This window comes from Hypanus sabinus, chromosome 27 (genome assembly GCF_030144855.1).
Source record: "Hypanus sabinus isolate sHypSab1 chromosome 27, sHypSab1.hap1, whole genome shotgun sequence".
Taxonomy (NCBI): Eukaryota; Metazoa; Chordata; class Chondrichthyes; order Myliobatiformes; family Dasyatidae; genus Hypanus; species Hypanus sabinus.
The window spans coordinates 24,323,376-24,450,910 of record NC_082732.1 but is presented as its reverse complement, the minus strand read 5'-3'; the positions used below and the strand labels follow the sequence as shown (position 1 = coordinate 24,450,910).

The 127,535-nt window shown below is 40.4% G+C and overlaps 3 protein-coding genes and 1 long non-coding RNA gene across 5 annotated transcripts in view; 2 read left to right on the top strand and 2 right to left on the bottom strand.

Moving 5' to 3' along the window:
• atad3 (ATPase family AAA domain containing 3) overlaps positions 1 to 12,454 on the top strand; it is a 101,489-nt gene extending 89,035 nt beyond the window's left edge. The window contains 2 exon segments of the mRNA XM_059951614.1: positions 2,902 to 3,161; positions 10,106 to 12,454. Of these exon segments, the coding sequence (XP_059807597.1) occupies positions 2,902 to 3,161; positions 10,106 to 10,270 (425 nt within the window). The 3' untranslated portion in view covers positions 10,271 to 12,454.
• Positions 12,455 to 29,440: 16,986 nt separating this feature from the next.
• tmem240b (transmembrane protein 240b) lies at positions 29,441 to 35,185 on the bottom strand. Of its 2 annotated transcripts, none has more exons than XM_059951994.1 (4): positions 34,678 to 35,185; positions 34,450 to 34,556; positions 33,566 to 33,774; positions 29,441 to 31,134 (listed from the first exon to the last, which is right to left on the bottom strand). In XM_059951994.1, exons 1-4 carry the CDS (start codon positions 34,732 to 34,734, stop codon positions 30,986 to 30,988), a joined length of 522 nt encoding a protein of 173 aa, XP_059807977.1. In that variant the 5' UTR covers positions 34,735 to 35,185; the 3' UTR covers positions 29,441 to 30,985. The 2 variants fall into 2 exon arrangements, with proteins under 2 accessions (XP_059807977.1, XP_059807978.1); XM_059951995.1 differs by lacking the exon at positions 29,441 to 31,134 and adding an exon at positions 33,024 to 33,201.
• An 83-nt stretch (positions 35,186 to 35,268) lies between these two features.
• On the bottom strand, positions 35,269 to 119,057 carry ssu72 (SSU72 homolog, RNA polymerase II CTD phosphatase). The gene is made up of 5 exons (XM_059951993.1): positions 118,849 to 119,057; positions 102,877 to 103,020; positions 38,144 to 38,283; positions 37,934 to 38,052; positions 35,269 to 35,575 (listed from the first exon to the last, which is right to left on the bottom strand). Exons 1-5 carry the CDS (start codon positions 118,926 to 118,928, stop codon positions 35,474 to 35,476), a joined length of 585 nt encoding a protein of 194 aa, XP_059807976.1. The 5' UTR covers positions 118,929 to 119,057; the 3' UTR covers positions 35,269 to 35,473.
• On the top strand, positions 35,473 to 38,177 carry LOC132382111 (uncharacterized). The gene is made up of 4 exons (XR_009508204.1): positions 35,473 to 35,599; positions 35,957 to 36,009; positions 37,228 to 37,373; positions 38,051 to 38,177. It is a non-coding gene; the product is annotated as an uncharacterized LOC132382111 (long non-coding RNA).
• Positions 119,058 to 127,535: the final 8,478 nt, after the last annotated feature.

Here is a 127,535-nt window from a genome sequence, read left to right as displayed (position 1 = left end):
TAGAACTATTGAAATATCATTTCATTTACACACGTAATTCCTTAATGTCCCTTTTCCCTATATTGTTCTCCTGAATTGTTCGCCTATGTGAAGGAAAGTGAAGGATCTGATCTTTCCATTGAAAGGTGTCAAGGAGTCGAGCATCAGGGTGAAGTTCATAGCCGTCGTTTTTCACTTGTTTGTTCATTTCACCGAAAGCCGAAATCCATCACCAAAGTGCCGGTGACATGATGAAGGATGCTCCCCCTCCCTCCCACCCTGCTCATGGACTGTTTGTCCGCTCCCGTCAGGGAGGAGGCTACGTGGCATTCACACCAGGACCACCAGACTCAAAACAAAAAAGAAACAGTTACTTCCCTCAAGCAGTACGGCTGATCAATGCCTCCACCCACTAACCCACTCCTTTACGCCCCCCACCACCACCACTTTATCGTTTCCTGTCAGGGTCACCTTATGTACAGACATCCTTTAAGTATTATTATTATGTTCTTTATCATAATTTTTCTTGTGTTGCATCAGATCCTGAGTAACAATTATTTTGTTCTCCTTTAAACTTGTATTCAGGAAATGACTTTACACAATCCCGAATCCTGAAAAGGGCAATGAGTTTCCATACAACTACATTTTGATTTGTTCTATGAGTAGCCGACTGTAACAATAGCAATTCTAATTTATAAATGCTTTTAAAGTGGCAGAAATAACTCCAGGTGCTTCAAAGGACGAGTGCCTAGCAAAATACAGACAATTTGACCAGTTGGTCAAAGGACTGAATGATACTGCAGGTTCTAATTGAGGAAGGGAACTTAAGAGTTTGGGCATTGATGGGTAAATATGTGCCTGCCAGTGATAGGGCAAGTGCCCTCAGTTCTGTGGGTTAGTCACTTACCCCCTTCAGAACTATATTCATCCAGTGGTCCACTTTATTAGCTACGCCTGTACCCTCATTAATGTAAATATCTAATCAGCCAATCATGTGAAGCAACTCAACTCATAAAAGGACACAGACATGATCACCAGGTTGCTTTGTTGTTCCGAACAAACATCAGATTGGGGAAGAAATGTGATCTAAGTGACTTTGACCATGGAATGTTTGTTGGTGCCAGAGATGGGGTGGTTTGAGTATTTCAGAAACTCTATATCTCCTGAGATACTCCACACACAACAATCTCTATAGTTAGAGAGAATGGTGCAAGAAACACCTAGTTCTGTGGGCAAAATTGCCTTGTTAATGAGAGAGGTCAGAGGAGAATGGCCAGATGGTTCAAGCTGACAGGGAGGTGACAGACAGTGTCTCAAATAACCAGACCTCACAACAGTGGTGTGCAGGAGGTACCTGACAAAGTAGTACAAACTAGACTTAGTGAGGAAAGGAGATGGATATGAGATGGTGTGCAGTACTGTGTAAAAGTCTTGGGTGCATATACTGTATCCAGCTAGGGTGCACAGTACTGTATTTGTCAAAGTGGAGTGGAGAGTTTGGAAATCTGGTGGGAGCGAAAGATGTCTTAGGCACCCTTGCTATATAAATGTGCCTGAGATGTTTGCACAGTACTGTAGGTGTGGGATAAAGACTGATGTGGGTGAAAAGAATGAGAATTTTAAAATCCAGAGTTCAGCTTGATCAGTCGGCAGTGTACTGAATAGGCGTGGGGTGGCTGTTGGAAGGTACAATGAAGGCCACTGGATTTTGAATGGCGTCAGCTTTGTAGCAAGAGCAAACCTAACAATCAGCATCTGGATAAGTTGTGACTTCTGAAGTGGGCAGTTAAGATCAGTTTATCTCTGTGTGTGTGAAATGCTCTGGTTACAGCTGGTATAAGCATAGAAAACCTCTACAGCACAATACAGACCTTTCTGCCCACAAATTTGTGCCGAACATGTCCCTACCTTGGAAATTACTAGGCTTACCTATAGTCTCTATTTTTCTAAGCTCCATGTACCTATCTAAAAGTCTCTTAAAAGACCCTATTGTATTCGCCTCCACCACCATTGCCAGCAGCCCATTCTACACACTCACCACTCTCTGAGTAAAAAACTTACCCCTAACATCTCCTCTGTACCTACTCTCCAGCACTTTAAACCTGTGTCCCCTTGTTGCAACCATTTCAGCCCTGATCCGCGCGATCAATGCCTCTCATCATCTTATACACCTCTATCAGGTCACCTCTCGTCCTCCGTCGCTCCAAGCCCCACTATGAAAGCTGCAACCTTAGTCTTTAAAACCACTCGACCCAGTCAAGACCTGCTTTGTGGTTTAAGCACAATAAGTGCAGTGTACTGTGTTGTCAATTGTTTTGACTCTCAGATTAAACACACAAAAACTGTCCATTCAGGTAGGTAGATACTACAGCGAGAAGAGTTCGGTTTAGTATTACGGCTGCTATATAATCCTTAGCCATCATTCCTGATAACAGGTTATTCATTTTATTAATGTGCGAAAATTTGTTGAAGCACCTTTGAGACGCCCTGGGTACAAGAAAGGTTCAGGCACTTGTTCTGTGTAGGATATACCTCTGTCATAAAACTGTTCCAGTGTAAGCGCTGAATGCCATGTCTCAAGGCTCCCTGCCTCATTTTATGAGATTAATCCCCAGGCTTGAATGAGCAAGTGCTGAATGCTAAACAGCAAAAATGCACATGTCAGGTGAAAGTTAAACTTGAAGAAATTGGCTGCACATAAATGACCAATTTAATATTGAAAGGCCTAGATAGAGTGGGCATGTTTCCTATAGTGGGATGTTCTAGGATCAGAGGGCACAGCCTCTGAATAAAAAAAATCCCTTTAGAACAGAGATGAGGATTTTTTTTTAGCCTGAAGCTAAATTCATTGCTACAGACGACAGTAAGGCAAAGTCATTGGGTATATTTAAAGTGGAGGCTTACAGGTTCTAGATTAATAAGGGTGTCAAACACTGCAAGGAGAAGACAGGAAAATTGGGATTGAGAGGGATAATAAATCAGCCATGATTGGATGGTGGAGCAAACGTGATGGGCCAAATGTCCTAATTCTGTTATTCACAGCACCCAGTCACCATCTAACTCTACTTCACAGGCGCCTGAAAGTGGCCCAGTTTGACTATAGCAAGAAATGCTCAGAACTTGCGTTGCTTACTGAAGGGATGTCGGGTAGAGAGATCTCCAAGCTGGGAGTGGCCTGGCAGGTATGGCTTTTATTTAATTCTTGCGTTACTTGAATGCTCAATACATTAAATACACATGAATTTTTTTTTTTTGAAATATTTAGTTTGCCATTGTTCGATCAAGAAGAGTAGATAAAGTTCTTGTGCATAATAATTAGTCTCCCTTTTGCTTTCCCGCTCTTTGTGTGTGTCTCTGTCACTCTCTGACTCTCAAACAGATGTCCTTTTTTTTTCAGCATCATGACATAGCTGTTTCTCCCATGTCAAATGATGTATCACGGAAACAGTTTTGTTTAGTTACATTTTCTCCCTGCAGTGTTAGTTCCTGACTACTCTCTGCTTTAACAGAGTTGAATGTCGCGCTGGATTCTTGCTCACGTGCCATTTTGGATTAACTCTTCCCACCTGTGCCTTATTATTAACACTATTTTATGTATATTTACTGCTGACATAGGTTAATGGAAAATTAATGACTTGGATCTAAAAATACCAGTGCATTGGCATTAATGTGTTTTGAAATAAGTGTCCACCAGTCTCAACAGAAGGAGAGCAGATTATAGACCATATTGAGCTGAGGCAGGAAACTTCTGTCAAAACTGCAATCTGTTCTCACAAGTAATCCAAAATTGTTGGCTCTTCAGATGAGCATGATTGAAGATCTCTGAATTGTTGGCAGATTTTTCTATCATCTTCTCAGGGAATGAAGGTAGCAGAACTTTGAAGGCCAACGCCTGGCTGTAATAGTTTGTTTTATTTCATTATTAGAAATGGGTTTAATATTATTGACACAGATCATGAAATTTGGTGATATGCAACATTAAAAGATACATTAAAAATACTGTAGATTACAATAATAAATGTGGCTTTAAAATAATTAAAATAAGTAAGTAGTGCAAAAATATTAAGATGTTCATGGGTTGGTTCACTGTCCATTCAGAAATCTGATGGCAGAGGGAAAGAAGCTGTTCCTAAACCATTGAATGTGTCCCTTCAGAAATTGGAGGTGCAAAGGGACTTGGGAGTCCTAGTGTAGGATTCCTTGAAGGTTACCTTGCAAGTTCAGTTGGTAGTAAGGAAGGCAAATGCAATGATAGCATTCATTTCCAGAACATAAAAGCAAGGGTGTAATGCTGAAGCACTGGTCAGTCCATATTTGGAGTATTGTAAACTGTTTTGCACCCCATATCTAAGAAAAGATATGCTGGCAACGGAAAGGGTCCAGAGAAGGTTTATGAGAATGATCCTGGGAGTAAAAGATTCAAGATTGAAAATAATTTATTATCAAAGAATATGTAAGTTATATACCTTGAGATTTGTTTGCTTACAGGCAGGCAAGAGCCCCGAATAACCCAGTTTTAAAAAAAACAAAGATCATAACCACTGCACTGAGAAAGGGGGAAATGGCCCACACGCCCCACGTCCAGCCACCATGTAAACAATAGGAGTAAACGACAGATTGAGTCCTTAGATCCACTCCCCAGGGCAGCTGGAGTGGGCCCAAGTCTCGATCTCAGTTCAACGTATTGGTGGGACAAAAATGCCGCAATACTCGCAGAGATGACGGCCGTGGAGCAGTTCACAGCCTCAGTGCCACAGAGAGAGGAATGAGCCTCACAAGAGACCGAGCAAAATCCTCCCAAGTGCTCGGCCCCAGTTAACCTGTGAGGAGTGTTTGATAACTCTGGGCCTGTTCTTGCGGGAGCTTAGAAGAATGGGGTGGGGATCTCAGTGGTCATGCAGATGATGATGTTTCCGGTTGTGGGAGAGTCTCGGGCCAGAGGGCACAGCCTCAGAGTAGAAGGACTAGATGGGGAGTAACGTCAGCCAGAAGGTGTTGAATCTTTGAAGCTGTGGAGGTCAGTTCATTGGGTATATCCAAAGTGGAGGCTGATTAGTAAAGGAGTCAAAGGTCATGGGGAGAAGGCAGGAGAATGGGGTTGAGGGGAAAATAAATCAGCCATCATCAAATGGCGGAGCAGACATGATCCAAATGGCCTTAATCCTCCTCCTATCCTGTGGAGTCTTATTATGGTTTTTAATCTAAAAGGCAAGCATGGTCAAAGGAAAGTACTTTGTTTTGATTAGTGAGATCTATAAAACACCAACACTGAAAATTGCTTCACAGCCATAATCACTTTGTTTGTTGGCAGTGTGTGTGAGATAAATGACTGCCTATCTGTTGGTGTAACGCAAAGTACACAAAACTCCTTTTCACGTACTACTTTAAGAGTTTTAATTGCTCTGGTGGACAGGCGGAAATTCAGTGTAATGCATGATAAGAGTTTCCACAGGTAGTCTTTCTGTGAATCACTTGTGGTTGCTGTCACTGAAGCAGCCTAGAACTCGGCACTGAAACCCCGATTTATTCATTAGCCTGGTTAATGGTACTGATTGCATTCTGAGCCAGCATAACCAACCATTGTAAATGAGCTACCTGGTGGTTGCCTTTCTTCGCAGGAGGGTAGGTGGAACCTCTCCGACTCCAAGAGCTAAAGAGGCAGGCCTCAGCTGTAGACAGGGTAGTCTCATAACGTTTCAGTCGTGAACAGTCGGGCTAAGATTAGTTTATCTTATGAGAGATTTAATGGGCTAAGAAATAAGGCCTCAGTTGAGTGAGATTTTGCTTTTCACTATTCCAAACCTTTTAAACTGATTTTTTATTTAGTTCAGTACTTTGTAGGCAAGTCTGTGCTGGTAATAAATTAGATGGTAATTATTGAAGTGATCAATACTGGTGATTTTAATTATCTCAAAGATTGGAATAAGTATACTGCTCACATGAAGCTTTTTGAATTGCATTTGGAACACTCTTCCTAGATATTATTTTTAATTCCAATGAAGAGACGGTTTCATTTCATTTGAGGGAAATGAATGCAGAGTAAGTAATGTGCTGGATCAAAAACGTCCCATGTGTAACATAAGATGATCATAGTCGTTGCTGCTTCACTGTGAGAATTTCAAGCCTGAGCAGCTACAGGTCTATCTATATTCCCTACATGGTTAAATATAACATGCACAACATTTCAGCAGCGTGGTATGCTATTTTTCTAACAAGTCACTTGTTTAAAAAAAACCAGTGACATGCATTTGTCATTTACCTGTCCATTTATTATCAAATTATTAGAGCTGACTCTACTGGGCATAATTTGGCACTTTCCAAAAATCGGCCTGTGCGGTTCATGGGTGCTACGGTAGCATAGTACCACACTACCACAGCTCAGAATTGAATCCCGTGAGGGATTTGTGTGAACGCCCATCAACGTGTGGGGTTCCTCCCACCACACACACACACACACACACACACACACACACAGACACACAGACACACAGACACAGACACACAGACACACAGACACACAGACACACAGACACACAGACACACACACACACACACACACACACACACACACACACACACACACACACACACACACACACACACACACACACACACACACTCCAAAGACATACTGGCTCGTAGGTTCATTGGTCATTGTAAGTTTTCCTATGGCTGGGGAAGGGTTGGGTTCCTGGGCCGTGTGGCTCATTGGGCCAAAAGTATTTCTAAACAAGTAAATTAAATAGATGTGCTATACACTGTTTATTAATTGGGTTGCAAGCTCAACTCTACAAGCATACACGCTGAAAGCATTTGTACCTAAACCCAGAGAATCTTATCCTGGCATCAATACCAGAATTACCACTGATTGTCATTACTGCAGCTCCTTAATGTCCTGTAATGTAACTAAATCTGAAGAGCCTTGTGGTGAGCATCTGTCTTGTCCCTGCCAGTAGTGGGAAACAGTTGAATCAACAACGTACAAAGCCAGCAGTTTTGATAATGGATACTATGACCTCCTTCGTTTTGGGCTGTTCTGCTTTTCTTTCAAAATTTGAGCCATTTTCTCAAATACTTTTGTGGCAGAGGGAAAATAAAGGATGTGTTGCATGACTATAATTCCCTATACGGGATTTCTCTTTATTGTTTTTAAAATGTTAGTTATGAATGCACACAACCATTTGAGCTAGATCTCTGAGGAATAAATCAGTGAGAATTTAGAGGTAGTATTGTACAAATGACCATTATTACTATGAAATCCAACTCAGTATTTCATCAAAATTGAAAAGGTTGGATTCAGTTTTAAATGCATGTATTGATGTGCTGTGTGGAGTTGTAATTAAAGCAATAAATCTTGTAGCATTTAGAGTTGTTGACATGATAGATAAACAGCTTTTCATTGAACTGATCTCCTACTTAGCTTCAGTTATTCCTGCTTTAACTGAAGTGCTAGTGGGTATATCTCTCAGCCCTGAATGACGCTGGGCCATACTATGTCCCTTCTAAAATTTAAAGTTTTGTGCTATATTCATAACTCTCTTGCTTTCACCTGAAATCTGTCTCAGGGTCCCAAGCTAGAGATCGGTTTGCTTTTCTGCTCCTCATTAAGTGAACCCCCTACTCCCAAAGTTTTGGAGAACATGGCTAGGCTCAGGCTAGTGCCCTCCAGTTAATTGCTTCCTTAGCACGTTCATGTAAGTAAGCCAGGCACAGCTCGAGTAGATCTCTTATAACCATATAACAATTACAGCATGGAAACAGGCCAACTCGGCCCTTCTAGTCCGTGCCGAACGCTTACTCTCACCTAGTCCCACTGACCTGCACTCAGCCCATAACATTCCATTCTTTTCCTGTCCACATACCTATCCAATTTTTTTTTAAACTGACAATACCAAACCTGCCTCTACCACTTCTACTGGAAGCTCGTTCCACACAGCTACCACTTCCTGAGTAAAGAAATTCCCCCTCGTGTTACCTCTTAACTTTTGCCCCTTAACTCTCAACTCAAGTCCTCTTGCTTGATTCTCCCCTGCTCTCAATGGAAAAAGCCTATCCACATCAACTCTATTTATTCCCCTCATAATTTTAAATACCTCTATCAAGACCCCATTCAACCTTCTATGCTCCAAAGAATAAAGACCTAACTTGTTCAGCCTTTCTCTGTGATTTAGGTGCTGAAACCCAGGTAACATTCTAGAAAATCTCCTCTGTACTCTCTCTATTTTGTTGACATCTTTCCCATAGTTCGGTGACCAGAACTGTACACGATACTCCAAATTTGGCCTCATCAATGCCTTGTATAATTTTAACATTACATCCCAACTCCTATACTCAATGCTCTGATTTATAAGGGCCAGCATACCAAAACCTTTCTTCACCACCCTATCCACATGAGATTCCACCTTCAGGGAACCATGCACCATTATTCCTCGATCACTCTGTTCTACTGCATTCCTCAATGCCCTACCATTTACCATGTATGTCCTATTTTGATTCATCCTACTAAAATGTAGCTTGTAGGCTGAGGCAGGAACAATGAAGTGACTGTCCTGACAAAAGAATAACAGAACATCTTCTGGAAATGGTGGAGCATGAAATTGGTCAAGCATGAATTAAGAGCACAAAAGCACTGGCCTTAATTTTTTTTAAACTTTACTAATAGAGAAACTACTGGGGCAGAGGGTGTTTTAAATCTCCAAACCTTGATAGCTTGAAGATTGTGCCAGTGAAGGTGATGGCACATTGGAAGGTAACAGAGATTCTAAAACCATTCCCTGGGAAGGAGCAAATGTAACCCCACACTTCAAGAGAGAGAGAAAAATTGGGATCTATAGGCCAGGTAGCCTAACATTAATATTATAGGAATAGACCCATTTGACTAAAAACTCCTGCAATTTATTACAGGACACTTAGAAAATAATAAGAATGGGTGAAGTTGAGGTGTATTTCTGATGAGAATTCATATGTGACAAATCTGAGATTGTAACAGCAAATGAGAGGTGATCTGTGCCAAGTTCTGATGGAGTTTATAAACTGTATGTAAGTGTTACACAACATCAAAGGTGGGAGCGGTTTGTCCTCTTGATTGGCCACTGTCATTCATCAGGGTCATTGCTGATGTCTACCTTTTTCTGTACGATCCCTGGGCCTGTGAACTCATTCTTCGTTATCTTGCAAGTGCTTTGTGGTGCTACGTAAACTCGAGATTCTATTCAAAATTGGATTCCAGTTTCTTCAGGAGTCATTAGAACTTAGGAAACGGAGTAAACATTCATTTCCCCTGGTTGAGGACCCATCAGTGTCACAATCACAAGGTAAAGAACAAGTTGAGGAGTAATTACCCAAAGGACACTGGGCATGTCCAGTCGTTCTGCTTTATTTCCCACTCAGGATCAATAAAGTACTTGTTATTGTTATTATTAAATTAAGCTTCTTTGTCTGAGCTGCCACAATCTAACTGCTCCGCCATAAACCCATTTGACCAAAATCCCTGCAATTTATCCCATGGTAATTCTGGTATCACTATAGCACAGATATTTCCTTTGTGCTGTGCACCCAGAACTTTTTTCCTGCAACTATCTTTATATTTAATCTCTTTCCCAGTTTTAACAGTGGATCTTCAACCTGAAACATTAACTCTTGACTTTCTTTGCATTAAATGCTGCCTGTCTTGCTAAAGTGTTTCCAACATTTTTTTTTTGTTTTTATTTTAGGTTTCCAACTTCTGCATTTATTTTCTCTTTGGCTGGAATCTTTTAACTGTGATGCCTTCTGGTCTGTTTCTTTGAAACCAGCTGCTTCTGGCTTTTTGCTTTCACTCCCGGTAACTCCCTAGCCGCATATTGCCTTCTCTCAATTCTTTTCTAATTCATTTGTTTTATTAAAGGAAATGAAGTGGATTGAACAGATTTGGAAATGAACACATTCTTAAATTGACTAAAAATAAAGGCTTCCTTTAAGTAAGCTCACTTCTAAAACTTGTGATTTCTTTGAGCGGCGCTGTCTATGAGAAACAAAAACAGTGCCAGACAGATTTTAGGGAAAAATTTAAATGTTTCTCTGTTAATCTTATTGGACCCATTTTTGGTGTATTGCTAGTGACAGCTGCATTTGTCATATTTTACAGGCTGCAGCATATGCCTCAGAGGATGGTGTCCTGACTGAAGCGATGATTGATTCCAGGGTGACCGATGCAATTCGCCAACACAAGCAGAAGATGGAGTGGTTGAAGAATGAGGGCGGGGAGAAATCGCAAGGCAAGCAGCACCCACCGGAGGGTACACCAGTATGAGTGTTTGGTGCCGGGTTCTGCACCAGGAATCCCTGAATTCAACTGCTGAGCATCAACGCAAAACCTGCATCAGTTTACACTGTCCAGTCCCAAAGGTTATTCATGCCCGGTGCTTGAGCAGTCAGTTCCTGACCTGTTCAGCCTGCACCGTGCAGACGTTTCAGCTGCTTGTCTGGGAACCTGAGGACATGGCATGTTGGAGAAGAAAACAAAAGGGCGATGCTGTGTGTCGATCTGTTTCAGCAGCGTTCCATGTCATCATACAGCTCCTCACGGCTGCTATTTGCAGTGGACTCTGGGCTGGGACGAGACTGGGAAGGTGAAATCTGCCACTGGAAGACGTTTTGCATTGATGTGAGTTCTATTCCTGGGTTCCTTCTTTCAAAATGTTGATCACTCTAATTTTCAATTAGAATCATCGTGCTCAAGACCGAATTCCTTTGACTGCCTACCTCAGATGCATTTCGTGAAATGAACAGTTTCAGTAACTTTCCAGTAAAAGTTCACACCGATCATGGGGATTCACATTGTACAACAGTCCATTAGTGGTAAGATTGGGAAATCTTTGGTTTAGGTGAGTTTTACTCTGAGGAGGAGAAATTAAACCTATTATAAAACAGTTATTGAACTTTGTAAGTAAACCAGAACTGATGACTTCTTCCAAGCAGATTCTAACTTATCATTGTAATGCCATATAGAGGCATGTTGACTGACACAACCCACTGGAATAAAGTGAGACTGCTGGCCAGATCCTGTTTGTTTTGCAATCATGTTCATCCCTTTAGTAACCATATGATTCTTGAATTCCTACTGATGACTTTATTAGGTCAGAATACCAGCTTCCTTATTTAATCCTTTCCATTAACTTCTAAATATGAATATTTAAAAGAACTTAGATTATTTTAATCTATTAAATTTGTTTAAATTAAACATTTAATTTTTCCCTTTTCAGTTTGGAATAATTTTGCAGACAATTTTTTTTTTAGCTGGAGGTGAATTATTTGCAGGCAGACTGTTTTGTTCTAGAAATAGAGAATATTACTCTTAACTCAGAGGGTTAAAATACTGTCATATACTGCAGTTCTATGCCAACTTGGCTGCTGTCTACATTGGACCAAAGCCAATGTTTAATTAAAATATTAACTTCGAACTATCCAAAAACAGTGAAAATTCCTCCTCCTGCCCCCACCATTCCTGCCTTTTTCCTTCAATCCTACACCCTCTGAAGTTGCCACCCTTAATAGTTAATGCTGAGATCTATTGGTCTGTAGTGAGAATATATTCTAATGTGAAACTGGTATAAAGTTAAATGAAAAAGGTAAAAAAAACCATGCACTGCATTTCAGAGCAAAGAAACAGTTGGCCTTCTGTCTTTCTTGCTGATGGTGAAAGATTTGAGTCAGCTGTTGATCTCCAACCTAGAGGACCTCCAAAGGTTTCTGCCCAGAACAAAGAACTGAGGGAAGAAATGCCTTATGATGTGTTCAGCGTTAGTAAAACAAAAGGATTTGTTTCTAAAAGGCCATAATGAGCTTCCTCCTGGTGCACTGTTGCCTATGGATCTTGTCCAGGGTTCGGTCCCATAGAGTGTGGGGAGGGTTAGTTACGAATTCAGCTGTGAAAACGCTAAGGCGATAGTTTGTGGTTTCCTAAATCCAACAGTTTCATCCTGTTTAAACCGATGACTACATATGGTTATTTGTTGATGTTGAGCTAGGTGAAAGACTAGTTTTCGATTTGGCACGCTTACCCTGTAAAATGTGGTTATGTGCCTCAATTTTAAAGCTTGGCCTCCAAAGAAAGAAGTGCCCATGTGATCAAAGTAATACTTAGTGACCCCAATGTTCTGTCCTTCACAATGGTGCTGAACTGCCACTAAGAACTCTAAACTCTGTGGGAAATGAAAGTACAGTGATACTACTGAATCATGTTTGGGCAAGATGGTAGTGAGGTTTCTGGTCTGTAGCATATATTCTAAATGTTCTGTTAATCGTCGAAGCAATCCTGGTAATCTTACAGTGGGAGACCCTGTATTTCCTTTTATAAGTTGGAACTGATTCAGTCTTTGTTTTTTAAAACATCATCACTATATTCCAACATGGAATGATTTCAGTTTGATAAATCCTTTTTTATTGGATTAAACATGTAAATCCTGTTCATCTAATAAAATGAGATTACAATATGATAGAATGAGAAATTGAGAGAGGTTATTTTGTTTAAAAAAAACAACAAAGATTTGGTTATTGTTGAAAAGGAAATTGTTATCGTGTGGATGGTCACTGTTAAGCATGGAACTGGCTACCTAACACATTGCGTCCAGGCGGATTGGTGCAAAGGTGAATTTCCCACAGGTAGGATACAAGGAAGATCTTACTGCCGATGAGGCGAATTTTCCCTTGGAAGACCATTTCTTGGCTCCACACCAAATTAGTGTTGAGGGCCACTGAGACCTTTCTAGAGGTTTTCACCAGTAATTACCAAATGGGGCTTTCCATCAAGTGCTGTGCAAATCAATCGACGATAAAAGATAGCGCTGTTGTAATCTGTTTTGTGACTTCTGCTACGCAGGGGCTAAATGTCAGCTGTTATACTGTCCCCCTCTCTGGACCATGACTGAACATCCAACACCAGGGTATTCTTCAAGACAGTCACACCCCTCATTTTGTCAAGAGATCTTCCCTCCACAACATCCAGTCTTTTGATACCCCCAGCTTTGTGACAATTACTTTCACCCAAGATCCCAGAGTGGGACTGTTTAGCCAGGCCCATTGTTTTGGAACCGGCCATGTTGGCCTGTAATTATATTAGCTCTTTGTTTTGTATGATCTGTTTTGGGCATGTCCCACAGCCTTATCATTAAACAATACATTGGACAGAAGCTTAATCTAATTGTAACCACCCCTTATCTGCCTCATTAGGTCATCCAGTTATATCCTTCTGGAGATGTTCTACACCATCCCTATCTTCCTTGTTCCTGAAATTAACTTTTCTTTTTCCCCGGTATGTTCAAGGGTCCTAGACCGGCAATGTACAGTTCCAAGAAAAAGTTTGTGAATCCTTCGCAATTTCCTGGTTTTCTGCATTAATTACTCATTAAATGTGGTCTGATCTTCATCTAAGTCACAATAGACGAACACAATCTGCCTAAACTAACAACATACAAACAATTGTACGTTTCATGTCATTATTGAACATATTGTTTAATCATTCACAGTCTAGGCTGGAAAAAATATATGTGAACCCTTGTATTTCATAATTGGTGGAACCCTCTTTAGCAGCAATAATCTTCACCAAACATTTCCTGATCAGGATTGCACAAAGGTGGGGAGGAATTTTACACTGTTTCCCCGTACAAACTGTTTCAGTTCAAACAGGATTTTGTGCTTTCCCAACGTATATGATGAATAAACCCTTCTTGGGCTTCAAGCTGTGTACAGGTATTGATTATAATGGACGTTTCGATGATAAACTCTGTCATCTTCCAGAAGCATTGAAGCATCTGTTATAATCAATATCTGTATAGGGCTTGAAACCCGAGAAGAGCTTATTCATTTGTTTCAGTTCATTAATATTTCCGGGATACCTTGCATGCCACAGCATCTCAATTGAGTTAAGGTCTGGACTCTGACTTGGCCATTCCAAAACACAAATTTTCTTCTTTTTAAACTATTCTGTTGTTGATTTACTCTTGCTTTTCAGATCATTGTTTCATTGCAACTTCTATTAAGCTTCAGCTGACGGACCATTACCGTGAAATTCTCCTGTAAAGCGTCTTGATACAATTTAGAATTCATTGTTCCCTTAATGATGCAAGCTGCCTGGTCCCTGAGGAGCAGAGCAGCCCCAAAGCATGATGCTCCTTCCACTGCATTTCACAGTTAGGATGAGGTTTTGGTGTTGGTTTGCAGTATCCGTTCTCCTCCAAACATCGTGTGCATATCTGCCAAAAAGTTCACCTTTTGTCTCATCTGTCCACAGAACGTTATTCCAGAAACATTGTGGAACATCCAGGAGGTTTATTTGCAAGCTTGAGATGTGCAGCAATGTTTTTGGAGGGCAGTGGTGTCTTTCCATGAACACCATTTGTCTTCAGTGTTTTTACAGTCGACACGTGAACGAGTTCTAGAGTTTTCTGAAGGTCTTTTGCTGTTACCCTTGCATTCTTTTTCACCTCCTTTAGCATTGCACGTTGTGCTCTTGGTGTGATCTTTGCAGGACACCCACTCCTAAGGAGAGTAGCAACAGTACTGAATTTCCTTCATTTGCTGACAATTTCTTTCACTATGGACTGATGAACACTCAGGTCTTTAGAAATGCTTTTGTACCCTTTTCCAGCTTCATGTGTCTCCACAATTCTTCTTCTGAGGTCCTCTGAAAGTTGTTTTGATCGAGGCACGGTGCAAATAAACAGACCTTTCTTGAGAAGAGCAGGCTCAGTCAGTAACCTGACTTTGTTTTTTTTAATAGGGCAGGGCACTAACTTTTTCTTGCAACAGTAGATTGTTTCTGTTTTTACAGCTACTACCTGACCTCCTGAGTATTTCAAGCTTTTTAAAAAATTCTATAATTAGAAGAAAACAAAAACTGGTTAAGATAGTTCTCTGCTCTGTGCTAATGAGTTTATTATTGAAGCTGCTATTTGTAGCCATTCTTCGAATGAACTAATTGTGGTGGCTGCACAAAACCATCACCCCTGGCCCCTGCCAGTTACTGCTCCATGTCCTGCCTAGGTCAAAAGATGCTGTATTCCAGACCAGTTCCCAGGTGAGTACAAAAATCTATGTTGATGTTCTAAGGTACAGGGACAGTAGTGTAGCAATTTGCAGAATGCTATTACAGTACCATCTGTAAGATTGGGGCTCAATTCCCACCGCTGTCTGTACGTTCTCCCCGTGATCACGTGCTTCGGTTTCCTCCGACATTCCAAAGACTCTGGTTGGGGTTAGTGAGGCGTGGGCATGCTGTGTTGGCACTGGATGTGTGGTGACAGTTGTACGCTGTCCAGCGCAAGTCTTTCAGACTTGATTTGCACAAACAACACGTTTCACTGTTTCAATGCACATGTGACAAAGCTAATCTGTACTGTCGTCTTTGTCTTGTCACGTGATCAGCCATTCAAGCATGGCAGCATCCACTGATGTAATCAGCAATATTCATCAGTCCAACTAAGATCACCAGAAAAGATAATGTTATCTATATTATGTGACATCCTATTGAGTACAAGTTGCCTGCTGCACTTCCTATGTTTCGACTTCAGAAGTAATTCAGTGTTACGGGGTTAACAAAAGACCCAATACAAATATAAAGCTGATAGGACTCGGCCCATTGATAGCAAGTACTGCTGTATTCTGTTCGCCTCTGTAAACGTAGGGTATATGAGAGTGACCCGTGAAACTTCATCCAATCTATTACATTCTTGCAGTTATGAAAGCATGCAGCAATCTTGCAAAAGAACTGTTCCAGTAGAAATGACTGAAGCTGGAAAAAAGATGTCCATCCAAATATTAGTGTCATGCCTTGTAGTGGGAGTGGGGGAGTGACTTTCCCAACAGCTTGAACTCCGGGAAAATGACAATTAGCATAATGACATCAGATCATCTCAAAGGATATAGAAAATCATTTTCATTGAAAGTACAGATAAAAATTGAAATCCAATGCAGGACCAGGCCACTCTCAAGTTGCTTGAAACACCAGCTAAGCTCAAAATTAACCTTGTGTATAAATGGTGAATTAACTGATACCAAGTGCAGTGATCCAGTTCCAACAGTGGCAGAAACAAAGCAGAAAGATCTGAACTCAGGTTAAAAATGAAACCAACACTGGGGGAACGGAGCGAGGAAGTTGTAAGATGGCAGATCTTCTATTGGAGCAAAAGGCCTGACGAAGGGTCTCGGCCCGAAACGTCGACTGCTCGTTTCCACGGATGCTGCCCGACCTGCAGCGTGTTGAGCAGGTGAAGACTTGCTGAAAAGCATCTGGGAGGGACACAAGTAATAGGTCCAGGAGCTAGGTCATTTGGCCTCTTGTATCTCTCCCACAAGTCAAGAGAATCACTTGGCAACGCTCTCCTTGACAACCCCTTAACTCTTGATCTCCTTCATATCCAAACTATCTCTCTTGAACGTATGCTGACCGAGCCTTCACTACTTGTGTGGAGAATTCCAGGGATTTGAGGTGTGGACTCAACAAAGCTCTATATAAGTAAGAATACTTTTTTGCTAAAGTATTTGAGATAAAGAGCAAAGGCCAACATCGGCCCTCAAACAATCTAAGTTATAGTGGGATTTATTTAGCAATACAGTGCAGAGTAGGCTCTTCGAGCCATGCTGCCCTAGCAACCCCCAACAAACCTGATTAATCCTGATCTGATAGAGGACAATTTACAATGACCAATTAACCTAAGCGCTCTGACTTTGGACTGTGCGAGGAAACCAGAGAAAGCCCAACGCATTTCACAGTGAGGACGTACGGATACTCTGCACTGAATGATGTTGGAATTGAACTCTGGAATGTCTTTTGTTGCACTATTGCACTAACTGCTACGCTACCAGGGCTCTCAGTGATTCATATACAAGGAACTAATTTTTGAACATCGCTCAGAATAAACTAATATTTTTGTAAAATATATATGTTCAGGGAGTGAAGATTTTAAACATTCCTGAGAGGGAACAAACAGGATGAGCGGACTGGAGAGTAAAACTCTGGATGGAAGGACGAGAAGGATGTTGCTGAAACCTGGACCTGAAAATGTCAACAGTAAACTATTGATTTCCTGGGTAACAAAAGGATTCTGTTCTTACAGAGACCCATAGTCAATTTTGTCCATAAGTCAGAAAGTACACAGATATTACTTGAAATGTTAACTATTCCGAAATAGGACTGCAGTGAGTGGCAGCAAAACCACGGAATGATGATGTTAAGAACAAATACTAAAAAGGGAATGGAGAGAGAAAACTAGTTCTGCCATTTGTAGCAATGAACATGTACGTTAGACTTTTGAATTTAATGTTATTACAGGAGCTTGTTCATTCAAAGGGGTATCCACAAATCAAGGATTTATAACCCTAACAAGCCTGTATTATAATTTTAACTGCTGTTTCACAGGCAAAGCTGTGCCCAAAGTCAACTTCATCGAAATGGAGTTTATTATATGGATACGTATGCACAGGTGTAATGAAACCTTACTTGCTTCATCGTCACAGGTACGTAGCAGCATCCGCAAGAAAAATATTTAAGGAATTAGACTGTTGGCATCACATTAAAATGTGTGAATAAAAATAATATTGGAGTGTAGCTAAAAAAAAGGAACCACAAAAGGCAAGTATCGACTTTATGTCATAGAGAATGATGAAAATTACTTGAGTGTTGCAGTGCCTCTGATAATATACACTCAGTGGCCACTTTATTAGGTAGACCTATACTTCTGCTTGTAATGCAAATATCTAATCAGCAACTCAGTGCATATAGTCATACAGACATGGGCAAGAGATTCAGTTGTTGTTCAGATCAAACTTCAAACTGGAGAAGAAATGTGATCTAAGTGACTTTGACTGTGGAATGACTGTTGGTGCCAGACAGGGTGGTTTGAGTATCTCAGAAACTGATGGTTTTCTGGGATTTTCATGCACGGCAGTGTCTAGAGTTTACAGAGAGTTGGGGAAATGAAAACCATCCAGTGTTGCACCATTCTGTGGGTGAAAATGAGATGTCGGAGGAGAATGGCCAGACTGGTTTAAGCTGACAGGAAGGTGACAACAACTCAAACACGAATTATAACAGTGGTGTGCAGAAGAGCATTACTGAATGCACAGCATGTTAAACGTTGAAGTGGAAGGGCTACCGCAGCAGAAGGCCACACCGGATGCCACTCCTGTAACTACTGAGGTGGCCGCTGAGTGCGTATTTATTTTTTTTAAATGCCTTTAACATAGATTTCTTTTTAAAGCAGAATGCTTTGCAGAAGTTTAGTCAGGTGACATCAATTTAAAAACAGCTTTTTAAAGATCCCAACATTGTTCCCATTTAGAATGGTTGCTTGGATTGCCCTAGAATTAATGATCATTAACCTCAATGCAGTTAAATAACGCATTTTAAATGATCTGAAAGTAAAATAAATACAGTCCTGGAAGTCTGAAATAGAAACAGAAAATGCTGGGGATACTCAGCAGGGCAGGGAGTATCTGTGGGGAAAGAATTAGAGCTAACATTTCAGGTCAAATGTTCTGTTCCTTGTGTACAGCATCAGTTGTTCCCAAGATCGTTGTGTGTTAATGACCTCTGTACTTTCTTAAAATGAGTATCTTTATTCAGAAAATAAAACAGCATAATAGACAATAATCCAGGCAGTGAAAATTTATTGGAAAGAAAACTAGAGATAAAGGAAAAATGAATACAGAATGCTAGAAATACACAGCGAATCAAGTAGTAACTGTTGAGATGGACAGTTAGCATTTTAGGTTGATGGCTTTTTGTCAGAACTAGGCAAAGTAAGAAAACTTTTGTGTTTCAGGTTGCAAAGAATAGGAAGAGGCAAAGGGGAATGTCCATTATGGGGTGGAGCCCAAGGGAAACTAAATGGTACGGTGGTGTTGATACTGCTTTGAGAAGACGAAGACAATATGATGTTAATGACAGATGTCATTGCTATTATTATTGTTATATATACCAAGTTACAGTGAAAAGCTGACCTTGCATACTGTTCATACACAGTGCATTGATCCAGAACAGGTGTTCCCAACCTTTTTTTATGCCTTGGACCAATGCAGGAGTTCATGGACACCAGGTTCAGAACTCCTGATCCAGAGTAAGGTTAAACAATAACAATGCAGAGAAAAGTATAAAAGCTACCAAAACAATGCAGTACAGGGAAACAAAGAAGTGCAGGACCATAATGAGGTAGAGTGTGAAGCCAACAATCCATCTTATTGTACCAAAGATTCATTCAAGAGTCTGATAACAGTGGGGTAGAAGCTGTCCGTGAGCCTGGTAGTACAGTATGTGATTTCAGGTTTTTGTACCTTCTGCCTGATGGAAGAGAGAATATCCAGGGTGGGTGGGGGTTTTGACTGTGCTGGCTGCTTTACTAAGGCCAAGGAGTAGAGGGGAGACTGGTTCCTGTGGTGTGCTGAGCTGTGTCCACAACTCTCTGCAGTTTCCTTTGGGACATAATTCGTTGAAGTTTAATGTTCTGGTTCAGGCATTTGGTTGTTTAAAATGGGGAGAATTAAGGGTTCCATGCTTTTCTCTCCTCTCCAGATCTGAGGTTTTCTACCTCACAGTTTGCTTCTAGATCATGGTTCCTGCTTGTTCCTCCAGTGCCCCCATGGTGCTTTCAGCCCTGTGCCACTCAGGATCTGTAATCAGCTGGGAAGCTTGATCAGTGAATTACAAATAACTGAACAGCATAACACCATAAGGGATGAGGGGGCATGTGGACAAACTTGGGTCGTTTTCTGTGGAGCAGTGGACACTGAGGGGAGATCTGATGAGGTAGAATAGACAGCATCTTCTTCCAAGGGTTGAAATATCTAATACTACATGCATTTAAGGTGAGGGGAGAGGTGTAATTTCAAAGAGATATGAAAGTCTTTCTTTTATACACAGTGTTGTCAGGGCCTGGAATGCTCTACCTGGGCTGGTGTTCGAGCCAGGTACATCAGAGACTTTTAAAGGACATTGCAATAGGCACATGGATGAGGAAAATGGAAGGATTTGGACAGTGTGTAGGCAGAAGAGATTAGTTTAGTTGGCCAATTTGATTACTAATTTAAATATTTGTTATCGGGTTGAAGGGCCTATGCTGTAGTGAGAATTCTAATTCAGATTTCGGAGCAAATAAGGCCATTTAGCCTATTGAGTCTGTTCTACTATTCCATCATGGCTGATTTGTCATCCCTCTCAATCGTATTCCCTCCCTTTTCCCCATAATCTTTGACTTTCTTCTTAATCAACTTTAAATATACCCAGTGATTTGGCCTCCACAATGGTTTATGGTAATGAACTCCACAGATTTACAATTCTCATAAACAAATTCCTACTCCTCTCTGTTCTAAAGGGACATCCTTCTATTCAGAGGCTGTACCCTCTGGTCCTAGACTCACCTACTGGAGGGAACATTGTCTCCACGTCCACTCTCTAGGCCTCTCAATATTCAATAGGTTTTAATGAGATTCACCCCCCCCCCCCCACACCTTCTGAACTCCAGCAAGTAGAGGCCCAGAGCTCCTCAAACATTAGCCCTTTCATTCCAGGATCATTCTCATGAACCTGTACACCTACGTTAGCAACTGAGGACCAACCACAACTAGTTAAATGGTAATACCACTTTTTTTTAATTGCTCAAGTCATTTAGTAAACTCAGACTCTTCGTGACCTCGGATCATGGGGTCTACAGGGTTTCAATGGCAAGATACGGAAGTAAATTGCTAGGCCGTTCTTCCGTGCAGATACTGCTACTGCCCGGGTGGGACCCGGTTGGGTCTGAACACAGGACCACCTGCCTTGAAGTCCATGCTGATACCACTACACCTTTACCTACCATTTATGACTCCAGGGGCAGTGCATGTTTCCACAATCGCACTTAATTAAAACTGTGAGAACTGTATTAGGAAATCACAAAGACAGGTCAGGGGTGAGGGTCGTTGGTTTTTAATGATTACTAGAAGACATTTTACTGAAGGTTATGGGAGCTATGAACATCTTGTCATAAGAGGCCAAAGACCACGCATCTTTTAAAGAGATTAATCAACCTTCAGTGCACTGGAGAGATGGCGAGGACTTGGCTTTAGCACAAATTATCAAGCCAGCATTGACTTCCATGGTGTAAGTATCGACTTTCTTATGACACAGATAAAGCTAATTCACAATTTAAGTTCATGGATTTGATTGAAACAGGAATTTCAGTCTGTACGCTCATGATCAAAATAGAGATTTGTTGCAATAAGGAGATTTGGACTTGCAGGTAAAGGTATATCTTAGATTCTTTTTATTCTTATTCATGAGAATTATTGTAATAGAGATCTGAATGAGAGAAAAAATTTGAATTATTCCAAGATTTACAAGGATGTTGCCTGGATTGGGGAGCATGCCTTATGAGAATAGGTTGAGCGAACTCTGCCTTTTCTCTTTGGAGCGATGGAGGATGAGAGGTGATCTGATAGAGGTGTATAAGATGATGAGAGGCATTGATTGTGTGGATAGTCAGAGGCTTTTTCCCAGGGCTGAAATGGTTGCCACAAGAGGACACAGGTTTAAGGTGCTGGGAAGTAGGTACAGAGGAGATGTCAGGGGTAAGTTTTTTACTCAGAGAGTGGTAAGTGCGTGGAATGGGCTGCTGGCAATGGTGGTGGAGGCGGATACGATTGGGTCTTTTAAGAGACTTTTGGATAGGTACATGGAGCCTAGAAAAATAGAGGGCTATGGGTAACCCTAGGTAATTTCCAAGGTAGGGACATGTTCGGCACAACATTGTGGGCCGACAGGCCTGATATGCTGTAGGTTTTCTATGTTCTATAGGTTAAGGAGCTTGGAAACCTGAAGAACTGATCAACAGAATGCAGAATGGACAGATAAGTGGTTTAATTGTTCAGAGAGGAAGAAATGATGGAACATGTATTCTGATTGCATGCACAGTCCTTTAGAAGTGGGGCACTGGATTTTATCCACATGGGTGGTGACTAATGCCAAGGAAAATAATGGTGAATTTGTGCAGCCCTCAGCATAGGTCACACTCAGTGTTACACAAATTCAGGGGGCACGTAGGGGAAGCATAACCTTTGCCAGAGATCATTAAAAATATAACAGATTTAAATCCCTGCTCATAGATCAGAGAGCTGCACTGCAGAAAGATTAGGTCACAGATAATGAGACACCAGATATACTAGGGTTAGGCAAGAAGTGAAAGGTCGCAATTATGAACAGTGAGTCAAATACTCTGCTTTTCCACTGTAATTGGGAAGACAGCCAGAGCAGCGTTCCCTCCGCAGCTGCACGGACCAAACTTTGCTCTTCAGCAGGGACTATTTACGTGGCCTTTTAAATAAAACAAAATCCCAGCTGCGCAGCAACAAAGGCTGTGTGTGCGGGAGCATTTCAGTCACCGTGAAGCTGCACAGCTTGTAGAGAACAGTGTTCGCTACCTAGTCACCTGTGGACTCACTTCAAAGAACTACAAACTTGTACCCCCAGCTGCCTCTGTACATCAATACCCCTCAGTACTGCCAGCTTAGAGGCAACAGTGATCCAGGGGATCCCAAAATTCACCCTCTGAATATACTATTATTAAACCAGGACAGCTTGAACCTTAATATTGTAATGTTCTAGTGGCACCAGTCAATAAAAAAGTGAAGTGATGATGCACCTTTTATGAATCCTGATAGTTAAGTGTCAACAATTAGTCAGATATGTTAAGTAATAGCCTCAGCAATGTGTAAAGTATCAGAACACGTTTTAAATCTTTCATATTCTCTAATGAAAGGACATGAGCAGTAACTGCAGCAGCAGATTTCTCCCACTCAAGGCATAATTGTTCCTGACTATATTCTGATTTAAATAGATTTGAAACTGTTGTGGTTTATTTACTCCACTGGGATTAAAATAAAAACATCCAGAGTTGTAAAACCTTGCAGTTGGGATTATTCCCAGCACTGTAATAATAATAGCTTGCTATTTATAGTGAAAACTACACACACTGGAACCATACTGACCAGATGGCCTCCGCCAGGGTTCCTCACTGTCCGCGAATTAAGAACGAGGAAATCAGTGGCAGCTTCCATGTTTCCAGCCAGGTGCACACATACAGCTTTCAGTGATTCAGCCTGGAAGCTGTTTATCTGTACCTGGCTGGAGAGTGGGGGGAGAAAAAACACTTTGCTAGAAATCGAAAATAAAACAGAAAGGTATAGTGTAACCCCAATAATCCAGCACGCTTTGAAAGTTAGTGAAAGATTTTCCAGACCATTGATTGCCATCTCCTTTAACATCTCAACACTCTTAATTCAACTTTTTAAAATGTTACGGTATCATAAATGTTCCAGTGAGTCAGGTAATTGAAAGGGAGAGATGCTTTATTGGTTGGGGCATGAAGAGATACAGGGAGAAAACAGGAGATTGGATCGGCCATGATGGGCCAAATGGCCTAATTCTGCTCCTATATCTGATGGAGAGCGGGATCTCGGGCCCTGGTGAAGGGATAAGGACCGGAAGCATCGCTCGGTGAGCTGTGAGCTAAATCATGGGGATTTCCAATTGCTAACAACATTTTACTGACGCACTAAATCAGACAGCATCTGTACAAAGAGAATCTGAGTTGGTTTTTCTGTTAAAAGATGACTGACCTTAAATATTAACCATGTATTTCTCTTCCCAGGTGCCACCTGACCAGCTGAGTGTTTCCCGGGTCTAAGATTCTGATCATTCTCAGTGGTTACCTGTTCTGTGTCAAGAGTAGCCAGTTTTGTGGGTAACAGTTGATTCATTTCTACTGTGTTGGCGCGTGGCCTAGTGGCTAAGGCATTGGTCTAGTGATCTGAAGGTCGCTAGTTTGAGCCTTAGCTGAGGCCGTGTGTTGTGTCCTTGAGCAAGACACTTAACACCACATTGCTCTGTGACGACACTGGTACCAAGCTGCTTGGGTCCTAATGCCCTTCCCTCGGAAAACATTGGTGGCGTGGAGAGGGGAAGGCTTGCAGCTGGGCAACTGCTGGTCTCCCATACAACCCTGCCCAGGCCTGCGCCCTGGAAACCTTCCAAGGTGCAAATCTATGGTCTCACAAGACTAACGGATGCCTATTATCATTCCTACTGCGCACAGAACCCTAACAATAGTGTGGTGAAAGAGAAAGTATCTTTTTTAAAAAAAAGGAGAATGTGGTTGTTCCAGTCACAGGGATCATTTATGGTCTTGTATGTTACATATTTACATACGTTACATACTGTGTACACATCTTGATTATGACTAATAGCAGTCTTGAGTTCTCTTTTCAGTTAGATTCTTTGAAACTTAGCTTAGACTGAAATATATTTGGAAGAGGAAAAAACTTCCTTTTGGCGATCGACATTTCTGACATCCAGTGACTGATAAGTAGCTACTCTATGGAAATCTGCAGCCCCGTCTTGATAGACATGAAAAATAAATAGGAATCAAGCTCTAGTTCCAGGCCACAGTTTCCCTCCTTTGATATGAACAACATGGGAATGTTTTCTGTGTTGTTACCAGATTTGGTCTAAATGGAAGATCAAACAATTCACAGCTTAGAGCCAAGTGTTAACAGTTGGCTCGGAGTATTCAAACTAATTATGAATTGTATTTTATTAACTCTTCACAGATTTTCTAATGATTAAATAAGCTTTTAATTAAATAAACAACATGTGTTTACATTTTAAATGGCAGTGAATATAAATTTTGAAATAGGTTAACAATGGGGCAGATGTGAGTCTACAAGGTCATCTGTATCTGGGCTAACCACTGTTGCTTTGTCTTATGGGATGATTCCAGCCAGTAACATCAAGGTACAGATGTGGTTAATCCAAGAGACTGCAGATGCTGGAATCTGAGGCGACACACAGAGCTGGAGAAACTCAGGGGTCAGGGACTGTCTAGGGAGGGAAATGGACGTTCAGATTGAGTCCCTGTCGATTTATGCTGGAGGAGGAAATTTTCAGTGGGCTCCTGAGTTAAGGGCTAATAGGGTAAAGCTTATGTTGTCAGAGGTTGGATAGGGTCGTTCATAGAGAGATTTGTAAATGAGAGAAGTTTTAACTTTGACAATTGAAGAAGATGGGGAGGGGAAGCCTGCTTAGACTCCTGAGGAAGGGTAAGGTGAGCTCTGCAGGGAAGAAAGATGGTGATACAACAGAAAAAGTACTGGTGAACAGCTCAAAAAAGGGAAGTGACAAAAATGAAGTTTTTAAAAAAATCAAACACTATTGCAGCAACTACAAACAAAAGACAACTTATCAAGGGAAAGTAAAGTGGAGAGCACAAAGAAAGATTGAATTAAGAATAATCCTTTATAAGGGAAGAAATAATGGCGTACTTAGAAAATAATGTTTGGAAAGATTCAATGTGGCTTCATAAAAGCGAAATCATGAAAGAGAGAAAAATTTAAGGCTGTTTTCCAACACCATTAGCAGGATGGATAAGTTACAAATATAATTGAAATACATATATAATATGCATTTCAATTCCTGGTAGGTTGCTGCACAAGGACCATGATAATGGAGAAAGGATTTTAGTTAACAGAAAATATTGGGACCCAACGGGGCGTTTTCCAGTTGGTGAACTATAACTACTTACTTGCCTCTGGATCATTAACATGGATTGTAAATAGTTGAAGGAAGTGTGTATGACGTATCCAGGTTTGCAGATGCTACAAAGATTAGTAGGAAAGTTAGTCATGAGGACACAGTCTGTGAAGGATTGTAAAGGGTTAAATGACTGAGCAGTAGGAAAGGGAGCATATGATTTGTGTGCTGTGATGCTATCAAATCTTAGTGGTGAGAGATCTAGGTCAACAACCACAAAGTTGAAATAATAATTTAAGCATGTAGAACACTGGCCTTATTGCAAGGAGGTGGGGTACAAATGCATAGGGGTTGGGTGTCTCAATTAATACCTGGAAGGAGATGGTTCCCTTGTGAGGAGAAATTGAACAGGTTGGTCCTGTCCTGTCCAGAAGAAAAACAGGCAGTCTGAATGAAATACAATTTTTGGCAAGGTGGGAAATGTTTGCAAGTTTAAAAGTAGGCCTCATACCCTGCACTAAGGTAGCTAGAGTCCAGTATTATTATGTGAGCAGAATTAGATTACCAGTAAAGAATAACACAAATTAATAAGGTAAACCAAGTGCTTGTGGTTCATCTGAGGGAACAGAATTACAAATGAAGGAGTTGTTAAACTAAAAAAGACTATACTACAAATAAAATCTTGAATATATGTACAGCACCATTGAGGTAATGACATTATTCCAGCAAGTTTCTCAAGAGAAAACAGAACGACTTGAAGGAACAAAAATAGTCAAGGAGAGGCTGGTTGTTGAGGGAATTCTAGGGCTTTGGGCCCAAGCACTGCTTCTCATGGTGAAGTAATGTGAAAAAATGAAGGATGCAGAGTGTGATGAATCACAGATCTTGCAGTGGGAGCATAGAGAGGTTTGAAAGCAAGAAATGTTAAATTGAGCAAATTGAGTATGGTGTGTTGAGTTAATGCATGTCAGGATCTGAGCAGAGCTTTGAATGAGCTCCTTTCTGGGGGGTGGTAGCTGAGCAATGGAGTAACATCCCAGAGCTATGCCCAGTAGTTCTCTTTCACAATCCCAGGTGGAACAGTCCAGTGCTGGAGAGCATAGGTTAAAGGCAGGGGTCCCCCAATCTTTTCTATGCCCTGGACCAATACCATTAAGTAAGGTGTCTGTGGACCCCTGGTTTCAGGAGAGAAGAGATTTTGAATGAGACATTATTTTACACAGAGAGGTAGGTGCCCAGAACATGCTGCCGTGAGATGGGAGCAGATAAAATAACATTATTTAAGAATGGGACTGGACAGATACACATAGATGGAATTAGTTAGATTGGCATAATGGTCAGCACAATGATGGGCTGAAGGGCCTGTTCCTGCACTGTATGAGGAGGATTTCAGTACCAGCTGAGCCAGGAAGGAAATGACTGAAGAAATTTGGGGTCTGATGCTCACTGCTGGGTGAAATATGACACTGAGGTAATAAAAGAATGGCCAGGGAGAGGGATGGAGCTGATGAACCAGGAACGGAGTTTGTGTGTACTAGAGTATTGTCAATCCCACTGCTTGACGTAGGCAAATCAGAGCAAGTGGAGGACTGAGAGAGGTAATGAGGTAGATCTAGCTAAACCCAGTATTGTGCTTCGAGTAGGATGCAGTCTCGGCCGCCATGTTATAAAAAGGAAACGTCGCAAGTCCTCTGAAGATGTAAAGGCAGTTTCACAAGGAACATGTCAGGGGCTCCTTACACTGGCAACAGCAAATATGGAGGTGTCCCTGACAGCAATCTGTTGCAAAGGACTTGTGCTGGCTAACTCAAAAGGGTTGTAACTTTACAGGCTTGGAAGGAAAGTATTGGGGGATGGGGTTTTTTTTTTAAAATACAGAGTAGTGGGTGTGTGAAACTGCCAGGGTTGGTGGTAGAGGCCGATACATCAGGGACACTTCAGAGACTCTTAGATGGGTGTAGGGATTAACGAAAAACAGAGGGCTGTGTGGGAAGGGAAGTTTAGATTTATCTTGGAGTGGGTTAAAAATCGGCTCAACATCATGGGCAGAAGGGCCCTTCCTGTTCTATCTTTGATGTTAAGATACAGAAAATCTCAGCGACCCGTAAAAACTAAGGTTACAGTGTAATACTATACACAGGTTAGGAGGGGAGCGGGTTCACAGGGTTGATGCTAGTGTTAACCCTCACAGTGGCCTCAAGGAGACACACAGTCACACCATACAGTAATGACTATACAGGCCAAGGGCCGATGCTGGTTACCAGAGGCACAGCACCCTGAATTATCCCAGACATCTTTTCCTAAGCGCAGTCTGAGAAAACTGAATATGAAACAACGATGGAGACATTGGTAGAGGTAACTGAATAAGCAGTTCCCAACCTTTTTTTATACCATGGATCCTTACCATTAACCGAGAGGTCCATCCATGGAGCCCAGGTTGGCAACCCCTGAACTAAAATTTTATTCAAAGAAGTGAATGTTAAGGAAGGTGTTATTAAAGGTTCAGGGAGGGAATTCAAAGTGTTGGCTGAGACTGCTGAAGGTGCAACCACTGTAATAGAGACAGTCTACTGAGCAGTTAAATTATCTACTGCCTTGCACAAGTCCATTCTTCATTCATCATCGAGGACACGGGCAGCCCAATACAAGCTCTCCACCGTCTTCCTAATTCACAGTCCTGCCCTGCAAAGTTAATGACCTTTGGCTTCCAAACACTTAATTGTGGGTCAGCTGCCTTCAAACTATACCACACCTTAATCACATATTACACTATACAGCTTTAAAAAAACTAAACATAGCCCAACCTTGCGATGGATGGTGAGGGAAAGGGGCTATAGCTTTAAATCTAAGATTTAGGAGAGTGCGTTTAAATTTTTAAATTAATTTGTAAGTTGTTAGTATATGGAGATAACCATGGCCAAGATCAGCATTCTGGGCTGAGGACACAGGAGTGGCAAGCTGCTGTTATTGCCCTACGCCAAGTCGGGCTAATGGGCTCAACAAGATGACAACACCCACTCAGTGATAGAAGCAGAGACTATTATAACATCATTAGTTTGAAGAGGGGTTTGGTGGGCAGGCAGAGGTTAAATACCAGCTTAGGCCAATTGGACCTTCTACTTTCTAAATACAAGAGGTTCTGCAGATACTGGAAACCCAGAGTAACACACACAAAATGCTGGAGGAACTCAGCAGGTCAGGCAGCATCAGAAAGGAATAAAGAATGTTTCAGCCTGAGACCTTTCATCAGCACCTTCTACATTGTAATTATAGCTGACTTGGTTTCTCCCACACACTCCTTCAAAAGAAATCTGCTCTCCCCCCCCCCACACCCCAAATTCATAGTGGCTGCCATATTCTATTCTACATTACTGTGGTCATTGTTTTGACTGACTGAAGATGAACTGGATACAGGAGCTGGCAACAACATTCCTGTTACCAGGAATAGTGCTGCTAACAGGGTCCCTGGTTCAACTCTGCCAGCAAGACTAGTTAACAGTTCAGGTAATCAGATAGACCTAGTGCAATACATTACAGCACAGAAAGATGCCATTTGGTCCATCAGACCCCTGCCAGCCCCCAGCAAACCAATTCCACTCTACCCTCACAACTTAACCTTTCACATCCTTGCCAACTTTGCTTTATTGATTTGGAAGAAATCCACTGGGAGATTGTGCAAATTCTGCAAATATGGCACGGAAGGTCAGGATTGAGCCCAGCTGCTCGGGACTGTGGGCCAGCAACATCAGTTGCTGTGTCCTTGTGGCATGCTCGCCAGCTATGTCTCTGCCAGCAGGGCTCTGGCGAGCAAGCACAGTCTATGGCACAAACAGCTCCACTAATTCCTACGGGCATTGGTGATCTGTCTCAATGGAATTCTGGCACAACACGGGGGAGAGGGGGAAAGAATTCTAATCTTTACACAAATTCACATTGAAATCACTTTTTTAATTTTTTTTCGCTGACATGTTTCACATTCACCTGTTCCACGGTTTTTTAAGCATTTTTGTGCCTCCATCCAACTTCGCACCCTTACACATTTCACACACATTTCAACAAGATAACAAATCAACACTACTGCAAAGAGTCAATGATAAAACACATGTCAGAACAGCTCACACACCTCGCTTTCTCTGATCTCTTCTCCCAGTTAGAATCCAGGTACCCAAGAGACGTCACCATCACGGATGTACAACTGGCTTTCCGGAGAGTTATGGCATTTACTGTTGTTCCTATGAAGTGACCAATTCAAGGCTACAGTTCAAATGGACTGGACTGCCCAGTTTATTGTGTTGCCAAACGATTTCCACCTACTGCCCTCGTCTTCTATGCTAGGTACACATCCCAACCCCTGGTAATTAAATCTCCTATCAGACAGCAATGACCCATGGGTAACTGGATCACTACAGGCTTGAACCAGTCTTCTGGTTCGGGGGGGGGGGGTGGGTAGGGGTGGGGAGAGATGTTGAGTTAGGGCTGAAAGGTTATGCAGTGAAAACTCCTGCATCAGAGGTGGAGGCAGTAGGGAAAAGATGCAGGAAAGAGGTTTGACAGAAAGAGGCAATTTAACAGCCATCACATTTAACTACACAAAAAATTACAAATTTATAAAACTTCTTGCTCTGTCTGTTGCAATATTAAACTTCAATAAAAGGAGAAGCCATGGGAATTTATATTTTTAATGATGGGTTGTACAGAATGCTGTAGACTATTAAATTTTTTTTTTACACTTGTTCTTGGGTCACAATCTGCAGAATCGTACAGCTCTAAATTCCTTCAGTGCAAAGGGCCTGTGATGTGACTTTTTGCCCTCGAATCCCTTACCTGGTGATGGACCCATGGCTCCTACTGCTAGGCACCGCCGTCACCTCAGATCTAAACCTTTCCATTTTCAAATTTTTAAAAATCCCGTCTCTGCCTCGCAAACGCATTCAAGGTGTAAACCAACAGGATGGAGAAGCATCTATCTCCGCCTTCTCACACTTGGCTCTTGTTCCACCGTGATCCCAGGGCCAACACCTGGCAGGCTGGTGCAATCACTTAGGCCAACCGCATATCCTCCACCAACTGTGGGCCTTAAAAGGTGATTTTTGGAAAGAAACATTGCTTTATCAAAGTGCACCAAATCTGGTTTGCTGATGGATGGAGGGAGTTCCATGTTTACAGGCAGGGAGGGGAGGTGGCAGCAAATAGTAATGTGATGAGAAGGTTTGCAAAAAAGTTAAAACCAGATTACCATTGAGTCATTTTGAAGCACCCCTCGGTGTAAGTACTCAAAATAAGAAACGATTACAGAGAAGCAGCTGCTTTGGGCTGTAACCCAGGGTATTTACAGAATGTACAGATCACTCTGACTGAGGGCATCTGCCATCTCATCATCAGCAGCAGTGGTTTTGATCTGTTTTTTTTTTAAAAGGATTTGGAGTCTACACAGGCTCCTCATTTCGAGTCCTAGCTTCTGGCAGTTGAAGGTTACAGGTGTCGAGGGCTCGGGTGCCCGTTGTGATACAGTTTCTGTTTGATGTGCACCATGTTCCCCGCAGATTCCTCGTACTGACGGTGGGAGCGCCTCCTAAAATCCTTCAGATTACATAACCTCGGGATCCAGGACCAGGAATCATCTGAAAGAAAATGGCACAGGGCAGCCGTTTAGAGAGGAGAGCGCAGACACTTTCAAAGACCTTAAAAAAATATTCCTTTTCAAAAAACTATTCCGTGGATGCTGGAAAATCTCGGTCAGGCAACATCTGTGGAGAGAGAAACAGGAAATATTTCAGGTCTAAGGCTGTTTTAAAACCACCTTTAAAACAGGACAAAGGTCAGCCCAGTGTAACTTCCCTGCTCTTCTAAAAAACAGTCACAGAGGACAGAATGGGCTCCTCAGTTCCACCAGGTCAGAGCTGCCATCAGCCACCAATTATCATTGCTGTGGGCATTCTTCTGGGTAAAAGTACCAAGGTAATGGTTTGATGTAGCACGTCCTCAGCCCTGCTCTAAGCTGTCACAGCACTGGTGTGAGACTAGAATCAACACTGATTTGACTCAGACACATGAACGGTACCCACGGAGACACAACTGATACAAGAGTGAGACTTCCACCAAGTTTAGGAGTGCATGAAGAACTGATGCTGAGGCACTAATGGCCAGAGTAATTACTTTTAAGCCAGCTGTCAATGATCAGGGTTCAATTGTTGCTGGAGCTTGTAAGGAGTTTGTACATTACCCACCCACCCGAAACCATGTAGGTTTCCTCCCATGTTCAAGACACATATGGATAAGGTTAGTAAGTTACAAACATGCTATATTGGTGCTGAAAGAGTTGCGACATGTGTGGGCTGCTCCAGCACAATTCATAGTCATATAGCACTACGGCACAGAAGGCCTTTCAGCCTATCTAGTCAATAGGTGCAGAAGTAGGCCATTTGGCCCTTCTAGCCAGTACCACCATTCACTGTGATCATGGCTGATCATACACAACCAGTACCCCGTTCCTGCCCTCTCCCCATATCCCTTGACCCCACTATCTATAAGAGTTCTATCTAACTCTCTCTTGAATGCATCCAGAGACTTGGCCTCCACGGCCTTCTGAGGCAGAGCATTCCACATATCCACCACTCTCTGGGTAAAAAAGTTTTTCCACATCTCTGTTCTAAATGGCCTACCCCTTATTCTTAAACTGTGGCCTCTAGTTCTGGACTCACCCATCAGCAGGAACATGCTTCCTGCCTCCAGTGTGTCCAATCCCTTAATAATCTTATATATCTCAATCAGATCCCCTCTCATCCTTCTAAATTCCAGTGTATACAAGCCCAGTCGCTCCAATCTTTCAACATATGACAGTCCCGCCATTCCGGGAATCAACCTTGTGAACCTACGCTGCACTCCCTCAATAGCAAGAATGTCCTTCCTCAAATTTGGAGACCAAAACTGCACACAATACTCCAGGTGGGGTCTCACCAGTGCCCTGTACAGCTGCAGAAGGACCTCTTTACTCCTGTACTCAATTCCTCTTGTTATAAAGGCCAGCATGCCATTAGCTTTCTTCACTGCCTGCTGTACCCTCATGCTTGCTTTCATTGACTGATGAAGGTTAGTCCATACCGCTTTGTTCCATCAACCCATACCTAAACCAAGTCATCCAACACACCTCCATCCATGTACATATCTAAACTTAAATGTTGAAATCGAGCCCATATCCACCACTTCTGCTGATGGTTCATTCCACACTCTTACCATCCTCTGAGCGAAGAGGTATCCCCTCGAGCTCCCTTTGCATAGTTCACCCTTCAGTGTAAATGGAATCGTTTGGTTTGTGCTGGAGGTGGCGGCGCAGTGTCAGTGCCGGGGATTCAATTCCTGCCGCTGTCTGTAAGGAGTTTGCACGTTCTCCCCCATTACCACCTGGGTTTCTTCCAGCTGCTCTGGTTTCCTCCCACATTCCAAAGATGTACATAGTGGTGAGTTGTGGGCATGTTACGTTGCCACCGGCGACAAATCCTCGCTGAGTTGATTTGACTTAAACGACACATTTCATTGTATGTTCCGAGGCTGCAAATAAAGCTAATCTCTAATCCCTGGAGGCTTGACAGGTTACTAGGAGCAAACAATCCAAAAAGTGCAAAAGTTAAGATGTTCCTCCTCCACAGATCTGATGGTCCTACTTTTTCCAAAAGGAAACTGCTGCACACCTGAAATAAAAACACAGTGCTGGAAATGCTCATTTGGTCAGGCCGCCTCTGTAGAGAAATCACTAACATTTCAGTGCAGGGCTTTGCATCACATTTGTACCAACCATTAGGAAAGGGATTAGGAACTGTTTGGCTTTAGATGCAGGATTGAGTGCACATGGCAGTGTAACACCAAACCATATCATTGCACCCAATGTCAGAATCATCTGACTAAAGCAGACAAGGTCACATTCTCCCAAATTTCTCTGTCAAAATATCTCAATGTCTGCTCCCTTGGCCTGAGTTATTGCGCCTCACTCAAATTTAATGGAAGGAGCAGATTGTCGGTCACAGCCGGTCGGCATTTCCTCACGGATCCACTCACCATAACGCCTGTTCGTCCTCCATGCCCGGAGCACACACTGCAGGACACCGTCCATCCACACCAGAAACCAGCTGATGCAGAAGCCCAGCAACAGCCCCAGCATCAGGTCAATCTCCTGCTTCGTCACATTGTCCGTCACAAAGTAATTTTCTGAGGAGTCGACCACAGACTGATCGGCATCGTAAGGAATCACGTAGTGAATGTGGTGTCTGAAAGAGCGGGGGGGGGGGGGTGGGGAAGCGTTAGAGGAGGGAGCGAAGAGGGAGGGAGCGGAGGGAGAGAGGAAGGGAGCAAAGGGGAAGGGAGTGAGCGAGGAGGGGAAACAAATTCGAGAAGGCAGAGAGAGGAGGAAGGGGGAGCAAATTAGAGTAGAGGAGGGAAAGGTTAGAGGGAGAGAGAAAGGAAGTTAGAGGGAAAGAGGAGGAGCAAGTTTACAAGAAGAGGGAGAGCAAGTTGGGAGGGGGGAGAGGAAGGAGAGAAAAAGGAGGAACCGGTTAGAGGAGAGAGAGGGAGCGAGTCAGAAGAGGGCGAGAGAGGGGAAGCGAGTTAGTGAAGGGAGTAAGTGAGGGAGAGGAAAGAGTGAAGTGTGGCAAAAGCGCCGGAAGCTGTGGCATGGGTGAGGGAGTGAGATGGGGTGGAGGAGGTGGGGTGAAGCGGGCTGGGCAAGAGGAGGGGCAGAGAGGCGAGAAAGGATGGGGGGAATGCGTGGGTGAGGGCAGAGGCTATGAGTTGCGGGCTGCGGGTGACGGAGAAAAGAGGGCAAGGTTGAAGCAGGGGGGAGGGAGAGGGAGCTGCAGGGCCAGCGGGGCCGAGGTGACGGGGATGAAACGGCGGAGGAGAGCGAGGTGACAGGAGAGGAGCCGGCCCGGCTCGGCTCGCTTTACCTTCCACAGTTGCAGTGACAGACCCGGTCTTCGCCGCGCAGGTGCGGCAGGATGTAATTGTGGAATCGGTCGAGCAGAGCGTTCATGTCCACGATGCAAGCTATGGCCTGCAAGAGAGCGGACAAAGCAAGAAGCAGAGCAGGTGAGGGCTTCGGCCGGAGCAGTGCCGAGAGGGCGGCCGCCGCAAACCGCCGCAACACAGCATGCAGCGAGCCGCTGCTCACTCACCATCACCATCGACGTCCCTACGAACATGAAGATCATGGTGTTGGCGGTAGGAAGCATAAATCGCAATGTCTCTTGGCTGCTGACGGACTCTAGCTGTCCCGGGAGTGCGCGGCCGGTTACCCCCCCCTCCCCTCACACACTCACACTCACTCTCCCCCCTCCCTCCCCTCCCCTCCCTCCCCTGGACCAGCAGTCGGCTCCACACTCCCTCACATGCGCCACATTGGTTCGCTGCCGCAGTTTAACAATTGATCCGCCCCACAGACGATAAATAATTCAGAGGCAGGGGGAGGAGGTGAGAAAGGGGTTGCTGGGGAGGGGTGAAGCAGCCACCCCCAGCGTAAGGGACCTTCAGCAGCGCGGTGGGGGCCGCCTGTGCCGCCGTCGCCCTGCCGACTGGCAGCCGCGACGATGCCGCTGCACATTTGTATTCCGCACCACGTCTCCCGCCAATCCCAGCTCCCTCTTTCGCCCTGAACCGGGGAAATCAGCGACCCTCCTCCTCCCCACCCCTCCCATTCCCGACCCCCCCCAACCAAAAAAGTCTTCTGTTGTAAAACCTGAGAAATAAAGAGAGACTGAGGACTGGACTCCGGCCATGGTTTTGTTTTTAATGAAGCTTCATGTTGGATACACTTTGCGCCAACGTCAGACCCGCTCTACAAGAGATTCTTTCGGACACATCACAGGACCCGCGCCGAGCAGCGATTCAAACTTAAAATAGACTATAAATTATATACAGATCAGCACTGCAGCGGCGGCAAAAGACCTGCGCGCCCTCTCCTGCCCTGCCCCCTCAGTAGAAACAGACGGTGTGCAGGAAGGTCCGGCCGCTCTTCTCTTCCAGCTCCTGGATCAGCTCATCGATTTCATTCTCCATGTCCTCGGTGCGCTGAATCTAAACGGGACAAACATGGCTAAGGTCAGCGTTTATCACAGTGCTGGGGGGGGGGGGAGCAGGGGGCGTGGGGGGGGGCAGATGGAGATATTTGTGGGACATTGAGGCCCCGATCCTTGGCTGACCCCTTCCAAGTCAACGGTTAAATTGGAAACTCAGGAAAGCAGGGGGTGTAGGAAATGCAAAGTCCCAGGTGTAGTTCAGCAGGGTTCTTTGAACCTTCCGAACACTAGTAGAAACTTGGTTGCTCGTTTTCCCCCTGCTCACCTCACCTCCCTCCCCACTGACACCCACACTAGGGGGAAGGTGCAGGCTGAGGGAGCCCGACACAGTTCTCAAGGTCAACGTCCTGCAAAGTTCGCTCCGCTTCTCTCTTCACAGATGCTGTCGGAACCTGAGGATTTCTGACATATACCGGGGACAAGAGATTGCAGGTGCCGGAATCGGAGCTGCATTAGTTGGCGGTGGGGGCGGGGTGCAATTGTCGATGTTTCGGTTCGAAACCCCGCACCAGGACGGAGTGTGAAATGAGATGGCCAATATATGAGAGAGGAAACCTCCCTCCGTTCTTCATACTGACCATTTCCCCTCCTCCACTCTGAACAATACAGGGCTTCAACCCAAAGAAAGCCCCGTCAATTCCTCTTCCCATAGACAAACAAGAGAAAATCTGCAGAGGCTGGAAATCTGAGCAACACACACGAAGCTGGAGGAACTCAGCAGGCCAGGCAACATCTACGGAAAGGAGTACAATGGACGTTTCGGGCGAGACCCTTCAGCGGGACTGCGGAGTCTTTTCCATAAAAGCCGCTCCATCTGCCCAGTTCTTTCAGCTGTTTTATTGCTTAGCATTTACTGTGCTTCTGATTTCCAACGTCTGTAGATTTGGCTTTCGTTCATCTTGTTGGGATTCTCCAACCTCCCCACCCCACCCCCCGTCCTATTTACACTTTCTTCCCCCACCAGAAAAACCAAAAAATGAGAAAATAATGTTTTAAAAAATCAGGGTATTGTTACAAATATATTAAGTACAGCAACTAATTTTAAACAGCAAAGAGTAACACAGCCATTGTAAAAATTAAGTACTCGGGCTTCATGTTAGGATGGTAACCATGATGCTCAAACTAAAGTGAATATTGAGATTATTTACTGGTTTTTAGAATGTATTAAACTAAGCACTGTATTCTCTGGAGTCCTTGGTTGTCAAGGCCCTGTACTGAGTCATTTAGTGGGAAGGGACTGAATAAGGGCTAAGAAGTAAGCTCCCTGCTATAGGCCACTATGCCATTGTAATGGAATATGCACAATTTCATCTCCCCTCGCAGAGGCGGCAGCAATAGAGAGGTCCGCAAACACATTGCACTAAAATCCAGAATGCATTTCCTACTGGGACCATGGGATGTCCAAGAGCTGGGGGCTTTCTTGGGTTTATGATGGATTGATACCCTATTAACAGCATGGAAGTTTATCCAACACTTACATGAGTACAGAGCTTCCCAAAGAACTCCACAGCTGAGTGAGCGCTGAATAAGCTGAACAAGAACTAGAAACTCTTAATTTTCCTTCCTAAATGTCTACATTTAAGAGTTATTCGTGGGTGCTGGTGTTATAGCACAATAATGAAACGGTGATTGGATATTTGCTCCTAATAGGTTAGACTTGCATGTTATAGTGAACTGGAGTTCAACCTCGGATTCCAGAGCACTTTCAGCTATCTGGGATTCCAGCATCTCCACACCGTGATTCACAGTCTTGTTGAAGACCACTACTGAGCCACGAGTTTCTTGTTGCACACGAGGTATGGAATGTGAAAGGCGGGTTAAGATGGGTAATGAGTGAATTGAATGCCACTGATTTTATTCTACACATGAGCACCTCAACATTTTGGTACTGACAATAGAACGCAAGTCATCGATGCTTCTCCTAACTTGGTTGGCAGGAATCAAACTTATTTGTTTTGGTGAGACTATGGCCCCAGTTGAAGTTGCAGTTAGTGACAAAGGTGGAGTATCAAATGAAAACACCTAATGTTGGCTGCTCAGTCACAATAGTAACTTAAAAAACTGGCAAGTATCAACTCTGGTTTAAAAAAAAGGTCCAGCTCCAGCATGTACTGAATTGCACCCATCAGACAGCAATGAGCTGCATCAAGGAATATTCCATATTCACTGCTCAAGCGACAGAAAGTCATGTTGTACTGTGAAGAAATCATACCAGTTAAACAACTGACAAATCCACCGGCATACATTTGGCCAGGGAACAATCCCACTTGGGTTGATTGTTGGACGTAATTCTGTGCTGAGCGCTCTTTCACATTCCTTCCCCACGCTCCCAACACACAAAAGTGTAAACACTTACACACTGGCACAGTTCACATATGAGGAAAGCTCCAATTGTGGCTTCTTCATGATTATCCTGAATGTCCACGTTTATGACATGCACTGACTGGAATGTCTCCTGTTCTCTTGAATTCAGATCTGGGAAATCACAAGATGGGGGCATCAGCAAACCACGTTTCACAAGCATCTAGGTCAACGGCGTGGCGAACACAAGGGATGGCCATTTTACCTTCAAGCACCTGATCGTATACACGCTCCTCACACGTCACTATTAGATCAAACTGGTCTTTGCAGGTCTGGAAACGCTCTGGTCGAGATTTTATCCTCTTGTTTCTATCCAACATATGGAGAATCCCATTCTGTGTATATCTGGACTAAAGTTAAGGAACTTAAAGATGCACATTGAATAAACTATAAGACATACAATAACAGGTAAGATTACTATTTGCAACTAAAGCTTGTGTTAGTTGCAATTCTAAGTAACAGGGTAGACATTCTTACTGGCTCGTAAATCAATAGTTGCCTACATCATTAAAAGAACAAGCACCCCAAAATAGGACGAGTTTTGTTCAAGAGTCTCTTGCAAACAAGTAATGCAACTTGGACAAGCTACAGCAGATGCAGCCTGCTGACATACTAAAAATAGGGTATTTTGGCTCCAAGTAATACATATTCTGGTTTTTGCAATCAACTGCTATTTTAAAGTTCAAGCAAGGATGTTTTATGATCCTTAAGAGAAGCTACCTTGCTTCAAATATTTTATGTCAACCCTATTTAAGTTTAAAAACATGAAAGCAAAATGCCTGCCTGTTGGCATATATGGCACAATTACACAGGTGAGATCATAACAAAATCCAGATCAATGCATTGTAAACAGATGGTTACAGCATAGGAAGTCTGATGGTTTGATTACTGCTGCGAACAAATGATTTTTTTAAGTTATAGATGGCCCTCAGTGAGAGAAATGATCTCCAATACTCTGTCACAAATCAACATGTCTGAAGCAATGTGATATTATAAGATTTGCCTGGTGTTCAGCTGAAGGTCAGTCACATGATCGAAGTTACAACACAGAATGCTGGAGAACCCTGCAAGCAGGCAGCATTTACGGAGGGAAATAAACAGATGAAGTTTCAGGCAAAAACACTTTATCAGGTCTGGATTTCTCTCCTGCAGCTCAACAGCAAGTTAGAAAGTAAAGTATAAGATTTCCATCACATTATGTGGGTTTTTGCTAAACAAAAAATGCTTAATGATTTGGTGTATGGAATATCCTTTTAACCATGGCCAACAATGGACACACATAGTTAACTTAGTTTTATATATTGACAAAAATAAAAGTCCTTCATTGAAAGAAAAGGTATGAGGTAAAAACCTTCAAGTGCAGGAAAACTTGCAGCAGCACTACACAAATGTGAGTAACAATGTGGTCTAGTATCACTAAGCCCAGTTTCACACATGATTAAGTACTGGTCTTGGCAATACTCATTGGAGTACGATAGGCTGCATTTAATTTCTAATGCTACTGTGCTTTGAGTGCCATTGAATTGCTTGCACTGGGCCTCTATAAGCAGCAAATGGCTTTAGGTTTAATGCACGAATTAATCACTCACACAGATTGCTAACCTGCTAGAGTTTTACACATTGTATCAGTTAAACTGCTTATGTCATTACATTAGCTTCAAATTCCTTGTAACTCACTCAGTACAAATGACAATGTACCCAAATTACCATTAAAAGTTAATACTTTGAACTAAAAATGACTTCCTTTGAAAAGCTGACACCTACTTGAAATAAAGAAACTGATGCCAGCCTCATCGGGGGATGTTGGGGCAGAAACATCTGCATCAAAGATGCCCATCAACCTTCTTGGCTTCAGTCTTCAGGATATTTTACAAGAATTTGACAAACCTCTTTGTAAGGTAGGTAAATGTGAGGGGCTAATAACTAGCACTGGGGTAATCAAGTCACATATCTTCACTGCCAAAGGATTTAGGACACAGCTTCACACTTCTGCCTGGTCCACTCGATGGATACAAGATGCCGCAGAAACTCAACAAGTTAGGCAGCATTAATGGAGGGAGATAAACTGTTGAGGTTTCAGGCCAAGACCCTTTGTGAGTCCTGTTAAAATGTTGACTGCTTACTTCCTTCCTTAGATGATAAATGCTAGCTAGCAGCTCTTAATATCTATGGTCTGTAGTCAATGCCAATCTGAAAATGGTCGGCTGGGAACCCCCAGAAAGAGAGAGTCTATAAACCTCTGTAGGGTCACAGTGAGCGATGGGCAAGCAGCAAAGGTCACTGATTAACTGTCAGTGCCTTAAGTAAAGATGAAGTGGAAAGTCTACTAGTGAGATGATTGTAGCGGAGGAGTGGTGACATTGTTGTCCTCTATGCCAAGGACAGCAAGTGTCATGTTGTAGTATGAAAACATTTACTGAGCATCTGGAAGGGGAAAGTGCAGGAAATCAAGACTTATGAATTAAAAAGATGGTTATTTGGATGTTTTACGTGAAAGTAGTGTCATGTGGTAGAAATTACACGTGTAGGACAGTATGCAATAAATATTCACACCAGTTGCCTCTCAACCTCAACATCTCACCTCATTTCTTTGCTTGGCTCCATGATAAGATTAATTACCACAGGTTGAAGAACTGACCAGAAACTTGGCACCATCAAAAACTCCGTGTTGGCTGCAAATGTTAATGCAAATTAAAACCAAAGCAGACGTCGAGAACCTATGATAATGAAACAACCAAAACATTCTGCTGAACTCAAACATTTATTACAAATACACAACTAGCCAGAGAACACTAGTGATTACACATTAATGTTCTGAAAGGTGATGGCGGTTAACCAGACTGGATTAGATTAGTGCAGTGTTCTGACTAGTTACATTTGGTTAAACACAGAAGTTGTCCCCTGCACAGCATGCACTTCACCATTCTTGCCCAGTGAAATCTTTAATGAGTACTCCTCAATTCAAGTATTGAGCACATTGAACATGGAACACTGCTCTCTGGTAAGCTGGCAGTGGTCTCAGAAGCTCAAATTTTCCACCAAAAACTTCATACTTCTTACATTTTCATTTGAATAATGGACAAATAATTTCAAGCTTGGAGAAATCCAAATATAAAAGCCTGTACTGGGTGTGCATTTAAAGTACAGGCCCACAGATCAGCTTGGGTATTGGGAGGGGTAGGAGGCTACATGCTGAAGAAAATATCTATCACTAGGTTGGCCTGTAGTTGAATGGGGAAGGAGAGAAAGGCTTTAAACAGACTGACCGCAGCACAGAACCTTTCCCAGCTGGATCTCAGATCACTTGTCAAACCTCACCCACTCGAAGGACCATTCACTGATGCATAGTACTCATCAGCAGCTGCTGGATTCACAATTTAGGAAGGGAGCATGTACATTGAACTTGGAGGAACCCAGTAATGAGGTGACTGTACATGAATTTTAAAAAGCAGAGCTTTAACACTCAAATAGACTTTTTCCCATTACAAATCACACACACTAGGCAACCACACAATATTGTTTGCAGATTCTGATCTCGCTCAGTCAACCCAACAAGAATGGTGGGCTTGACAACCTATGTGTCATTGTCAAGCAGTTTTCCTCCTTAAATAGATCTTCGTGAATGGCTCTACTTTACTTATTTCTGAGATACAGCATGGTAACAGGCTTTTCCAGCCCAGCGAGCCCACAGCATCCAACTGCATCCATGTAACCCATCAACCAGCACACCTTTGGAAGGTGGGAAGAAACTGGAGCACCCAGAGGAAACCCATGCAATCATGGGGAGGACATACAAACTCCTTACAGACAGGAACGGAATTCAATCCGGATTACTAGCGCTGTAATAGAGTTATGCTGACCACTACGCTATCGTGCCACCCACAAATTGAACAACTTTGTTCAGGATTAATTATTTTTCAAGTACTCCCTGAATAAGCAGAATGGAAATAAGTAACAGTTGTCACTCAAAGTTGTATTCAGCATAAATACGTACAAGGAGCATTTATAAAAGTTTCTCACTGTATTTTACCTAGAAGCAAAGTGCTATTTGATATGACATTTTCCACCCCGTGTTTCAGAGGTGAATTCTGTTTTTGTTCTCCTTCACACCCATGCAGCTGAAGACAGTTGTTGCAGAGCGCGCAGTCTCCCAGTCTTTGCTGAGGACTAAGGTTACTCATTGGACAACCTAGTCTTTCCACATCGATCTCCATACAGACTTCTTTTGGGTGTCATTAAACAGGAGTGGGAATGCAAGGATATTCCCAAATCCAGGAAGCTGGGATACTAATCTCAATTTATGAAGTACAAAGAATTTATTAACTGATTTGATAATTTCTTCTGCTTTGTACACAAATACCTTCTGATCTGCCTGTTTTCACACTACCGTTTTAACACTACTATTCCATTTTTATCACTCTTTATCCTCTCACTAAAATTCTCTGCTTTTCCACGTGCCTGCCCCTTCCGTCAGCCTACATCATCTCCAAACACTGTCACTTCTCTGCATTTCAAGTTGTGCCCATGGCAAATTCTGAAGGCAAGCCCTTCACAATGTTACTGCACAAGGTGATACATGCTTCAGTTTCTCTACATTAATGTGCAAATACATCTTCAATATGAGTAGGCCACAAATTAGATGGTAATAATATTCCAGGATTTAAAACAAAATGTTTCATCAAACCATAACAGCAATTCAGGCCTGATCACTTATCCAAAAAAAAACACGTGCTACCTATTCGGAGTAGATGGTCTCCGGAAAAATGTCATTCCTACTTCCCATATGGAAAACCAGCAATAAGACGCAAGAGTTAAAGTTTAATATTGATAAAAACTCAATGCTCCCATACTAGCTTGCTTGACATGTAGAATGTGTTAAACATCAGAAGTACTGCAAATGTGGGGTTCCTAGCATCGTCAGTGATCCCCACATCCAACAATCTTTGATCCCCTACCATCAGGCAGGAGGTAATGTAGTATTAAGACAAGGACTGTTAAGATTGGAAACAGCTTCTATCCCAGGATGTGAGACTGCTGAACTCTGCCACCACCCAGGTCTCATCACATATGAAGCATCAGTAGAATTACACTGTTTAAACTTATCTCATAAATACACATTTATTAATTTGTAACAACATTACATGTGTGTTATATGTACTGTATTGTGCACCTTGGTCCAGAGGAATATTGTTTCATTTGGCAGTAAACATGTGTACAATTGAATGATAATAAACTCAAACTGGACTTGACTGGTATGTTAAGATATATAGCAAAGAAAGAGGGTATTTGACTAAAACAATTGACGCCAGTACTTATGCTCCACTCAAGCCTGCTCTCACCTTTATTTAAATCTATCAAAACTCTATCTCCCTCGTACTCTCCTCCATTTATCTTACACATGCATCCAGACTGCCTGTGGTAGAGTGTTGCACATTCTCACCATGCTTTTGATCAAGTTCCTTTGGAATTTCTAATTGCTGATTATTTTATTGTGGGGTTCCACTTACAATTCTTCCTCCCACCCCCCCCCCAACCCACAAGCAGCAGCATTTTCTGAATCCACTTAATAAAAACATTTTAAACAGAGCCACAAATAAAACGCTGGAGCAACTTAGCAGGTTAAGCAGCACCTATAGAGGGAAATAAACAGTCAATGTTTCCAGCCGAGACCCTTCATTAGGACCTTTCTCAGCCTGAATCATCTACAGTTTAAACCTCTCTCTAGAGGCTGCCTTACCTGCTAAGTTCCTCCAGCACTCTGTGTGTTTTTCTGGGTTTCCAGCATCTGCAGAATCTGTTGCATTTATCATTTTAAACAGCCTTCTCATTTCTTCCAAAGAAATCCAGTCCATTCTCCCTATTCACAGCCAGCTGCTCATCTGATAAAAGATGGTTAAAATATATAAACTACAAGTGGATATCAAGTTACTTTGGAGAGATCAAGTGCCTTTTAGCTGCCATCATCTGACAAGATCCTCACATTAAGAACATACTGAAATACATCCAAACCCAACCTACAATGCACATAAAGATTCCATTCAAACCACACTGGTCTCAATGTCCCACATACATGTGTGCTAAGGAAGGAGGAGGGGGGAGAGAATAGATAAAAAGGTTAAACCAGCTTTTCAAGACTCAGAGAATAACAAGAGATCTGAAAAGAATAAAATAGAATGGAGAAGCGTATCCAGAAGCAGTAATGACCATGGGAAACAATGACAAACTTGACCAATTTGGCTTCAGCTGACATTAAACTAGGAGCCAAATACAATTGGTTAGAAAGAGTAGTAGTAGGAGAGAGCACTGACCATGAACGTTGAACGTTACATTAAACAAGGTATAAAGGCAGGGTTTCACTGGAATAAGTTTTTACTGAAACAGGGCCAGTCATTTATTTTGGCCTCCAAATTAGATCTTAAAATGCAGAAACATTGCAGAAATATTGCTACAGTAATGGTAGCTAGATAATTATGAATGCTGGCAGTTGAATTGGTCACTGGTTTACAGAACGAGTGCACAACTTGCACTGGTTTCATGTCAATTGATAACAATTCTGGCAACAGGGAGATGGCACAAAATCAAAGAACATTTAGATGTTTCGAGTAATTCAGATTACCCTCATCTCCCAGAACTTGCCCTCTTCTCATTGCTACCATCACGGTGGTGGCACAGGAGCCTGAAGAGAGACAATGCTTTAGGAACAGCTTCTTCCCCTCTGCCAGATTTCTGAATGGACAAGGAACCCATGTACGTTACCTTTTTTCTCTTTTTTGCACTATTTGTTGCAATTTAAAATATTTTAAAATTATGTTTTGCATCATACTGCTGCTGCAAAGCAACAAACTTCACAACATATCTCATAATATTAATCCTGAATCTGACATTTAGAGATAAAATAAGATCCTTTGAACTTCAAAAATTGTTAGGGGAAAACCTACTGGTGAAATTTGACAGAGGGTTCTGTAAGAAGGTGATGACCAATCATTAACACTGAAGTGTTTGAAATTGTTGGTGATGCAAAGATAAAGCTGATATTATGCAAAAACCACTGAGACTGGGGAGCCAAAGGAGGAGTTGTATGTTGTGATGTTTTTCAAAATGGTCGGTTTTGAAAAGGGTGACACAAGGGAATGATAGGTGGGCAAACAGGCCACCCAGCATTGTGCACTGGAAAACGGAGCAACAAAATCTCAGCAAGTTAAGTGACAGAATTCCCCAGTTTCCTCCTCTGTGCACAATCAGGATCAGGAAGACACAAATGCATACTGGAATTAAACCCTTTACACTATGTGTAACACGAAGATTCCAACGGGTACGGGAAAATTAACATTTTTTAAAGATGTATACCAAATACAATTCTCATGAAAAATTAGGGTAATATAAACCAGTAGTATTGATTGCTAGATATCTGGAGAGAGAAACAAATGGAAGCTATCCTGATTGGAAAGACATTACCAGTAGTAAGCCAGTGACCATTTGCAAGGTTTATTCTATCTCCAAATACATTGAATGATTTTAAAGCATAGTAACTCCTAAAGGAAATAGCTGCTGTCACCAAAAATGGCAAACAGCAAAGTTGTGGGCAGCTGGTGACACAGTCGAGTACACTGGCTTGCCAAGCATTTCAAAATAAATGAGAGATATATATTAGACAAAAACAACACTTTCAGGAGTAGAAGGGGGAGAAAAGATACCAGCAGCTGAAAGCTAAATTCGAAGAAAAATTCTAAATGAGTATTTAAGAATTTTAAGTTACTTGCAGGGAGGAGATGTGATTATGTTTACAATTCTGAAGTCTCAGGATACAAAGAGAATTAGTGCATATCTAGGGATGTTAAAAAAGCACATAAATTGGCAAACCGAGCCATTACACATGGATAACAGAGTGAGTTTGCATTCAGATGATATATAATCAGATGGTAGATGAACCTGAATTTCACTTTCAGCACAGATGAAGTCTATTTCCAGGATTGCTGAACACTGCTACCGTTTACCACTCAGCTTTGAATCCTGGGCAAAGTGGCAATTACGTTGGCCATTTCAGTCACCGCGGTATTATCATGACTATTTCCTCAGGGAATACGACTTGGCAAACTGAAGTCAGCAAATCGCCAGAAGCCATTCACACCAGAAGACTTGTAGGTAGCATTATTCTATCACGGGAGCAATCTTAAAACTGCACCACAAATTTGTGAAGTAGTCAACTGAAAACTGAGAATATCAACTATGTAAAACAAAAATTACTAAGTTTTTTAAAATTTAGAAGCAAAATAGAAGATCTTATTTACAGAAAGTAATGAACCCTAGGATACAGCAATAGAGAAAGCAAAATAAGGACCATTAGGATTAAAGATAGTCCAACGTCTCCTCAAGCCTGCTGTGCCACTCAATCAATTTAGCTCATTGAATCTTTGCCTCAACTTCAGTTTTCTGCTTCTTTTCTACCATTCAAAACAGCATTACATGACTCAGCATTCACAGCTCTTTTGGACAGGGAATTCCAAAGGCACATGACCAAGAATTTCTCATCTCATTCTTAAAGGGGCAAACTTTTCCTGAAACTAAGCCCGCCCGCATCCCATGAGGGGAAAACACTTCCACAGGACTTTTTGTTTGAGGATATGATGAATGCTTTTATTTAGTCAAAATGCAAGCAGCACCCTCCATCTCATACTGTTGTAATATAAACACATTCAAGACATTTAAATAGCAAATGCAATAGCACAAGGGATTCTGCAGATGATGGAAATCCAGAGTAAAACACAGAAAATGCTGGAGGAACTCAGAAGGTCAGGCAACAGTCGATGCTTCAGGCCAAGATCCTTCATCCTCCAGCATTTTGTGTATGTTGCTTACAAGGATTGTTAGCTTAGACCTTTGAATTGGAATACTTTACACTTTAATCTAATAACTAAATATTTGGCACCAACTCACTTTGAAGCAATTATCATGAGAGATTGTGCTATGTGCATTTAAAGTATGAATGAAATATTACTCCATGGTTTTAATTACATGTTAAAGGCAATGGATGTAATGCTATTATATCTACATCAAAATTCTTTGAGCAGGAGAGCCATTTTGTGCTGCCAGCCATTTTAAGCACAAATTTCATTTAATAGTATTCCAGATTCAGAAACCACATCATACAACTGGAATTTAAGTAAAAACACACAGAAATTATTAGCTGGTTAATGATGTTTTGTATTCAAAGTCAGTAAATTTGTTGCCCTCTGATCCATGTCCTTCAGAGATGGCTGGAATCACAAAGCTAGTAATTCTGCCCATCACATCCTTGCTGGCCAGATTACTACCCAGACCACATGGTTGAATTATAACTCAGTTCACTATCAATAAACAAAGGGCAATGAAGCTGCTGGCAACTTCCATGTCCTACATACAAATACATGGAAAATTCCAGTTCCTAGCTTGTGGTTATGGCATAAAGACACATTTAAGTTTTTTTAAAAGATTACAGTTCTTGCTTTCCAAGGCCATTTTGGACTGTTTCAACCCTTAACATCTGAAAATATTTTCCTTCTGTCAGTTATCTTGAATTCAAGCTGTCTAGATTTTCATCTTGCACCCTTCAGGCACTCATTCAATATCCCTCAATTAACCTTCCCTCAAAGTACTGTTCAAAAGTTATTCATTTCTAAACGCCATACTAGTCTCCTCTGTGCCCTTTCCGTGTCAACACGTCTTTTTGAAAAACTGCAAGTGCAACAAACCAACATATCATAAAACATACAAGCATACTTCACAATCTGATCTATACTCAATAAATCGAAGTCAACTGTGATGGCAAGTAGAGCTGGGTTTCCCTAGGTGCTTAGTGAGTAACAAGCAGAGAGATGGAAAAAGAGGATTGATAGATGAAGGAGAGAAAACATTTGCACTGGACATAAACAAGAGAAGTCATGATTATGGGTCAGAACCAAGTTGCAATGACATTTCCAATTGACATTTGGTTTCAGATGGACTTGGAAATCAAATATAATGCCACAAAATTACTGAGAATTAAACCTCAGAGGTAAAAATGAACCTTGGAAACCTGAACCCTCACAAGACTTTAGCCTCAACTGTCTGGAAGGGTCACGATATTGAGATTAAAATGGTAATACCTGTACACACAATCACTTCAAAGCAAATGTCTAGTTGGGCTATTAGGTAAAGGATTCAGTAATGGTAGTTTTTGGAAAGGAGAGGTGGGGCTTGGGAAAATAACATGCACAAAGAGAAATGGGAAGACATACAAAAGTTGAGGTGCAGGAGAGATCTTGAACACAACACCTTCAGCTTCTGAACTAGGCCAAATGGGTAGCAAGCTAATCTGTACAGAGGTTATCAGGTCATCCCTCTCCAGGGACCAGTCCAGGGACTGCTACATTAACCAGGACTGTTGACCAAGGTCTTTCTGTACATAAACTAGAACATCTCAGTAGCCTGACCTTTCAGGTATTCAGTGATCCTGTAAAAGACTTAACAGTAACTTGTAATTATGAAGCACCTTTAAGGCAGTAAAATATCCCATGGCACGCCACAGAAGTAGTCACAAACTGGGTCGGAGAAGATTACTTCAGTAAACATAAGTTTGAGAGACAGGTTTTATATCATACCTCAGAGCTGGGGTGAAAGGACGAGGTGTTTGAGGAGAATATTCCAGTGGTTACGATTCTAAAAGTCCAGTCAGATGGATTGCCGAACAGAGAACGCAGAATTCCAAAAATTGAGATAGCTACAGAGATAGGGGCTGGGGTGCAACTTCAGATCTTCAAGGAATTTGAATACAGATGGGAATTTAAGCAAATTGCATTTTAGACTATAAAGGTCAGGGGCACGGGGAAGATGGCAAACAGGGAGGGCTAGAACAGACATGTCTAAATTTTATGAAGAGTTGTAAATCATCAGCTGGCTCAAAAGTTTGGAATCTTTATCTGGAAGGTCATTAAAGCAAAAATATTTTATCTGATGAACACTGAAGGACAAAAATGGGCAAAATTGTTCTCGGGGTCAGAGGAGGCAGTTTTGTACATTCAGAGCATGCACTTTCATTTTGAGCTATTACACAGGTACGATTAATGCATCTGAACGTTCAATCCATAACTTAGATGGAACTCCACATAGGCAGTGGAATATGCCATAAACCTGGTAACATTGTTAAGTACAATAAAGTTCTTAGTATCCAATATGCTTTGGACGCGTCAGTTAAGCAAACGTTGAATGAAAATGATGGACATTTAATCTGCACTTTCCTTGGATCATCAGGTGGTCTTGGAGTATAAGTCATAAACTTGAGCCTTTTTCCCCCATCGATACTGAGTGCAAAACATGCAGCTGGATAACTTCCTGCACTGAATACCCAAGGCTGTTCCGACAAATTTGACTATTAAATTTTGTAGGAGCAGTAGCCCAGGTTTTCACTTTGACATGTTCTTTGAAGTCTAACACTTCTCAGATTCCTAGAATTTATTACATTATGATTTCTGCATCCAATCCTCTACAGTGTCGACTCACACAGGGAACATCCATTTTTATGTTAACAATCTCTGCTATGGTTGATTTTCAGTATCAAATCTTAAAGTCTTCAAACTCTTCAGTGGGTGACCCCTTCCTCTAAATTCATGTCTAATTTCTAATGAATTCCTTGCACTATTAAAAATTGTATTTTGATGCTATAGGGGGCCTGGACATCAAATAGTGCCATCAAAATTTAGCAGCACCCTGAAACTTCTCCCCCACCCCTCTGCAAACATTTCACATTTTGAATATTTTGGTTCAGAGGTTGTATCAAATATGTTACGTTAGGAGATATGATAAATATATTCCCAATAACCAAATCCAATTGGCAAGGATGCACAAAATTGCTGTCCAATAAGGTAATTGCTATCCATCACATCTTCAAAAAAAATGCTCGTTAACAGTAAGCACAAGTTAGATGAGCCAGTAATACAAATATTCATTGCCCATATTACTTTGAACTTTGAATTCCACTGGTAAATGTTTCTCTTTGAAAGCTCCAGGATGCTTACATTTACTAATTACAAAGTTTCCCCATGAGCTCCTGTGGCATCAGTGCATGTTAAAATCTTGGCCCAAATCCAGTAGCCCTTGTTTTACCAGCAAGAGGCATACATTGCCAAACTGGGCTAGTTTTCACCCCCACAATTACGTATTTGAACTAGCTCTATCACAACTGAAATCTTGGCAATATTCTTCTGTTGCTACATGGTCTGTGGGTCTGTTTGCTCAGCACATCTGGTCATCTTATTCCATGACGAGGTTTGAAACGGGGAAGTCAGCCATCATAAAACACACATTGTTTAGTTAGGGCCACCTGATCATAAAAATATTTGCTTTTTCAATGAACATGGGCTCAGATTTGAGGGTATAAACCATTTAAATTCTTCTCCAAATTTGAATATTTTGTCTCTGCATTTGTTGTAATAGATGGCAAAGTCTTTGTTGCATTCCTTCATCAGAAGGTTTTGATCCTCTCCCTTCACTTCCTGTGTAGATTGTCAATCTTCTTATCAGGAGCCAGCATTACCTGCTTGGGTTCTCAGTTTTACTTAGAAGATGGTTTGAAGCCTTAATGGATGACATGTCAAATCACAAACAAGAGGAAAATCTGCAGATACTGGAAATCCAAGCAACACACACAAAATGCTGGAGGAACTCAGCAGGCCGGACAGAATCTAAGGAAAAAGAGTACAGTCGATGTCTTGGGCCGAGACCCTTTGGCAGGTCCTGAAGGATCTCGGCCCAAACAGTCAACTGTAACCTTTTGCCTGGCCTGCCGAGTTCCTCCAGCATTTCCTGTTGTGTTGCTTGGATGGTATGTGTTGATATTTCTTCATGAGCAAGTGCAATCATGCCAACACAATGCAGAAAGAAGACAGGAGCGGTGAGGACTACCAGCAGTGCTCCTGTGTGCTCCTTAGCACACAGGCACTTTCACATACTGTGATAAAGAACCCAGCTGCTGGAAAACAATTAATCACATTGGAACATTGAGATACTGGCTACTAGAGTGTTGAACACACGATGCTGGGTGAGTAAACTTTTACCTGGGTTTCAATCAAAACAGCAAATTTGAGCAACTCTTATTTGGGGTATGTGCACTGCAATATCAACACTACTCAGTGCTCAATTAACACTAGGGTTTCAACCAAAGTAATAAAAAGTAGCAGTTGACAAATGCAGTTTGCACCGGGGGGGGGGGGGGGGGGGGGGGGGGGCGGGGGGGAGAAAAAAGCTAATCTTAAGACTACACTTGTAACTCAATATTTTTTTTTAATTGACATAAAACATTAAATAGTACAGCAGGGGACAAGCTGTTCGGCCCACAATGTTGTGCTGAAATTGATACCAATTTATACTAAACATCTTCATGCTGTATATCATAATATATCTCTCCATTCCCTTTATTTTCATGAGCCTCTTAAATTCTACCAAGCTGTCCACTGCTTTCTTTGGTAACCTATTCTAGGCATTAATCACTCTGTTCCTCATCTCATCATTAAACTTCCCTTCTCTAAACTTAAAAACATGTCCACTGGTGAACAACTAGAGTTTGTTCAACCTCTCCTTATTGCTCATCCAGGCAGCATTCTGTAAATCTCTTCTGCACCCTCTCCACAGTCTTCCCATCCTTCCAAAAATGGGGCCACAGGAACTGCATATACTACATCAAGTTTTGTATAACCTATCCTTCTAGTTTTCCAGTCAGACATCAGAAGCAAAAGCCTATTAGGAGTTTATTAAAAAACTAATATAGCAATAAAGTTCTCAACGTGTTTTTTAATGCTTTCCATAATTGTTACAAACTGCTCAACTGCTCTGATTTGAGCTCTGGCACAGCCTTTATCCAGCGCAGATTTCCATCTTACTCTTGTAAGGGTAGCACCAGAAACAACCAGTCTTGACCTTCTATTCACTAGGTAACTCCCTAAACCTCCCTTTCTTAATTATGAGTAACCAAGCAATCAATGCTCAGTCATTGGGTAATCTCCTGGCGGCCAGATTAGATGTGGCACGAGAGGTGGAAGAGTCCCAATTGTACTGCAACTAATATATCTCAATACTGAAGAAACAAAAAGTCCCAAAGCTAAAATTTCTATGAACACATGATAGTAACTAAGCAGATCTATGAATTGTATTGATCCCAGGGAGATACAAGAGCTGTATTTATGGACACTTTCCCAGAGGAGAACAGTAGCTCATTACAATATCTCACATCTAAAAAATCTGAAGAAACTTATTGTTACAGTAATAACAGGATACATTTTTCTTATAATTGTTTAGAAAGTACCTAGCAAATTACTCACTGGAAACACTTTCAGGGTAGAGAGAGCCAAATTTAGAGTGAAGGATTATTTAAATCTGTAGTAGTAAACATTGCTGCATCTTAATTCCAATGACCTTGGATTCCCAAAATGAAGTTTTGAAATGCAGTCAATTCAACATTTCAGAATTAAATTGGCAACATGGGGAAAACCTTGCCTGGTCTCCGCATTGTCGTTTGTCATTACAAGCAATTTTGATCAAGTTTTCATTTCACTAGTTAAAGAAAGGCACTTGTACTTTTACACGAAGCACAACCTTTAAGATATATCAATTGATGGGGGGGGGGGGGGGGGAGAGAATCATGACATTTAACTTCTAATCCATCGGGCGTAGTATTGAGAAACAGGAGGAGCACTATACTGCTGCCATCACACACTGGAATGAGATGCTAGCTGTGCCAAAAATGTACCATCCCATGGACATTACAAATGGTTAATTTCACCCTTGCAACCAGACTTCAGATTCTGAAAGGTTTAATGGACCAAACATTTTAGCAGCTGCTTGCTCTCTGTCTGTCAAAATGAACAGGTACTGTCAGTCAAGCTTCTGGTAAATGGAGCCAACATCATAAATAAAATTCAGTCTAGACAGGCAACAGCACAGTAAACACTGAAGTGAAGACACATCACAGTGCAATAGGCTAGACCAAACTAAGACTGTGATTGTAAAATTCTGCTGAATCAATGAGTGAGATCTACTCAAATAGGTCAGTTTCACCGTAGATGGATGATGTTGAAATTATTCCCATTAACCAGCACAAAAATCCTCCTTTTTAACAAAAGAATGAATGGAGTTATTTTAATGAGCACAAAGTATGAAAGGACACAACCATTCAACCCGTGATGGCTAGGAACTGAGATTTTTAAGGTTCCTCTCAATTCCCAGGAGTGTAGTTTTGTAGGTTATACAAATACCACAATATCTCCCCTGGTAATAGATGCTAAAATAAGGGATGCAACTTCAAAATTAGATATAGGCCAGTTGGGGATTAAGTCCTGTGTGCCTCAAAGGAGAGAAAATCCCCTTCCCCTCACCAACCCTCCAAAAAAAAAGTTGTCATGCTATACAGATACTGAACGGCTTTATTCCGCTTCGACTGCAAGATATTGGAAGACTCCAAGCGACTCAACTTCTGATATTAGTCCACTGAAAAAAAATTACATTGACTCAAAAGTACTGAAAAAACTTTAAACGTAAGAAATGTTCCTCGAACCTTAATTTTTGAACTTGATTACTTAAGACTGGTGCATAGCTACAACTGTAAAAGTGCAGCTAAGTTTAATATTTCACAACTCCTGCAGTTTCTGTACAAGTCATGAAGACGCACAGTCTGGTTTCCTCCCATATCCCAAAGTTCTATGGGTGGCTAGGTTAAGTTGATCACTCTAAATTTCTCCAAGTGTGTGGTAAGTGCCAAGAGGTGATGAGAAGATTGTGATGGTAGCGTAGTGGTTTACAGCTTTACAGCACAGACGACCTGGGTTCAATTCCCACTGCTGCCTGTAAGGAGTTTGTGACTGCCGGGTGCTCCGGTTTCCTCCCACAGTCCAAAGATGTGTCAGTTGGTAGGTTAATTGGTCAATGTAAATTGTCCTGTGATTAGGCTAGGGTTAAACAGGGGTGGTGTGGGTTGAAAGATCTATTCCACGCTGTATCTCAATAATAAGGGAATAGTGTGACAGAGGAAATGGATGCTTAATTAGCTTAGACGGTGAGCTGAAGGTCTTGTTTCTATGCTGTACAACTTCATAACAGTTGGCAGAATAGATAGAACCAAAAGTTGCAAAGGGGTATTGAATGGCGATAAGCTTATCATTTTCATCAACGGGAAAGGGAAGGTCACCACGTTGGATTGAAGACAGACCATCTTCTAAGTAGTAAGAAGCATGTCTTATCCTAAATCATAGAGTTAAAAAACCGATGTACAGAAATAATTCAAAACTAGTCAACTTCAGAAAGTCCAATCCAATGTCAGTTTTCATGGAAATTTGGCATATGCTATGGAATTAAAAATCCTAAACCAAAAGCACTTGCTCTGGACAAACAAAGCTGTTTTTTTTTTTGGAGGGTGCAATGCAGATTTAAGAACTGCTGCTGAATTATTAGGGGTTGTACAGATAAGGATTTTATTCCTTTTACAAAATTTGTCATCTAATTGGAATTATGATTAAAAATTAATAAGCTCAGAGAAATAAAGGGTTTGTTTTATTTTATGAGTTTAAAACAAAACGGAAAGGTGTAAATTACAGCTAAGCCATTCGGGGTGATGTCAGGTGGAACACGAGGAAAATAAGCACAAGCAGGCCACGTTCCTCTAGCAGCTAACCTGTTCCTCTATTCAAATGAGGTCAAGGCTGACTCTGCGCCTCAAGCCCACTTTCCACCAGGACGTCACATTCTCCATCCTCAAAACTCAACCGTTCAGCCCTGAATACATTTAATGACGGCGAACCATGGCTGCTCAGATCGCCCTGGATAGAGGATTCTAAAGATTAACACCTCACAGTTTTTAGAAATCTCAGTTCAATCCTAATTAACTGACCCCTTACTCTTTATTCTCGACAACTCATAATTCTAGATTTTCGAACTTAAGGAAAGCTTCATCATAAAGGCACATGCCCAAAAGTAATGTATCCATTAACTAACATACTGATTGATAGCAGCACAGGCTCAAGGGCTTAAATGAACCACCAATGCTTCATCCTGGGTCAAGAGATTCTGACTAATAAAAATTATCTGTGCAATTAATTCCCAGTTCTTCCACTGCGTAGCAATGTAAATGTAGAAGCAACACATGCAAAATATTGGAGGATCTCAGATCAAGCAGCATCTATGAAGAGGAATAAATAGTCAATATTTCAAACCGAGACTCTTCATCGGGATTGAACAGGAAAGGGGCAGAAGCCAAGGTAAGAAGTTGGGGTATGTGTAAGGAAGAGAAGACGCCAGATGATAGGTAAGACCTGGTGAAGAGTAAGGTGGTGGTGGGGGGATGAAGGAAGAGGACCACATAGCGCAGTGTTTAGCACAACGCTATCACAGCTTGGGGCGTCAGAGTTCAGTGCTCAATTCTGATGTCATCAGTGAGAAGTCTGGACATCCTTTCTGTGGAATGTGTGGCTCCAGTTTCCTCCCACAGAGTAAAGATGTACAAGTTAGTAGATTGTAAATTGTCCTGTCATTAGGCAAGAGTTCAATTGGGGGTTGCAGGGCAGCACGGCTTCAAGAGCCAGAAGGGCCAATTCTGCACTGTATATTAAATGAAGCTGGGAGATGATAGATGGAAGAGATAAAGGGTTGAAGGAAGAATCTAATGAGAGAGCAGTGGACTATGAAAGAAAGGAAAAAACAAAGAAAGATTAGTCCTGATGAAGGGTCTCGGCCTGAAACGTCAACTGTTCAGTCCTTTTCATAGATGCTGTCTGACCTGCTGCATTCCTCTAGCATTTTGTGTGTTGCCCTGGATTTCCAGCATTTGCAGAGCAGACAAATGGGATTAGTGTAGATGGCAAGAAGTCAGCGTAGATGTGACGTCTAAACGGCACTACTTCTGTACTAGGTGACTCTATAACAATTGAACACTTTAGAATGCAACTAAGTTCTAAACATAAATACTTATTCAAGCTCGAACCCATTTGCTAGAACTAGTTGAGGGCTCACTGGGCATTTGTAGAAAGGAGATGGTGGGACTGAGATGGAAAGAAATGAGAAGTACATACGTCCTCAGAGGCTAGAAAGGGGGAAGGGAAACTAAAAGCAGGTTACAGAAAGTGATTTGTCACTCAGAAACAAGAACTGTAATTAAGATGAGAGATTCACATAATTATCTTGCGATGAAAAGTCAATTCCTGTAGAGTTCTTGTTTGAAAAGCCTTAAAGAATCACCAGTCCTTTTCACTGACAGCCTGCAGTGCCAAAGCAATTCTGGTTATGGAAAAAAACAGGACCAATTCTCCTGACCCTGTCAAGTATCCTAAACCACAAAAAGGTTCTTACATGATTCACCATCCAATTCAAAACTAAAATGTCTACAAAATCCAGATATCCCACAATATAGTGTGGTGCCTATCATAAATCACTTTTCAAACTATATCCATTTTTGTAATGTATAAAATGAATCCCTATTAGCCCATAACTACTAATGAAATAACTGAGGATAAATGTTGCTCTTGAGATTTCAGAAAGACAGCACTTCTTCCAAAATAGAATCAACCGGCGTCTGATTTTATTCGAGGGGAAGAGGGCATTGCTGTTAAGGAGCTTCCACTGGAATGCTAATATAATATATTCCTAGGCACCCCATTAGTACAAATACAATCATCACTGCAGGGACATGGGTTGTATTTTATTGGTTAAATATCTATTACTCCAAGAAAAACAAAGCTCTGCTACATCTGATGGACTAATGCTTTTGTTAGTCTCCAAGCAACAGAATGCACACTTTAGGTATTCATTTAAGTTACAGAATAGAAAGAGGAATTGATACTTCGAGCAAAGAAATGGAAATGTAGAGTCTTGCACAACTGAACAAGGCTTTCTCAGTTTTGTAGGTAGCTGGTGCACACGGAAGTGCTTTGTGGGTTAATCTACTTTTCAAGTTGAGAAATTTACAGCTGCCCTTGGGGATCCCAATTCTCCATAACCCACACACCATGTGGACTCAGGAAAAATTATATTGAAAATTAGAAAAATCAAGAACATAGAATCCTGGTTAACACCAAGATACCAAAAGATCTTAGCCACTGAACCCTCAAAGAAAGCTGCACAACGTGCTGGAAACGAGTCCACTCAACCTTGTGAAAGTAAATGAAAAGAATGCAATCTTTGGAAGGCCTAGATCACTGTATTTCATGAGCAAATTAAGCATGCTGGTTATCAAGGAGGCCCCTAAGAAATGTTGACTTGAAATCCAACTTACATTGCTAGGTACATTACCTTGAATTTACATCAAAATTCACATGGAGACCCTAGTGTTACTCTTTTTCTCAGGTCGCAGACCCACAGGAGCGTAGAACAAGCTCGTGGTTGATGTGATGGATGCAGGTTCGATTGCAGCATTTAAGAGAAATTTAGAATGGGAGGGGTGTGGAGGGCTATGGTCCAGGTATAGGTCGATGGGTCTAGGCAGAATAATCATTTGGCATGAACTAGATGGGCCAAAAAGACTGTAGTGCACTATGATTAAGTGAATGTTACTTATTGTCTGGTGCAAAACACAGAAAAGTCTCAACTGTGGGGAAGGTGAGCACTATTCACTTCTGATGCAAACTGGATCTGTGCTGGGACTATTTTTAAATACCGAATGCACTCAAATCCTTAAGAAATATCACACACAACCTTTCAACACGAAGAAAATTTCAGCAGTTTTGTCACCAGAACATACCTTGAACATCTTGATCTCAAGTCGAACAGCTTCGCATGGTCTCGACAGCCTTATTACTTTGCCACTGGTCATACCCAAGTGCCTTCTTGCCCTTGTTATGCCTAGCTTTCTTAAATGTGCGCCGATGATCTTCTGAGCTATTAAGACTGTTAGAAAATTCAGTATTTTGGCAAGGTACTACTGAAGGCCAACTTGTTACAAGTGTTCTGAGGCGTGATTCCTTTTGAAGTGTAGATTAGTCACATAGCTGAATGTGGCAGCGACATGCACAGCAAAATCTAAATAGAAACTACGTTCACAGCCCAGTTTTCAGTGATTTTTTAAGTGAGGGCAACTTTGAGAATTCTTTGTTTCAAACACTACAATCGCCAAACGAATAGGCAGAGTTGAGATTTATTACTTCGAGCATGAAATTTAAAAAATGTAGCATTCTCCTGACACTGCTGTCAACAGATGTCCTACTGCCAAAGCAGAGGGAACATGCAATTTCCTGATGGCATAAGGATTACTAAAAAGCCAGCACCAAAAAGCTGATGAATAAAAGTTCTTATTGAAGATTTCCAGAAAGCTCAGTCGGTAAGTCGGGACAGTAAAGTAGCATAGGGGTTAGTATAATACTATTACAGCACCAGCGATCGGGGTTCATTTCCACAGCTATCTTTCAAGAATTTGTACCTTCTCCCCATGACTGCTCGAGTGTCCTCACACATTCCTAAGACATAGGTTAGTAGAATAATTGGTCACATGGATGTAACTGGGCAGTGTGAGCTGTAAGAGCCTATTATTGTCCTGCATCTCTAAATATATAATAACTTGTGTTTAGTCCATAGATGCATTTCATTGACCATCCAACACGAGCCAATTAAATTCCAATAGAAACAATTTGTTCAAGGTTAAACTACATCAACACCATTGAAAGAATTATCTAAAGATCAAAATAAATTTGAGAATTTTTTAAACCGAATTCTTTGACACTCTTATAAAAGCAGCAGTCCTGCGGTACTTCCTCTGCATCGAAGTGATAACTGAGTATGGAAAATGTATTTTCACCTAAAGCGAGTGAACAGGCTTAAAACAAAAAGCCAGCAGAAAGGAAAGGTACTTGCAGCACAAGATTCCAGTCAGTCGAATGGCACAGAGGAAGTTGTTCAAGGATGATGGCTATGTTTTGCTTATATCTGACATAAGGCTATTCAGTACATATTTGTAGACAAGAAACTCCTATAGCAGATATTTTTAAATACAATGCTCTAGCATACAGTACTTAACATAGCTTGCTCAGTATGTGAAAAATACAGCATGCCACTTTTTCCACATACAAAATATATCCGAAGGTGCTATTTAGGTCCAGCTCAATACCTTGGAAACTATTCGTTGTTACAATCCTTCAAAAAGGGATACGTGCCAAGCTTAGAGAAGATGTGGTCAGAGAGAGAAGCTAGTGGTAAGTCGATATGCCACATTGGAGCCTCATTTAACGATGTTAACAGTTATTTATCTAGAGCAATGCACACAAAATGCTGGAGAAACAGGCAGAATCTATGAAAATGAATAAATAGTTGATGTTTCGGGCCAAGACCCTTCTTCAGTTAGTTATCCGTTTTCTCCAGACCACCAACTTTTTATTCCAGTTCTCAAAAGGGCAATAGCTCTACGTCATGAATTAATCATTACTTTGAGAATTTATGTTTAAATAGGCCTGATGCTTAAAACCCACTTTTAATTCCTAGTCAGAGGAATATAGCAGAATTTTTTTTTAAATCGTGGGTTCTGTTAAAATTAAGATGGAGAAGTCATCAGGACAGATGATTTTTACTAAAATATATTAGAAAACTGCAGGCAAATTAAGTTTCCATAATTTTCAAAATTTGATAGTCATGCCTCAAGACAATTGCAGATTCCATATTTCACAAATTTGAGTTGCCTAAAAATATGGACTCTTAAGAGGCAGAAGCTCAACATATGAATAAATAACAGTTGATTAGAATCAATGTGGATCCATGATATCTAGACATAATCTAATAACATACATTGAGGTCACAAGAACTGCAAATCCTTGCACCTTGCCCATGTGGATAGTTAACATATTTAGAACAAAATGAGAAGGCACCAAAAGGTAATTTTGTGATATTCTCATGCTGTTGGCCACCATGGTGTGACATGATTTAAATGAGGGTTTTAATCACTTGGTGGGAAGCAACAATATGGTGACCCAGATTAACACAAAATACTAGAGGAACTTGAGCATTTTGTGTGTATTGCTCTAGATCTCTAGCATCAGCAGAATCTCCTGTTTTGATAATCCAGCGGGATCTATTACAGGTGCACATATCTAATTGATTCAGGAGTTGCAAATTCACATTTGTTGATGGCACAAAAAATTAGTTGGAAAATAAAATCAAATTCTCCAAGAGAAAAAAGGACAGTTACAAGGAACAACATTTTAAGAGACTGTCTACAAATTGAGAGTGAAAATCTGACCATCTCAAATTGGAGGAGGATGGGGACATTTTCTTAAAATGGTGTGATTATCAAGAGAAAATGGATTTATGCAGTCATGTATGCGAATCATGTAAAACAGGAGCACAAGCTCAAAGTAATAAATGCTAATGAAATGTTAATCCAGAGGTTTAGAAGTATACCAGTGGGAAATGTGATGCTTCACTTGCTGAAATAATCACAAATTGTGCTTAATAAAAGCTTCCAAATTTCAGAGGAAAATAGAAATTGAAAGCTTTCTGTTTACAAAAATTTTACTTTTGCTTATAGTTATTAGGTATTCTAATCTGAGTGTTTAACATGATAGAAGAGTTGATGGGTGAGAATCTGAAATTAGGTCATAATTTAAAATTAGACTTGGGCCTTTTTGAAATGAAACCTTAAGGCTCCTTAATGCATAACATAGTGGGAATCTTGAATCTTCAAAAGACTAAGCAGGGTTAGGAATTTTTCACAACTTGTATTGTTAGCTTCTTGATGGTCAAGGGTAGCAAGGGATATGACGCGAGCTCAGTGCAAAACCCAATATAGGGGCCAACGTTGATATATGCTGGCAAGCATGTGGGAAATGTGACATTTCTGATCTCTCTCTGCTCCAGAAATATTTCTGATTATGTATTCGACATCAAATCCCATGATGCTGTGGTTTCTAATTTGGCAGATGAAACCAGTCATAGTGTAGGGTATACTTTGCAAGATGGGACAGATAGGTAATTTAGGAGCTACCACCTGCTTTCCGTGTGCTCCCCCTGAAAGGACTTAAGGTTGGTAAAGCAACCAATAACCATTTCTCCACTTTCAGTGGCAATGGACTTGAGAATCCCTTAAATCCCTTAAAGAAACAGAAAACACTGCAACTTCAATCCAGAACTTTTGACAGCTGCACACATTTTCCAGTACGTTCTGCTTTTGGGTCAGATTTCTAATATTTGCAGTTTTAATGAGTATTTATTTTTTTGTAAAGGAACCTTACGATAGAACCCAAAGTAGCAAATATAGTTCAGGACTCTAGTATCAGGCATGCAAACAATAGGGCCATCTGAGTGCAATTAAGTGTTGACCTGATGGAGAGTTTTCAGTATTGGTTTATCCTGAAGAATTTTGAAGCCACAACGGCCTAGTGTAGTTAGAAGTGTATCAAAGGGCAGGGATCTCTACTGTCTGGCAAAACATGAACTCTGTGCAGACTCAAGGTCTTAATCTTCAAACATTCTTTCCAAACACATAGATGCTGGCCTTATCATTACCCTTCATTTTCAGAGGGAACTCTTGCACAGCTGGGTCAGCTTGGTTTAGAACTTTTGGTTTGCAATAGAACAAGTAATTATTCTAGGAAGAGGAGAATGAGGTTTGAATTTGTCACTGGAGTTATTCTCTGCCAAACTTCTACAGGGATACCATGTTCTCAAAGCCACCTTGCTTTTCAGCTAACAAGTGACATTTTCAATTTGTCAAAGTGGGAATAAAGCTGGACCAGCTCATTTGTTGTGGAATGAGTCCAAGGCATTCGCAAAAGGATGGAGACAATGGAGTTCAGTGTTCTTTTCAGAATGCACCACCTGCATCTGCTCTTCAAAAATGAAACCTCCAAACTTGGCTCTCCTGGGGTAGGAATCTTATGTGTTTGGGCCAAAAAGGGCATTGACAGCATTGAATAACCATTTCACATAATGGTTATTAGCAAGACTTCTTGCCTTTAGATGCTTGTTTCTCATTGAGCCATAGGAGCATCTTGACCAGCAATTAATTAGCAGCTAGGTCACCCAGTCACTTTCATCAAACCAATCCTGGTATTTTTTTGGGCAAGGAAGAGTGATGGTCAGTTCAAGTTAAAGGTATATACCATGTTTAGAAAATTAAACTATCTTAATGGTCTCTCTCTTAGATGTTATAATTGAACAAGTATCAGTGCCTGGATTAGGGTGTTGCCTTGAGGTCTTATGCAATCTGACAAAATAGAATACAACAAACTAATTTTGAGTTTATTTTGTCACAACACCTCATTTGGAGTTAGCTTTCCCTCCTCCCACTTTGCCAATTACTCTTTGACAGAGTGATTGTATTCTTTCCAATATGGGCATAGAAATCACCCAAGAAGGTCTGCAATACAAGCCAAGGATTTAAGGTCAGAGTAGAACTGGTCCTTAGCTACATGCAAGTTCAGAGCATATAGTTCCATGACCATACTGCAGGCCGCATTTTGATTGAGCTTGAGGGTCACAAGATGTTCATTTAGAAATAAACTACTTCATTCATGAGCAAAGATCACTTCAGGAAGGCTGTATTCCTTTTGCAGAATCAAACCCCCATGTCAGTCTGTATTTAAATGGAAAAATAACCAAATTAATGCTTTTGGATTGGAAAGCTTTTTTTTCAAATAAGATACCAAGTGCTGTACTCCAATTCCTACATGTTTCATGCCATGATGAGCTCTGATTTGTTTTTACTGTTATGCAGATCTTCATAATTCTAACCAGACTAAAAATTCCACTTATTTTCACCCCTTTCTGCAACTGATCTAGAGCCTGTGTCATTAAATTCCCCATTTAAGAGCTTCTTTAATTAGGCATGGGTACCAGGAGATACAGGCTATCACCTGGTCACAAATGCCTGACCTGAGTACACCCTATGTGAATAAGCATGGAATATTATTACATTTCAACAAAGTCCTTACATATGTGGAACTAGCTTTCTCCATTTTTTATCATCATTTATCAGTATTACATGCACTGGGCAGCACTGTGGAGTAGCCTTTCGCGTAACAGCTCATTTCCTGCCTCTGTAAGGAGTTTGTACATTCACCCCATGACTACATGGGTTTCCTCCCACATTCCAAAGACATACAGGATAGTAAGTTAATTGGTCTTATGGGTGTAAATGGGCAACCAGGCTCATGGGTCAGAAAAGACTATTACCATCCTGAATCTCCAAAATAATATTTTATATCTTTCTATGAAGGTTGGTTACCATATTGAGTGATTTTCTTGTGTGTTTACCAACTTATAGACAAATTTGCCTCATGTCTGGAAAATTGAAATCTTTCATTACTGGAGTGTGGCCTGCAAAGATATGGCTGAGAAACAAAATCAAAACTGTTTCACCAGAACCTCATTGAAATGTAGCAAAGAAATATATACTTGAATGGTCTGTTCCAGTTCCTTGCTCCTACACATTTCCTACTTGGTGAAGAAGATGGCAACTGGCAGAACACTAATGTGAATCACACTGTGAAGCTTCTCCCCATCTCTTCTCCTGTAACCCAAATGTGCAAGATACAAGTGTGAAGTATCTAAAATATGCCTGATTTGCAAGACTCTGGAATGCCTTCAATGTGGCACAACCACATTGCTCAAGAATCTTGGACAAGCATGCAACTATTCACAAGAGCTATTTGTCTTGTGGACAAGTGCATCAGAAACTCCGCAGAGTACTGAATTAATGCACAAATGAATAATAGTATATATTGGAATTAGAAATGAACTACAAACCACTTACATGTATGGAGTGGTTACTTGATTTTTCTAAGCAGTTCAGCAATCTTGCTGCAGATGGTCATGTTACTGTCTTCTGTTTCATCCATGAAGATGTCTTGTTTTCTTCAGGCACTTGACAAGCCTTTAAGATTCAATCTATCCAGTCACCTTTAGATTATGTTCTTGGAAAAAATTAAGCATTAAATCCAGCTCCTATATAGAAAACTTACTTATGAGATGGTTCCGCAGTACTGACTCATGTCGGAACTGCTCAGAGAACAATATATTAGTGCTCAATTTTCATAACCTATTGGAAGATACAACCCTACTTTTAGTGTTAAATTGATTGGGAAATTATTCAAATGAGGTAAAGTTAATTATCCTTTAATATGAAATCACCATGATCTTGAGATTGCTAGAAATAAACATGCAGTTAGATAGCTTGGGCCAAAATCAGCATGATTTTATAAAATGTTACATTAGCCCTGGGTACTTGAACTACTATAAATAAGATTTTCCCCACATGCAGTGCTAAATGCCAGGCATCACTAATAACAAGTGCTCAAACAGATTTTATGCAAGTTAGCTTTTGAGACAAATAAATTCACTAAGCATCAGGATGATTTTAAAGATTTAGAACTACTGGGCAGTAGTTGGATATATTCTGTTATATAAACTCCTACCTTTCTACCTAGCCTTTCCTAAACCCCAAATAATTACCATTTTCACTATAGATGTTATAATTATATCACAGGAGATCAGTCAATATACCACAATTTCCATTAAAATAGATTTTTCCATTGTATGAGAAACATGTTTTTTTTACCCTATTCAGAACAATCTACACAAGAAATATGTCAACATTTTCTAGGTCAAAAAATATCCTCCATATATTCAGTCATTTGCAGAAAATGTAGGGATTAAGTATGCATTTAGAACTACTGAACAATAAGATTTCTTGTCTAACGCCGTAGCACCAAATAATGTCTTTTACTGTCTTCACATGCCCCACCCCACCTAGAGGGTGTAATACAGGAAACATCAGAACTCAAAGGGGCATAAAGATAGAAAAAAAGGGATCCAAGTCAACTCCTCACCAGGAGTGAAACTGACAGCAAATCTTAAACCATGAGGAAGTCCAAATAACTAAGCTCTTACTTTTCACCTTTTCCCATCAATTAAAATCGTAACGTGTATCAACTATTTCCCACTGAACGCTGGCATTTCTGAAAAACTGTAAGGGCCAAGATGCAATATACCTGATGTAAAATGTCACAGTCCAGGTGCAGATGCATGACTATTGAGCAATTATTGCATGTTTCAGGTAGAAATGGAGGCCTGGACTAAGTCCAGCAGAGCTGCTCAAAGCTACAATGGTTTAGGTTATTAGGAAGTTCCTATATAATTGACTACTAACACTCCAAGGAAATAACTTTGAGGGGAACACTATTCATTGCCACAGATTATTTAAAAAAATAAAACCACTATTTTTCATGTTAGTTCTCCGCACTACCTTTAGCTATTAATGGACAATTAGGTTTTAAAAGTCAATTTCATTTAATCCTTTCCATGAAAACTATCTGGCAGTTAACTTAATAATGACATCTTCCATTTGGAGCTATTTGAGCCTTCTGGCACTGCTCAGAGTATCAAAATAATTCATGGCAAGATCACTGGAACAAAACAGCAAAATTTTTTAGCTTGGATTGCAAAGGCACTTTTTTTTAAAACTTATCTGATCTTAAGGCCAAGAATAATATCTCAACCTATGCTTGACATTAAATTGTCCCAGACTTCAAATTCTCATACTTTAGGTGTGTTTTGATGTCGTACAGACCATATATTGTACCCTGCTTGGATCTGTTCCATTCCAACAATACAAAAAGCCAAGTCAAACTTGAATAGCACATATAGCTATTGTCTGCAACACACCTGAAAACTGTTATTTCTGCCAGTTTTTGAAGTTTATTCAAATGAATACCATTTTACTGCCTAGCAGCCTTAAATGACAAGACTTGCAAAATCGAGCATTTAAAACTGATGCAGATTCTGGCAATTAATGAACAATAGAAAACTGTCATAACTTGCACCTGAGTTGAATACCTGCCAGTATAAAAATAACTGAATATCTGTGTGTTGTATCAGCCATTCAAGAGACCATTTCCTTTTCAAAGAGTAATTTTTATTTGTTTTTTTAAAAAGTTCACTACATGCATATACAACACAGTTCAATACCTATCACTTCTAATTCTCCCTAAAATCTTATCTGGAGCTCACTTATCACCTCTATCTGTTTCTTTATCTTTTATTCTCTCTGATTGGAGGAGATAGTGTTGGTGGGGGAACTTCAGGTTTAAAGAAAACTTTAGCATTTGTGTGCAAAACTCCTTGTATCCTGAAGATAGGGAAGAATAAACTGAAGCTTATGAAATCAAAGTTGAAAGATATAAAAGGACTGATCAAATTTATACTAAAGTGCAGGTGATGGACTTTATTAATAGAATATTTGTACCAAAAGTCTGAAAACTCTCGTGTCCCTCTGGAACGCTTTTACATACCCATGAGAAAGACAACTGGCTACTCAGATTTATAATCAACATCCCTTGGAGAACATTAAGAACTCATTCTTTTCTCAGCTTGTCCTTTTTGATAGCAGTTATGGTATCGGCATTTTAGGTTCAATCTCCATTGTAGGACTTTACGTCAGTCTGGCATTAAAGCAGCACGTTCATGGTACTTTGCAAGTTATTATCAAAAGGCTGAGTACTGATATACTCAAGCCAATACAAAAGATGAATTCTTTCATTTTGGAACAGTTTGTGCAATACTTCTGGCACAGAAAATCTTCTCGTTTGCATTACACAGTTATGCAATATGAACGATACAATTTCACTAGCATTCAGTAGAGCTTTCTGATGCACAAGTACAATAACTTAACCAAATGAAAATCTGAATTTCGGATTGACGTCACAGTGCAATGATGCACAATATGACATGCTGTCTTTCAGATGGGAAGTTACACCAGAGATCTGTCTGTCCCCTGAACAGCCACTACAACAGCACTATTGCAAATGAAGTGAAATAGCTTGAAAGGTGAGGATATATTTTCAGTGCCCTAGGCAATAGTCAGTCACTTAGCATGAAAACAGGCCCTTCAGCCTACCGCATCTATACTATTAATCAGACATCCCATTTACTTGCTTTCTGCGACTTGGTCATTCAAGTGCTCAGACATTTTATTTTAAAAGGTCATGAGATTGCTTGTCCCTACCACTTTCCGAGATCATGCCAGATTACAATCACCTCCTGGATGAAAAAATCCTCCATTCCCCTCCAACCTATTCCTTGTTTTAAACATATGCCATGGCTTTCGATGGGCATGACTTCTCACTACCAAACTATGTTTCACAAAATTCTGCATATTTCTATGCTTCTACTGATATTGCCAGCATAGTCACACAAAAAAAATACCATTACCATTCATGTGCAAATTGGCTGCTGATTCCTACATTACTGTGACTACATTTCAAAAGTACTTGGGGCATCTAAAGCAGTGAAATAAACAAATGCCAATTTTTTTTATATCCCCATTTCAACTGTTATTCTGCAACAGCTAAAAGGTAAATCACCAATCACCAGCATGTCTAGTAACCCACAAACTAAACCCTACTGGCAGATTTAACACCATAATGAAAATCACAATGATGACTTTAAAATATTGAGCTGAATCAAATTATCCAAAGTCTCAATCCACAACACTGCATTGTCAAATACTCTGTGTTCAGCACAGTTAAAGTTGAAAATTGCTTTGATTATCTTAGCTTGAGGTTAATTTTTCACTGCTTTGAAAACGAAATGACCTATTCTGAACACAAGTAACAAATACACCTCTCTACTTAATTAAATCACTCGCATCAGATTCTCCTACAAGTTATCAAGAACTGTTTAACAGGCTTAAGTAGTGACATTTTTAATGTACTGCAACGTCACTATGTAAATACAGTGGATTCCGGTTAAATGGGAGACATCAGGACTTATACATTTTAGACCAATTAAGTGGCTGCCCCAATTAGTCAAAGTTCCATGGGAAGTTAAAAAGGTATTAAAAATACACTGAATTACAAATTATATATTTAAGTGAAAAATAGAATAAATTAGAACATTACCAATACTACTACAGTGCTGTAAAACTTAGTTCCTAATACTTATCTACGGAGGAATTCATCCACGTCACATTCGTTTGACTGTAAATGAACAAAATCTATGTAGACACCTCGTAAAGGGCTGCCTTCAGACAATGCTGTCAATGATCGCGTCCTCCAAATCTTTATTTTCATTGTAATATTCAAGATGATTGTTGATACCGTTAATTCCTAACAAAATAGTGAAATAATTTCATTTCCACTCATAGCTCTTTCAGGCATCTCCAACCCTGAATGCTTGAAATGGCAGTGAGCAAAACAATTCTGAATTGTCTTACTACTTATTTCACACAAACGGTGACAAAACTTGCAGCTTTTTGAAGACAAACTGACACTATTTAAAAGCTGTTCACTCGAAATCTGGTGTAGAGTCTAACAGCCACAAGTGCACATGACTGATGGTAGTTAGAAACTGCTCAGCAACAGTTTCCTGCCCTAATTAAGCATTATAGTGTCCCAAATAAAAGGGAATATTGGCTATTTTCTCATTAGTTTTTGTTCTTTAAGAGTTGTCTCAAATAAGCAGCCACCCCAATTAGCCAATGCCCTAATTGAATCCACTGTATTAAAAGTATATTTTACAGAGATCAAAAAATTACAAACCCAAAATTCAACTTTAATGCCTTGGTCCTCCAACCATCTGAAAAAGTTTTTTCTCCGAGTCCTTCCCAAATTTCCAAGCAAAATAAGAAGTGCTCATGATTTGCTGGTGAACAAGGGACTAAGGAAGCAAAGGGGAAAAACTTCAAAACATCTGCACCATTCTTATACCGGATAAGATCAAACATTGTGATGCTTCACAGTTCTAAGCCTGTTGTGCAAGTCTTAATTTATACATTAAAAGTTGGATCCCACTGTTATGTCAACTAACCTCTTTTTCTAGAAAGGCAAGGGAACAAAGGTTAGGCTGCTTATCTCACGTCATCTTCCAGTAAAAGGATTCACAAACCAAAGACTTATTCCATGCCCAACACTCTGCAGTTTATTATCCAGTACCAAGTGGCCAGCTTGACTAACACCCAGTATATTACTTTAGATATTCATTCCCTCAGCCCCAGGCACTACAAAATATACTGCGGTTACTCACCTAAGCTACTGCAACAACACCTCCAAAATTTAAATCTTCCATAACCAAAGGCAGCCAACACCTAGGAACACTACCATTTATAGGGCATCCCAATTCTTTAAATCATTCCTTCACTAAGCATTGCAAGAACATCTTTATCACAACTTTCAGACTACTGCTGTTCAAAGGGGATAGCTCACCAACACCACTTTCAATAAGGGATGAGCAAGAAACATTGGCCTTTTTAGTAACCAACAATCCACAAAATACAAAGACTAAATAGGCAAAATCTCCAAGACCTCATCTTATAACATTTACTCTGCATGTCAAAAACTAATGCACATCAGCTTAAAGCAAGAGATGAAATTTGCTCAGAACTTTAAGTGTCTATCATTTACCTTCTACAAACACAACAGTATCAATAAACTTTGAACTAACAATGATGATGTTCAGCTGCACTACTGTGTAAAGTTAATAGACAGTAGGTGCAGGAGTAGGCCATGCGGCCCTTCTAGCCAGCACCACCATTCACTGTGATCATGGCTGATCATACACAATCAGTACCCCGTTCCTGCCCTCTCCCTATCTCCCACTATCTATAAGAGCTCTATCTAACTCTCTCTTGAATGCATCCAGAGACTTGGCCTCCACTGTCTTCTGGGGCAGAGCATTCCACATATCCACCACTCTCTGGGTGAAAAAGTTTTTCTGCATCTCTGTTCTAAATGGCCTACCCCTTATTCTCAAAACGGTGGCCTCTAGTTCTGGACTCACCCATAAGCGGGAACATGCTTCCTGCCTCCAGTGTGTCCAATCCCTTAATAATCTTATATGTTTTAATCAGATCCCCTCTCATCCTTCTAAATTCCAGCGTATACAAGCCCTGTCGCTCCTATCTTTCAACATATGACAGTCCCGCCATTCCGGGAATTAACCTTGTGAACCTACGCTGCACTCCCTCAATAGCAATAATGTCCTTCCTCAAATTTGGAGACCAAAACTGCACACAATACTCCAGGTGGGGTCTCACCAGTGCCCTGTACAGCTGTAGAAGGACCTCTTTACTCCTATACCCAATTCCTCTTGTTATAAAGGAAAGCATGCCATTAGTTTTCTTCACTGCCTGCTGCACCCTCATGCTTGCTTTCATTGTCTGATGTACAAGAACACCTAGATCTCGTTGTACTTCCTCTTTTCCTAACTCAACTCCATTTAGATAGTAATCTGCCTTCCTGTTCTTGCCACCAAAGTGGATAACCTCACATTTATCCACATTAAGCTGCATCTGCCATACATTTGCCCACTCACCCAACCTGTCCAAGTCACCCTGCATTCTCATAACATCCTCCTGACATTTCACACTGCCACCCAGCTTTGTGTCATCGGTAAATTTGCTAATGTTACTTTTATGTTTGGAAGGGCTAAAACCTCAGACAAGACTTCAGCTATACCAAATAAGCAAAGCTGCATCAGGCTCCTAATGCAGGGTTGTGCCCCAGAATGTTGACAATTTCTTTTCTAGGTACTACTCAACCAAGCGGTCCTCTAGCATGTTGTCTGTTGCTCTAGATGCCAGTATCTGCAGTCTCATACTCTGTAACAGTCATGCATTGACTGAGTTTTTAAATGAGTGGAGCTTTTCAAACTTTGACATCAAAGAGATTTCTTGGATACAAATGAGCTACATGAACAGTTAAACTATCTAGATTTTCTGTTTTAGTCTATGGCTTGCCGATACTGTTCTTTCAATGACTGTCATTCTTAGTGCACTGAGTTCCAAACCATTGGGGTTTTCTCATTACAACTTTTATAATGTGAAGTTCTCTACTGGATATCTTGACAGTTAAATAGATAGTAAACAGCTTTATTTTTTATGGAGATACAGCGTGAAATAGGTCCTTCTGGCCCCTTAACCTGCACCACTCAGCAACCCCAGCCTAATCAATGGACAATTTACAATGACCAATTAACCTATAAACTAGTAAATCATTGGACTGAAGGGAAACCAGAGAACCCAGAGGAAACCCATGCAATCTCGGGGACAATGTACAAACTCTTTACAGACAGCAGTGGGAATTTAAACCAGGTCGATGGTACTGTACCTGTAATTCTTTGTTCTAACCACTAGGCTACCATGCCGCCCTGCCCAGTTTGTCTTCAAATTTATTCACCACTGATTTCAATTTTTCAAATTGAAAAACTGTGCAAATTGACAAATTGTCCATGAAGTTATATTAAAAGCAAGAGGATAGTGAGGGATAAAATTGGCCCCTTAGAGAATCAGAGTGGTCAGCTATGTGTGGAACCGAAGGAGATGGGAGAGATTTTGAATGATTTCTTCTCTTCGGTATTCACTAAGGAGAAGGATATTGAATTGTCTAAGGTGTGGGAAACAAGTAAGGAAGTTATGGAACCTATGACAATTAAAGAGGTGGAGGTACTGGTGCTTTTAAGAAATTTAAAAGTGGATAAATCTCCGGGTCCTGACAGAATATTCCCCAGGACCTTGAGGGAAGTTTGTGTAGAAATAGCAGGAGCTCTGACGGAGATCTTTAATATGTCATTAGAAACGGGGATTGTGCCGGAGGATTGGCGTATTGCTCATGTGGTTCCATTGTTTAAAAAGGGTTCTAGAAGGAAGCCTAGCAATTATAGACCTGTCAGTTTGACATCAGTGGTGGGTAAATTAATGGAAAGTATTCTTAGAGATAGTATTTATAATTATCTGGATAGACGGGATCTGATTAGAAGTAGCCAGCATGGATTTGTGCGTGGAAGGTCATGTTTGACAAACCTTATTGAATTTTTTGAAGAAGTTACGAGGAATGTTGACGAGGGTAAGGCAGTGGATGTAGTCTATATGGACTTCAGCAAAGCCTTTGACAAAGTTCCACATGGAAGGTTAGTTAAGAAGGTTCAGTCGTTAGGTATTAATGCTGGAGTAATAAAATGGATTCAACAGTGGCTAGATGGGAGATGCCAGAGAGTAGTGGTGGATAATTGTTTATCGGGATGGAGGCCGGTGACTAGCGGGGGTGCCTCAGGGATCTGTTTTGGGCCCAATGTTGTTTGTAATATACATAAATGATCTGGATGATGGGGTGGTAAATTGGATTAGTAAGTATGCCAATGATAGTAAGGTAGGAGGTGTTGTGGATAATGAGGTGGATTTTCAAAGCTTGCAGGGAGATTTATGCCGGTTAGAAGAATGGGCTGAACGTTGGCAGATGGAGTTTAATGCTGAGAAGTGTGAGGTTCTACATTTTGGCAGGAATAATCCAAATAGAACATACAGAATAAATGGTAGGGCATTGAGGAATGCAGAGGAACAGAGAGATCTAGGAATAACTGTGCATAGTTCCCTGAAAGTGGAGTCTCATGTAGATAGGGTGGTGAAGAGGGCTTTTGGAACGCTGGCCTTTATAAATCAAAGCATTGAGTACAGAAGTTGGGATGTAATGCTAAAGTTGTACAAGGCATTGGTAAGGGCAAATTTGGAATATTGTGTGCAGTTCTGGTCACCGAATTATAGGAAAGATATCAATAAATTAGAGAGAGTGCAGAGACGATTTACTAGGATGTTACCTGGGTTTCAGCAATTAAGTTACAGAGAAAGGTTGAACAAGTTAGGTCTCTATTCATTGGAGCGTAGAAGGTTGAGGGGGGATTTGATCGAGGTATTTAAAATTTTGAGAGGGATAGATAGAGTTGACGTGAACAGGCTGTTTCCATTGAGAGTAGGGGAGATTCAAACTAGAGGACATGATTTGAGAGTTAGGGGGCAGAAGTTTAAGGGAAACATGAGGGGGTATTTCTTTACTCAGAGAGTGATAGCTGTGTGGAATGAGCTTCCTGTAGAAGTAGTAGAGGCCAGTTCAGTTGTGTCATTTAAGGTAAAATTGGATAGGTATATGGACAGGAAAGGAGTGGAGGGTTATGGGCTGAGTGTGGGTAGGTGGGACTAGGTGAGATTAAGGGTTCGGAACGGACTAGGAGGGCCAAGATGGCCTGTTTCCGTGCTGTGATTGTTATATGGTTATATGGAATTGCTTAGAACTTGGGTTTCTTCAAAATTTTCTCCCTGCCCTTGGGAAAACTTGCGAGTGCAATAAAAATGTGGTAATATTCATACACTAGTTTCAGAGACCGTTATTGTAGCATAAAGACCAATGACTCTCATATATGCATGAGAATTCACTCACTACATAATGAAACTTCTGCTTTATATAAGTAGAGCTTTAGAGACATGTTAACTAGTTCTGATCAAGTAAGGGGAAGGAACTTTATGGATTAACTTTATGGACATGATTGTATCCCACGGAAGAGTCTCGGCCCAAAACAGCAACTGTTTATTCCTCTCCATAGATACTACCTGACCTGCTGAAGTTCCTCCAACATTTTGTGTTTGTTGACTATCAATCTATTCTGGATATAGGGAGCACTGAGAATTCTAAAAGCATTTAATTATTCTTGGTAGATTAAGAACTGCAACCTTTATATCTAACTCCATCCCCTGGGTTCTCTACTACTCGGACTTTTCCCATTAGCATTCCAGTTTCAATCTTACCTATCCCAATATGACTATCAGATCACCAGCAATGGCTACTTTAACCATTTACCCAAACAGATATCAAAATGCTTGATCAAGCCAATTAAAACCATCAGATTTCAAACTATCATGCTGCCACCCCAAGCTGTCCCTGCGAACATGTTGTTCTATGCAGACCTTGAGTTTAAATTCAAATTACACACTCAGTTTTACTACTTCCATCAGAAGTTATATAAACTCACCAATGAAATCAATAAGGAGGTATCAAGACTCAGTATATTAAAATTGCAGCTTTCATCCCCATCTTTGCAGCACCTCTTTCCCCTTTCCCTTCAGGTAAAATTCTAAATTGCTGTTATATCCTACATTAGAAACTAAAATTTCAAAAGAGAACAAGATGAGTTTTAAAGTAAGGCTATTAAGAAATTAGTATAGGGTCAAGACAAAGACATCAAAGATTCTAATGGTACATAGAACACAGGAACAGGTCCTTTGGCCCACGATATCTACACAACCATGATGCAAAATTAAAATGATTTTGGTGGGCCCACAGAAAAGACCTTCAAACAGAAATTAATAGTGACTGAAGAAAATAAAATTTAGCAGTATTGATAAACTATTCCGATACTAACTGTTTGTAATCCATTAGTAGAGGCCTGAAAAGGCCAGCCCAACCAAGCTAATTCCACTTACACGAGTCTGGCCCTTATCCTTCAAAACCTTTCTCTTCCATCCATCTGTAAAAATAATTTTTTAAAGTTGTCATTGCACCAGCCTCAACCTCTTTCTCTCGCAACTCACTGCATATACATGGTGGTTGTCCATCATGTCTGATGATGACAGGAGACCTGTGTGGGAGTTGTTAAAAGTGGAAAAGCCATTGCACTGGGGCAGTTCCACTCTCTCTATCTCAGAAGTCTGGGCAGAGTGGTACAAACAAGCATCACAGACTGGGGTCCTGGTTGCACTGGATGACCATGACGTCCTCTGTGCCTTGTCACACCTTTCGCTCTCCACAGAGTGCTGCAGTATCACTTTCCTAGCCATTGGATTTCATTGTAGATTTTATCTGCCCAGTCCGCCGCAGCGGAGTGTATTCTATCTCACTCGGGTCGAGTCCACCAACTACCTTCACCTGGTTCAAGCTGCTTGTCGAAGCGGTGTACCAAAGTGTGACTGCTGTTGCATGCAAACAGCTACTTGGAGCCACAGGTGAGAGCTGAGTGTCCAGTGGGGATCAAATGAGGGTGATCGAGCTGCCCTAGAATGGGCACAACAAACCCCTTCACCAGAGGTGCACCAGAAGTTTCTATCTTTCCGTCTTCTCAACTTTCTGCTCTCACTTTAAACCTATTCCCTCTAGTTCTTGATTCTCTAACCCTGGGAAAAAGACTGAATGCATTTACCCTATAGAAGGTAACTATACACCTTGTAAAGTTATCTCAAAAGAAAAAGGTTTTAGCTGTTGAACCTCTCCCTACAACTCAGTCCCTCAAGTCCAGGCAAGAGCCTTGCAAGTCTTTCCTGCTCTCTTTCCAGTTTAATAAAACTGGATTCATCCACAGCAGAAATTCAATTCACATACCCTTTAATACACAATGATTACAGTCCTCGAATAAAGCTATTGAGTCAAGGATCTTAAACAGCCTGGTTTTAGGTCAAATTGGGTTCAGTATAACATAATTAGGTAATTAGGGCATCAATGCCATGGGCATTGACCTAAGAGAGCAATGATGTGACTAACATCCTTCCAGTGAATTTGGAGCATTTTCCAGAAGCAGCATTAGTGTCATCTTTCAGAATAGGAAAGGTAAGGCAGGGATCAGCACTGCCTGACAGACCATGAGTTTTGTGCCCAGTCTGAGGCATCAGTGAGAAGTCTGCACTAACAACTCAGAGGCACTAATTCAAATCCTATCAGGCAACTTAAAATTTCAATTTCAATCTGGATATTAAAAAAGCTAGACCTTGCTATTCCTCGACTGTAAAAACCTGGTCACTAATGCTCTTCAGAGAAAGATATTTCCTATCCTTATAAAATCTATATGCAACTCCACAGCCTGGGCAATGGAGTTTACTTCTAACTTCCCTCTGAAATATTCTACCATCCCACTGTTGTACCAGAACTGTTAAAGCAGGAAAAAAAAGACACCACCACTATTGCACAAGACAGGCAAGATAAAGTTATTCCAGCTTAGGCCTCCTCAGACACATAGGGACTGGTAACCTAGTTGGAATTACTGACTGACGGACAAGTTAAGCAACAGCCTGATATACTTGTACTTGCAGAATCCTACTTAATAGATGATGCAGGCTCCATAATGTGAGAAAGTTCCACTCGAGTGGCAGATCAATCACAAAAGAGGGGGGTACAATAGCATGCAAACAGGAGGGATGTGTCCTGGGAAATAAACCATTGACTCCATCGAGTCTCATGGAATCAACCAAACTTCCTCCCAAGTAGCATGCACAAAATGCTGAAGGAACTCAGCAGGTCAGGCAGCATGTATGGAAAGGAAAAACAAGTCAACATTTTGAGCCAAGACCCTTCATCAGAATTGGAAAGAAAGAAGGAAGAAGCCATAATAAAATTGGGGGAAGGAAGGAGTTCAAGCTGGAAGGTGATGGCAGGTGAAGGGAAGGTAGGTGGGTGGGGGAGTGCGAAGTGAGAAGCTGGGAGTTGATAGGTGGAAAAGGTAAATGGCTGAAGGAGTAGGAATCGGAGAGGAGAGTGGATGATGGGAGAAAGGGAAGGAGGTGATAAGCATATGAGGAGGGGTATGAGGACAGCAAGAATTGGAAATGGGAAGTGAGAGAAAGGTAGCGGGGAAAATTACCAGGCGAAGAAATTGATGTTTATGTCTACCCTGACAGAATATGAGTTGTTGCTCCTCCAGTCTGAGAATGGCCCTCACTGCAGCAGTAGAGGAAAGAGGATGTGTGGAATCCTCCCCGTGATCAATCACAACAGAGGGGGATGCAATGGTGTGCAAACAGGAGGAGTCCCCTTGATTCCAACCTCTTCTCTCTCCTCAATGCAAAGGTACTGAATATACTCTGACTGGGTAACTTCCTGGGGAATATGGCTGCCAGACTGGGTTTGCACCAGAAGTGAGTTAAACATGAAGGATACATTTATGTGCCCAATATATCTGCACCAGATGGAAGTGCCAAGATAACATAAGTAATCACTGAACAATCCTTGTAGAAACAAAATCCTAATCTTCAAACTAATTACAGCTTCCATCGCTTCTGAATACATTCACAACAGATGTAAAACTCAAAACTGGGCATCCACTGGTCATGGGAGTAGCAGCAGCGTTAGAATTAAGCCACTACAAGATTTAACTGCTACAATCAACTCAAAGAAGAAATCATAGTTCTGTAAGTGTAGACAGGCATACCTAAAAACAAGATGCCAACATAATACAGGTATGCTAAGGAGTAATCACAGATTCAACAGCTCAGAACAAAGATCCATAATCCTGCAGCACCTAGTTGTAAATTGTGGCAGATAACTTTAAATGAAAGGGCCTTCAAGAATATCCTATTCTCTGCCCCTCCCAATATCCTTTCACTTTAGCTAATTAAATTCATGTGATAGGCTCTCAATAACTTAATCACTAATGCTCAGTTTGTATTTAACCACGACCATATTGTGTACTTGCTTCAAACAGTAAATTCCAAGACATGAAGAGGGAACAGCTGTCCTTGACATCAAGACTGTATTTTAAGCAACTGTGCAATCAACCAGCCCCAATAAAATTAAAGTCTGTACAAAAGACGGTACGGTCAATTAGGGTCATAACTTGTACAAATGTAGGAAGGTGGCTGAAGTTGTTGGAGATCAAATCATGAAAATTCCATGATATCACTGGTGGAATTACTCAGGCAGTACCACTGGCCCAAAGAACTTCCTAACGTCAAAAAGCATCAGGAATGTTTGCTGATGACTGCCCATGTTCAATTCCATTCACAACTCCTCTGTAAATGAAGCTGACCAAGTCTGTGTGCATCGATATCTGGATAACATTCATTAGTTCACAAGTAACATAAAGGCCAGAAAATGGCCATCTTCAACAAGAGGTCAACTTTTAACATTTGACAAAATTACCCCAACAGAACAAATCACTGATCATGAATTGGGCCAGCCACAATTAACTCAGTGGTCAGGTATCTGTTACCAAATGACTCAGCTCTTAAAATCCCAATCGCTTGACTACCTCTAAAATATTTCCTGAACGAAATACTCCGCTTCTCTGGATGTGTGCCTCAAACAAGATTCAAGAGTTTAACAGCATTCTTGGGGAAAAAGAAAAAGCAGCCCTCGATTGATAACCCAGCTATCACCAACATTCACCATGTACAGTGGTTGAACGCATCCAACTAGGACAAGTACAAGGACACTGCAGTTCCTTGTCTAGGCCACAACTGCACCATCCACTAATTCCTGAAGTACCGACAGCTGTAAGGACACTATGCATATGGGAACATCACTACCACATTGCTCTCCACATTATACCACCACTGTGACTTTGTATCATGTTGCTTCTTCTTCACCATTGCCTAACCCATAGCACTGCTGGAGTATCTTTACAGAATGGACAGTAGAGGTTCAAGATATTCCCCACCAAGAGCAAGCAGGGGTGTGTCATGTATATAGGTCTTGCCAACAACACTCATTCTGTCCACACTTGTTTGGCTCAGAATGCTGGTGCACAACAAAGAGCAACCTAGCCGAGCCGTCATCATTCCACACCATGAGCCTCCAGAAGATCCTCCATATTTTCTGGCCAAGAAAGATCTGAGATCTCCAATCACGCCCGACTCCTCCCTTCAGTGTCACCAAGAGGGCATGGCCACAATCATAAATAGGAAATGGTGGGAGATGGATCGGGCACATGAGGAGGACTCCATCATCAAGACAGCACATCACTGGACTCCTGAAGGGCAGAAGAAACATGGGAGACCAAAGACAACTTGATGCCATACCACAGAGGCAGAAATGAGGACTTTGAACCACACCTGGGGCACAGTAGAGAAGATGGCCACAAGGACAGACAGAGCTGGAGGACCTTCAATGCTGCACTATGCACCAATGGCATATTGGGCAGTAACGTAACACCTAGCTTCCAAAAAAAAATAAAGATTAAAAAGTAAAAGGCAACCTCACAACTAATTCAAGTTCCTTCCTTTTTAACACTAATTATGTCACTGATTATCTTTGGTCTAGATGAATAACATCCTTGAAAGAATGCAGTTGGTAATCATTTTTGCACTTCAAAATAATGAACATGTTTTAACAACGCAAATGTTTAAAACATTCAGAAAAATCAAAGAATTAATAATTCGGTTAGGAAAAGGGGGTTTATAATTTTATCCATGAACCCAAAGAGTGAAGTGCTATTAACACTCAAGATTAACACACTGAAATGGAACATTTACTGCAGATGATCTGCCCTAGACTTTTACTCCATTAAGAGCTCCAATTTTGAAGCTAAGCAGTCAAACTACTGTGAAGAACTAAGCTACGTTGTTGAAGAGACTGGCCGTTTATTGAAATTAGTATTGAAAGTAGCAATGCTTAAATTTTTTAAAGAGAAGGGAAAAGTTTAAAGGCAGTGATGAGGAAAACTATCTTATGCACAACAGGACAGACTGAAAGAAGCAAATTCCTAGAATCTTTTCTATGCATAATTATGCTCCCAAAATTTATGCCTATCAGAGTGTTTAATAAACATACCCAAATATTCAGTGCAATCGTCCATGCCTAGTTTTTTTTAAAGCCATTTGTTAAATCAGTGTTAAATAAAGTTATTAGCTAATAGTTTGATTCATTTAATCCTGCATTAATGTGGATTGGCTTAATGGGCAAGAAATAACTTGGGTATCCTCCATAAAATCTTCAATACAAGTAATCAAGCAAATTGGACAAACCATCAGATAGAGATATAGTCAAGTCTTAGATATCATTTTTCTGCCATCCACTGCATTGGATGTAGCCTCCAGAAGCAAGCAGAAATGTGATCTGTGCTAAAGGTGTTAAGTTTAGAAATCTAAAAGGACCAGTAAACCAGTTTTGGGATTGGGTGAAGTGAATGGGAAGGGGCTAAATGTCAAGTCACGCTTTGAAGCTTTGATAGAAGGTTGCGAGAAAAAAAATCACCGAGGATTTAGAGGCACATTGTAAATCAGAACTTTAAATTCAATCAGTATGCAATCAAGAAAATAAGGTTAAAACTGAAGAATACAATATGAAATGGGCTGTAAGATCCTAGATAATTTTAGAATTCGTCAAAATAGGAACTTGAACAATAATGAGGAAAGCCAAGCACAATGACAGGTATGTATATTGATGAAAGGTCAAACAGCAGGAAAGGACAGTCAGAGCAATGGACTGGATGTAGGATTTGAATACAAATTGAAGAACAAATAGAAAATCTGACTTCACACCAGTTTCCCTGGACAGCATCTCCATTAATGAGCTCCTTCGGCAAAGTGTGATTTTTTGCATGCCCTATACTAAATCATATCACTTTCATAACAAACACTAGATGCTGAAATAAATGCTAAACCTGTTACGTGAAGATATTACCAAGTTGTGGGGCTTGGAGGAAGAATTAAAGGATATGTTCAAAATCTCTGGAACAAATGCTACATGTCCAATAACCACTGGGATTTGCTGCACACAACCAAAGTGGAGAAGAAACATTCAAGGATGGTATTGGGAACAACTACCATGCATCCAGGGCCCAAATACTATATAAGCAGAAGTGCATCGACTCGCAAACTACTCAGCCGTGCATCTCAGTCACATCCTGCCTCTCCTGGGAATAGCATGTGGTTCGCATATTGACCCATCACTTCTCAGAGATTGTGTCAACCTCAGTCCCAAAGGACTCAGCTAATAAATGAGAAAATTTGAGTTATCTGAGAGATGAGAACCTGGCAGACTAGCACAAATCCCATTTACAATTGAAGGAATTATTGGCTCATCGAAGAGAGTCAGATATTTAGGGTAAACAAGTAAAAAATTAATATCACTGACATACACAAAAAGTGCTGCCACAAGCTATGGCCTCCAGAAACAAAATTAAAAAGTAGGGTCCAAGGATGTATCTTGCGATGACCATGCTCAAAGACATTAGTAAATCCAAGATGTAACTGTGCAGTGGACTGCTTAAGAACTAATGAACTGCAAGAATTTTCTAGTAGCTTAATCTACACACCTCATGCATCCCTCTGATACTTAAAATTTGATGCCCAATCTAGCATAATAATAAATGTTTGCTACACAGAGTACTACCATTTCAGAAGACTAGACTAATCTAGAAACAGCACTCAAATCCCATAATAGTAGCAGTGAGGGTCATGGAAGTAGTTCACCACTTTGCCCTTGTCTAACCTGGCTATGCCACTCCACAGCTATAATGTGGCTGACTTTAACTGAAATGCCCCAAGGGCAATGAAGAAATGTGTAATTAAAGATAGTTCTGTCAGTGACACCTACATACAGGAAAGAAACACATAATTGACGACTGCTGGCTTTGCCAGAGGTGTTGCCCTTTTGATAAATTAAGCCAAATCCTTGCATGTAAAATATGATACTTATGTAAACAGCAGTTTGATGATTTTCACCAGTTAATTGACACCTCCCGAGCACATCAGCCAAAAAAAAAACAATCAAGGAGTGTTTGTGTAATGATCTGTAAAGTGATGTCAAATGCCCAATGTAGAGTGTTTTATTTGCAACTAGTTTATATGTTATTGAGCAGGTAAAGAGAACTCTATGACACAAAAGCAGGCCATCCAAGCTCTTCAAGCCTACATTACCATTCATCATGGCTGATCTATTTCCACCACTATCCCCATATCCTTCAATTCCCTTACTACCCAAAAATCTGCTGATTCATTTGGAATGAACATAGCTGAGTCTTCACAGCTATTCAGGGTACAGAATTACAAAGGCTCACCACCAAGTTGAAAAAAAACTTTCACAGGTTGTGTAGCTTTTGTTCTAAATGTGTACCTCTCACATCCCTGAGTCCCAAATATTTTCACCCAAAGGAAAGTCTTTTAAGAATTTTATAACTTCTGATGATGTTCTAAATTCTTTCCTGCGCTCTATGAAAATACATTCTTGCCAGTTAAGATCAGGCTGAGTTTTGCCAAGAATATATAAATGCAATACTGTCTACCCTTGTAATGAAGCCTAACACATTATTTGCCTTCAAAATTACCTGCTGCATGCACAAGCTGACCTTCATACACGTGTGCAGAACCACCACTAAGTCCCTTTGAACATCAGACCGCCCAACCTCTTACCATTCAATAAATACTCTGCTTCCTGTTACGTGCAAAGTGAATAATCACATTAACACATACAAAACCTGGATGAACTCAGGTCGGGCAGCATCCGTTGACTGCCCAGTCCTGACGAAGGGTCTCGGCCCGAAACGTTGACTGCTCATTTCAATGGACCTGCTGAGTTCATCCAGCTTTTGTACGTGTTGATTTGGCCACAGCACAGCATTTGTTAATAATCTCATTGCATTCTATCCATTCATTCAGCTGGCCCATACCATGTAATTGCAATTTATTCTTCTAAATATGGTAATCATTTTCAACACCCTTAATAAAAATTCCCTAATAGCCTAAATATTGCATAGCCTGCCTGAGATGAATTTTCTTAATTAAAATCCATAAAATCTTGGAGAATTAGCAGGAAGTAGTCAGCATCCAGCAAGCATAGCTTGAGGCATGAAGAAGACAAAGGGAAAACAGCAAATATAATGCTTAGGTCACTGGATATACGAAACATACCCAAATGCTAAAATAAATGTGAAAAATACACAAAAAACATCAAGGTTCCCCGCTAACAAATTGCAAGTTTAACCAAATTAGTCTTAATATAGTATATTTAAAGAACATTAGAAGAATAAAGTGGTTTTGAGGGAAATGTGGTGTTCATGATCATGGCAACCAGAAAGGACTGCCACTTAGAAATGGACACATTTAATTTGGAGAATAGTGAAGAGATCAGGATTGAAACATCGACATTCAAATCAATTTTGAAATCAAGTTTGAAGATGGCAAGATTGGGATTAGAAAAAAGGGTATGTTTTTAAAACTGAAGCACTACTTAATTTGAAGTCAGTACAAGTGAACAAGTTCAGGGAGGAAAGGTGAACAGGAGTTGGGAGTTATGATTTTGGCAAATGTATTAAAGAGGTATACCACATCCTTTAACCATCAGAAACAGGAAACGTACTGGAGTATTAGTATATATTGAAGAAGAAGAATAGCCCTTAACTCAACAGTGGAGTTATCGGGGCACTGTCATGACAGTGTTTTCGTAGCAAGCTATTCTTGTTTTTACAATGCCGAGTTGCTAGCTCGACATTCTACCCAACTTGGATTTGAACTCGGGAACCTTCGCTCCGGAATCTAGCACTGATATTATTGCGCCACCAGGCAGGACAGTATATATTGAGTAATAAAAATTGCACAATAGTTGAAAGATCAGAGACTAGCGACATACATGACTAAACTGCAAACGAAAACAGGGCAGATCCTATTAGACATTGCTCCCTAATGTATCAGATAATTAAGAATGATTCCAGTTTGAACCCTGTAAAGATTGAAGCAACAAACTAAAATCAAAAGGTTTCGGTAACTTGAAAGGACAGTACTTACCCTCTCAACACTACACTGAACCACCATTTATGGGAAATTGCGACAGTGCCAGACTATAAATTAGGATTCTGACATATGGGGCAACGAAAATGTAACTAACATGGAGAAACATGAAGCCTCATCAGGCTACCTATTCCAGACACATCTGCTTAAAACAACACCGAAAGAGACTGCCATGGCCACCATGGGAACTAAGATAAAAACATAACTGGATTAGTTCTGTCACATGTATATTGACACATACAGTGAAATGTGTCATTTATGGCAATAACCAACATAGTTCAAAGACGTGCTGGGCGCACCTGCAAGTGAAGCTGTGCGTTCAGTGCAAGCATAGCACACTCACAACTTACTAACCCTTACATCTACGGAATGTGGGAGGAAACCTGAGCACCCAGAGAAATCCACATGGACGAACTCTTTATGAAGAGCTGCAGGAACTGAACCCAGATTGCTGGCATTGTAAAGCATTACACTAGCTGCTGTGCTATCATGCTACCCATCCACAAGATCACTCCAAATAACAAATTATGCTGTAATAAGAAAAACATTTAAAGAAATGGAATAGCACTAAATTAGACAAATTAATGTGTGGGCCTTCAGCTGGATACCATCACAATATGTAACCTTTTAATCTGGTGAAGTCTTCATCAAGATAACCAAGTCATCTTTGAAGAATTAGGTGCAGAATCTTTAAGAATTGAATTGCTCATTACAAATCATGATTTGATAGCTGTTTAGTTATGTTGAAAGACTGCTCCTATTTAGCATGCCCAGTATTATGTATGGTTTGACTCTGGCTGTTATGTGGAGACTTTGTAAAGTATGAGTCAGAAAACAGTGACATAGTCTCTTGCCTGACTGAATGTAACAATGCATATTACAACCAATGATTCAAAACTCTGCGTAATCAAACATTAACTATCAAGACTGTGGAGCAAAATACCTACAGGATATACTGCAGCAAGTCACTAAGTAATTTCTGTGGCCCAACCCCATAAACTCCACCCTCCATGAAAGGCACAGATTGGCATTTCAGTGGCACTACAAATGATATCTGGAACTTCCCAGACAAGGCACAAACAGAAAGCTCTGTTGTAATTTCACCACAAAGAATATAGCAATTCCAGATGGTGCCCATCATCGTCAAGAACTGTCACCTTTGCTGGTAGCTTCCACATCAGAACTAAGTCTGCTAATACTGCCTAACTTGCTGGATTTCCTAGTATTGTGAAGAAGGCTGTCCTAAGGCTAAGACAAAGCACACTGATCATATATGGAATTCAGGAAGTATTCCAACAACTTGACTGAGTGGGGGCGGGGGGGGGGGGGGGAGGAAGAGAGGAAATAAATGCCTTTTGTCATTCAACTTAGATGACGAAACAAGTGACAGGTATTAAGCAACAACATTCTTTATCTGATTTGTATATCCAATTGAGTTTTATTACGTTAGAAAGCTTCCCTCATTGCTTTAGTTAATTAAACTGAATTATTAAGATATTACTGGCTCCAGATCTGGGTCACGAAGATTTGGAACCAAGAGCACTAGATACATAACATACACAGTATGGCTGGTCTTCCATTGCTGAGATTCTGCTGATGTAAAATCAAATGATTTTATTTGATCAAGTTATATCAGAAATTACATCACATGGACTATTACTGCAGGTTCCACAAAACATCAGCATATTCAGAAACAAAGGGAGACCTGATAGAGGTTTACAAGATTATGAGAGGGATAGATAGAGTTGACAGAGAGTGTCTGTTTCCCAGGGTTGAAATCTCTAATACCAGAGGGCATGCACTGAAAGTGGGGGGGGAGAGAGAAGGTTCAAGAGAGACATCAGGATTAAGTTTTTCTTAAGGCAAATACATTAGAGGTTTTTAAGAGACATTTGGATAGACACATAGATGTAAGGAAGATGGAGGAATATGGACATACATGGTGTAGGTAGGAAGGATTAGTGCTTGAGAGTTTTTTTGATTTACTTTTTAGCTGGTTTGGCAGAACATTGTGGGCTGAATGGTCTGTTCCCAAGCTGTACTCTATGTTCTATAAGTAAAAGGCTCTATTTTCGAATGCAAAGATGAAAACAAATTTCATTTTCAATCCTAGCTTAATTACAGGAAATTACACAATTTAAACCCCAGAAATATATATTTCCAAATACTCCAAAAGGTGACTTTTATTAAATATTAGGTTTATTAAATTATGTGTTTATTTTACATAAGCTGCCTACAAAATATTCAGGGGCTGGTGACAATGCAGGAATTCTTACAGAAGCTTGATACAAAAATATAGACCAGTGCTTCATTAATCCTACACAGTTTACCTGACGTACTCTTTATGATCTATTAAATGAGTACTTTTGTGTATTTCCAAATGGCAAAATCAGAAAGGTAATACCAAAGGCACCAATTACAAAAGTTCATTTGAAAGGCTTGTTAAAGGATTACAAAGGATTTGATGAAAAGAAGGGCAAACAGATAGCAAACACCCACGACTTCTTTAACGTTGTCGCATATACTGAGAATCAAAAGCCGTTACCAATTTGAAAGCATCCTTCAGGTCCTTGCACCTCAGCTTCCAGTAAATTCTCTTCCCTGTCAGTAGCTTTTAAAAAACATCAAAGACACAATGCAAACAATTTGTCTAATTGGTCTACCTTAACACATCCCAACAAAATCCCATAGCCAAAATTTTCTCAATTAAAAGGAGGACCCACAGTGAAGCTACATTAACATTGCAGCAGTTACAATTCCCAAGAAATATTTACACCAACAGGAAATTAACCTTCCAAAACTTTCCATGAGGAACTATTAACAATTTATTCACTGTCCTCCTTAAGCAGGTTAATATTGGGCACCACAGTAGCGTAATGATCAGTGTGATGCTATTACAGCTTGGGGGCATTCCAGTGCTGTTCTGTAGGGAATGGAATGTGTGGGTTTCCTCTGTATCCTCCGGTTTCCTCCCACAGTCCAACCATGTAAGTTAACAGGTCATTACAAATTGTCCCGTGAATGTTAGGGTTAATTGGGACTGTCAAGGGTTGCTGGAGTGGTGTGAATTGAAGGGCTGTCTCTGCACTGTATCGCTAATTAAAATATTATTAACCACATTAAAACCTAGGACAAATACCAGGACCTACACGATAGTCATTCAAATCCTTCAGGAATTCTTTATCCAGTGAAGGGTTTGAATATGTTATTAACTATCTACCAGAGCCTACTTATCTGATCAAAGTCCAACTATGTGTTAACATATGCTTAAAAATTCAGGTTCAAGCAAGTCATGCCCTCAGTATTCTATCTGGCAGTTGTTTTGTATTACTACACAATATCTCTGCTCTTGTCCAATATATTGACTCACTTTCAAACAGATTATCAGAATGTTTGGCATTGTTATATGAATGGTGATGGGCTGGAAAACACTTGAGCTCATGACTTCAGCCAAACCCTTTGTGACAAACACAAAACAGATTTGTCTGATACTGGAAATCCAGAGTACACACATAAAATGCTGGAGGAGCTCAGCAGGTCAGGCAATGTGTATGGAAAGGAATAAAGAGTCGACATTTCAGGCGAAGACCATTCATCAGTACTGGAGAGGAAGGGAAAAGAAGCCAGTCCTGATGAATGGTCGGCTCAAAATGCCGATTCCTTTCCATAGATGCTATCCGACCTGCTGATTTAATTCTCCACATGTGACAAGTTGGCCAAGGACAAAATTACACCCAACTTGTCACATATGGAGTAGACCTTCATAGAGTGTTAATGAGAATACAGGCAGCCCTCAGGGTTTTGTTCTTGAGAACGTTCATAACCCAAACCGTTCATAAAGAACAGAGTGTAGAGGAGAGGATCACAGAAACAATGATGGAGCACTGAGTACTTGTGGGAAGAACGGCCACAAGGGAGTCTCACTGAGCTAGGGGGCCTGCTGTGATCCCAGCTCCATTTAGCTTGACCCACCCCAATTGCTGAGGCTCAATGTGGGAAGAGAAGGCACGCAGATATGCCCCTTTTCCACATGGCAGAAGATGCCTGCGTGCCACAGCAGTAGGCAAACCCAGTTTCTTAAACATTTGTTCATGTGTACCACTTTCTTAAGTGAAATGTTCAAAAACTGGGGAGGGTCTGCAGTGGAAATGTACTTATGGAAAAACAAAATACAGATCAAAAAGGTTGTTAATAATTTTAGACAAGTAATAGTTTGAGGACATGTGTCAATACTGGTAAAGCCTTGATTTTCTAAATGGTCTGCACAGCTGTTCTTTTTCAATAAAAAAACTTTGGAAATTTGAATAGAGTTGAATCTCTCCTGTGGAGAATACAAGGGATACTTTCTTTCAAGATCAAACATTACACCAAGGATCTAACTGCTTTCGTGGAGAAAGCAAAAACATGACAGGATATTACTTTTAAAGCAAGGGAGAGAGGGGCTTCTACCACAAATTATAGTCATCACTGCACTACTGTTTGCTGGAACTTGCTGGGCACCCTCTTGCTTGTCCTCTTGTGGAAGTTTGACAACATAAGCCACTCAACCTGAAGTTGTGAAAGGTACCACAAATGCAGATATTCTTAATTCTCCAGCATGAATATTTCAGAATCAGAATCCAATGATTTTCAGAATGAATTGAGAACCTTGGAATATTTTCCATTAGATTCACTGAAGTAAATGTTTGTTGTGATAAAATAGCAACCAAAAATTACTAATAAAAAAAGAACAAAGCATAAAAGAAAATAGTAGTGACTCTAACGTTTTGATGCAAGTTAATAAAATTACAGTGCATGGAAAATCCAGGTTCAATTTATGCTCTGTTTCAACAACAGTTTCCAAGGTAACCTGGTGCCCAAACACAGATGGGAAAAAAAACAAACTGCACAGCAGTCAAGTGTTAACCCTGATGTGAAATTATGACACTGGTAATTTATTTCTCACTCCTACACAAACCCCACCCCATCTTTCATTTTCTCTTAAGCAGCAAATGAGATTCAAGATTGTTTAATGTTATTTCCAGTACATGAATGCAAAGGAAAATGAAATAATTGTTACTCCTGACCTTTTTTTGATACCTTTCTGTATACAAGTCCTTTAAGGCAAGTAGGCCGGGGATGTAATGGCACTTGGGCATTGCATAAAATGGATTCTGCCACATTTAGAGCTCATTAGAATTAAGTCACGACTGTCAATAATAAGACAGTAAAATACAGTCATTGCAAATTGGTTAAATTATATGAGTGTCCAGAGGGCTCTGGTATTGATCTGGTAACATACATTCAAATCCTACCCAAGTAGCTGGAAAAGTTAAGCACTGGTTAGAAGCTAGTTTTCAGTAATGATGACCTTAAAAATTTCTGGCATTGTGATAAAATTCCAATTTATTGAGATACAGTACAGAGTACTGCCCAGCAGCCGCCAACTTAACCATAGCCTAATTACTCAATGACCAATTAACCTAGCAACTGGTACTGTATGTCTATTAGACTATGGGAGAAAACCGGAGCACCTGGGAGGAGACCCACATGGTCACGGGGAGAATTCCCTACAGATATTTGCGGGAATTGGACCCAGGCCGCTGGTACTGCTAAACGTTATGCTAACCACTACACTACTGTGTTGCCCCAATCATTTCTGACAATTTGGAAGAGGCTTTCTTAATGCCATAGTGAAATCATTGAATGTCAAACTTGGTTCCCAATGTCTATAAGGAAATTTAGTCCTTACAAGCTGGTCTGACCTACTTTTAGCTTCAGATTCTTAAGAATCCAATAAACTAGTATTTGCATACTTACATGAAACATATTCCTTTTACATGCTCATTAATGCCCCTCCGGTTCTCTAACACTCACTATAGCATGAGGAATTTAATTAGGAAGAGAGTGGTGAAGGCAGCATAAGCATGCTTACATTCATTAGCTGAGGCATTTTGTACCAGTTAGGACATCATATTACACCTATATCAAACACTGGTTAGGTGCACACAAAGTATCGTGTGCAATCCTGGTCACCGCACTGCATGAATGTGATCAAGATAGAGGGGATATAGAAAAAAATCAGAATTATATTGCTTGGACTGGAGAGCTTAAGTTACAGGGAGAAATTGGATAGGGTAGTCTTTCTCCCTGGAGGAGGCTGAGACACATGACAGAACTACATAAGATTATGAGACACAGATATAAGGTAGATAAGTCAGTCTGATCCCGTGCTGGGGACGTTTTAGAACTAGGGGTATAGCTTTTTGAGGTTTGAGGGGAATGGGAAGGGTAAATTTTCACACAAAGATGTTATCTAGAGAGAGCTGCCAAAGGTTGTAGGAGACAGGAACAATAACACTTGGGCACCTGAACTGATATTTGACTCAAAGCAAAGGGATATGGAATTAATGTAGGCAAGCAGGATAGCATGGATCAGTTTGATGGACAGCATAGATGCACTGAGCCAACTGATCTGTTTCTATGCTGTGCAACTACTGATAACAAACCAACAAGGCTGAAAAAGCAGGTTCAAATCTTCTCCCTCACAATGTTTTGAATGAAATTAAGAAATTGGTGCAAAATGGTCTGCCCTTTTGATGTGAATTCTAAGCAAATTTTGATCCAACAGGCATAATAATAAATACATAAGTGAACAAATTGAAAAATGTCACAGGTTGAGTTGCTTTGGAACAAGCTCGTGTTTGCTCTGCCCTCTGTACCTATCAATTCAACTTTAGTTACACAGGGTGACTAGAAAATTTTCAAGGATGTGCTCAAAGCCTCCATGAAGAAAAGCAATACCCCTGCAGATGCCTGGGAATTTCTGACCTGTAACTGTTCACCCAAAAGTGAAGGAGCAGCATTCAGGATCACACTGGAAAATGCGCCAAGGCAAAGCCAGAGGCTCTATAAAACTGGTGGACCACGTCAAGCATTAGCCCTTCTATAAGCCCCCACAAACCCAATTGCAAGTCTGCAGCTGAAACTATAACTTCAAAGACTCAAAACACAAACCATAAGATTACTGCTGCACTCAGCAACAACAACCTGTATTTCTGCAACATTCATCACATAGTTAAAAAGACCATATTTTAAGAATCAGTATTGTTACTTTAACCTCAGGGCCCGTTGTTCTTCCTTAAACACTACTGTAGTTCCACTGACAATTAGGAATTCTCTCCAGTCAGCTATAACTCTGCCTACCAGCTCTGCAACCGGAAATGTCATTTTTATTTAACCAGGTGGGAGAACCTGGCACTGCACATGTAATGTGACCTAATTTCCAAAACAGATCAGTGAACAAACCAATGGGTTGCTTTCTGTCTGTCACACTCCCTGACCTGAATATGGCAGAGGCTGGGGAGCGTGGCATAATTTTGTTTCAAAAATAGATTTTGAACAAGAATTCCCAAAGGAATGCTACCATTTGAAGTGTGTAACTCTTAATACAGTAAACTTTAAATTAAAAGCTGTAGAATACAAAATTGTCAAAAATGATTCAGACTACATTAAGCTGTATAACTTAACACGTTTTGAATAAACCTCCAATGAAAACTAGACCTATGGGTACACAACCGGAAAATAAACTGCAGTACATAAAATTTATAACTCAGCTACTCGGCCCAAACTACTTGGCCTTCCATCTTTACCACTGTCCTACTTGCCTTTGCATTAGAGCTTTATACACTGACTCAACTCTGAAATATAATCAAGAATAACTTAGCAAGCCTTTCAATTGCACACACCTTCATGTAAAACCGTAGAAATTCAGATGGACTACCTAGCACTGAGTTGGCAGCAGGTTGAGAACAGCACATGACATACCTGAACAAGTGGACTAAAACCCAGCAAATCCAATGCAATCCAACAAGTGAATAATAAAGCATTTGTGAAGTACAAGAGAACATACAGATGACAGAGATTCATAGGAATGAGTGCATATTCATAATCAGGTGTATCTACCTGGTGGTTCAGCAACACAGAGAATACTTGTATTTTAAGTTACCATCAATCAAGACAAGAATAAAGGGGTCATTTGGAAAGCCAATAGTCTAAAACATCATCTAGGTCACAGTTTGAGTACTCTTATGTATACATTTGATCATTCCCTTGTAGGAAAACATGAATTGGAGAAGGGGGATGCAATTTAAGCATGTTGCTAAAGCTGGAGAATTACAGTTATTAAACTGTGATTCACTTTAGAAAGATGACAGAGTAAGCTTTAATAATCACTTTCTATTTCCCTAAACATAGGTCAGTGGTGTGATGATAAGTTTTACTGTAACTGATAGGACTACGAGAAGAAAATATTCTTATCCCAAAGTAAAAAAATCTGGAACTCGCTGTTACTGTCTGGAAAAAAGTGAACTTCCACCAATTAAGAAATATCTTGAAAACCAATTAAAATTTCTGGTTTATAAAAATGCCATGCTTCAATTACTGTGTGAGGAATGTCTTCAAGTTATTGCTACAAGGCCTGGTACAAGTTCAAAACAATTTTCTTTCCCCTACACTGTTCAATCAGAATGGTTTCTTGCAATGCAATTTATTTTATTAATAAATTTGCATTAACCTCTTCATCTGTAGAAGTGTTCATCCCTCTTGGAAGTTTTCATGTTTTATTGTTTTACAATATTGAATCACTGTGGAGTTAATCTTTTTGACACTGATCAACAGAAAGAGACTCTTCCATGTCAAAGTGAAAGTAAATCTCTACAAAGGGATCTAAATTAATTACAAATATAAAACACAAGATAATTAATTGCATAAGTATTCAACTCCCATTAATATGACCTACCAAATCATTACTGGTGCAGCCAATTGGTTTTAGAAGTCACATAATTAGTTAAATAGAGATCTGTTTTTGGAGATCTGAGTGCAGTCAAGGTGTTTCAGTTGACTGTAGTAAAAATACACCTGTATCTTGAAGTTCTATCTGCTGGTAAGTCAGTACCCTGGCAAAAACTACACCATGAAGACAAAAGAACACTCCAATCAACTCTGAAAAGGTTATTGAAAAGCACAGGTCAGGAGATGGATACAAGAAGAGGGAAGTATATGGCACAACTGTAAATCTGCTTAGAGCAGATCATGCTCTAAAATTGAGTGTGCAAGAAGGGGACTAGTGAGGGAGACCACCAGGAGACCAATGACAACTCTAGAGGAGTTACAAGCTTCAGTGGCTGAGATGGGCGAGACTATATGCACACAACTACTGTTGCTTGGGTGCTTCATCAGTCGCAGATTTGTGGGAGGGCGGGAAAGAGAAAGCCACTGTTGAAAAAAAATCTCACATGAAATCTCGGCTTGAGTTTGCCAGTAAGCATGTAGGAGACTTTGAAGTCAGCTGGAAGAAGGTTCAAATGGCCTGATGAAACCAAAATTAAGTTTTTTGGCTAACAGACTAAATGCTATATTTGGCACAAGCCAAACACAGCACATCAAAAACACACCATTCCTACTGTGAAGCATAGTGATAGCTGCATCATGCTGTAGGGATGCTTCACTACAGTAGGCACTGGAAGGTTCGTGAAGGTAGATGTTAAAACGAATGAAGCAAAATACAAGGAAATCCTGGAGAAAAACCTGATGCAGTCTGCAAAAGAAATGCAACTTGGGAGATTTGTTTCCTAGCAAGACAATGACCACAAACATAAAGCTACGCAGGAATGGCTTAAAAACAAAATCAATGTCCTGGAGTAGTTAAGTCAGAGTCTAGACCTCAATCCAATTGAGAATTTGTGGCTGGACATGAAAAAGGCTGTTCACTTACGATCCCCATGCAATCTGACAGAGCTTGAGCAGTTTTGTAAAGAATGGGGAAAAATTGCAGTGTCCAGATGTGCAAAGCTGATAAGACACCTATCCACACAGATTCAAGGCTGTAATTGCTGCCAAAGGAGCATCTACTAAATACTGACTTGAAGGAGGTGAATAATTATGCAATCGATTATATTGGGTTTTTAAATTTGTAATTAATTTACATCATTTTGTAGTGACCTGCTTTCACTTTGAGACAAAATCTTTTTCTGGTGATCAATGTCAAAAAATTAAATACTCCGTTAATCGATGTAGTAAAACAATCGTGAACATGAGAACTTCCAAGTGGTAGGGGGGGGGGGGGGGGCAAAATATTTTTGATAGGCACTGTAGGTGTGTCACCATATACAACCCTGAGATTAATTCTCTTGCAGGTATACTCAATAAATCCATAATAGAATAATATCGATAAAACCACACCAACTTGGGTGTTTAACCAGTGAGCAAAAGATAACTGTGCAAATACAAAAAGAAAGAAATAATAATTAAAAAAATAAGCAATAAATATCGAGAACATGAAATGAAGAATCCTTGAAAGTGAGTTCACAGGTAGTGGGAACATTTCAATGATGGGGTAAGTGAAGTTGAGTGAAGTCCAAGAGCCTGATGGTTGAGGGGTAATATCTGTTCCTGAACCTGGTGATGAGAGTCCTGAGGCTCCCATACGTTCTCCTTGATAGCTGTAGCAAAAGAGTACGATCCAAGTGGTGGGGTCCCTGATGATGGATTCTTTTTTCCAGCAACAATACTCTGCGAAGATGTGCTCAATGGTGGGGATGGACTGAACCATATACACTACTTTTTGTAGGGCATTTCCATACCAAGCTATGATGCAGCCTGTCAATATATATCCACTACTCATCTATAGAAGTTTGTTAAAGTTTTCAATGTCATACCAAATTTTTACAAACTCCTACATAGTGGCACTGCCATGCTTTCTTCGTAATTGCACATACAAGCTGGGCCCAGGACAGGTCCTCCGAAATAATACTGAGGAATTTAAAGTTACCAGATGCTTTTTGTGGGTTCACCCTCCTGAAAGCTGTTCAAACGTCAACCTCAGAGACTCAAATCACAGGATCACAGGGGCTGTGGGAGTTCATGATGGGTCCTCCATGTTTTGACGGTCAAAGCAAGCATAGAAGGCATTCACCTTATCTGGAAGCGAGTCCTGTTGTCACTGTGTCGCTTGATTTTACTCTTTAGGAGGTGATAGTATCCAAGCCCTGCCACAACTGTCGAGCATCCTTCACTGATTCAAATTTAGTCCAGACTTGCCACTTCGCCTGTGAAGTGGCTTTATGGGAGATTGTACCTGGACCTCTCGGTTGCCAGAATTGAATGCCTCTGATCTGGCCCTCTGTAAATTGCAGATCTCATGGCTTATCCAGGACTTCTGGTTGGGGAAGGCCGAATGTTTTTGTGGGGACACACTCATCTACAACTGCTTTTATGAAAGCAGTGACCACCATGGAGCATTCATTCAGACCCACAGATGAATCCTTGAACACCACACAGTCCACTGACTCAAAGTAATCCCATAACCGCTCCTCTGACTTCCACAAACACATCTATCTTTATTGTCCTAGCCTCTGTGGCTTTCCTTTTTTAAAAAAAAATTTATTGAATTTTCAAATGGTTACAGAAGGAAAAAAATTATCAACCCTTCCCCACCCCCCCCCCAGCATATCTCTGTAGAAAGAGAAAAAAAAGAAAGAAAGAATGCCTGGATATCGGAAGATCCCCACATGTTCCATGGAGTTCATAATAGCTTTAGTATATTTATTTCTTTCTTTCCCCAAATAACCAATAATTTCATCTTTGGAGCACCTATATATTTAATCCTATCTTTTGTAAATAAGGGCGCCAAATTTTCAGAAATATTTTGTATTTAACTCTTAAATTATAAGTAATTTTTTCAAATGGAATGCAGCTAAAAGCTATTTCTATTTTCATTTTCTTAATGTATGTTAAACTTCTTTTTCTTTTCACCAGTCCATTAAGCCCATTAACATTAAAACTTTAAAACTTCAGTAAATTAGTCATTATTTTAACAGGGTTACTCCAGTCCATAGTAATACATAACTTTTCAACTTTCGTAGTACCTTGGGGAATCTTTTTTAAATTCTCCGTGTTGCTATGTGTCTCCCCCCCACCCCGATTGTCCAGGCAAAGAAAGAAAGATTAAAGAAAAATAGATTATAAAGAAAAAAGATAACAAAATACCCCCCCTACCAATGTTGTGAATAAAGAAAAAACACATTACCCCCCTCCATTGCGCAGGTCATGGCAATCGCCATGATTACACACGTGAACCCTGCAGCAATCGATCTGAAGTTCCCCCGTAACATAAAAAAGTATATATAAGAAAAAATATTATCACTACTCGATTAATATTTCTCAAGTTTTTACCTTTCTCCACCTGTATCATATAATTAAGAATATATTTAAATATTCTTCTGTCCTTAAACATCCATCAACTCCATTCACTGTCCCTGTCTTCATCTTTAATCCGTTTCACTTTTAAATCTTTGGCTGTGGTTAGCGAATATTTGGGAGTTCCTGTGCAAATTCTTCCGCATCCCGATAATCAGTAAAAGATCTTCTTTTTCCGTCATCCAAAAAAAATATCAGGGTTGTCGGGTGGCGCAATATAAATTTATAACCCTTTTCCCATAAAACTTTTCTCGCTGGGTTAAATTCCTTCTTTCTCTTCAAAACTTAAATCAGGATAGAAAAGAACTGTTTCCCCTTCTATCAATGGCCCATTTCTCTTTCTGGCACGTTGGGCAGTCGCCTTAAGGATCTTTTTTTTATCTTGATATCTTAAGCATTTTATCAAGATTGATCATGGGTTTTGATCAACTTGGAAGTCTTGATCTTAAGGCTCTGTGAGCCTTTTCAATTTCAATTAACTGGGTTCCTTCTTCCATTTCCAAAATTTCCAGAATCTATTTTTGAAAAAAATCCATTGGATCCTCTCCCTCTATACCTTCTTTAAGTCCAACAATCTTAATAATATTTCCTCTGTTAAAATTTTCAAGTACATCCACTTTTTCCAACAACTGTTTTCTTTATGATGTTATGATTATCTTCCATTTTATTCACTGTATCAATGGTGTCTCCCATTATTTCTTCCAAGTTTTTAATTTTCTTGTCCATTTTGTCCTGACTTTTCATCATTTTATTAAACATAATCTTCATATTTTAATACCTTTTTATTACTTTTAATTCATGCATTATTTGCACCAAAGATTTTGTTTACATCTCCAATATCACCTCCAACCTCTCCCTGCTGCTCTTTCTCTCTTCGTCTTCGTCTGATTTATCCAGAGAATCTGATTTCACCTCATATTCACTTTCACTTTCAGTTCCGATCATAGCTGGGATTTGTAGCTTGGGTTGCTCATGTTTGCGCATGTCCTTGCCTTCACTCATACTCAATTCCTGTTGCTCTTTTTTTTGCAAACGGTTCATGTTGCCGCAGTTTCCTGTTCTATATCGCTTGGAGGTAAAATGCACTTGTGGCCGAGGCTCTTTCATGGCTGCTGGCCTTGATTCTTTTCCAACTTGTGTTGTCTTCAAAGTAGTAGTTTTCTTCTGCTTCTGTTTAGGAGACATATCTTAAGACAAACCTGAGTAGTTTATAAGTAATTTTTTTTTAAGTATTTACTAACTTTTCTTCACTTAAACATTATTTTACTGTTTTTTTTACGGGAGAGCTGGATTTCCACATCTCAATCCTACGTCATCACGTGACGTCCCCCCGCTTTCTTTTTTATCCTCTGTCTTTATGCAGGTAGATGGGGGGACACCCAAGTGATCAGATTTACCCAAAACGTCATGTGAGCAGAGAATGGTAGGCATTCTGTACCCCAATATCACCGTGGTCTACTGTGTTGGGGAACTTCCGGTACTACAGGTTATATGCTGATGGTAATTGGGCAAGGATTTCTTCAAACAAGCCTTGTTGAAGTAAGTCCCCAACTATGATTTGAAATACACCTGGATGCATTGTTTTTTTTGTTTGGAGACAGCATCATGCAGCATCTCAAGCACTTGATTATAGTCAGCATTGGTGGTATATAAACTCAGGTGAGGATCACAAATGAGAACTCCCTAGGTAAATAGAATGAGTGGCATTTAATCGTTACTTGTCCAAGGTCAAGAGAAACAAGAGTTTGACAACACCACCATATAGGAACACCACCAAGAGATTACCATTAAACACAAAACTCCATCTTTTGGCTTTTCCAAATCAGCAGTTCAGTCCATCCTGTGAATTGAGAAGCCTTTGGGTCTGATCACTGCACTTGTCAAGCTGGAAGTCAGTCATGTCTCAGTCAAACATAGAATACAACCACCTCTCATTTCCCTCCAATATAGCACTTGCCCTCAGGTCCTCAATTTTGTTCTCCAGCAACTGCACATTTGCTAACTGCTGGAAAGAGGGGGTCTTTTTCCTCTGTTTCAGGGTGGCTTGGAGTACCCACCCCTCCTACTGTCTTGCTACCAGCCATGGCAATGAACCTTCATCCATCTAAAGATGCCGTACCTGCATGCTTGAGAGTTAAGTCCGCTGTTCATGAAATCTCTAGCTCATTATGTCAATTCAAAAGTATGTTGCTAAAGGGAAATTACATGCTGTACGTTGCTGTGAGAGAAATTCTACTTGGAAAGGTCACAGGATACTAAAGGCTTAACATTCCCTGTTTGAGAAGCTTCAATATCCATCATATCCTCAGTAGAACCACAAATCCAAAGGACATACCAGACCAGAATAATGACAAAGTGGTCCCAGCACCTCTTGTAACTGAATTCTGGACTTAACAGAAAGGCCACAGTCAGTCTGTGTGGGCAGTAACGTCTCTCAGCTCCGGCGCTCACCAGGGCTGTGTGCTCAGCCCACTGCTGACGCATGACTGTTGCGGGATTCAGCCCAAACTGTGTCATCAAGTTTGCAGATGACACAACAGTGGATGACATGTCGGAGTACAGACAGGAAGCGGAGCAGCTGGTGGACTGGTGTGACAAACCCACCCAAGTCTGAAAAAAGAGAAGACCAAGGAAATCAGGACTTCAGGAAGATGCAGATGAACTATCCCCCTCTGCGAATTCATGGCTCCTCTGTAGACAGAGTTAAACGTGCCTAGTTCCTGAGAGTTCACATCAGATGACCACACTTGGTTCCTTAAAATTACCTCTCTGAACAAGGTGGCACAGCAGCACCTCCATTCCCAAGATTCAGGCAAGCAAAACTCCCACTACTCCCCACCAACCTCCTCCCCACCTTAACTGAACTTTATAGGAGCACCATTGAAAGCATGCTGAGAATTTGCATCTCCTTCTGGTATGTTAGCAGCTGAGCATCGGACCACAAGTCCCTACAGAGGACTGTGAGAACGGCTGAGAGGATCATAGGGTTCTCCCTACCATCCATCAGGGACATTTATTAGAAGCGTTGTGTGCGCAGGGCCCTTAGTAATATCAAGGATCCCACCCATACATCCAGCATCTTCTTTGACATTCTACCATCAGTCAGGAGATTCCAATGCATAAAAGCAAGTCAGGCTGGGAAACAGTTTCTTCCCTCAGGCCACTAGGCTTCTGTATTCCCTGCCACATCACATTCAAGGTGTCACCAATTAATCTGTTCTGTACCTGACAATATTTAACTTATGCTCTTTACTTTGTTAATTTATGCACAATTCATCTGTGGATGTTATACCTATTTCCTTAGTTATGTGTGTTATGTGTAATACTGTGCTTTACATTTACACCCTGGTTCAGAGAAAAGTTGTCTTATTTGATGGCATATGAGTATATAGTTAAATGACAATAAACTTGACTTGAAAAATATCAACATGGAGGAGAAAACTAGATTTTACTCCAATCATTCATTTGGGAAGTGAGGACTGGTTGGAGAACAATGCCATATGTCCATGGCACCACCATGTCACAAGCGTTCTGCTAAATGGTACTGCACTGGCAACCATGAAGCAATGTAGCTCAACAAGAATTCTGCTAGAATTTCATCAAACTTAGGGATTAATTCTAAATTAAATATAAATCAGAAAATCATGCAATACTACAAAGAAAATCCAAAACTATTGGATCTGAACAAAATTCTTCAGGTTTGCCAATCCAATCATGACTGGTGGACACAACATTTAGCTTCCTGCTAAGAAGACATGACCAACAAACATCATCTCTTCAAATGTGAAGTGTAAAAGATAACACTAATGCATTTAGAAACATCTTAAGGCAAAAGTGTCAAATGGGTGACCTATCTCTATCTCCACCTGACAGGCACATTGTAATAAAGCAAGCGATTCGATACAGCAATTGCTATATCCTGCCTTGTACTTCAGGACTACCTTTTAGTAACAGCATCTACCAGATAACAGGAAAACAGGTCAGGAGTATCCTACCTGCAAAGCACAGGGCATCAAAATCTCTGAAGATCTAATACCACAGGCATATACACACACATACAAACATATGTAATCAGATTATCACTGAATTTGTTTGCCAATTAAGTTTCATTAACATATGTTAGTGATAATAGAACTGATTCTGATCAGTTGCAGATCAACTGTATTTTCTTGAACTCACAAACTCCTTATCAGCACTTACAAGTTTGATGGGAATATTCTCTACCAGTAAAGCACAGACAACAGCCCAGTTGACCTGCACCTCTTCTATCACCCTTAATATTCAATGCTCATCATGTGGTTAATATACAGCACCTTCAAAACCATTCAGGACTCATGGGAAAACCACCATCTAACAGTTCACCTACTTTATGGATTTAATAATAAACATCCCCATTCCTAGACACTGAACTTGCTTAACAATGTGACAATACCCTAAAAGGGTTATAGCAGTCAAAAAAAAAGGCCCACCACCACAATGACCAGCTCAAGTAGAGATGAGCATTAAGTGCTGGCCTTGCTAGCGACAGGCCTTTCCTCTGAATTTAAAAATCAGGAGTATCAGATTCAAAAGTCCCAGAGAAGAGTTAAGATGGAATAGGTCTATATCATTTTTCAAATAATCCAATTTCTTAACTTTGTCACATGCTTAAATCCAATAGCTTGAACTTTAAATGTTAGTTATATCAGCAGCTTAATTTGCCCATTCTGTACAGCTGCTTTCTAACCCTTATTGAAGTACAATACTCTGCCCATATTGTGACAAACGTGCACTACTACAGAGCAGAGTGGTTTAGTTCATTACCAAGTTTCAACTGCAGTCAAAAATTATACTATCATTACTTTTGGTTGTGAGCGTGAAGAGCTTACATATTGTTACAGACAAGTTGCTTAGAGCAGTTGGAATCCTTAGTGTAAAAACCGCATCTTCAAGGAACCAATGGTACTTCCTGAAGAATGCACCTGGACATCACAGCCACCCATCCTGAAAGATCACAAAACCAGAAATTAAAAGGTAATCCCCAGTGCACAATACAAAGTGGAACCCAGGAAAGTACACATGATAATTGTGGTGGAAAGCTATTTCTACCACAATAAATGTATGGCCTATTTAAATCTGAACTTTCCTACAGACTATATGGCCAAGATAGGATATCCTCCAATAATGTCTTTCCTACTTTAGAAACATGCAAAGATTAAATGAATCCTGCATCTGATTTGTATGAACCACTGAAATTAGCAAATGTTCTATAATTTAAGCCTGACAGCAAAACAACTGCAACAAAACTGCTGCGATTCTCCAGGCCAAAATAATGAACAAAGCTTAAGTGCCAGATTGCCAAAGCAACACAAAATAGAGAACAGTGTCTTGTATTTCAGCATGATTGTATTTGGTTCTCTCCATTTCCAAAGTATGTTGTCGATATTTGATTAAACAGAAAAGCCTTTCAATTCATTTTTAGTTTTCAATGACAAAATCTAAGTTCAAACAAGATACTGTAAAGTTATGGAATGGATGGTAATCCAAACAAGCTCAAATGAAGTACTGTATATTGATGTTTTAAATGCCTGTTTAAATGTCACTTGGTTAAAATAGCCAATGTTTCCTTTATAACACAAATGAGCTGTAGAAGAATCAGTATTACAAAGACTAAATTAAACCCCATTTAAGGCTCAACTGCTCTTTTAATACTTGACCTGTGCTATTTAAATACACAAAACAGGGTCACTTCTTGTTTGCGCTGTAAGTACTCAGTGAATATTACTGTAGAATTGGTAAAATGGCCTAAAAAACATGAAGTAAGTTGAAAAAAAACCCACGATCATTTTCTGCTTTTAACACAATAAATTTACTACTGTTTAATCCAAAATCCAGGTATTAAAAGAAGTAGTATAGGTGCTATTAAATCCATCCTAACAGAACTAATAATTATTCCCAATGATTCTGGGTTGTTGACTTTAAATCCAGACTTTTGTAGCTAGCCATCAGCAATATATAAAATAGCGACAAAACTTGCCGTCTTCAAAACAGATGGCAATAGCCAAGGAGATTTTAGAAACCACAAAAATAAAGTGTTGCTTCTGGAAACAAAATATTAATGCAACTAGAAATAAAGTACAGAAAGTAAACTTAAGAATTGGGGAGAATTGTTAAGTTGTATTTTACAACTGCAAAGATGTTAAGTAATGTCTTGGGCTCAAGCCAATGATTGCTTAAGCTTGTACATAAATTTGAGTTGAGCCAGCAAATCTAAATATACCTACTATGAATAGATTAATACATTAAACTTACAAGCTGCTCTCACCTTACAACCGATGTGAAAGCCAGTCATTTGGGCAGAGAAATACTGCAATAGTATACTTCACTTCAATAGCTTAAATTTTGCATCAGTTGTGGCTTTACTGGCAACATTCGTGCCTCAGACATAAGATTGCAGACTAATACTCTTTATCAGTGCTGAGCGCACTACATTGCTGAAGATTCTATTTTTTGTATGTAATAATAATAACAATAGAGGACTCCGTCAGCCCAGCCAGATGTACTGCGGAGAATTTATTCCTGAAATCTTGGCTATATACATCCCTCTGTGAGCATTATTAAAAAAGATTTCCCTCTCATCATACCATTTGTGGGAAAATTACTGTGCATAAAATTAGCTGCCACATTTCCTACATTATAAGAGACTACACTTCAAAAGTACTCAGCTGTAAGTGCTTTAAGTCATTGCTAATGTTGTAAAAGTCACCATATAAATGTAAGTAATTATAATTAGGACTAAGAATTTAACTCAAGGTGAAAGAAATGTGGAAAGGCAGGATTGCCCTTAACTTTCTTTGAAAAGCAAGTCACATCACATTTCCTACATTAAGAATGCTGCACCTTGACATTCTAAGATAATTTAATTCAGATGTATTTAGTTGAGTATTTAAGGACATATACATCACTGTACTGACATCAAATATTTTAGTCCAGTAATTTCTATTATTCTATTATTGTTTTAACAAGCTTCTCCCGAAGAAGCCTTCACAACAGATCAGAGTGCTCATTTTCTTTTAGGAAAAAAAGCATTTTTTACTAGTTAGATCACATAGCACTCTAAAATGGCCGTGATCATGCTACATCTGAATGAAAAGGGATGCCCAGCATCCAAGACCCTATCACTTCTGTTTGAGTGATTTGTCTAAACTAGAGCTGAAGTTGGAAATTAGTGGTCCTGCAGCATCTGCTGCTGCATAACTACACACATGTATCCTTACCAAACACGCATTTCCACTACTCACTGCTAGGTGTACTTTGTAAACTCCCCCATTAATTGGAATACTTTATACAAGCACTAGAAGGTACAAAGGACCTAACTCACCCTTGACACTATTTTCCTACTGTGAATTTACAAAACTGTGGCATGTCTCCCCACTACAGTAAAAATGCAAACACAGACACCTTGGAACCAGTGACCTAAAAACACAAGAGTGCCTTATGGATACAGTTCTTTGTCTTTCCTAATGAGATCATTGTACATCTGATCATATGTAGTTTTGAAATCGTATATATTTGGCTTGTCCGGAGCAGGTCCTGGTAGCTTCACGTGCATCCCCGTACCAAACGATCGAACATTGAAGCCTTTTTTGCTGCAAAACAAAAGAAAACACAACTTTAGAATTTAAGTACAATTAGAAAAAAATTAAATCATTTAAAATTATTTTAAAATCACTGTACAAGTACATTAGAATTCAGAATACAAGTTCATTGTGCTTTTCATAAGACCTAGCAAACAGTATCTGAGAACAAGTATTTTAGAATCTAGAACATGCCCAGATTCATCTTTTCAAATTATACAGTTGATCTACAAATAGTATATACACACAATACCCTCTCCAAAGGTAGGGAAAAAACTCAAAAAGTTAGCAGGAAGTCCACTTCCTCAGAGTTTGCTAAAATCACCTGTACCAGATAGCTCTTCCATATCAATGAGGTATTTAATTTTTCTGCTCACCATGTACACATTTCCCATTCTGTTTAGGGGAGAATACAATCCTGTTTGTTATGAGATATTTCTCTCATTCAAACATTCAGGTTTTACCATTGTCCCCCACGACCCCAAAAGAGTATTTACTTGAAAGCTCCATTCTAGACTATCTTTAAGCTGGCAAATTAAGCAGGCTTTAATTTAAAAAAAAACAAAATATAGCAAAGTATTCAGGCCAGTCAAAATTTGTGGAAAGGTGAAAAGGTGCTGCTTTAGATCGAAAATCCTTTGAATTGAGAAAGGAGAAGAAAAGGTAGCTTTCAGTTACAAAGAAAGTAACAGAGGGGCTAGAAAAAGTTTGTGACATATAGAAACTCAACACGTTTACCATTTCTTTCTGTAGAAGCAAACTGACCTGCTGAGTGTTTCCAACTTTTTATTTATATATCAGATTACCAGCATCTTTAGCTGTTCCAATTTTCATTGAACCAGCTGCTCCGGAAAAACTGACATTCAGCCCCTCTCTGAAGCCAGTCCCAGATACGCTGAAAAAGACACCAGTCCTTTGCTGGAGTTAAGCCACAGAACTCAATTGTGAGCAAGGATTCGCTTTTTGCAATCTTTGCCAAACGGAACTGGCACAGAATCAGTTACAGCTCATTTGCAAATGAGGATGCTTAAGTCTGTGGAATTATCAGGAAAAGGTAAACCTAAACCTTACTTTAAATAATTAACTTCTTTTTTTGCTGTTTCGATTTTTTTTTTGAAAAGCAATTGAACAGTTAAAATCTGGCATAAAACCAAAACTCTGTTTTAGCCTTTGGAGAGGGAGGTATGTGGGAGAGAGGAGGTTTGTCAACTCATTTCTCTTGCCTTATCAAGTCTAGATGCTAGCAGGAAGACACTGTGGGAGCCACATCCCATTCAACAAAGCTCAATACCTCCAATGCTCATAGAAGACTATCAACACCTTACCTCAATTTCAAAGTTGATCAAAATGCAAAATAAGTTGATCAATTTTCAGTACACTAGTGGCTCTTCACTAAAACACATGCAGAATTCTTTGAGAAATCACAATTTTTTAAAGAATAATTATACATTCAGTGTCCCAATTGGACTATTTTATTTCAACTATTCAATACACTCCCACAATTGCAAACTGACTCACCATGCTTTGCATTAACTACAAACTTCAAACCATGAAGTAGATATTGCTGTGGTCTTTTAACTATCATTTAAACCAGCTCTTTCCAACCTTCTCTAGCACACCACATTTATTTTGCATGTTCAAAACTATGCAGCCAAGAAAGCACACAAAACACCTCAAACATCAGACAGAAATAACATAGTGAATTAAAGCTGAAAGCTGCTATGCAAGTTCAATGAAAACTAGTAGCTCTCCCAGTGACTCTTATTGGAAAAATGCACAAGATGCCAGACAATAATACCCAACTTGGAATAACAGCTAGTGAACAATATAGACTTGTATGGAATAAAAATCTCCCAATAAGCTATTGTACACACACATTCCAAAAAGGACAAAGCTATGCAACTTAAGATAGGGATTGGTTCAGGGACCCCCTGCGGATGCTCAAGTCCCTTATTTAACCTGTCTCAATGTGGGTGGACTTTAGGAATCGGGGGAGCTCAGACCCGCCACCCGTGGCTGTTGCAGAATCCACAGTGTTTCTGTTCCGTTGACTGAAAACGATCATGATTGAAAATAAAGTGGAAATAATAAACTGATCAGAAAGAAGTGAAATGCCATCGGTCATTGGAAAAGCGTCGACGATCGGAAGAATTTTAAAGGATAAAGTGAGAATAATGGAGCATGTGAAAGGCCCTGCCCCAATAAAAGCTACAATTATTACTAAGCAATGCAGGGGTTTAATTATTGAAATACATATGTTTCTTAGTGTTTTATATGCATAGAAAGATAAAATATATACTATAAACTAAGACAAACGTTTGACTAACCAAAACTAAATAATACTGGATGTACCCACTCCGACTTGCATACAAATTCGACTTAAAGACTGCCTATACTTTAAATCATCTCTAGATCACTTATAGTACCTAATACAACGTAAATGCTATGTAAATAGTTGTTATACTGTATTGTTTAGAGAATAATGACAAAAAGTCTGTTCATGCTCAAACAATGAGTGCTGGAGAGAGAACTTCCGGGTTTTCCCGACTATACATAATACAGGTTATACTGCATAGAAATAGATCCTTTGCCCACTGACCATCAAGCATAATTTTTGCTAACTATAGACATATTCCATTTTATTCGCTCCTAACACTCAACTCTTTCCCCCCCCCCCCCCCCCCCAGACTTCAGTCACCAACAACAAGCAACTTATAGTGGCCAACCAGCATGCCTTTGAGGTCTGGGATGAGACTCGAGCTCCCAGAGTAAACTCATGCTGCCACAGGGAGCAAGTGCAAACTCCAGACAGTTTGCCCAAAGTCAGAAATAACAAAGAGCACTACTAGCAGTGCCACTACATACTAAATGAATTACATTACTCTCAATAATTAAATCTAGATTGATGAACAGTTCTGTGACCCAAGCCCATTCTACTGTGGAAATACAAGGTATCCTGTTTATTAGTTTGCGACCACAGGAGCTTAATAAGCAGGCACTGAAACATGAAAAAGCCACTAGATTTTCAACCATTCAGTACAACCTATAAAAGCAGTCAAGCAAAACATGAACACAAAAAATGTAGCTTTAATCTACAAAATTAAAAACAAGTGGAAGTCCCAAAAGATCAATTTCTGCTGTTCTATGTAAACAGTTACACAAGTCCAAAATTTCAAAATTTCTATTGTGAAATGTCCTTATAGGATTAACACTGACGGTCAGGAAAAGTGATGTCACACCAAGGCAAGAGCAACACAAATGCATGGATTCCATTACATAGGTTGTAACAGTTCTTGAATAGGAGCTATATTCAACACTGGCTGAATAATTGATGGGTGCCAACAAAATGAATAAATGGTATATAACCCAGATTATTAAAAAAATTGGAAATACGCTACTGAAGACAGCTGAAATAAATTGATGTGATCTGTGCCTGAGACATTGTGTCCAGACCCTCAGAGACAAAACTAGTGGGAGACTTAGTAAGGGCTTTCAGATTGAAGATACCTGCTTTCTAATAGATAATACATAATATCATCTCCTCAGCCCTGAGCACTATGTCTGTTGGTATTCTTGAAATCAGTTATTGCAGTTGCAAATTAGCCACTGAAGTTACAGTGAACAAAATATATGCAACAGCTACACATTCTAACTCTGCATGGAAAACAGCAGATGGAATAAAAGAACAAGATAAATTATGATGAGTTTTTCTACACTACAAGGCCATTGATGTATTTGAATTTATGGGTTATTAGGATTTTTTAAAATTGAGATTCAGCACAAAATAGGCCTTTTCAGCCCTTCGAGTTGTGCAGCCCAGCATTCTCCAACCTAACTCTGGCCTAATCACAGGACTATTTACTGTGACCAATTAGCCTACCAACCAGTATGTCTTTGGACCTCGGGAGGAATGCTTGAGTTCTAAACTTGAACTGCAGAAGGATAATTATTCTGCATCAGATTCTTGGGAAATTAAAGCACATCCACTAACTTTCACTCTTCATTAGCTTCAAGAAAATATTTATACTATCAAACACACTACCTTTACTTGACGTTCACCCTGTTTATAGGGAAGTTACATAGCTTTATGGAAGCCACAGCTTGAAACCCCATGACTTAAAACCCAAATGATAACACAAAAAACTAGCTTACAAGCAAATGGACTTAAGTAGTTTGGCAAGGTAGTTTATAAAACTGAGAAATAATAGAAATGCTAGATTAAACCTCTATAAAATGGCTAAACCATCCCAATGTTTACGTATTGATTACTTAAAAGTAATGGAATTGCAAAAAAAAGACAAAACCAACACACCAAGCAATTAGATGAGAAAATATGCAGATACTGGAAATCCAAGTTAACATTTCGGGCAGAGACTCTTCATCATGACCATCCTGATAAAAGGTCTTGGCCCTAAATGTCTACTGTTTACTCTTTTATGTAGATGCTGCCTGCCCTGCTTGGTTCCTCCACCACTGTGAGAGACACACCAAACAATTAGCCAGAATTATGTATTTTAACATGTCAAGTCTGAACTCAATCACATGGCAAAGCTTAGAATCTTCCCCGTAAATAAAATCATTGATACATATCAAATTCAGCAAGCTTGCAATACTTCACCAAGTAGATGTTTCTATGTTACTGGGGACAATTGCAGATACAATAGGGTCTTTTAAGAGACTCCTGGATAGGTACCTGGAGTTTGTAAAAATAGAGGGTTATGGGTAACCCAAGGTCATTTCTGCTTCAATGCTTTTAAAAGATAGAAAAAGCTGTAGGTACTCTGGAAACTGGAGGATTACCATACTGCTTCCCTTTTATCTGCATATATATCCTAAGCTTTTGCCAAATAGTCTGCTTGGCCCCATCTTAACACTCACTGGAATAATTGCCTCAACCTTTGTCAGCCCTGCTCCTTGACTTCCATTTCCTTCAATGTGGAGTGGTAGGAGACAGAAAATATGTGGGTTTCCTCTCACAGTCCAAAAATGTACCCGGTCAGTGGGTTAATTAGTCATTATAAATTGTCCTGTGACTAGACTAGTTAAATCAGGGGTTGATGGACAGCAGAACTCAAAAGGACAGGGGCAATTGCAAAGTGGAAAGAATAAATCAGTAGAAATAGAAAGTTAAAGGCTTGAGGGCAGGGAGATTAACCCCCAAGTCTCTGGCAGTGCCCCAGATATGTGGACCCTATTAACACTGAAGCAGCCTTTAAAACCTAAAAATAACCACTTTTCTTCAGGAATAAGGCAGGATTTTGTACGCAAAATTTACTGAGCAACTGTTTGTTAGCAATACATCACATTCATAGAGCAGCAAATTCACTGTGATCATCTATCTAAAACCGTGAATATTCCTTGGCTCAAAGTTTAGACATATCTAACTAGCTCACTCTACACATTTTAATGAATCTCTTCTGTAATCCACTACTGTTATGTATTTCACAGGCTCAATCCCAAAATATCCAGATCTACATTCATAAAATCCATGTATGTGAATACTACTCCTAAAAGGACTTATCTTACCAATTGGTTTGCAAAAATGCCACCTAACCAAATCACAATTGCTAGATGATTAATACAAGATTGTAGCTGGGATCCTCTTGAGCATGCATTAAAGGGGTATCTCATCTATGTATGGGCTATTTGTCAAGGATCTTGCAGAAAATGGACACAGTAGATCCCAGATAATCACGGCCACTTATTTGGGACAATCCTTAAAGAACAGAAACTAATTGCAAAAATAGCTGGGATTCCCTTCATTTATTTGGGACAGCATGCCACGTAATTGAGGGAGAAGACTATTGCTCAACAGCTTCTAACTAGCATCAGATGCGTTCACTTGTACAGCCGTTTGTGTGTGACACTGCACCATGTTAAAATCGATCACATTTTAAACTGTATTGGTTGCGTATGCTTATGTTCAATGAAGTGTTTTTTGTCAGCGATAGTTGGCAAGAAATAAGCAGCAGTACAATTTAGAACCATTTTGCTCACTGAGGTTTCAAATATTCAGGCTTAGAGATGAGAGAAACAATCAAGAGTAAAAATGACAAGATTTCACTACTTCAACATGCTAGGTACTGCAAAGGATTAGAAGGTATCAACAATCATCTTGAAAGTTACAATGAAAATTTGGAGGATGCAAGTGTCAATAGTATTGTATGAAGGAAGTGCATTATCTACACTATGTGTCTGTGCTGATTTTGTTCATTTATAGCCAAAAGAATATACCAACATACACTGAATAATTCCTCCATTGACAGCCATTGGAACTAATATAGCTTTATAGTACTGTAGTGGTATTAATAATAGTGTTCTAATTTGTTCTGTATTTCATTTTAATACATAATTTGCTAATCTGTTTGTCTTTTTATACCTTTTTAACTATTTTCATGAAACTTAATTGGGCCAAAATGTACTGGCTCTGATGTGTCCCAATAAACTGGAATCCACTGCATATGGTTATAGAGTTAAAGTTATGAAACAGATTTTACTTCTGTTAGTGATAAGGTAGATGGCTTTTAATTTTAATTTACTAATTGTTAACCAGCAAATAAAGTCAATTTATTATTTTTTCAGCAAATTAACTCAATTACTCCAGCTGCTTATTTTGTAGTTTTTTAAACCACCATTCATCAACCAAGTAAATGGCTGAATTTCTGTTAACAGAAAATACACATCAATTAGAATATAAAATTCATGTTCTCTACTGAAAAGGGTGTTGTTGGATGCAATTTATATAATATCTGTAACACAAAACTGTTTATTTCACAAAGCACAAAGTCAAATGGTATTCCCTGGGATAAAATGGTTTGATACAAGGAAACCTGACTTTACAAAAATTCTCCCATATGTTTCAAAAGCATCTTACAAGTCAGTAGTAATATTAAAATGTTATTGTGGGATTCATTAATGACAGGATACAATATATATTCCATTAGCTTTATTATGGATAGAGTTAGGATGAATATTCAAGTGAGGATTGGCTGGTATGATAAACTAGAAGAAAGGTGTTTCTGACCAGGAAAAATTAACTTACAGGCAGTTTTTAGGAATGGAAATCTTGCATAATCTCAGGACTGTCTGCAATTCAAAGTAATCCAAAGTTCAAGGAGATTCAATATATTTGTGCAGTAACTTCAAAGAGTAAAACTGGATTTACATAGAAATTTAAATACAGCTGTAATGCCAAACTTCGAGACCAAGATCAAATATTTAGTCCAAGTTCACAAAAAAATAAATGCCACAGCTTCCGATTAACATAATACTATGACAGCTATAATTCAGAAAACACCCATTTCAAATTTCACACTGAAATTTGGATATCAGTCATGTAAATTTTCACATCTTGAAAAATAATTTCTATTTAAATTAATTGAAATTTGTGCCATCACCAGAATTCCATTTTTAAAGGTGCAAAACTTGACATTAATTCCATGGTATCCTTGCAAAACTGAACATGTAGGTGTAGAATGCTTGGGTTTTATTGCAAACTCCTAAACTGGTATATTTCATCAGCGTACTCCACCTCCACTAAAGCCACATGGTACTGAGCCAAATTAGCAGAAGCAGCCAATCTTCTCCTATGGAGATGATGAAGAAAGCATCCATTTATCTATAAAGTGTAATTACAGGAAATTTTGTGGTTTTTCACAGCCCGAGGTTCTGAAATATACAACAATAGCTGAATCAGACCATAAGAGGCAGACTTCATTTCATCTTTTTTTGAGTTCGGTGGATCTTGTTTTGAACTGAAAGTTATGTCTCTTTACCCACACACTCAGTAGCTTACACGATATAAAAATGGTTTTGAGATGACTCACCCTACATGTTGTACACTTCTATAAAACAGAAAATTTGGGTTATGAATCTATATTCCTGTAAACTCAAGTCAAGAAAATATCCAAGATTCAGAAAGACTAAAAGCAATAATAGAAGTTAAAAAAAATGAAGAATGAAAGCAGCCAACCAAACCCTAAGGTTAAGCACAAGGCATAAATTGAAAATTATGCTTTTAGGAAGCATCCACAGATAACAGCATCTGTTAATCATAAGCTGAAACAATTTGATTCAAACTAGGAAAAATGGTTTAACTACATAATGCCTCATAGGCCTGATTTTATTCTCACAAATCAATGAATATGTTGTAAAAAAAATCACTCCCTACTTGTATAGTTTTTCCTTTTGCTTGTTTTTTTTCTTTCCACTCTTTTCTGTAAGTGTATACCTCAGATAAATACTATGTGGAGATTTGTGACAAATATGAATATATGATATATATGTACAATGTCTGAAATACATCTTATGGACATGTTTGTTTGATGAAGAACTTCAATAAAGAAATAAATTACAAAAAGGAAGCCTCCACAAAAGCAGAGTCAGTTGTGCAGCTGGAAAAGTCACAGCCTCTCAACCTGGTGTTGACCCTGGAGTTGCTGAATGCAGTTTACACATTCTCCCACAGCTTGCATGGATCTCTCGTGGTGATTTGGCTCCCTCCCACATCACAAACTTGATAATTAAATAACCAACATAAACATAACTGTAAACATAACGTGCATAACCGAGTTATAGATGTGATGGAAATTTTGGGAGAACAAAGCTGTGTAGGTTAAGCATAATTGGTGCTTGATAATCACCAAAAACTCATTAGCTCAAAGTTCTGTTACCACAATGTTTGACAATGAGTAATACACTGAAATGACCATTATTTGCAGAATTATGTATATTTCAGTGTCAAGGAAGTTTGGAGCAAGGGGTTTTGCAGGGTTTTCAGCAGCTGATTGTTGGAAGAAAACATCTACATATCAGATCAATTGAAACCAATCTTATAGAATCAAGCTTCAAAATTCCAAATACTGCTGCACAAGCAACTGATTTTCACGGTTTAGTCATCTCTGCATCAGAAGTACTGAGTATTTATTTAGATTTAGCTTACTCTGAATATACTCTAGAACTTTTAGATGTACACTGCAGTAGGTAATCAGTAATCTAACCACAACCTGCAATTAATTATTTTGCTCAGAAATCCAAATCTAAATTTGGATAAACAGAAAGAATATAAAAATTGTTATATCAGAATAAATTTCAACTCTAGTAACTGGGCAAGTAAAATAACAAGAGGACATAGATATCCTTTTTTAAAAATTCACAATTTGTGGCCCATGCTGAGTTAGTTCTACTGTGAATATCTCTAAGTGACCCTGCTCTAAAGAAGTGAATCAGTGTGGCTTCACAGCCGGCACAATCTTCTCAACCAAAAGACTGAAGAACCTGCTCATTCCAATCTAGTACCAAGGAAGCACAATCCCACAGATAATGCTCTCTTTCAAAGAATACAAATTCAAGCGTCTTACAAGCCCACAGACAATGCTCTTTCAAATACAAATTCAAGCTTCTTACAAGCCCTTGTCCACTGATCTACATTGGTTTCAACCAGAAACATCTGTCATTTAAATCTCTTCTGCCTCTCCCTATCACAAACCATTTTTCAGCTATACCACCCTATGATATCAAATTTGTTAATTCTGAACACCTGCTTATTACCTTTCACCAGATACCCATTCCTCCAACTGCCTAGACCCTAAATATTGGAATCATTCCCTAAACTTCTCCATCTCTCTTTCCTCCAGCTTACTCCTCATACCTTTAACACACATTGGTCATTTGTTCTGAAATCCACTTACGTGACTCAATACATTTCTATTTCCTTCGCTAATCATTATTTCTAAGGGTATAGTACCACTGACTGAATGTATGAATGCACATAGCTGAGGCACTAAACCAAGGACCTATCTACCTTTTCCAATAACCCAGCTGAGCACTTGAGATGGTGCTGCATATCTACTACTTTCAACATATTTCATATGTGTTCTATTAGCAATACATCCATACATATACAACAGGTATATCAAAAGCTGTTGCCAGTTAAAATTGAGCAACTACATGGTTGTAAAGTGCCTCTTCATGGAAGCTGGGGATATTACAAGTGTGATCCAGAGAGAAGCCCTTTCTTGCCTGGCAGGATCAAGTGATCAAACTTCCTATTCCACACAAAAATAAAGTCCATAGCACAATTGCAATCCCCAGTCATGGAAACTAACAACAAGCAATATTAATCTTTAAATGTTTATTTGCCAGATAAAAAAAGGATATAGCAGATAGGGGAAAACAAGTGGATGCTACATAGGCATTCAATAAGGTGCACCATAAAATACGTCTTCATAACATAAGGATGTATGGAGTTTGAGATAATATATTAGCATAGGTTGATCACTAGAAGTCAGAGATTTGAGATAAATGGATGTTTTTCTGGTTGGCAGTCAGTGATGAGCAGGGTGGCTGTAGGGGTCAATGCTGGGCCACAAATATTCATGTATACATTAATGATTTGGAAGAGGGACCAAAAGTAGTGTCTCTAAGCTCGTTGATGACACTAAATTGTGTGAAAAAGCAAACTGCATAGAATGTTCATAAAGTCTGCAGGGTCTGGCAGCAGGCATACAAAACTGTAAATACAAACTCACCCACTTTGGAAGGAAAACTAGAAGATCACATTAGTATTTAAATGTTGAAAGATTGTGACATGCTGTTGTGCGGATGGGCATAACTGACTGAATGAAATTGTGCCTGAATCGCGGATTCTTGATTTACAGGTTTAACAAGTTATCATAAAAGGAAATGGAGTGTTGCATTCATTTGCTAAAGGGAATGAATTTGAGAGCAGGGAGGTAATGCTACACCTGTACAGGTTGGAATATACCAAGATTACTGTGCAGTTCTGATCTCCACACTTGAGGAAAAATAGACTGGCTTTGGAGGCAGTGCAGAGGAGGTCCACCAGGTTTGTTCTCGATTTGAGGGGGTTTGCCTATGAGGGGCAATTGAGTCACCTGAGACTAAACCTGCCAGAATTCAGAAAAAATTCAGAGTGGATCTTATAGAAACATGGAAGTTGTTTCCACTAGTGAGTCTTGAACTAGGTGATAGCTTCAATTCCACAGATTTCAGACAGAAATGAGGAGAAATTGTTTTTTCCATACAGTAGTGCATCTGTGGAATTCTCTGTCCAAAGAAATAATAGGAACTACCTCATTTAAGGCAGTTTGATAGATTTTTGCATAGCAGGGGATTTAAGGGTTATGGGGAAAAGGCAGAGCTGAATTCACAGCCAAATCAACCATGATCTTAGCGAATGATTGAGCAGGCTTGACTGGCCAGATGGCCAACTCTGCTCCAATTCTTTATGTTCTTACACTGATAAGTTCTTAGTTCTGAAAAATACCATCAAATCTGGGAGAAAAATAACTTAAAATATAGTCTCTGTCTGTGGCCCAGGCTAACAACACTGAGAACCCAGGTGAAACATTGTTGAGAATGTATGAAACAGTGATATTCCACTAACTCCTCCAAAAATGAGGTATAATTCATGTACCCCTTATTACAATATGAAGACTGACTTTTAGTATATTACAGTGAACCAAAACAACCAATCCCAGGCAGACTTTCACTGATCAGGTTGTTGTTCCCAACAATGTCTCGAATGTGCTTGGTAAACTGTTTAAATAGTTGTGCTCTGAATGCACTGTTGTGTTTTTTTTGGCTGAATGGTTTTACTGAATAAAGGTTTAATTCATCTTCCAGTGTTGGGTCCTATTAATTGTTCTAGGCAAGCGAAGACATGGTACTATAACTAACTGAAGATAATGCAAAATCAAGAATAAAACCACTAGGAATAAATTTCAATAGATTCAGCTGACTAACTGAAATTTAATCAAACGTACAACTACAGTAAACAAAATGCCAACAACCATTTAAAACAGAGTGGTTCACCTCTACAGTACACTTTTAAACAGGACATTTGTGGGAAAGAAATATTCAAACAATGAAGTCCCCAAATCAGCCAGTGTGCTTTTCCTAATAACTGACTATAAACCTATTTTTCCACAAGTCAGAAACACTCCATATTGAGCTCCACATACTGCACACGATGTAATTCTTTCAGTTCAGTTTCAAAAGCATTCAGTCACCAAAATTAAACTAATGGCATACATATGGACAACCTACATTTTTAAAGCATTTTAAAGATAGCAAGGGAGAATTTGCAAAGTTAGATTTCTGTAATTTCGGTCAATTGTAACCTGGGAAACCCCAAATTGGATGCATTTATGTAGTGTTTTGCTAACCTGAAGTAAACTGCTTTGTGCTGTTACAGTTAAAATATAAATTGCGATACAACCTGAGAGCCCTGTACTAATTTGTCTGAAATTGAGCAAACCTCTCTCACCTCCCTGTAATCCTCATCGATTTGCCGGATTCTCGCTCACTAGAGACCACAGGTCTTCTTTATGGCAGAGTGGAAAAGCTGACACTAGGACATACAAGTTCTCTGGTCAGACACAGTGGTGTAAATCAGCCCAATGTCATGGACCAAAGGTCTACAGTGGGAAAACAGTGAAGCTGAAGGAACATTTAACTTCTGGTAAGATGGTGCCACGCTCAGACGCAGCAGCCACTCTGGGTCCAATCAAACGGATAACTGATAACGGTTATCAAGAACATCAAGTACTGCAGGCCTACCCCACTACCTCAATAGCAGGGCAGCTGGACTGCATTGTGTTGCAGCCAGGGAAGAAGGCCTCAGTGGCAGTTCACCACCCAGTAGATGATGCGAGCAATTACCTTAGACGATTTTCTTGTGTTGGCAAGACCCTGTAGGACATTGGTAATGTGGAATACTGCAAGCTTAGTTCACTGGTGAGACCGACAGCGAGGGAGCAGTGTGGCCCTGACTGTAGCACAGACCAGGGCCTCACGCCATGGGGTTACCTGTTACAGCTGCCCAAGGGTGGAGACGCTGGAGGCTGTGTGGCATGGCATCTATGCTGGGTTAAGGCCAGCCCCTCCTGTCAGTACTGCACTCCAGTGTTCACTTGGTGGAAGACAAACTGAATTGCGTATATTCACGGCTGCATTTTTTGAAAGTGTGTGATGATTGGACCGCTGCACGCTTGTTCTTGCCGACAACATCCCATGCACCATCAATCTTCAGGATATGACTTTCTGAGACATAGGCTACATTTTCTACATGACTGCATGTTTACTGCTATCTTTTCTTGTACTGTGTTTAATTTGGCTGTATCCATCAGTATTCATATATGGTTGAATGACAAATTTGAACTCAAACTTGATATTAACATATGCAGGTTTTATACGGATACTTAGTGAAATAATGTTCTTTAAATTGACATCATATATAAATTCAGAAATATCAAATAATTCAAAAGTATTACACTTTACCAAAAATAAACTAACTCAGGATACTGAAAAAGCTCTACTTCAGTTCTAGAATTCTACACATTCAAAACTGAACATTCAGAATTCAGAGCCTAATGAATTAATCCCCAGGCACCACACAGACAGGGAATGTTGGGCAGATAATGCTCACCAAGGCACAGCAATGAGCAGTTGGGTAAAAGCCAGTGCACCTTGAAGAATAATCATACAAAAATTTACAAGAAACTAAAGGAAGAGTGACAGAAAGCATAAGGGATATGTTGCAAGTAATTATAGATTGAAAGAGACTGAGAAGACAGCCATAACTGGAGGGATGAAATGGAAAAAAGCAAGTCAATATTGGAAAGATTTTAAAAGATCTAAGATTATAGATGGCAGCAGAGCTACTAAGCACAAGAAAATAAGATAAAAATAAAAAGGAGTAACCTAACACCTAAAATGTTCTGAAATGAGCACGCAGGTAATAGGAGACAAGCAATGGCATATTTACGAGGTCAACCACAGGGACAATCTATCCTTTTTGGTCCCAATTACAAGTTTTTGGCATAGTTACTCATTGTCCTCCAATCTCTCTCTCTCTCATCATTCATTTAAGAACCCAAATCTTACATGCTCGGCTGTAGCTGGAGAATCAACAGTAATGGCCTCTCTCATACTGAGCCTCAAATATACTAATGATCTATCCTTGCCCCATTTTCTGTCCACATATATCTCAGGATCCCCTGAAAACAAGAATACCAACAACATCCATCTTAACATCTCTTGATCCATCCAAGTTGTTGTTTGTCAGTTAGTTAAGCAAACAATTTTCCTAACTCAATGTCAGAACAACCAAGCCCACTGGATTCACTACTTAAACTGATTCCAACTGATTAACTTCACCCTTCTATATGTTGTCTTCCCAAAGCTGATTCAAACTGTTTGTAATCTTAGTAGCTAATGACCGAAAGGTGAACTAAACATTACCATTCTCTACTGTCACTGATCATGCTTCTGTGCCAATCCACCACTGCTGAAACCATCATTTATGCTTGCTACTGAGCACACTCCCCTCCAGTAGCTTTAGTTCTAACTTCCAAACGTGAAATCATATTTTACCTTGCACCAAATCCCATTCACCGATCACCTGAGCTCAATGGTCCAGAGTGGTTTGCAATTATGGCTTAATTTGTATGAGCAAACTGGGGGAAGTCAGCAGGTCAAGTAACATTTGTGAGAGGAAAAGGAATTGTTGATATTTCATGTCAAAACTCTGCATCAGAATCTGAGTCTCTTTAATCTGCATCCCTGATTACAAATACCTTCATTATATCAAACCTCTGCTACAATCAAATCTTGACATGCGATATTTTCTTTTCCCTTTTTCACTTCTCTGTTACCACTGGTATGCTTGGCTGTACCATCTTCCTCCAGCTCTGTGTTGTCCAGTTGAATGGGTCTGCACTATGTCCTATTTTTTTCTATTCAGTGCATAAGATATAGAATTAGGCCACATTAGGCCATAACACATCAAATTAGCTGTGCTGTTTTACTGTGACTGAGCCATTTTCCTTCTCAACCCCAATATCCTGCCTTCTCCCTGTATCTCTTCATGCCCTGAACAATCGAGAATCTTGTCAACCTCGTCCCTACGTATATATAATTTCACACATCAATTACTTCAGAAGTCATTTATGATCCACTAAAAAGGGACAGAATCCTAATCAGAGTCCTTAAATGGAACTATGAGCAAAAGAGCTAAATATTTCAGGGGCCAACATGCTCAAGAGGTTAAGGAATTGTGGAACCGAAGTAGTAATATACAATAAAAATCAATTTAACCTGTTATGAGAAGCAAATCTAAACAGGAAAGCAAATAATATGTTAGCCATCACAAGGTCCACAATGAGAATTTAGACTTTCTACACTTCAAGTTAAATATGGTCAACAGCAGGTAAATCTGCTAGACAAAATGAGCTTAAGTCGGAAGATAGAAAAGAAAATTGGAGAAATAATCGTGGTGGCATATGTTTGGTTAAAAGGTAAACGTAGTTTCCATCTTTGTGGTCAAATCCATCTATTCTTCACTTAGTTAAAACTAATAGATTAACGCCGCGAGGTACTTGACTGAAACAGAAACGGCAGACTTTGAGGATGTGGGTGGGGGTAAAAACTATATGGAGAATTTAAGGAGACCGACAAAGGAGTCAGAGGAAAAACGGAAACCGTTGCAGACACACCCAAAGGAAGATTGCTAGGGGAAGGGGAAGGGGGTTAGGAGAGGAGGTCGAATTAGAAAGCAGGGCGAGAAAAAGCGACGAAACACGACAGCCGAGCCCTCGGCACACCACGCGTGATCAAGCGGCCTGGCGGCGAAACCAGAGCCCCGCACCGCGGTCGGCCCAAGGCGGCGGGGCACGGCCTTGCTTTGCGGAGGCCCAGGCGAGAGTGATCGCTGCCTGCCGAGGGCCGAGGCGCGGGGTGACTGGGAGGGGAAGCGAGGCGAGGCGCCGGCCAGGTCCCGGGACTCGGGCTCACCGGTAGGCCGTGGACTCTCGTTACCTGAGGATACTGTGCGCCTCCATGCTCCGGTTCTGGTTGCTCGAACACACGACGGCCACTCGCAGCGGATGCTGGGGCATCTCCGCCTCGCGCCGCCGCCGGAGGAAAGGGGGGGGGGTTAAAAAAAGAAAATAAAACAACCGGAAGCGGCTTCCGCGCGACCGGAGCCCGGTCAAACAAAATGGCGCCCCACTCCCAGCGACTTCCGGCTCCTGACGGGGGGGGCGGGTCCCCCTTGGTAATCCGAATGCGCAGTTCCGCTTCAACTGCACTGACGGAAATGACGTAGGCGTTGGACACATTTTTGGCTTCCATTTTAAGTGGGGCAGTAAGTGAGGTCCGTCATTTGAGGTGATTTAGGTAATGGTCTGTTTTCACCTATCTTTACGTCCAACGCATTATTTACAAATTAATCTCACCCGATGAAAGGTATTGACACGTTTCTTTTAGTCCTTCTGCTTGTGTATGACAAGTTCAAGTTATTGTCATGGGTCTTCATGCACAGGGTATAAATGTTAGGAAAATTAGCCTTTTTTCCAGCAGCACAATATCATGAACATAACAGATAGGAACTGCATGAAATTAAATGTGCACACGTTATACACATCAAAATAAATAAAACTGAACATAAGATTAGGGCAAGTTGAAGGAAGTGTAGTCTGAGGTAGAATTGAGGTTGATTCCAGGACCTGATGTCATGAGGAGAGAAGCTGTGGATGAACCTGGAGGTGTGTGTCTCCAGTCCTGCCAAAGGGTTTCGGGCTGAAACATCGACTGCACTCATTTCCATTGGCGCTGCCCGGCCTGCTGAGTCCCTCCAGCATTTTGTGAGCCTTGCTCTGGATTTCCAGCATCTACAGGTTTTCTCTTAATCGTGATTGGGCTCCCTTCACCTCCAGCCTGATGGCAGGATTGAGAAGAGCTGGGAGGACCCTAGACACTCACCGATGTGCTTACTGAGAGATCCGCTCTGCGATAGTCATGCACCTGGCCTTGACAAACTGAGAAAACAGGGACACTTATGTCAGAACAACACACACAAAATGCTGGTGGAATGCAGCAGGCCAGGCAGCATCTATAGGGAGAAGCACTGTCGACATTTCAGGCCGAGACGCTTTGTCAGGACTAACTGAAAGAAAAGATAGTAAGAGATTTGAAAGTAGGAGGGGGAGGGAGAAATGCGAAATGATAGGAATAGCGGGTCGGTCAAAATATGATTGAAAAATTGAAGGGCGGAAGAAATTATAGATGGGGTGCAGCAAGAGAGGGTTTCACTGAACTCCCGTCGAAGAGAAGATTTAAACTTCTTCAGTATAGGCATCATTGGCAGAGGCTTCGCAGTCGTGAATTTAAAAAGCAAACATGAGGAAATCTGCAGATGCTGGAAATTCAAGCAACACACACAAAATGCTCAGCCTGAAAAGTCAACAGTGTTTCTCCCTACAGATGCTGCCTGGCCTGCTGCGTTCCACCAGCATTTTGTGCATGTTGCTTGAATTTCCAGCATCTGCAGATTTTCTCGTGCTCACTTATGTCAGAATGCTGCTTCTGGATTTCAGTTCAGCCTTCAACACTATTGTCCCACAGACATTGGTGAACAAACTCCTACTCCTCCGTCTAAATGCACCACTGTGCAACTGGGTCTCGTTCTTCTTAACCAGCTGATTTTAAATGGTCAGGATGCAAAATTGCTCCTCCCTCCCCATCGTCCTCAACATGGGTGCTCCCAGGCTGTGTGCTAAGCCCACGGCTGTACTCTGCTCACACAGGACTACACAGCAAACACCCGAGTCATCCCATCATCAATTTTGCTAATGACATGACAGTGGTGAGGACCATCACCCACGATGATGAGACAGCCTACAGTGGGGAGGTGGAAGAGCTGGAGGCCTGGTGCCAGACAAATAGCCTCTTTCTTAATGTCAACAAGACTAAGGAGATTTTCAGTGAAATGGAAATACTCATAGCCCTTGATGGCAATTGAAGACACGGGATTCAGAATCCTCTGCCTTTGTAAAAGGATTCACAGACAGTATGAAAGACAAAAAGCCCAGCACTGGTGCAATGGCATGGTTGGTTAAAATAAGATCAGTTGTTGAAATAAGACCACGTGAGAATTGGAAAATAATTTGATGCCTACAGATTTTCTGTTGGCTGTATAGTTACGGCATGGGATTAATCAAGTTCAGATCAAGCCGATTACCTTGAGGGAAGCAATTTAAAAGTTTGAAAGATTTGGTGTTATGCTACTGAGGTCAGGTCTAGATTATGCGTAATGTGCCAGCTGTGTTAACCTTTGTCCGAGAATGTCTAGCAAACAGAGGAGCTAACTATAGACATACAATTCTAACTTTGTGTACTGCACTGAAACATTGGTGGACTTGCTGATACCTACAAGTGCTTCTTGAAGTCACTGACCAAGTATGCTTAGCTGTTGGCTATTGGCCCAAAATATACTGCATAACTTTAAGATATAACCTGATGTTGACAGAGTTGGAAGACAACAGCTCCCTGTGATCACATAATAAAAGGGTTAACCAAATACCAAGGTCTGTGTCTTTACTTCTGTTCCCTAACAGAGTAAAGTCTCTCACAGTAAACTGGTGATGAAATTCTTTTACAGTAAAATAGATAAATCAGGTTAAGTTCTTTGACAGGAGGGAATGTGTGGAAAAGAGGATGAAATAAAGGAGGAAATTGGTTTGTAAATTGTAACTTGCTATGATAGTATATAGATAATTGGTGGTTTGTTATTTATTAAGGAGAAGCAATATATAAACTTGTGTGTGTACCTCTAAGAATTATGTGTACTATAAGTAATAATGTTTCATGTATGTTGAAGACTTTTAATGAAGAATACTCAATTGGTAGCTCTATCAATTGTGTTAATAAAGAGCCATACAAATAAATCAAAAGTGACTACACAATTGATTTAAAGTTGCATCCAAAAGTTCATACTGGCACTGTTTCAAGACTATCAACTATACATAAAATGCATTATCAAACATACAACTAACAGTAAAACTATATGCCTTAGCCATTAAAGTGGTAGCACATAAACTGGTATGGGAACTGTACCTCCCTTAATTGCAGGATTCTGCAGAGAGTGGTGTGGACAGCCCAGCGCACCTGTAGTTGTGAAATTCCCACGATTCAGGACATTTACAAGGACAGGTGTGTAAAAAGGGCCCGTAGGATCATTGGGGACCCAAGACATCCCAACCACAATCTATTCCAGCTGCTACCATCCGGGAAATGGTACCGCAGCATAAAAGCCTGGACCAGCAGGATCCAGAACAGCTTCTTCCACCAGGCCATCAGACTGATGTACTCACGCTGACTTGAACATATTTCTACGTTACATTGACTGTTCTATTTATTTTTATTATAAATTACTATGATTGCACATTGCACATTTAGACAGAGATGTAATGTAAAGATTTTTACTCCTCATGTATGTGAAGGATGTAAGATATAAAGTCAATTCAATTCAATTCAACATTTGGGGCAAGCACGGAGGCACTTGGGTCCTGGGGTAGAGATACATCTCTACCAAAGGAGGTGTAAGGCACTCCGTCTCTTGGCTAGCCTGCAAGTCACCTTTGGACAAGGTGTAGCACTTGTTTAGCAACCCCCCCCCCACCCCCCCACCTGATCAGGGTCACCTGAAGCCTTGGGAGCAGGTGGTGGATGGTCGTATGAGCAGCTGATGCACATCACAAGTCCTGGTATTGCAACCACTGCCACCAGGCAGACAACCTCGAACGAATATTGATCATGGCTGGGGTCACCCGTCTTGTAAAGGCACTGCCCAGAAGAAGGCAATGACAAACCACCCTGTAGAAAAATTTGCCAAGAGCAATCATGCCTGTGGAGACCATAATCGTCCACACACACAACACATCACATAGTGATGATGAAGGTGGCAGAGGCACAACGAGTGCGCCTGTGCACCACGTCTGGTCTGATGGAGAGGAGTGTGAATCCTGAGTGAGCTAAGGAGCCATGCACAAGACCTATCCTGCGATAAAGCAAATACACAGACAATGAGCCAAAGGATACAACAGCTACAAGGCAAAAAGATCTAGAAAAGCCGGGGAGGGTATTTGGATATCGTGAGCAGTTTTGGGCCCTATGGCTTCAAAAAGATATGCTGGCATTGGAGAGGATGTAGAGGAGGTGTACAAGAATGATGCCATGAATGAAAGGGTTAATATACGAGGATTGTTTGATGGCTGTGGGCCTGTACCTGCTGGAGTTTCGAAGAATGACGGGGGGGGGGGGGGGGGGAATCACTTTGAAATCTACCAAATATTGAAAGGCCTAAATAGAGTGGATGTGGAGAGGATGTTTCCGACAGTGGGGGAGCCTGGAACCAGAGGGCACAGCCTCAGAATAAAAGGACGTCCATTTAGAAAGGGGATGAAGAGGAACTTCTTTAGCCAGAGAGTGTTGAATTTGTGGAATTCATTGCCACAGACAGCCGAGAGGCCAAGCCATCGTGTGTATTTAAAGCAGAAGTTGATAGGTACTTAATTAGTAATTGTGACAAACATTATGGGGAGAGGGTAGGAGAATGGGGTTAAGAGGGAGAATAAATCAGCCAAATGGTGGGGCAATCTTGATGGGCCAAATGGCCTTCATCTATCCCATGTCTCATGGCTACAGTGAAATCACTATTTTCCATCCTGGTTATATTTACTCAGGTAACGATTGGTAGCAACTAATAGCAGGTGGCTATTCCACCAATGTATTAAAAGTTTTTAAACCTGTTACCAAGTGGAAATACAATATCCCTTGTCAGTATTGAAAATAGTCTTGTAAGTCTTGACCAATGTTTATTCAACACACAATATGTAGACCATAAGAGATAGGAGCAGAATTAGGCCATTCAGCCCATCGAGTCTGCTTTGCCATTCCATCATGGCTGGTCCCGGATCCCACTCAACCCCATACACCTGCCTTCTTGCCATATCCTTTGATGCCCTGACCGATCAGGAAACGGTCAACTTCCACCTTAAGTATACACAAAGACTTGCCCTCCACCACAGTCTATATAAAACATAATTTGGTGATGATTTATTTAACTTCTGTTTGCTGAAGGTTGTTGTGACAAATTGTTTACTGCATTACAACATTTGGCTTCAAGTTGACCAAAAAAAAATCCAATGAAGGATACACAAACACTGCCCCTAGTGGTACTTGAAGGTGCTTTCGTTAGGGATGTCCACTAATCCTCTCACGATTTCACAACGCAGACTCTCAGAATCGGGTTTAATATCACTGGCATATGTGGCGAAATTTGTTCTTTTGCAGCAGCAGTACTGTACAATACATAAAAAACACCATAAATTACAATAAGAAATATACACTCGGTGGCCACTTTATTAGGTATTAGAGTGGAACCCAGTGAGATCTTCTGCTGCAGTAGCCCATCCACTTAAAGGTTTGATGTGTTTTATGTTCAGAGATGCCCTTATGCACACCACTGTTGTAACGTGTGGTTATTTGAGTTACTGTCACCTTCCTGTCAGTTCTAACCAGTCTGGCCCATTCACCTCTGACATCTTTCATTCACAAAGCATTTTCACCCACAGAACTCACTGGATTTTTTTTTTTGCTTGCACCATTCTCTGTAAATTCTAGGCACTGTTGTGTGTGGAGATCCAGGAGATCAGCAATTTCTGAGATACTCAAACCAACTTGTCTGGCACCAACAACCATTCCACAGTCAAAGTCATTTAGATCACATTTCTTTCCCCATTCTGATGCTTGGCCTGAACAACAATCGAACCTCTTGACCGCGTCTGAATACTTTTGTGCATTGAGCTGCTGCCACATGATCAGCTGATTAGATATCTGCATTAACGAGCAGGTGTACCTGATAAAGAGGCCACAGAGTGTGTGTGTATATATATAAAAATTTTAATTAAGTAAGTCGTGCAAAAGGAGAGCAAAAATAGTGAGGTATGTTCAGGGGTTCATTGTCCACTCAGAAATCTATTAGTGGAGGGGAAGAAGCCGTTCCTAAAAAGTTGAACGTCTGTCCTCAGACTCCGATAACCCCCCCTCTGATGGTAGCAATATGAAGAGAGCATGTCCTGGGTTGACGATGTTCCTTAATGATGGAAAAGCTTATTTTAAAGTATTGCCTTTTGAAGATGCCTTCGATGCTGCGGAGGCCGGAACTGGCTGAGCGTACAGCCTTCTGCAGCTTTTTTCCGATCTTGTGCAGTGGCCCCTTCTTGCCAGATGGTAATGCATCCAGCTAGACTGCTCCCTAGGGTACATCTGTAGAAATTCGTTACAGTTTTTGGTGACATAACAGATCTCCACACTGAAAGTACTCGTTGCTTCCCCGAACACTCATTCTCCATTTTGAGCATTTAATGGGCCAGGGTTCCCCATATGAGTGGGTTAGGATACACTTCTTAAAAAAAAGTTTTTGAGAACATTGACCTTTTCCTTCACCTTCCTTAAAATATCTTGTTGAGCTTGGAGTGGAGTGCTTGTTTTGAGTGACTGATGTCAGTGTTGACACATTGATTGCAACAGTTCAGAAGTAGTTAATTAATAGTACATCTTAAAATGTCTTGAGATTGTGAAATGTGCTTTCGAAAGGCAAGTCTTTAGAGTATATTCTTCAATATTATTTATAGAGCAGGTGTCAACAACTATGATTCACTCAGATCAAGTCTGAACAAGTTCTTGTGTCGTGGCTTGCCCAACCAATCTGATTCTATACAGCAGGGAATAAATTATCTATCCATGAGAAAAACTGAAGGCTTATTTACTCCCAATAATGACTATAAAAAACACACATACGCACACGCAAAAGTATAACAGCTGCTTAAGTATCTCCTGAAATTATTGCAATTTAATGGGATAGCTGGGTAAATAAATGAGCAGCTTACTCCTTTGGATATAACAGTTGCTTTTCGCTGGCGGGAGAAGAGGTCAAATCCAACAAAAAGCATCTCTGTACAAGACAGTCAGATCACAAAAAATGAGTGAAAGTGAACAGCACAAAATGAGGATTAGATTTTCTCCCAGTAATCAATTTACTCTCAAGTGATTCCGGACAATTGATGTCAGGAATATACAGCAGAGAGGTTGATAGCTGAAATCTTCCTTAAACTCGATGTTGCTCCATAAGACCGTAAGATATAGGAGCAAAATTAGGCCATTCAGCCCATCGAGTCTGCTCCACCATTCCATCATGGCTGTTTTATTATCCCTCTCAACCCCATTCTCCTTCCCTCTCCCCATAACCTTTGATGTCTTTGCTAATCAATAATCTATCAACCTCTATTTTAAATGTACCCAATGACTTGGCCTCTACAGCTGTCTGCGGTAATGAATTCTACAAATTCACCACCCTCTGCCTAAAGAAATTCCTAATCTCTAAAGGGATTCTGAGGGTGTGCCCTCTTGAAAAAGGTGAGGTGCCTAAGGATGGAATATTAAGCGACTGGAAATAACATTACAATGATAGGAACACGAAACATTGCTGAAGATATACCAGCTATAATCGTGATGTTATGAGTTCTGTGGTGACAATAAGCAAAGCTGCTGGAGGAAGATGTGATGATCAACAGCCTAATCACTAATTCAGATTGAGATTTGGATTCATTTATTTATCGCTAGTACATTGAAACACACAGTGGAATGCGTCATTTGCATTAACAACCAACACAACCTAAGGACGTGCTGGGGGCAGCCCAGAAGTTTCACCATGCTTTCCGGTGCCAACGTAGCATGCACACGATGCTTGGCAGAACAACACAGAACGCAACGAGCAACAAAACGACATCAGCAAGATGAGCCCTTTTCCTCCTCCATCCACAGTTCTCCAAATGTACCACGGTAAATGGATAAGCCATTTAGCAACAGGGGACGTCTGACAACAGTGACAGCTGCTCACCCTTGGCATCACACAAGCTTCCAATCCATCTGTGTGGAAGTGCAAAGATGGAAGTTCGAAGACCAAAGCTGGCAAGTCTGGAAGTCGAGGGCCGAAGTCCTGTGAAGTCAGAGGCCTGAGGCAGGCCAGCCTACTGGAGGCCAGAGGCCCAGAGGTGACCAGTCCTGGGTTGGAGGACCATTTGTGTGTAGGTGGGTGGGAGGGAAGGGACTTGTTCTCCCCTTGTCGTTCTGTTGCTGTTGTTCCATTATTGTCGTTGCTTGTATTGTTTGCTGAACTTTGTTGGCACTGGAGTGTGTGATGACACTTGCAACCTTTTCCCAGCGTATTCTTTGCTTGTATTGGCTGTTAATGCAAATAATACATTTCACTGTGTGTTTCGACATACAGTACCTGTGACAAATATTTTTTAATATTTTGATTTAGAGAAACAGGACGGTACAGACCCTTCCTGCTCAATGTGCCTGCACTGCCCAATTACACGCATGTAATCAATTAACCTACTAACCCGTACGTCTTTAGAACGTGAGAGGAAACCGAAACGCCTGGAGGAAACCCACGCACTCAAACTACTCTCAGAAAATGGTGGAAATAAATGGGTGCTTTGGATAATATGGCAGTGCGTTCGGTCACAGCAGCTTCTCCAGGGTCAACAAAAGGTGCTACTGAAGTATTTAAATGTATTTTTAATCATCGCAAGATCCTGCTGTACAGAGTACTCACAGTAGAGCAGGTCTACCCCATCAGCGAGTTGCTCACTATA

What these genes read in the sequence shown, in the direction of transcription:
- ssu72 (XM_059951993.1), bottom strand. Translation starts at nt 118,928, where the DNA reads ATGCCCCAGCATCCGCTGCGAGTGGCCGTCGTGTGTTCGAGCAACCAG. An exon ending in ATTAGGAAAGACAAAGAACT is followed by an intron (nt 38,284 to 102,876) that starts GTATCCATAAGG and finishes ACTTTAGTCCAG; the next exon opens with ATATACACAGAATGGGATTC. An exon ending in TATGTGAACTGTGCCAGTGT is followed by an intron (nt 35,576 to 37,933) that starts GTAAGTGTTTAC and finishes TGTCCCGTTTAG; the next exon opens with ATTCAGCGCACCGAGGACAT.
- tmem240b (XM_059951994.1), bottom strand. Translation starts at nt 34,734, where the DNA reads ATGCTTCCTACCGCCAACACCATGATCTTCATGTTCGTAGGGACGTCG. An exon ending in TGTCACTGCAACTGTGGAAG is followed by an intron (nt 33,775 to 34,449) that starts GTAAAGCGAGCC and finishes CCGCTCTTTCAG; the next exon opens with ACACCACATTCACTACGTGA. An exon ending in GAGGACGAACAGGCGTTATG is followed by an intron (nt 31,135 to 33,565) that starts GTGAGTGGATCC and finishes ATTTTCTTTCAG; the next exon opens with ATGATTCCTGGTCCTGGATC.